At 42.2% G+C, this 130,440-nt stretch overlaps 3 protein-coding genes across 5 annotated transcripts; 1 reads left to right on the forward strand and 2 right to left on the reverse strand.

Annotated features, from left to right (window-relative positions):
• Window positions 1–18,655: 18,655 nt before the first annotated feature.
• On the forward strand, window positions 18,656–20,159 carry SOD3 (superoxide dismutase 3). The gene is made up of 2 exons (XM_072861771.1): window positions 18,656–18,786; window positions 19,240–20,159. The coding sequence occupies exon 2, from the start codon at window positions 19,256–19,258 to the stop codon at window positions 19,967–19,969; it is 714 nt and encodes a 237-aa protein (XP_072717872.1). The 5' UTR covers window positions 18,656–18,786; window positions 19,240–19,255; the 3' UTR covers window positions 19,970–20,159.
• An 879-nt stretch (window positions 20,160–21,038) lies between these two features.
• Window positions 21,039–75,619, reverse strand: CCDC149 (coiled-coil domain containing 149). Of its 3 annotated transcripts, none has more exons than XM_072862419.1 (13): window positions 75,351–75,619; window positions 65,735–65,896; window positions 65,158–65,196; window positions 54,189–54,296; window positions 48,531–48,647; window positions 46,881–47,053; window positions 45,323–45,395; window positions 43,900–43,984; window positions 42,451–42,595; window positions 34,868–34,944; window positions 29,679–29,786; window positions 24,564–25,154; window positions 21,039–23,980 (listed from the first exon to the last, which is right to left on the reverse strand). In XM_072862419.1, the coding sequence occupies exons 1-12, from the start codon at window positions 75,420–75,422 to the stop codon at window positions 24,565–24,567; spliced, it is 1,749 nt and encodes a 582-aa protein (XP_072718520.1). In that variant the 5' UTR covers window positions 75,423–75,619; the 3' UTR covers window positions 21,039–23,980; window position 24,564. The 3 variants fall into 3 exon arrangements, with proteins under 3 accessions (XP_072718520.1, XP_072718521.1, XP_072718519.1); XM_072862420.1 differs by having other exon boundaries at window positions 24,564–25,157; window positions 75,360–75,618; XM_072862418.1 differs by having other exon boundaries at window positions 24,564–25,157; window positions 75,351–75,616.
• A 28,478-nt stretch (window positions 75,620–104,097) lies between these two features.
• Window positions 104,098–124,573, reverse strand: LGI2 (leucine rich repeat LGI family member 2). The gene is made up of 8 exons (XM_072862999.1): window positions 124,358–124,573; window positions 124,186–124,257; window positions 121,168–121,239; window positions 118,046–118,117; window positions 117,405–117,476; window positions 116,134–116,303; window positions 110,749–110,913; window positions 104,098–108,130 (listed from the first exon to the last, which is right to left on the reverse strand). The coding sequence occupies exons 1-8, from the start codon at window positions 124,537–124,539 to the stop codon at window positions 107,313–107,315; spliced, it is 1,623 nt and encodes a 540-aa protein (XP_072719100.1). The 5' UTR covers window positions 124,540–124,573; the 3' UTR covers window positions 104,098–107,312.
• Between the last annotated feature and the right edge of the window lie 5,867 nt (window positions 124,574–130,440).

A 130,440-nucleotide genomic window follows, 5' to 3' on the forward strand; every position in this document is an offset into this window, starting at 1 on the left:
ATCCTCTGCTGATGATGACAAGTACCATACGAGTAAGGACAAATTGCAAGAACAGGACAAATACAGCATCAGACATTCCTGAGAATACTCTCAAGGCCCTCTGCAATCAATAGTCTTTTTCTTGAGACAACCATAGAGCTTGTATTTTCCACGTTTTATTTCATCACGCACCATTGGAAGCATATTTACAACATAATCTGATATGATCTCACAAAGCTGGCAGTGCAGTCGTCTTTGTGCAGCATACGCTCGCCAGGCTATGCGGAGTTTGTTTTTCTGCTGTTTCATTCCCCTTACCAGTAAGCTTTTGTGAAATGGCTTTTTTCTTACAGGTATGGCTATGGGTGGAAGAGTGCTGCTTAGCACTCTAATGTGTGCCCTGTCCGCACATAGTCATTCGGCATCTTGCGTATTCAGAGTTTATGTTTCACAGACTTTTCTTTGTAGCGCTTATTTTTGCCCAGATGTTGCATGTTTCTATGGGTTCAAGACTGTCTAATACCATCTACTGTGACAGTCAGATTTCTCTTCAAAACTTGCAGCTGGTCTGATCACACATTCTGCTAGCTTTTCCTAAAGACTATTTTTCTATGGTTTGGCTGTCTGATGGATGGAAGTAAAGGCCTTGGAAGCAAATTTGCAAGGCATGCTCCTATGCCAAGCTCTGCCTCTTTCTCATATAGACACAGCTGAAGACAAATAAACAATAACTCTGGGTCTTGATACTTCAGGGGAATTGCTGCACTCTGGATCACATCTCTTCAAGGGCCATGCATCCTCTCACTCATTGCTTTCTACCTGTTCTGCAGCTACTTCTACTCCTGCCTTTACATATTTTTTTTAAACTCACAGTAGATCAGGAAGAAAATAGTCATGTAACCTGTGTGTGCCTCAGTTTCCCATTCTGCAAAATGTGAATTGCAAAACTGAGCTCTACTTGAAAGGTAAATTAGAATAGAATAGAATAGAATAGAATAGAATAGAATAGAATAGAATAGAATAATAGAACAGAACAGAACAGAATAGTTCAGTTGGAAGGGACCTACAACAATCATCTAGTCCAACTGCCTGACCAATTCAGAACTGACCAAGTTAAAGCATGTTCTTAAGGGCATTGTCCAAATGCCTCTTAAACACTGACAGGCCTGGGGCATCGACCACCTCTCTAGGAAGCCTGTTCCAGTGCTTGACCACCCTCTCGGTAAAGGAATGCTTCCTAAAGTCTGGTCTAAACCTCCCCTGGCGCAGCTTTGAGCCATTCGCATGCGTCCTGTCACTGGGTACCAGGGAGAAGAGATCAGCACCTATAAGTTTAAGTAATTCATGCAGAGTAATTTATTGATATTAATATGAAAAAGGGAAACTGGGTGCCAGTGCTACATAATCTACATTGTTATTAAAATTAAATTTCTATTCTCTTGTTAATTGTTGTGCTTATTCAGATAGCACCTTTAGTAGAACACCACCTGTCACACGGATCAGTATATAAATGCATAACAAAAGAGAGTCCAAGCCTTTCCAGAGCTGTTGCTCACAGTTGGTTGGAGCAAGGAGTAAAGAATGGTGCTCCTTGGTCCTCTCTGTCACCAGCTTGTACTGGCCTGGATGACAGGCTTTCCCATGAAATTCCTTTCTTCCTTCCCCCTCCTCTGCCCTTATTACAGCTCTTGATATATGTTACTGTAGTTATTCAAAGGACCAATTCTTAAGCTTCCTTTGACCCAGTTATTATGGTAGGATATCCACTCATCTACTTACCAAGGCAACATGCAAGACCGCGGCTGAGAAGTCAATCTGAAGGATGCAAACATTTGTTTTGAATAAGACCCTGCACGGGTGCCATTAGAGGTAGCTAAGGCAAAAGTAAACTCCCTCTATTCTGTATTCCGATTTGGAAAAGTTTAGGGAAAGAGAGTGATACACAGGAGAGAGCTATGATAAATTATCCTTAAGTTCGCACTCTCGCTCTGCATGCTGCATAGCCCTCAGGAGCATAAGTTAATGTTCCAGTAAGATGAAAAAGAGATAGAGTTTTGGGAGCTGGTGCCACCTATATACACACTGAATATCAATGTCATTTATTTCACCTGACATGCTTACACAAATATGTTAAACTTCAAGAAAATTAGCTTTTCATCTTACTCTAGAAAGCTGAATTTAAGCTTTGCAAAGAAACCACAGAGCAATTCTTTATTTGTTAGAAAGCTAGCTGCTTTCTAAAATAAGGCGCTTCTGAGAATAGATGCATTGATCAAAGTTGTTTTGATCAGGGGACCAAAGGCTTTGGTTTTGGCATGGGTTTCTGTTTATGTTTGCTCTTTTGTTTTTTCTTAGCTTGTTTTCCATCCTCCTTTTTCTTCCCCTCCCTCCCACGTAGGTTTGGTTTTGTTTTTTTTCTTTAATGCTGATGGGAGATAGCAGACACTCCCCAGCTTTTCCTTTCAAACCTGAGCATCAGGACGAGCCCAGCGCTGCTGTGACGGCGCTGCGCAGCCTGGTTCAGCAGGCAACGCCAAGCGCTCGCTCTTCAGAGCCTGCTCGCCTGCGCTTTCGCTGCGCCTCTTGCCAGGACAGTTGCTAAAAGTAGCACTGCGGATTTGTGATGTGGTACTTAAGCCTCGATCTTGGACCACTATTTTAAGTGGAAATAGGATCAAGTCCTTAATTCTTTTGGAACTGGACTGTGGTTTCCAGTCTGATTTAACACAGTCCGCAAAAGCCAGTGAATGGTCGTTGCCTTGCATTCTTCACTAGCCTCAGTTGTGTGACTTACAAATGAAGCCCCAGCAGCCTCAGTCTCAGTCCCCTGAGCCATCCCATCCCCATCTAGCTGGCATTTTTAAATTTAAGCACTTTGTTCTCAGAAGCAGGTGAGATGCAAGATTAAATAGTCATTTTACAACCACCTTTCAAATAATTGGAGAAATCTCTGGCAGTTAAGTTAATCCTCCTCTCTCTCCCCCTCACACAAACACTTTGTACGAAAGTAAATTCTGCAACTAGTCGCCCAAATCCTCTAATCCCACCCGTCATGCTTTGAATCCTGGCAGATGGTTTGGTCAGCGCGGTCTGTGCCTACCCCTCCGTCCCGTGACGCCAGTGGCTCTCCCTGGCAGTGGCGGGAGGGCAGCCGTGGGCAGCAGGGTGAACCCCGCTCCTCGGGCTGCCAGGGCTGCCGTGCACAGCGCGGTTTGCAGCAAGGGGGGAATTCTGTACAGGTACAGCCTGTAAAGGTCCCGGAGAGCTGCCGCCTGGCCCCGCAGGCTGTGGCGAGGGAGAAGTTCTGCTTCTGAGAAACATACAGTTTGGTCCCAAGATGGAAATTTTGTCCCAAGCTCCCGTTGCCCAGGAACAGAAATAGCCCAGGAAAATCAAAAGCCACTGGTAGGGACAGTTGTTAGCTGGGTGTTGTTTGACACAGCTGGCATCAGGCATCGGGATGTGTAACGGTCCAGAAAATCAAAGCAAGTCTTCCCTGGACATGCTGGAGGACCGTTGATCAGACCTCTGCCTTCAGACACGAAGCAGTTAATACAAAGTGTTCATAATTAGACTTCATATTAGCTCTCAATTAAGGTGAATGAGGAGCGTTCACACCTCTCTCAGTGCTATTATTTCAGCCTTGCTGGCTGGCAGACTCCACAAGACAGCAATGCATCCTTGTCATAGGGACCAGCTGTCCCTGCTTAGGTGAAACAGTCCCTTTTTTGTCATTCTGTCCCATTAAAATAATTCATCAACTCGGATGCATTTTAGTAGGGGCTAATGGTGCGACCCTGTTTTCCCTTCAAATGTCCCTATTAATTACTTCTACGTATTGCTGTCTGTGTTATATGGTAAAATATTTTGCAACTTTTCCTTTTTCTTAATTCTTGAAAATTGAGAGTAAAACAGCTAAAAAAAAGCCACAATAAACAACCACCCTGTTTCTAACACAACCCCTTTCTGGAGGTGGTAAATCACCACTGGGTTATTTTGTCTCTCCAAATACATTGCAGTTAATTGCTTTTTGGGCAGATGTCTATCACCACCCTCCGCTGGATGGAGTCCAAACAATCCAGTCATATATCACAGACGCTATGTTGTGAGCACCCTGCCTCCATTTTTTTGGATAGCAGGTAAAGAGGCAAAAAGGAAGGTTAGGAATCAGTAACTTTTAAAAAAATTCTGTTGAGTTGAATACCTCATGCTGAAAATATTTTAAGATATAGAACAAAGCTACAGAGGTAATTTGTGGAAGGGTACACAATGATATCAAACCAGATCGTATGAAAAATTAGACAAAATTTTCAGATCGCTGAAATATTTTTTTTTCAAAGTCAGTGAGATAAAATTCAAGGGACAAATTCTTTTCTGTGTCCATCTAGGGGACATCCACAACAGAAATCTCCACTTGTTGCTTTGAAGACCACTTACGCTAGTTTCAAGGCTTGTGGTTACCTGGTGCAAAGTGGCTGTCACAAAGCACGGGCTGAATCTGGCCCCTTAGATTAGAATAGCATCTTTAATTATTGCCATGAAAGAAAAGGCATGGTTTAAAAAGCCATTTGATATTTAAATATCTTCTTTGTAGTCCTTCCCGTTTAGACAAGTAACAGGGATAGCACACATAATGTTTGTTGATAGGAAGATCTGGAACAATTTTTTTTAACCTTTCGAGGCTTTCATATCACAGGGTGAGATGGAGTCACATGACGGTCATGAGGGACAGGGCTGGCTGCACAACTTTGTGGCCATTCCTTCTGCCATGACCCAGGTTATGTGCATCACACCAGCCTGTACTGGCATAGGGTACACATATCCCCAGAGCGTCAGACCAGTATGGAAGCAGCAGCCTCATCAGGTGTTCGGAGCTGAGCCAGCCATCCTTGTTCCACGCGTAGAGCCTTTAGCAGTTGCCATCCACAGCACCAACCTTGGGCACCCCTAGGATGCAGCTCACGTCTTACTCTGAAACTCACACCCAAGGAAAGCTTAGACATCTCTGCTCTGCAGCGTGGGGTGAGTCTGCTGGAGCCCGTTCAGACTGGTCCTGTGTCATAGCCTCTCTCTGCTGTTTCAGTAACCTTCATCCTCCCTGCATGCGGTGGTCTATACTGCTAAGGTTTAGCACTTTGAAAATAAAGCCCACAAAGAACCTACGTCATTAAGTGTCATTAAATGCATTTAAAATGTGGTCTTTAACTACTTCTGAAAAAAAATCAAAGCCAGCATGTGTTATCAGTCCTCATTGCTACAGCCTCCTATCCCTAATACAGAGATGAATGAAATGAAAGTCAATGAAATCAATATTAAGATGTGTCACAGAGAGACAGACATTTACAGCTAGGAGAGATTTACATCTCTCCTCTTACCACTCTCTCCTCTCCTCACTTGGAAAGTGCCTTTCTCATATATAAGGACCTGAAAGATATGGCCTGTGGGACATTTCCATTGGGTCAGGAGTTTCAAGCAGATACACGTTTTAAAAAAAGGAAGCAGAATGGATTCCTTAGCCCAGCCAGCATTACTCTCTGTTGGACAAGTACCACACCTTTCTGTGGCATTCCTGTTGATAAAAGGGGAACAGACATCAGGGGGCATGAGACTCCCGAAGACTGAGTTTGCTTTAACTGAATACCAAGGTTTGCCTCAAACCATCTTTTCTCATAAGGCACCACTTCCCCGCCTCTAGCAGAGAGGATGGCGAATGGGACAGACATGGCTGGGTTTCCAGCTGATTTCCTCACATCCCATATGTTTCTCGGCAAGAGGGAAGAACTGGCTCATTATTCAGAAAATTGAAAGATGCCGAGATTCATCAGTCATTTCTTCATGAAAGGCTTTATCATCTCTGCTGCTAAGGGGGTTCAGCTCTAGCATGATTCTTCTCTTCCTTTCAAGAGGTTCTCAGCCTCTCTTTAATTCCTTTAAATTCAAATAAGTGAGTTCAGTCGGCGTGATAATGATAAGATAATAGATTTACACCTATGAGAGGACCCTGAAATTTACCTTTCACACAACCTCTTGTGCCATGCCCTTATGAGAGTCCAATGCTAAGAAACTTTGGTGTGAAACTACGCAACTAAGATGCAGGCTTAGGGAGCAAGAGCCTGCTTTTCACTTGGTAGGTAAATGTTCACTGAGGCTCATATCAAACTAAAAGTCTAGCTAAAATATCTCAAGTGATACAAAATCATGAGGATTATACAAAAGCAGCTGAAAATTGAGATGGACTTGTGAAGTGAATCACACATGTACAGGCTAAGGTAAGAAATTTTTCATAGCATAATTATTTTCTGTTGGTCTCCAGACCGTTTCTTCTTGGAAATTACACATGTAAAGGTGCATGTCTAGTTATCTAAGCACAGACACATGCAAACATAATTATTTTGCTTTGTTCTTCTTTACCACAATATGTGTTAATGATGAGAACGAAGCATTTTTCTGTGCTTTACATCCTCAAGATCCCAGAGGACTTTCCAAGTCCTACGTTCATACCAGGGACACTGACTCTGCTCCTACTAAAGCACGAGAACTTTCCCCATTGTCCTCACGGATAGAAAAACTGGCCTTTTGCTTGATGATGCAACTCATACACAGCCTTGGCTATTCTCATTTTTTATTTTACTTTATTTATTTACAGGGAAAGTAATACCATTGGGGGCTGGAGATTTTCTACGGTTTTAGTGAAATGCCATGGAGTCTTTAACTTCCACCTGGACAGCCACCAGAGACAAACAGAAAGGACCTTGGGTTTAATGTCTCATCTAAAGGATATTATAATGTGTTGGCCTCATTATTCACAGCAGAAAAGGCCTTTGTCATGGTCAGATGGCTTTAATATGTTTCGTATGCTACATAAATTCAAACTTGATGGCTCATTTATTTGTTGGATTGCAGCGTTATTCAACCTAAATGAAGCCTTAGTATTTACTAATAATTTGGGCTCTGGCTGTTGTTTACTTAAGCAAGCAGTGTCCACTGTCTCCTCTGTTGTCTGTATTAAGTTCGGACTCTTCTAATTCAAGGGATATTATAGAGGGGGCCAAAAAATTGCAGAGAAAATAGCTTTTCATTTGTGGACAATTATTTATCCAAGCCTTGAAAGATTAGTATTCCAATATTGCAATTTCTGACATCAGTTTTCTCAGGGTCAAAACCAACTTCTCAGACTTGATCTAAGCCTCAGAGTACCCCCATGAGGAAGTGAGTCATTGTTATCAACATTGTGAAGAAGGGCAAATTGGAGGTGAGAGGAGGTTAGACACCTTATTCCATGTCAGGAGAAAGACACTGACTAAAATGCATCTGGAATCCAAATCTGCCTTTAATCTTAGGACCATATTGCCTGTTGTGATGTGACAGTATTCTTTGATGAAGCTACATACAGCAATTATCAAACTATGTAGTCACACCACACCAGAAGTGTTCGGGACACAGAGGTTCTCTTTTATTGTCTGAAAAATAAGACCAAATGGCTATAATGAGGAATGTGTAACTATGCAATTACATATAGTGTGCATCCTCTATTCTCCCTTACAGAGAGACTTACTGTCTGATGTGATGTTTTTTAAAATCTGAATTTCATAGTGGAATTCTAGCTGAACTCCCCAAAGCTGATTTTAAAATCCCCACCCCACTGGATATTGTGAGAGCAATCTTAAAATTCAAAATCATCTATTAAATCAAAAACAAAACTAAGAATCCTACTGTGCCATCTTAGATCTAGTCAGAAACATGAGTAAATGTCCATAACCAAGGCAAAAGATACTCATCCTTCCTGCAGAAACATACAACTGGATTTTAATAAACGGAGTAACTACAAGAACTCAAATTGATTAATAGATTCAGAGTGGAGCAGGATCTGTATGACTAATTCACAGCTAGGAAATACATAAATATAGTATAAATACCAAACATTAATTTATGCCACTAATTACACTTTAAAATTATATACATTGACCCCAATTTTTCCCTTTCCCTGTGGATACAAGTGGGGAATAACTTTAAAACTTAGGAAGAAAATCATGGTTCTGGCACTGATCATGGGCATTCTTGAGCCACTTCTCCCAGTCAAGTTTCTAGTATGAAACAGCTGCTGCTTGCCGGATCTCCAGCCAGTTAATAATTTGCCACTCTACCAAATAACTTTAAAGTGATTTATTAAGCGATTAGGAGTCTGCTCAGACAAATCAAGGAGACTTTATTATCACAGCAGCAGTAATTCAGCCCTGTAGCAGAAGGAAAGGTGTACCTGGAAGTACAAAACTAAGTCCTTATTCAATACCTTTCACTTTCCTCTTGGAATTGCAAACCACATTAGCTGTGACTTACAAATCTGTTTTCTCTTCCCTTCCAGTACAGAGCTATGCCAGCATCCAGCCTTGCAGTCGTACTGGGTCTGGCTGGGATGAAGTTAATTTTCTTCATAGTAGCTAGTATGGTGCTGTGGTTTGGATTTGTGACCAAAACAGTGTTGATAATACAAGGCTGTTTCTGTTATTGCTGAGCAGTGCTTGCACAGAGTCAAGGCCTTTTCTGCTTCTCACCCCACCCCACCAGCGAGGAGGCTGGGGCTGCACAAGAAGCTGGGAGGGGACACGGCTGGGACAGCTGACCCCAGCTGACCAAAGGGCTATTCCACACCATATGACGTCATGCTCAGCAATCCATATGATGTCATGCTCAGCATTAAACCTAGGGGCCAAAGCTTTTCCAAAGCTGCCCTGGGCACTGGCCTGCTGGTGGGGAGCGATTGCTTTTGCACCATGTGTTCTCTTTGCCTCCCCCCACCCCCCCTTAGCTGTCTTTATCTCAACCCGTGAGTTTTCTTGCTTTTGTCCTTCTAATTCTCTCTCCCGTCCTGTTGAGGGGGGAGCGAGCGGCTGGGTGGATCTGAGCTGCCCAGCGGGGTTAACCCACCACAGCAGGGTACAAGTCATTATGCAAAATGCTAGAAGTGTCTGGAAATTTCTTGACTCACCCTCCTCTTAAATGAAGAGCCTGTAGAAATTACCTCCTCAGTAGCTCTTGCATGGCCTCAGTTAGACAAGTTCATCACTGTGAGAAAATGGTTGGTGTTTTTTTTTTTTAGTGCTGATGCTCCGCTCTGATTTTTTGCTTTAGGTTCACTAGCTGGAGTTAGCCCCTCACTCACAAACACACGAATGTATTGACATTGAGAGAGTTAGTTGTATGTCATCATAATCTCATGCCTTAGGAGCAACAAGTTTGCTTAAGGGCCTAGTGTCATGTACTGGGAATATGCAAGTTATAAAAAGCTACGAAAAGTGTTAGACATTTTCCCTATATTTAAAACTAACATTGAAGCACGTACCTCATACGCTGATTTTATTTTATTGCCTATAATGTGTGCCAGCAGTGGAAAAGGATTCTGAAGTGAACAAGACATTGGGATATTTGTCATTTTATGGTAGGTGAGATACTTTCTGCCATGACCACTACACTTTTTCCAGGGAAACCATTATACATAGTTTGCAATGATCCAGCTTTACACATCACGAACGTGACCTATCCTTGGTGTGGTTAGAGAACTGGACCTTGCTAAGGTGCAACTCCGTATCTGCTTCGGGATCAGATGTTTCATAACAAGCACAGCAGAGGTTCCAGTGGAATTACTCAGGCGCACTCCTGTTAACAAAATTTGGCAATCCTCTAATAAAAACATCCAATCTGTATCTGGCTTCTACCACGTACTATATAACCTTATAATCCTCAGTTTTAATAACATCTGCAGGTTTTGGGAATAAAGTCTTGCAAGTGACAAAACAGATGACAACTCATGAGAGGGAAATCTGGAGGCCGAAGATGGAAGGAAGGTTTATAACAAAAGAAAAGGACAAAGAAAATGGATTTTTCTCTTTGTTTTTTCCTGCATCTATTAGAACAATTTTTGATGCATTCGAAGGATTGCTTTCCCTTCAAGAAGGCCACAGTGAAATATTTCTGTGTTTTTATTCTTTTTTTGCAGGCATCCTAATGCCAAGAGTAGGAACAACAACCAATCGAAGGATTTCTCCATGTGCCCTGGAAAACAGCTGGTTATCCTATTTAACTGGAACGGAAAGACTTCACATTCATAAAACACCCCAGCAGGAGCCTTATTTTGTACAAATGTGTACTAACTTCATGGGGGAAATCTGCACCAGCATACCTCATTATATCTAATGGAATACTATTAAGAACTCCATGCCCTGCGAGTTGAAAACCTTTATGTGAGCAGGTGGCATTCTCAGTCTTGCTTATTAATGCATACATCGGAGTTGGTAAAAACATAGTCCCTTCATGTGTTTTGCCTCCTATCTGTCCTCTGGTTTTCTAGAGCCAAATGTCCGGCTTCAGAGATGCTTGAATCCTTTGTGCTGCTCCATTGGAACTAATGGGATTCATCTGGTCTGAAATCAGAATCCGCAGAACCACGCTGCATCTCCGCAGAGATCCTAAAACCTGACACCATTTGGGGAAGCTTTGTTCCACTGCACAGTTTTAAAAGGAAAAAAAAAAAAAAAAAAGGACAGCAAATGCAAATATAAACAATACTAAGAGCACCTTCAGATAGAAGTGGCCATTCCTACTTGCTCTCCCTCAGGATGGCCCCTGACTTTATTTACTTACTTGGGAATTAATCTTCGCAGGGGAGGAATTCAGGTGAAAATATTTGCCTCAGATAGACACTTAGGAGTGTGCAAAATACCTATGTTAAAATTCTTAAAGGTGAGTCATTTAGAAATTAAAATGTTTTTATTTAATTTTCCTAAAAATGTTTCACCCATACTGTGGCCCATTTGACAGTTCAGGAAAACAATCTTAATGACTTACACTAAAATGTCAAAATGATTTTAAACAAGGTAAAAAACTCTTGTGTTCCTAATCCCTGAACATCTGATCTCCAAAACCATTCTCCATGGGGGAACTCAAATACGTGCACAGGCTTACAAAAGCTGCATGAAACTAAGAGATGTTAAGGTCAGATGAGGGGCTGGAACCTCTGAAATTTCAGATCGTAAATAGGATTTAGGATCCCGTGTTTTCACTGAGACGACAAAAGTGGATATAATTAACACACATTGTTAAACTTCATTAGTCTTCCAGGGTTTGAGTTATGCTTACAAAAATCAACCCACTAGAATAAATATGGCTAAAAAGGTGGGGAGCCACTTTGCCACAAAACCAATTTTTACTCTACAAAAAAATGCATGGTGTGGTTTTATTTTATTTTTCTGCTGTTCTGAAAGATACAAGTACAATGGGTTTTACCACAAACTGCTTTGAAAAGCACTCAGAAGTTCAGGCCCTGAACTACTCCGCACAATTTTCAAAGGAGATGGGTATCCAACGGTAAGCCACACTTTTTTTTCCTGTTTTTAATAGTGCATACCACAACATCTGTGGTGAAGTCCCTGCTTTGAGAAAGCCTCCCGGAACTCAACCTGCTCTCCTGCACCCTGCAGTTCTCAAGGACGAGGCATCTCCTCAGGAGCCTCCCAGGTGCCGCTGGGCGTTGACTTCAGCAGAAGGCAGGGCTGTGGCCTTTCATAGCTGCTGGTCAGCGGTACCTGCCTCCACATCCAGCATCTGCAGCTGGGACTGCTGTCTGCTATCAAAGCCAGGTGGGCTTTTGTCTTCATACAACACGGTTGCCCTCGGCTTCTGCTGAGCCCTAGCTTCCTCTTGTGCAAAGCAGAGCCTTTGGTCCCCGCAGGTGTCAGGAAGAATTTCAGTGCTCACGGGAGGCTTCTTGTCTGTGGCATGGGAGTACCAAGATCCTCCTGAGTTTGTAAATAAAAACCTCATCATTTTTCACTTTATTTAGTAGCTTGACATGCACCTATGACTCTGCATTAAAACACAAGCTTAGGAATGGGCATAGCTTTCCTGGTTTTGGTGAGGTGTGCCTTACAGCCTTGGCAATTGTCATGAAGGTGGTGGGGAACATGGACAAACTTTTACAAACAGGTCTGCTTGCCAGAAGTAAGAGGGTCAGAAACGTGAACCTTTGGAAATGTATTTAGTCTAGTTAGCATGAATTAACCTCATCTTTGCTTCCACAGCTGATGTAACATTAAAATACAACGGGTCCCAGCGACTCTTTTGGCAGAAGGGAGATATAGCAATGTGGGGATGTGCACGTAAAAGGTGGCTTTTCGTTAGTTTTTGGACGCTGAAGGTTTCAGACACCACTCAGTGTCAGGCAGCACTTCAAAGACACTTTGCCTCTCCCAGGGGAATAATGGCAATGCAGATAGATTGAGATAGGGCCAGTAAATTATTTTGGTTCCTGTGAAGTCTGAGGATTCAGGGAGGATAGGTGAGGCTCAATCCAGGAGTCACAGCCACAGAAAAACCACTAAAAGAGGCAAACTTTTTGCATTCACCTGAAAGCCAGAAAGGGAAATAAATAAAAGACATCAGGAACTTTTTATTTTCTTTCTGTGAGAGAATAACAAGTCTTGCATATAGAGAAGAAGTAGATGTTTATCTTAACTTTACTTACTTTACTTAATATCTTAACTACCATCTCACATGACATTCTTACATGCAAGCTGGGGAAAAAAAATGGTCTTGATCACAATCCTATAAAGCAGGTACAGAGTCGGTGGGAAATCTGCACCCAGTCTGGAAACCAGTCAGTTCCCAATGGGGAGGACAGCCTGCCTCGGGTGCAGAAGTTTGTCTGTGATTTGGTTTTATTCAGCCCTTCTGTTAATGACTTGGATGATGGAACAAAAAGTAAACTGATTAAATTCACAGCTGACACCAAGCTGGAAGGGCTGTAAATAGACTGTGGGGAAGGATTAGAATTCAAAATGTTCGTGACAAGCTGGAGAAACAATAAGGGGTGGGGGAAGTAAAAAAAAGGAGGTAACTCCATTAAGAGAAAGGTAAAATCCCATACTTGGCAGGAATAGCCAACTAAAAAAATATAAAATGGAAATAATTGCATAGGCAGCAGGTCTGCAGGAAAGGATCAGGCAAAGATCACATTATGCTATAGAGAGTAGCATAGTCTGCAAGACAAGTGCAGTAGTAGTCCATGCTGGTCGGCTGATGCGCTGAGATGTTTGTGCACTTCTCTTCCAGAAAGAGGCGCACAGTCCATAGGAAAAGGCGAGCTACTCAACATAGGAGCCTACAAAATTTAGGAGGAAAGCTCAACAGAATTGGGACTGTTTAGCTGAAAGAAGGAAGGGTCATTGGTACAGAGTTAAACTCTCAAGTTTGCACGAGGCTGTTGCAAAGAAGAGAATAATCTGTCCCCCGTGTCTGTAGTGGATACAGCCAAAACAATGGGCCTAATCTGCAGCGAGAACCAGGCTAGAGAGCACAAAAACCTGTAAGAGAAAGGCTGGTCAAGCCACGGGTGATGGTAGAGTCTTCATCACGGATGAGTTTTAAGAACAGCATAGACAAGCTTAAGTCATGCTTTACATTGGTATGGTTGGGTACAGTGTCTCTAAATCCCTTTCAGACCTTAGCACAGATACAAAGCAAGGGCTCATGAGTGGACACACCACCACTTTCCCAGCATTCTTTAAAACAACGTGTATTTCTTTGCACAGTTGGTTTTCCTCTTACTCTTTAACTGCACTGGGTCCATAGACTTCCAAATGGCAGTCCATAGACTTGGCAGTCCATAGACTTCCAAATAAATTTCAGAGATTATTTAAAGAGAACACTGGGTTATGTTTTGTTCAAATACAGTGAAGTGTATCTGTATTGCAATATGTAAATCAAAAGAGTTTAAACTCTCTTCTTTGAAATACTGTCTGCTGCTGAAGTGAAACTGGACCAATCCTTTACGTATAAACAGAACTTGAACTGAAATGTGTGAAGAAGGATCAGGCCAGTTTTGGGACTCTTAAAATTTTTGCTGGTAAAAGTATCTGCAATTCCTCCGTTCCTGCCTGCTTCCATCCCTGCTTCTTGCAGTGGCTCTTACCTACCCTCTCTCACCTTGCTGACATGCTCCTGAGGACAGGGACGAGCCTGGGCCAGGACGGGGCTTGTTCTGTAGGAAGGGACCAAGTTTCCCCTTTTTGGTCCTGGAAGGTCCTGCTGCCTCCCACGCGAGCAGGAGGCCTCAAGTCTACCGCTCCCATGAAGCACCGGGCAACTCTCAGCACCCACAAGTTCCCATCTCCTGTCCCAGCGGTGACAGCAGAAGCATCGCAGCATACGCAAGCAGAAGGCAGGGATTAGCCTGTTACCAACGGTTGTGACTCTTTAGTACACTAGAAGGACAGAAATATCTGAAAATCATGTTCAGTTCATCTGTGATGATCATTAGACTTCTGAGACACCTGCTATTGAGTGTCATAAAAAGAGAGATCATTTTTTATTTAGTTATTTGTACGTAACCACTGCTCATATATCTGACGTACTGGCCCAGCCTCCCTGCGGCTCCTAAGCTTTGACTTGAAGCTACGCGCAGTGCTGAAGTTGTGCAAATAAGCACGATGTGTGCAATGCGCACTTTGAAATAAAAAACCCCAAGATATTGCCATTTATGGCCATTGGACACTGAACTTGAGGAAAGCCTTATGTTTATTTCTTGTCTCCTCTCAAACAGCAAACCCCTCTTCAGATTAATGCTATGCAGCAGAAAGGATAAACATTCAATAAAGGGTCAGGGAATTAATGCAAACACAAATAATAACCTAAATTATCTAATAGCTGGGTTCCATCCCTACTTTTTACATTACATATTTATATTTTATATCCACACGTGAAGATGAAATTCTGTTAAATTAGGTTGACAGACCTAAAATGAGTTTCTGAATGCAGCTTTTTCAAAAAGCTTACTTATAGTTCATCTCTCCCTCACTCTCATAAAATGATTTCTTCTCAAGCTATTAAAGAGGAAGAATTTCAAGAATTTTTCAAATTGGCTGATGTAGAGTGGTTTGACAGTTGCACGATCTTCTATTTTCAAGATAAATTATTCCCCAGAGAGAACAGTGTTGTTTCCCTTTTGTGTATTTATTTAACTTGATTTTTTATGGGTAATGCCCTGAAAAGTTGGAAATGCGTATAGCTCTTTTGCAAGAGTATTATAAATGGATGCTTATCTCAGGCACTAAATATCTTTAAATAGAAACACCAAGTCAAGGAACAGGAATAAACAGGAAGAGTAAGCCTAGATCAGTGACTGATTTTCCATTTGCTACAGTAAGATTTTTTCATTTTCTTTTCTTTTTTTCTCCTTAAGGCAATCGCAAAGAAGTTCCTCCACTGATTTCTGTGGGACGAGGTGCTGCTTGCAGCCCAGTGCCAGCCCCGTGCTTACCGCTCAGTCCAGGACAAAGCCCCTCTCTCTCGAGCACCGGAGCTCCGCTAGACATTAACAGGCTGCTTTGGACAACACGACAGGCAGTAAATAGCCGAAGTCATCGCACCTTTGTGGACAACCTGACAGCATTTCTGCTTTCTAAATCCTGCCTGCCTCGGCAGCACTGCTCATAGCTCTACAGATGAAAATCAACACTGCAGGCTTTACCCTCAGACCCACAGGCACGTAGCGGGACACGCCAGACGTCACGCGAGGCTGGTGCTGTGCTCGCAGGCAATTGTGCGGAGCACGTACGATACCATGCCAAACTCAACATGTGGAAGTTTTGGTGCCCTGCAGTTCTATGCAGCAAGCAAGTAACTCCCACACACCAACAAATGCCAGATGCCCCTGCTGCTGCCTGATGACCCACCAGCGTAACTGGCTCCCAGGCTGGGACCATGCCTCAGAAATGGCAGGAAGCACCCCGAACTGAAGGAGCAGGTTAGGTTCCCAAAGATCTTGACTCTGCTTCCCTCAGGCTACAAACATCCCCCTTCTTTTAGCGGCTCCAGCCTCAGCCATACGTGGAGAAAAGCAGTCAGCTCCATCACCCACTGCAGAAGATGTAAAACCTGCCTTCTCTGGGTGTCATTTTTATGGAGAATCATTCTACCATAAAATCACTGAGAGCAGATGCAACTGCTGGAGACACAAAACAAGGCTACTGCTTGCTACAAAAGGATGCTGTCCTTTTCATCACGTTTCTTCATCACGTTTAACTCTACGCTGGACAAATCACCTGATGTTAAGTTGAACAGCAGGCTGATGCAATGGGACAATGTCACCACAAAACAAACCCACCAACCAACCAACCCTGAAGGTCACAGCACGGGTTGAGAACTTGTGAGCAGAGCCACATATAAAGTCCATTGTAAAGCCCATGAGTAAAGCTAAGTCTGGTTTTTCTATGTGGTCTAGAGAGCCTTGCAGAAGTTGTTTTGACGACTCTGTCTTGTATGGCCTGAGAGACTCTAGGACATTGCGTGAAATTCAGGATACAATAGATCCTGTACAACTGGGACAAAAGCAGAGATCTATTTTTCAAACAGGGATTGTCACACAAGTACAAGTGCATGGTCAGGTCACTGTGGGCTTTCCTCCCATTAACTGCTGCCTGCTTTAAAGGCTGTTAGCCTATTATTCAGCACCTCTTTTTAACCAGAAAACTAAAACATAGGCAGTGGGTAACAACAGACTTTAATGATACACCTGGTTAGTACTTAGCGACTTCCATCTTTCAGACCCAGACTGAATGCCAAATCACCCTGGCAATTGCATTTCTTGTAGTTATCAGCCCTTCTCCTTTTTAAAATACATCTTCCTGACAGCAGCTCACAGATAGTATTTCCTTTTCACTCTCTGAAGTGCAGAGCACTACAAATACATCATTTAGCTTTGCTGCAGTCCTTTCTGTCCCTTTGATCATCTCCTTTACACCCTTCTGCATTTCTGCTTCGTTCCCGCATGTGCAGTGCATCAAAAAAGAGCTTTGCAGCAAGTATCCTGGGCTTTTCAGGGTGGTTTTTTTCAGGGACAGAATCCCAGGTGGTGTAAAACAGCACTGAAGTCAGCAGCATTATTGTATTTAAATGAGCTAAAATTCTGACCTTAGTTCCTATTTCCAAATGCCTTATAATTCAACTAAAGCTTTAAAATTCTTTTCTTGGAGTGCTGACTGCTGGCTTGGAAATGTCTTTGCAGAAGTATTAAAGTCAATTGCAGTCCACTACTTTGTGACTCAAGGAGTAAACCATGGACAATGCTCTTTTCTTTCTTCCATTCATCATGTCCCCTTAAAAAATGGTTTATGGTGCTAAGAAATAGTTTTTCTAATAGTACCTAGACTGAACAGTTGCTTCTTGCATTTTACAAACTTAAACCACCCCCTTTGCATTTGGCTAGTTGTTAGCTGAACATTTTTTGCATATATTTATAAAACCTGATTATAAAACATTTTACTTCTTTCAAATGCTTTAAAAATGAGCAATTTCATAGTATTACCATGTCGCAAGTATGGATTTCCCCAGCTCAGAGACTGCCAGTGAATGAACTTGGGAAAAGGCTGCAAAGGAGGTAGCGTTAGGCTTGGGGTGACGGGCAATCCTGGCTCTCGGTCTTGGAGTTCAGCTTCCACTGAACACAGCATGGTTCCCACGAGCACGATAATCTGAACAACTCATAAATACCCTGAAGAAAAGAAATACTAGTTGTCCTAATTCATAGATTAGGCAAGTGATCCAAGTAGTGGACACCCCTTTAGCTCTACTCTCCCTCATACAGAAAGAAAAAAAATCAGCTCTCAGATAACCGACTATCTCAGACCTGATGTAGAATATGATAGCAGTAAGATTAACACACACAACTTTACGCTTCCAGAAGCTGACAGTCACATTCCTTACCCAGCTGGCAGTAGACATGAACTGGGAAAAAGGATTTTCTTTGCAATTTTCTTGCGTTGAGAATTGTTCCCGAGTAATAAGAGCTACTCTTTTCTCTCTACAGAAATCTCAGCCTGTTAAATTGCTCTTGTGATGGCTGAATCCACATTTCAGCTACAACAGTGGGAAGCGCTGCCGGCAGGGCAATGCCCCCAAGAGAAGAGCATTTCTCAGTTCACGGCATGATGAAACGCATGTGAACTCTCCGTGCTGCAGCCAGCTTCTGGGAAACAGTTTCGCAGTACCTCAGCCTGATGTTGCACTGCCTCAGTACTGCTTACTTCTCTCTTTAGAAAGAAATCACTGCTGTCTCCAAAAAAGAATTAAAAATGGCTTCAGTGGAGCAGATAACTTGGCGAGTAAAGCAGCAGGCACTAACTAGCCCTAAAACTTCACAGAGAAGCATCGCTGAAATGTACCTCAACATCTGCAGTTTGAATTCAGGTTTTAAAAACACAGAAACTTTGATATATGACCATGTGGAACAGTTTATGTTGCTCAAGCACCACTTTCAATTTTGACTAACGAAGAAATAAAAATTCAAACCAGCTCCACGACAACCAGCACGTGAGCGAACTGCCCAACTGTGCCTTAATAAAGCTCCTTCCTCTCCCCTCACCGCATGCTGAAGTTCACTTGCTTTAGATAAGCACATGAAGTCATCAAAAGGAAGACTAATTTAAAAGCTTGATAACTTTTTTCCTTTTTTTTGGAACGTCGGCGAGGACTGAGAGCCAGACTAACAAACTAACCACGAAAGGACAAAGTGTTCATCCTGCCCAAAACAAAAATGCCTGAAACTTTTTCCCCCTCCCTCCCTGCCTCCCTCCCTCCCCTCCCACGGTTCTCCTGGTGACGCCTCCCCTGAGCCAGCATTACCTAACTTTTACACAAACACGCAGTTCCCATAAGCATCAGCTTCAAATAGCTCTGGCTTTCTCTCTGATCACATCTCATTTCAGGGGAGCAGAGGCAAAGAGCAACTACTGAGGGGTTCTGCAGCAGCTCTGCCAGGTAATCAACTTGTTGGATTTCTACTTTTCGTTTGTAACGCCTGACTAGTGGTTAAGTGGATGCAACAAAAAAAGCCTCCTGGCAAACTGTCTTGCTGGAACTTGTGGTAGGAGAAAAGTCTCAATACAAACTTAAAAATAGATTTAATAACACTTTGGCTTACTTGCTTCCTGGAGGGAAACAGAGGCAGTTTTTAAGATCAAGATCTAGGGTAAAATATAAAATCACTAGTGGTTCTTTTAGTCATGGGTGTCAGTTGTATGCGTTTAAACATGCGTATGCATTCTGATTTAGTTTCAATCCATCACATTACACAGATTTAGAAAGCAGCAGTCCACCGGGACCATGCTCCAGCTGTTTTGCTCAGCCCCGCCACGGGCTGCGTGCCTTTCTCTCCAGCCATACTGCTGCAAAACACCCCTAATTCTTTGTAGTTTCTCGTACTTTTTGCAGGCTCTGAATTGCCAAGATGCTTCTGCTTCTTTCTCTGGTCACTGGGCTTGCCCTGTCTGCCTCTGGTGTCATGACAGACAAAGGAACTGATCCAAGCCACAAGTTATTTCATGACATACAGAAAAAAGTGAATGACCTCTGGCAGAATTTGTTCTATCCAGTGATGCCTGGTAATGAGACTGATGGGATGATTTACGCCACTTGTGAAATGAAGCCCAGCTCCAAAATAGATGCTGACAAGCCACAAGTGACTGGACAAGTCTTATTCAGACAGTGTTACTCATATGGAAGATTAGAAGCCATCTTTTACTTGGATGGGTTTCCGTTGAACAATAACCAGTCTGGAAGAGCTATACACATCCACGAGCTTGGGGATCTCAGCAATGGCTGTGATTCTACAGGAGGACACTATAACCCTTTCAGCGTGAATCACCCCCGTCACCCAGGGGATTTCGGCAACTTTTTCCCTAAAGAAGGCAAAATCAGAAAATACAAAACAAATCTCTCTGCCACTATGTTTGGTCCCTATTCCATCATGGGCAGATCCGTTGTGATCCATGAGCAGGAAGATGACATGGGCAAGGGCAACAATAAGGCCAGTTTGGAAAATGGAAATGCTGGGAAACGCCTGGCTTGCTGCGTGATTGGGATATGCAACAAGAACTTGTGGGAAGAGAAACTGTCTGAGGTTACAGACAAGAAGAAGAGAGGGCTCAACAAACGAACATAGAACCAGGCTTAACTGAAGACGAACAAGCTGGCTATGGCCTGGGCAGCACAAAGTACCTTAGGCTGTGCCACTGGCCACTAAGATATACGGCTAAGGGACTCCTACTTCCATTTGCTTGCTCCTCTAAGAAACGCCTGTCACTTTGTAAAGCCTCCTTTCTGTAAGCGCATCAATAAAAACAGCATCAACTCAACACTGTGATGTATTTTCTTGAAGAGAAAATATTCCCTTTTATGCAATTTGGAGTTGAATGCGTGTAAGTAAGAGTGCTAATGGGTATGGCTGATAGTCTAAAGAGTCTGTGTGCTGTAAGGGGCTCTTAAGGGGTCATAAGTTAGATACCAAAGGAAAAAAAGAGTTAATATGAATAAGTAAGAAACTGCCTCTCATTAGATGCTATCCTGTATTCAGCTGCAAATCTAAAAGGCAAAAAGAACTCTATGCTTTCAACAGTGTTGGGTGTTGTGTTACAAGACCTGGATAATGGACTTCCCCTAAAAATAAGGGAAAGTACACACATTTCTGTTTTAAACTTTAGATCCATTACGTTATTCTACTTGTATTTTCAGGTTTTATTCTCTAACATGTATAAGCTTCTTAACTATTTTAAATGGTCCGCATGGCAATAGCTAAGTCATACTGTTTACATGTGAAAGCAGACTTAGAAATATTCCAGTTTACCATCACTCCCCAGCAAAAATTCCCTAAAGCCTCTAGTTTGTGCCTGTTAGTAACTAAGTTGTATACAAAAGTTTTAATGCTGCTTAAACAATGATGATAAAGTTAGCAGATCAGAGATAAATATTATTTTCAAAGCCAAAAAATACCGAGTGTGTTTCTTCATACAAAAATGTAGGAAGTAAATCAGTCAATTTAGGCTGGGAGAAGTGACAGCGAAAAGATTTAAGTCAGATTAATTTTCAGACTTCAAACTCTCACTCAATAAAGCTTTACTTTTTTAATTTAACACAACTCACTGAAAATACTAAAACACTACCTCGTGACTATCATTCATCTGATACAGAGAAGAGAAAAGGAAACAAGCAGGTAGAACAAGTGTATCAGGAAATGTTTTTATTAAAGATGACAAAATGCATTAATATAGTTGAACCATATTGTGCAGCTAATCCAGGCAGCAACAAAAGAGAGGTTTGCAAATAAATTAAACTGCATAATTTAGAAAGTAAAAACTACAAGACAGAAGCTGGTAAACAAAGTCCTATCTTTTAGAAATGTAGCAGACTTTCAACTTAATCGCAGTTAAGATTTTGAAATACATTCCTGAGCTCATATGGATTAAAGAAATTCCACTGTCTTTATTATACAAATTCCCATCTGCTTAAAAATAGTCTCACTTAGAAAGGAAGCAGCATTCTAAAAGATGCTTCTTAATCTGTCATTTTCACACACTTAATTTACAAATTCATTGAACATTGTTTTTCAAATAACCACAACATCGTACTTTCAAATGAAATCCTTCTCACAGATAATGCATGAATTCACTTTCAGGTGAGACAACCTTCTTAAAATCAGTTTGCAAAATGCATCTTCTCCATACCCCTGCCACAACATTCCCTTCCCAGTTTGCTTCCCCAGAGCCCAGCACCAAAAAGGCTTATATCTCTGGATGCAATTTCTGCATTTCTAAAGTCCTAGAAAAAGGGAACACAAGTCTAAAAAAACCCAAAAAAACAAAAACAAAAAAACCCCCACCAAAACCCAAGCAAAACAAACCCTGCCCCGAAAAACCTAAAGTGTTGATTCCACAACAAAACACCAATTAATTTACTGGGAAAAAAATCATCATTCTAATAGCACAACAATATCAATTAAAGCAATATCCAAGGAAGATACTGACAAGAATATTCAATTAGTTATCACATAGTGCAGCAAAGATGCCTTACTTTTACAAGTCTCCTGGCTTTGAAGTCTTGTGTTCCTGGGAGAAGGCTAAAAACATAGCTAGAATACACATTCACTAGGGCAGAAAGGAGAGGGAGAGTATTGCAGCAGTGATATAGCACTAAAAATGAGGTTTCCAGAGATCTAGATATCTCACTGGAATTTAATGATTGCAAAGATATAAAAATGGCATCTAAGAGGGAGAATGGTGTGAGGATAATTACCAAGATGTCCTAATCGTTGGGCTGTACATCACTATGTTCTCACAGAAAAAACATACTAAAAAGAATCAACAAATGAGGCACTAAAAAGCTGCTGGTCCAGCACTGCTTCTGCCTGCTTGAATTTTTGCACGAAGCTCTTAATTAATTAATAGCACTGACTGGCTGTTAAGGGACCAGGAGCAAAATGCTAACTCACACAGCTGTGGGTCAGGAAGGACACAGGACAGGGAAACAATAACACCCTCAACATTTCTGAGCTCAGCTATGTGAAATCTTGACCTTCTTATTCGCTTGCCTCAGTTCTGACTGCATTGATATTTAGCTCTGAGCAGGATTAGTCTGTGAAAGATGGAAAAGAATACATCTTGAATAAAGTGCTACTTCATGTGACATTCAAGCATTAAAGGAAAAAATCCTGCCACATTCTCCCAGAGATTTCAGTTTCTGCAGCTATTTCTCTTCTGACTTGTCAGTGCTGTCATATAAATGAGTCAATAATGCAGTCAGTTACAATTAATGGGAACAGCGTAACAATCTTTCAAATACTTAAACTCTTCTTGGTCTTTCAGGTGATGAGGAACTTCAATGGTCATCAGAATAATGAAAGAAAAACTTCTTACTGCTTCATGTCCCTAATACGCTTAAATATACAGATGGGTTTTGTTCCTAAGGGCTGCTGCTTAATATCAGTGAAATGCTGCAATGTCAAATTACCTTTAAAGAGAAAGGAAACATATTTGAGGAGCACAGTGAATATGGCTTTATTGCCTACACACAGACACTGAAAGGGTTACATGAATGCACCTGCTAGGGAAAACACATGAGAACAGAGACAAGCCACATTTTTCACCTTCCCACTATCATTCCTTATATTTATATGTAATAATTTACATACAGCCTTTCTTCTGCTGAATACAAACTGTTCATGGGCTCTGACACCTTGATTATGGCAGCACCTGCTAGCTCATCTTCCATATACAGAAGAGTTTGTCAGTATTGCTAATATAAACTCTGTTTAGTCAGTAGCTGACAAGTGGGCTGTAAAAATTTGCAGCTGGCAGTTATTTGTCAAAGGACTCAATCTGGGAGGGATTTTCCTTTTTATTAGTAGTATTTTATTAAATTTGGTTTAATTCTCTCTGATTGGTTTCAAGTTCTAGGAGTGAGAAATGAACATTTACAGACAATTAGGTCCCAAGCCAGCAGAAAAATTGCCTTGACGGCTGCTGGCCCATAGAAGCTCCACAGCTGCAGAGACTATTCCTTATGCTACAAACAGGAGAGGAAGGACGTGCCTCCCCTTCTCCAACAGCTGCTAACTTCAACGTTAAGTATTCCCTTGTTGCTGCCTTCCTAGGAGCAGAGTGGCACAGCTCCAGCATCAGGAGCGAGGTAGGGAATGACACAGCAGCCTTCCTTTTCCCCAGTTATCATAGGAATGTTTTCCTGTGACTAAACATCAACAAGGGAAGAAGTTTAAGAAAGCAGCAGCAATGTAAATAAACCTTCTACCACACCATAGACTGGTGAAATGAGGAGGAAAGGAAGAGTTATCCTCAATTCCAAAACAGAAGAAAATAAAAAAGACAGATTCCTTTAAAAAGGAGGGCACAGATGGAGTAGGCTGAAATCTACCACCTGTTACTCAGCCCGAGGACTGTTCCAGCTCCTGTAGGCTGAGGAATGCAATGCCAGTAACTGAGAGAGCCACGTAGGTGGACAGGGCATCACTGCTTCTCCTCTTGCTGTTCTCCTTGCTTTGGAACAGCATTGCCGTTTCTCACAGAAAGACTTCTGGCTTCTCTGATGATGTTTCCTTCAGAGCTTCATTAAATTGGGTTCTCAGTATCTGGTGAAATAACTCCCTGCATTTTCATGGGATAAGCTGGGAGAGGGAAGGAAAAATTTTGAACAGTTGAGAAGATATAAAGGTTTGTAATGAGAGAACTATATACATGCAGAAACTTCCTATAAGGGAATAGTGATTTTATTCGAAGGATGTACTTACAGTCACTATCTGTAAAGAGAAATAGAACACAGTCTGAGAAACAAGCAAAAGCTTGCAGCCTTAAGATGCGTCTCAATTTATCACTCCAAATTTTTCATCCTTGGAAGACACTTCTAACCATTAAAATACAGTCCAGCACTAGGACCATACACGTTACAGAAGCCTAGTGATAACATGATAAATCATTATCATTGGTCTCTTTGCTACACTAATGTAAATTACATCAATCTACGTAGTAACTTCAAATCATTACAAAAACCAACATGATTAAACCTCATCACTAATTCTTTCCCTTAGGTACACTGTAGCCAAAACTAACAGAAAAACACCTTTAGTAGACAAATATTAACAGTTCAATGTAAAAATCAACCCTGCGGCACAGTTTCACTGATCATATTCACAGCAGCACAGACACTGCAAAAGGATTACAGTGAGATGCTCGAGGGCTTGGATTTCATACCTCAAGCCAAACTGTCATCCAAATATTCACAGTTTTCAGCAGGATCAGATGGTTTCTTGTTTTCAGATTCAGGGAGCTCCTCAAAGCTGTTATTTGTGTGTGCCGTTGTAACACTGAGCCCTCCATGCCTTCCAGGGTCCTCAGTATGCACCACATCCACGGTGCTGCTATTTTGATCCCCTCTTTCATCTGGAATTTCACAATCGCTCTCTGAGGTTTTGTCATTGTCTTTCAAGGCCTCAGTTTCAGCTGTTTGTTCGTTCTCTGAGTTTGAGGGATCTGTGGGGTCGGATGGGTCAGGGCTGGAAAGTGGGAACTCTCCCTCAGATGAACCATTAAGCTCTGCTCCAACCACCGTGTTCTGCTCCCCTGCGGAAGCGCCTGCTCTATTCCCTTCCAGTTCTGCAACTGCCTGCTCCGTCAGTTTAATTATCTGACTTCCGAGCTTGTTTATTTCTTCTTCCTCAGAAGGTAGCTGGGGTAATGAAGGATAAAAATGTTTATTTTGGTTTCTGTTATTTAAGTTTGTTCCCTCTGGAGCCAGGGACTCACTTGCAACAGCACAAGTTTCATCACGTTCTGTCTTCTGTTCTGCTGAAAGAGAAATGGAACAGTGAGATTCTCTAGTCCGTCGCAGGTATTTATAATATACCTGACCTGAAGACCATCAGTGCCAGGCCACAAAGATGTTTACCTCAGTAAGGAATTTCTAAGAGTGATTCCCTATCCCATCCCAGGCCCATTTCTTAGATGATAAGCAATCAACACTGTTTCTTGCTGGATCTGGCCCTGTTTTGGAGCCTGTCTTTCCCTAACACTGACAACTCTAAAAGAGTCATAGTTGATACCATACTGTAGAACAGCAGGGTCAGGCAAACTTTTTCAAAGTAATATCAACTCTAAGCAAGGCACTCTGCTACAAAAATTTTTGGCACAGCTTAACATTAATCCCCACATCACTATCACTTTCAGGGGCTAACACAAGCTCCATTTATTTGGAGCTTTTCATAGGCTTTCATCCAATAATGAAGTTTCGTTATTGGTCCTGCAACATTTCTCCTAACATAAAAGATTATTCTAATTTGGGTAACAGCATAAAACAAAGCTGCAGTGGAAGAATTTTAAATATACCATTATACCAAAAGGCAAACACTGAACAAAGTGTCAGAATAGAGAAAACAGCAATGTGTAAACAAACAGCTTTGTGAAAGAGAGAGAATTTGTCCTCATCTCAGTTAAGGACAAAAAGCCTCATTGAAAATAAGCTTGTGAAGTCAAGTAAGAAAAATTAGGAAATGCCAGAAGTACGGCTGCATTGACAGCTTAAAATTACTCTTGTCGTGCATATGCATTACCTTTTAGTATATGAGCGTTTACTCTATTTCTCCCACAAGAATCCTGCCTCACGCGCTGCACAGGACAGCCTGCCTGCAGGGAGGGATCAGAGCTACACAATACAGGAGCCGACCGTCTCTATCAGACCCACCTCATTTATAATTTGGGAGCTGCTGAGTGAGTGAGACAAGGGTTGGCATGAAGGGAACAGGCACTCTTACTACCATTAAGAAAGCTAGGAATGCTACTCTGAAGAGCTGGAATTTAAATCTGTGGAAAAGGCAGAGATAAATTAACTTTCAAAAGGTGATCACCCACTGGATCTAATCCTCATTATCTGAGCACTCAGCTGGAAACCTAGGAGCTTGATTTGCAGTACTGCTCTGCTCACGTTGTATATCTGAACACACATACTCCAAGTGCTCCAAAAAGAGCCAAAACTTATGTACCTCAAATTGGCACTCGAAATTAGCAGGGACTCTACCTTATTCTTTGCGTACCTCAGTTTCCTCCCTCTACCGTGGCATAACACCATCCCATCACCTTGCTGCGATTTTCTGAAGATAAATTGTTTCAAAGCACTAGAACACCAGAAAAAAGTTCATAGAAAAACAGTACTTTTGTCTTCAGGGAATGCTTGAAATAGCGCACAGGCAATACAGCAGGAACAATGCACTCAACGAAGAGGAAAAAAACCTGAATAGCTATTCATTAGCTGCTGTGATGCTCAAGTACAATCTATCCTGTGACACTATCCATCCTGTGCATTGGATAAAGCGAGATTTGGTGGCACACGACAGTCTTTAATTCATATGATTGTACTATGTCATTATGCATTTTCACACAGGAACTGCACAGTATATCCTACAGACTTCTACCATCCAGCTTAACTGAAACAATGATAACCAAGTACAGACTAAAACAGGCCTTGATGAGATCAGGGTAAGCAGATAGATTAGATTAAAAAAGTCTGAAAAAGCCCTCTGATTATCTGTAGATCTAGCTAGAGCAACACTGGATGTATTATAGAAGGTTCTGATAAAGAACGTATGTTAGTGCAAAAGCTAAAAATGTTTCCTGGGCTAAACAGGCAGCAAATATCAATGGTACTATTTAAAGGACCGTAGCTGACCGACGTGACATCAGGCCTAGTATTTAAAGATATGAAAGAATTTCATTGCTATTCTGCTTACCAACTGTTTTCGCTCAACCGATCATTTAACTAATAGGAAAATAAAAGTGGTTTTGGTTTTATTTCTGGAATACTTTTAAACCAAGGGCATACTTGCTTGGTAAACAAAGGCAGATGAACACATTCCTATGTTTTTCCCAGCTGCTGAGCTCCCCCAGATTTTGGAGGTATAGATGAAAAATTGCAACGTCCACCAAGCTCCTAAAACTCAACAACAGACAGTCATTCTCTGTGCAGAGTGGCACAAAAGGTGACTCAGTGTATCACTGGCATATAGCTGCTGACTGCAGAGGAGCTGTATGACTCCAAGCACAGGGACATGCCCTACAGCTGAAAACACACTGCTTCCTTTCCAGGCTTTGAATGGAAGATGGTAGCCCCAAACATCCTCCAGAAAAAGGATCTGGAGCAATGGAAGAAGTTATTGTTGCTCCACCTACTGCTAGAAGCCATGGCATCCCCCAGACAGCTGGTAGTATATATGTGCTCATCTGTGTCACTGAAAAGTTGGCCCAGTTTATTTAAACTACCACAGAGGTGAGTTTTGCCTGACTTCTCGCTGCAGGTTATCAGGTATACTGAGCCACATGCAAAGGAAAAAACCAAGCTGTTTGTGCAGTCACACAGTAATTTCTTAACCTACTCCAGTTTAATGACAGGATTTCTGTGATTGATCTTGGCTCTCTTACGGTTATAAGATGGGGAGAGGGAAAGAGGGTGACAACCTACTGGGAGCAGATTCTTCCCATGACTGCCACAGGCCTAATCTTTGTCTGCCTTCTCCTCTCCAAGGCTGTTTTATTCTACTCTTCTCTTCCCCTGCCTAGCTCTTTGCTCCTGCCCTATATCCCATTGTTTATCCAGTCCCTACACTCACTCTGCCCATTTCTCATCCACCTTCCCATCTTTTTTATCACACCTTGCTTTCACTGTCAGCATTTTGATTCCTCGCTCCTGTGCTCTGACCTCTGCTCAGCCAGATACAAGTTCCCCCTCATTCAGATTCCATTTGACTCTGGCAATCCCCATCTGCTCTAGTCTTCCCATCACTTGAGAGTCCTGATCTCAGCCTTCCTTTCCTCTCTGCTCCAGGTTTTCTCCCTCTAGGTTTACATTACCTTGAAGGAATGGTGCATGCAGAGTTTTACCAGCGTTGGTGGCACAAAGCAAGCTCAACAGAATCATTGGTTTGTTTTTTGTTGTTTCTAGCAGATGAGATTTGAAAGTGAATGGTTTAGAATGGGGTGGAAACTCCAGCGTGTTTTCTCAGGGTGGAAACCTTTTCCCCAGATTTCAAATTCCTTTTGATTATAGATATACTAAATGCTTTCATGTTTTAAAAAAAAAACAGACAAAGGAAAAAAACCAAAAACCACATGGTCATCAGAATTTAACACAAAAAACGTGATTTGGCTGACATTAAAAAAATCAGCTGAAGTAGAAAACACAGCATGGAAAGCTTCAGCCCAGAGCTAAAGTTTGGCAGTGTTACAAAGCAACAGAAACAGGGTCTGATGAGATTTGACAGGCAGCTTTAATCAAAACTAATACCAACCTCACCTAGGACAAATACGTAAAGGAAGGAGCATAATGCCACCAAATAAATACTTTCAGTAACTGCAGATTTAATTAAAAATCAATGATTAAGCAGGCAAAAAATGAATATTTATGAGTTATTATTACTCACCAGAGAACTATTCACTATAGTTTCACTTCTTATTTTTAGCAAAAATATCAGCTGATCAAGATTTTAAAAAACTATCAGTCTGGCTGTCAAGTTTTATCAGATGATGACATGGATAATAAAGTCAAAATTAAGCCACAATCTATTTAGTTTCAGGACTAACAAATAAATTGTTTATGATGCTTCATGGTTAGCTGAGTAAGATCTGGGCATACCAAAATATTATGCCCATTAAAGAGCTTATCCAAATGCCGATAGGCAAGCTTAATAATCCATCTCTCATCCATTATGAAAACTAAGGAAAGAAAATCAAGGTTATCAGCAAAACACTATCTTCTGCTACTGTCAAATAAAGTTAAGTTTGACTTCGGAGAGATGTTAAAGCTTGCTATTGGGGAAGGATTTTTAACAAAACACATGCAAGACTATAAAAAAAGCAGTCAATTTCTCTGGGAAAACGAGTCGGGTATTTCAATTTACCGGGCGCAATCAGGAAGCCTTTCATCTAGATATCAGCTATAATGCAGGAAAGTGCTAAGCCAGTTCCACAGACTGCTTTCCTACTGTGCATTTTAACCGAGGGAAAAAGAGCAAGAGGCAGTTAACTGTAACATAGATGGCATGAATAACTTCTCACAGTATCAAGTTATCTGGCAGGAAAATTCTTTGAGGTGTAAGACCTGATCCCTAGCCCTGTGCAATCTATTCAACAGTCATTTTTCAGTCGTTTCTTTGCTATTTGTACTGGGACCATCTATCCATTTTACTTGTGGATGATTTACTCAATTTCTGTGACCACTGAAACTTTGCCTTCTGCTATCCCAGCATGAAAATTTATTACTTTTTATTTGGAAAGAAATGAGCGCTCAGCTGTCATCGTGTTCCTTACGTTCCAGGTGCTCACCTTGTACTTCAGTTTTCTGTGGCTTATCAGTAAATGCTAACAACGGTGACCTGGACCGCTGTATAACAGGCAAGGTTGCGTCACTGAATGTTATGGTATCCTTTCCACCTGAAACAATCAAAGTGTTAGAACTATTAATTCACCAATTACATCATTGTGCACTAATGATATTCAAACATATCCTACAGGTTTTTTTGCAATGTTATTGAAAAGTACAGAACAGGAAAAGCATCTCAAATGATCCTTCTACAGCGTGGAAAAAAATACTCTGTACTGGAGCTGGAATATGCAAGTCAAATACCGAAAAGGTGTATGCTTTTGCCCACAGTACTGAGTAAAGAAAAGATTTTGAAAGAAGACCAGGTGCTGTATGCAGCAAATTGTATTAGCAGTTAGCATTCAATTTAGAATATTAATAATCAGATCATACCAAAAGTTTTACAAAGAGTAATGGACCATTTGCATGCTATTACCAGCAAGTGTTCAGCACTGACTCTTTACTCTCTATTACTCTGCCTCAATGATGAACCTGCTCATATCACATATGTGGTTTTACACTACAGACTCACACAAATATTATCCTACAATGCTGCCTTAAAAAAAATATTAAAAGCTTAGCATAACTAACAACTGAGGGAGCAAACAAGCATACATTGCTAGGGAACAGGAGGGATTTTAATCTGAAAATTCCAAAAACGTTTCTGAGCATTTTCGTTTTAAGCCAAATGGAAAAGGGCAATTTTCCAGCTCTTTTGCAGACAAAATAGTGCAAGAAACTCTTCAGCTGAGGACTCTGCTGTAGATGCCTAGTCTTTACATATTTTAGCAATACAGAAAGCAACACCTGCAGATCCTTTAGGAAGTCCTCCACTATTCAGGATGCTCATGTTTTTAGTGACTGACACTACCTTAAACCTAGAGGGAAAATGGCAGGAAATGTGCAAGATCAGCTAAGCGTGGTGTTTGTGTGGCCTCCAGAACAACTGCCAACCGAAAAGTAATGGCTGGGGAGGCAGCAAGCTACTGCTCTATTTATCTCCATAAGAATGGACATTTATGTAACAACCACTTCTCCCCTCTAAATCTGTTTGTACGTTTCACCTTAAGGCAACATCCTAAATCCAATCACCCATCCAAGACAAAGACTTTCAAAAGAGCACCAGGTCAGGAGATACCCGGAATAAATCCAGCTCTGAGAAAGTTCTGGTACCTACTAAGAAATAATGAAAGTCAAGCTGTTCCCATGGAGTCTAACTGGACTACCCCAATCCCTAACTACTTTTGAAAGCACTGGCTGTAAATACCTTGATCCTGAAGGTATTAATGACGTTTTTATATCCTTAACATGTCAGGGTATATACTGCAGCAATATTAATGCAATTAATGCTTTTGAAACATGGATCTTGTCAAGCTTTGATCCCCCTGTCAAGTCTGCATCAGAATTCTGCCTTCACCATAGTAAGTAATAAAAAATAATATTTACTAACAGCAAAGTGGAGAACACCCCCAGTGTAAGGCCAAATTAATTAAAATTAAAAAAGAAAGGCAAACCAAATCTGATGGCTATTCCAAAATGCAAAATCCCCCAGACGAATGCAGTTTCCTGTAACAGTGAAGGAATTTTGTGTTGGACGAACTAAATCATACAGGGAACTAGTGGTATGAAAACATCCAATAGATATTCATACACAGTCAAAAGCAGCCACATATCCAAAAAGATACAAAAGAATCCAACAGAAGAAGTAAAATTCAAAAAGATAATGAATAAAAAAATTGGGGGGGGGGGGGCTTTAACAGGACAGCAGAAAGCAGAGTCTTTTTCTTTTAGTTTTGAATTAAAAAAAGTAAAGCCTGAGCTAAAGTCCCTGACGAAGTTTGCAAGACAAGCTTCAGAAAATAAACTTTTTGACTTCCAGCCAGCATTTACACAGTAAACACATTTACTTTCACAGTTTTCTCTGAAAACCAACTTGGTTACAGAAAATAAAGCTAAGCTCACTATCCACACATCTAAGCAACACATGGGGCCCAAAGAGTCTGATGCATATTTATTTATTAACAGTGACTCACATCCATTCACGAAGGAGGGACATGGGGGTATTGCTGCACTAGCTTCTGTGAATCATGATCTGAAGTTGGATCACACACAGGGAATTTCAATTAGTTGCGGTGTAAGCTCATATTCATAACTTATATAGCTTTGTGTTCCTCTATTTAATGAATTTGTCAAGGACTTTGGTGAAAAGTATACAGATCTCAAAATAAGCAGGCAAATGAGTTTTCAGTAGTAGTAAATTCTTCATTTTCTTCTCCAGAGTTGGGTATCCTCTTATAACCTCTGCTGCACCCTACACCACTGTAACTGGCTATACCCACAGCAGCTGCTGAGCCCATTAATTCTATCTCGCCTCTGCTCCACGCTGATTACTGCAGAGCAAGAGGCAGTGCCGAAACTTTCTTATCATCCCAGACAGAAAAAGGCTGAGTCATGGTCAGCTCTTTTCTTAGGCTTTTTTTCAGTGGAAATCAGGAATTTTCAGGAAATGATAGATTTTAAAAAATACAGAATTACTGATCTGAATGTCTACTGACATCAAATTGTGAGAGGAATAAGGTGGTGCTCACTAGGTACTATTACCGGATACACTTAACATATTATGCATGCATATTTGAACCACAATGTACCTAAGACAAAGCAAAGAATTAAATGCTTCTGCAAACATCACATTCTCTGCTTCCTTCTCAAGGCAAGCAGGCTCATAAAAAGAAAATCAGAGCCAAATCTATGCCCAAGCTTGCTTTCTTTTCAGCAATGAACCTTGCAAGAGAGTTGTTTAATTAAAGTCCATTTTCCAAACAGGGGAAGCTAAAGTTTGTGGTAGGCAGAACTTCTACAGAAAATGAACTATGCTACCAGTTTCACCATTTCAAAAATTAAATACACACTTCCTCTTGATTTAGCTTCATTCATGCATTGCTCAAAAACCAGATGACAAATATGTCACCTAACAAAAAATTAGAAGCGGTCAAGCTCTTTCTTCAATAGGATAAAGTTTATTAACATCATTTATTAACACCATTTGGAAGATATTAATATCATGGTGACAGCGGATATTATAAATGTTATATGGACAATGATGCCTAAGTAGGAACATTAACTTCAGATTAAAAACCTGCAATTTATAATGTGTGTTTCTTTCAGTGCTAGACTGAATATCAGCCTTCATCTGCGTATTTTTTCCAATGACAAAAAGTTCAACTCACAACCAAATAATAATTTTTTCTCTCTGGATTTAAGACTGACTAGATGAGGTACTCTCCATGTTCTGCCCCTCACCCAAGCCAACATTCAGCTGCAGAGTCCACTGTGGTTGTTCCCACACTATTTGTTACACGCTGCTGTTTTATGGAGCGGAAGCTTTCCATGCTCTGAAAAGAAAATTGGTGACCCACCAGGTGTTGCAAGGCTCTTTCTGACCACCTTCAGACCAGAGTGCACTTGGAAACAAAAGCGCACTCTTAAAAGTCAAGCAGCAAATCAGCAAACCTTGGGGCCCAACAGAACTTGCAATCCAGTGTAAAATTCCTTTATAACTGTGTCAGATCATCTTTTCTTACTATTTTCCTCAATTTAAAAGAATTGTCTCTGTTTCTCTTGTGGTCATCTAACTCACCTGACTGAGCACCTTAATCTGTCGGATATGAAAATGTTCAAGTAACATTTCTGATTATTTACATGCAGTGACAATACGTAACGTACTGCTAAAATCAGTTACTAAAAATATACGTCAAGCAGAACCTACTCCCAAATCCCACTGAGACATTGTAGCTCAGGCCTTCAGGCAGCAAAAGAAAGGAAGGAAAGAGACAGTTGTTATTGTATAAACATTAATTTGATGTCTTACCTACATAGACCAACAATGGTGCAAGAAGTTCCCACTGTTCCATTTTTTTCAATACATTTTGCAAAGATTAGAAATGCTGCATTTATTAATGTATGAATTTAATGGAACACTGTTTTTGAAAAAAAACCTACAATACCTTAGACCGGTGAGTTTACGATACACATTTGTACTAATGTGCAAAACCGCATTAGGAGGGTCTTAGACAAATATTTCACCTGCATCTTTTGGAGAATGTGGGAAGGGACAAACACACTAAGTATACTATGTATGTTAGGTGACTAACTGAAGAGTAATCCATGGAAACAAATTTGGGACCTTCAGTTCTGGAAAGCATCAATAAGAAAGCCAGTTCCAGAAAGGTGATTGAGAATGTCTACAATGGGCAAGCTGAAGTGGAAATAGACCACATCACACCAAACAGCTAAACAGCATAGGTTTGTCAGAAGGTCTCTTCAGCTTTGTCAGATGTTTTCTTCTAGAGGGAAAGGTTAGGCGGAAAAAACACAGAGCCAAAAACCTAGAAGCTTAAACCACACTATCTCCCACCCCCAGTAGCACTGATAGGAAGCTGTAAACAACAAAGCCTAATGATGCAAACACCAACAATGGAGTAGCATAATTTACAGTGGTTAAAGAAGACACAATTAGGTGTAATGGGAAGAAAAGAAGCAAAGAGTAAATGTAAATTAAATATTGCACATTTTCCTAACAGCGAGGTATATTAGGAAGCAGATTAATCTCCCATTACTTGAGTAATTCAAAACCAAATACAATACTTAAGATGCTACAGGGAATAAGCCTGTTCTGGAGAGATGGACTAGAAAATTTAAGATCATTTACATTTCCAATTTCTCAGAGTTTATGATTCTACAGAAAAACATGAAAAATACAGCGATAAAATCCATGGAAGTTACAAGAAGTACAAAATCGATAAATAAAATTTGTTGAAAAACATAATGGCCAATATCCTGTGTATCATTTTATACAACTGTTTAAATAAAACAGTTCCATTTTTTTTGCCTGAAGACTGTGGAGACAATTTGATTATTTCCAGTATCTAAAACTTTTTTTTTTCAGTATACATATTTGACTTAGACTTTAAAGAGTCTACTGATTTTTGGTTTCAACTTAACATTTATTAGAGGTTTCTAATTTTGCAAATGTGCTCTTCAGTACATTTGCAAAATAACTGTCATTAAAAAAATTACAGCCAAGCTTTTCTTAAATGCAAATATACCCTTGAAAACTAAATAATGCTAGCTGTTCTCTTGAATTTTTACTAACCTGGAAGACTCCACAAGCCAGCAATTTCCAAAGTTCTTAATTTCTTTTCTAGTTCTGCCACTCGATTACCTAGAATTCTTCGGAAAAAGAAAACAAAAACAAAAGCCAGGGATAGTCAGCTGAGATGAGATTCCTTGTTATGATAAGGTAACCAAAGCCCAATGGCTTACATGACTACAGTTGAATTTTTAACCTGTTACTTAACTAGTGCAGTAAACCTGTATACAGTCATCTCTTTTCACTAATGGCAATGGACAACCTCCCCAGAGTTAAAAGAAAATGAAATATAGTTGTCTAATCTATCCCATGGTTTAAAAAAAAGTCTGGGATGTACTGGACATTCAATCTTTGCCCTTTGGTAAAGACAAAGAATAGCAACTGACAATATTTTCTATTTCCTTGCCTGCAAATATCTCTTCCCAGTTACTTTTACTTTCTCTACAGTTAAAACCAGAAGGTAAAAGCTATGCAAACAAAACATGGAAAATTCAAGACAACATCTAGATTGATTTTTAAGTTCTAAGACGCAATCTTGGCCTAGTCCTTTATTCACAGAGGTTTCTCTATCACTAAGATTGCTTAAAATGGCAGGGAATATCTTTTCCACTACATCTTTTCTTTTAGTGCTGAACTGTTTTCTACTTTACGAAAAAGCTTCAAGCTCTTTAGTGCCTTTATCACCCACTCTTAGTTTTCACTGCATTTCTTGGGTCATCTCTTCTTTTGTACCTGATTCCTACACAAATACTATTTGCAGTTAGCTCTCCTGCAGGATTTAACTTTTAGTCTTAATTCTCTCCCAAGATCAAATGAGAGATTTCTATCTTGCAAAGAGAGCTCTTTTTTCCAATGAATTTTTGGAAGTGTTTGTCTCACAGGCACGGCAAGTCTCCTAGAGTTAGAAGTCTTTAAATAAATCCCAAACAATACTCAGTAGAGTGAGAAACCTAGACAAGGCAGCAATTCTAAACATGCAGCAGAGATAATGGACAGCAAGTTTTACTCATCAAATTACAGCAACAGGATAAGTCAGTTAAATTTGAACTGAGTGCTGAGAAGCAGCATATCACAACACAGCAAGGCAATAGGATCTTCCCATGCTCACCAGAGCTGTGTAATACTGCGCTGCGTGCTCTCCACCAAGGGTTTTATGCTGCAGACATTTGAGCATACTGGGAATGTCATTACTGACAAGATGGCAGAATCTGGGAAGGACGTGAAGAATAGCAAACCCAGCAAATGTCAAAGGGGCTAGAAAAATGGATTAACAACGACTAAGTATTTTGGAAACCTCTACTGTGAGGGCTCTGCGATGACACAATAAAAGCCCGTAAGTATTTTAAAGATTACAAAAATATCAAGATGAGAGAGAGAATATACAAGAGAAAGAGAAAGCTTATAATAAATATCAAAGAAAGCACTCAGCGGTACAGGGGTGTATATCAACTAAAAAGCAAACAGTCCATCACGTTTACAAGCAGAGGAGAGAAGACATTTGGGAGCAGTTATGTTTATTTCCCCATTGAAACTCAGTAATCAAATAGGTTACCAAGGCTGTGATGGATCTATTACTGTCTTCTCCAATTACAATCAAAATTGTTCAAGTCTAGATTTCACTTTCAGAATGCTTCTGTCTGGTATGAGAGACTCAGCCTTAATAACTCTATTTCCATATGCCAGTGTATGGCCCGACACCCAGCAACTGCGCTCTGCAGTACCAAGCAACAGGTGACGGAGAAAGGCATGGAGCAACTTACAAGAAGCTTTACCTTGCGCACAGGGAGCCCGCTCCCACCTCCCTGTCTAAGGGCCCCCAAAGGGCAGCCGAAGGACGTGGAGTTCCCCTGCCTTAGAGGGGCAGGGAGCTGACAGAGATGATGCAAGACTCCTTCCACATCATGTTAGCTCAGCCAGGGAGCTGGCAAAACAAAGTTGACGTGGCTAATGACTGTCACCACAAACGGGTCACAAGTTTACCACTTCTGCCAGGAAAAGAAAGAATCCTTATTGTTTTCATAAGTAGTTCACCAGGGCAGAAAAGGGGGGAAAGAAATTGCCCTCCCTGTCAGCTAGCTGTATCACAGAATGAAACTGAACCCTCTGCATCAAGTTCAGTTATTGCTACTGCTCTTGTTATTCAGACAATAGCAAAGTCACTTTTCTCTTGCTTCTCTTAAATTTTATAATTCATTTATCAGCTGTACCACTCTATTTCTAAAGGTTTTGGAGCAAATATATCGTGGTAATTCCTACTGGATCCTCAGAAGAGGCGCTGAGCTATTTTTTAACCTTTGTTGCAGGTTCTCACGTAGAAGGATCATTCTGCAGCTCTGAACAATGGTTGGCAAAAAGAGTGGACAATACTTAACCCTGCTCCTTTCTTTCAGGAAGAGAGCAAAATACATTCAGTGATGAGTAGTATTCTTGTTTGCTCCAAACCACGTTATCTGAAGACAGGTATGGGAGAATTGAACCCTACATAAAGCTGCAAGTTCATATAGAAACATTTTTCGAAAAATAAATGCGAAGCAATCCTGAACACAGCGTGGTTGATCCCATTCCTTCCTTTCCCCTGTGACCTCCAGATAATTTGTCACCTCCATATGTGCTGTGCAAAGACTGAGCTGCGGTGGCCTGGAACAGTAGGTATTTTTAAAGAGGCTGAAGGGTTGGTAGCATCAAATTCCCTAATCTATTTTTTTATCTCTAGCCATAGTGGACCAGATCCTTCGACTAGAACAGAAGGATCATGTCATGGACAAAGGTGCCAACAGCTATTTCTGTTGCCCTCAGGTCATGATTCTAACGCAACAAGGGAGTTAGTCTAAACCCCCCTCCAGGACAAGGTTTTACAGAAATCTGTTGTTCACATAACAGCAGCAATGCTCCCACCTGAATTTAGAAGCTCTCTTCTAGCTCTCCCATGCTTCCCAACATACATGGCCATAATCTGAAGGGAGAGCTGTGCTGATCTACAGCACCTGAGCTCCATTCACCTCACTTTCAATTTAGATGTTGCTATAGAAGGCCTATGCCCTCATGCAGATACAATCACCCAAATGTCTGTAAATAGGGTCTGTCACAGTCATATATAGTTCTATATACATCACACGGAAACATTTACTCAGTCACAGACTGACACAATCCTTTTTGTAATTTTGGTCATGACTGAGCTTGCCCAAGTTAGAAATGTTAAAACTAGTGCAACATGTCTAAGCAGCAGAGCAGCTTCTACACTGATCTGGCTTGCATGGGTGCTGGCAATTTCAGGAACATATTGCACTAAAAAGAACATCTAATAAACAGTTTATTGCTGGTAGAAGAAAAAAAGATTTTTATCCACTTGCTAGGCAGGGTTAGGACTGTTTATTTTTGCATTTATGTAACTATTTAATCTTGCAACACATTACTGCATACAGAATTCATTTACAACTGCCTTTTCAAATTAAGCTAATGTGCTTGTGAGGAAAAACATAGGACGTTACTTAAACTTAGCAGCAGTAGATACCAATCACCTGGGGAAAATGACCTGTTTTCTTCCTAGTCAACTTCTTATTTTCTTAAAAGTGGGGCTAAAAAAATTAAAGGCTGGATTTAGCCCACTCGTCCCTAGGCACATACTCCCACAGCTCCTTTTATCATGCCACATATTTAGAAAAGTGGCAATAATGATAGTGTGTCTGTTCCAAGAGCAAGTGGCAACGGATGTTTTTAACAACAGTATAACAGCAGAAAGTCAACTTCAATAGCACATCCAAATTCTAATCTACATTTAAAAAATCCACTGTCTTGTTCCTGCTTCAGTTAATCAGAAATCAAATCTACCATTCTGCTATTGTAAACTTACATAGCCCTATCTCCATCTGCAAGCAACAAAAGAGGTTTTGACTTTACAGTAGGTTAACTGTTTGGAGGAAAGTAAGTTCATACGGTCTGAAAAGTCTAATTTATGGATAACAGAATCACTAATAGGTCAATCAGCTATCAAATATCAAAAGCAGAACTTCTTTCCTGAATCACAGAATCGTATAGGTTGGAAAAGACCTTTAAGATCATCGAGTCCAACCGTAAACCTAACGCTACCAAGACCACCACTACACCATGTCCCTAGGCACCTCATCCAAACGTCTTTTAAATACTTCCAGGGATGGCAACTCAACCACTTCCCTGGGCAGCCTGTTCCAATGCTTGATAACCCTTTCAGTGAAGTAAAATTTCCTAATATCCAGTCTAAACCTCCCCTGGCGCAACTTGAGGCCATTTCCTCTTGTCCTATCACTTGTTACCTGGGAGAAGAGACTGACCCCCACCTCTCTACAACCTCCTTTCAGGGAGTTGTAGAGAGCAATAAGGTCTCCCCTCAGCCTCCTTTTCTCCAGGCTAAACAACCCCAGTTCCCTCAGACGCTCCTCATCAGACTTGTGCTCTAGACCCTTCACCAGCTTTGTTGCCCTCCTCTGGACATGCTCCAGCACCTCAATGTCTCTCTTGTAGTGAGGGGCCCAAAACTGAACACAGTATTCGAGGTGTGGCCTCACCAGTGCCAAGTACAGGGGCACAATCACTTCCCTACTCCTGCTGGCCACACTATTTCTGATACAAGCCAGGATGCCATTGGTTTTCTTGGCCACCTGGGCACACTGCTGGCTCATATTCAGGCGGCTGTCGACCAACACCCCCAGGTCCTTTTCTGCCTGGCAGCTTTCCAGCCACTCTTCCCCAAGCCTGTAGCCTTGCGTGGGGTTGCTGTGGCCCAAGTGCAGGACCTTGCACTTAGCCTTGTTGAACCCCATACAATTGGCCCCAGCCCATCAATCCAGCCTGTCCAGGTCCCTCTGGAGAGCCTTCCTACCCTTGAGCAGATCAACACTCCCGCACAACTTGGGGTCATCTGCAAACTTACTGAGGGTGCACTCAATCCCTTCATCCAGATCATTGATAAAGATATTAAACAGAACTGGCCCCAACACAGAGCCCTGGCGAACACCGCTTGTGACTGGCCACCAACTGGAGTAAACTCCGTTCACCACCACTTTTTGGGCCCAACCATCCAGCCAGTTCTTTACCCGGCGAAGAGTACACCCGTCCAAGCCATGAGCAGCCAGTTTCTCCAGGAGAATGCTGTGGGAAACGGCGTCAAAGGCTTTACTGAAGTCTAGATAGACAACATCCACAGCCTTTCGCTCATCAGAATGAGGTATCAGAATGAAACCACCCCAAAATCTCACGTTCTTTACGCAGTAGAATCTCACCTTCTTCACACAACAATCTGAAAGAGTAACTGTGTCCTCCAAACATGCTCTTCGTGCAGGGAAAGCCAGGGAAACAGGACAGAGGGGTGAAGGAGAAGACTTCTACCTTCTCATTTAGGTAAAACCTTTTGTCATTACAATTCTCTCTAGCCCCACATCCTTCTCAACTTCCTGCTTTGAATGGAGAAATGTCTTCAACAAAAGAATACATCTTCTACTAGTACCAGTTTATGGACCTGTCCATTTTACTTGTGCACTGACCTCAGTCTCACCTCTAACCTTCTCCAACAGGTGGGCAGTTTCTTCCCCATTTTCAGAAGTCAGCAGTCTTTACTTGTGACTTTTTACATGGCAAACAAGTGCCTCCAACAAGCAGCTAATGCACCTCAAATAAAGAATGTTTTTCCCTGATGTCCTACCTGCATTTCCCTTTTACACTTTAACCCTTTTATGTCTTAGGTGTTTCTACTTGAAGTAGTTCCCATTCCTCCTAGCTCCGTAAACGCTTCTTTAATCCAACCAAAGCCAAAGGTGACAAAAAGAATGAGCATACCACATAGGAGCATTCTGAGGCTCCTCACTCAACTTGCCCAGGATTTGTCTTTTTTTTCCCCTGAAGCATCCTGAACTGAACACAACACTACAGCTCCGAGCACACCCCTGACCCGGGAGAGATGTGGACTGTCACCTCCCTCTAAGATCTGATCTTCTATTTGGCATAGAATATTAGTTTCTGCACACATTAAATCTCTACTCCCATGGCTATATATGACCAGTTTGGCACATAGATAAAAGAATCGTATCTCATTGTGATGGCTTATCTCAAGAAAACACATACTCAATAGTTGAAAGCAGAGACAGTGGTATCAGGAAGTAAAGCCATCATCGCAATGATACATTTGAGAGATGAAAGAGACTGCATGTGATCAAAGAGAGATACAAAATTAAGAAAGAAGTTTGCTATGGTTATAGGCAAGAGTATGCAAACTAGAACATCAGGTAATGATACAGTATCAGGATGTAAAAGGAAAAGATTGGTTATACTTGGAATAACAAAAGGTGTTATCTGGAATTTTTCCTTCTGATGTTACATTAGCAGTAAGAAGGGAGTAAGCAGGTGTTAGCCCTCCATCAGCACTGCTCAGTGCAGGAACTCCTCTTGCATTACACGACACACTTACAGACATGAATTGACTGAGCTGCCAGCAGTTAGATCTGGGCTACATTTCCACTGCTTTAGTCTCCCTTCAGCTGATTAGGCATTTGCTTTCTCAAGAGTATTAAGAGTGGCTATAAACTGCTCTTCCACTTCTGTTGCCGCATCACTAAGAATTATGCAATGGAGTCTGCCTAGTATCAGAGTTATCAATTTTCAAAATGAATCATCTATTCTAGTGCAATACAGTTTACTTCAGTACTACTCCTTCCTTTCATGAAAGATGTCTGCCTGTTTCTGGCATCTGGTCCTGATGTGCTTTTGAGAAGCCTGAATAACCTCTGATTACCAGTAGTGACTCAGTGTTAAAAAAAAAAAAAAAAAAAAAGGGAAAAAAGCTGAGCACAGAATCAAGGAGCACTTCCTAGCTCTGATTTTCATACACTGTATAAGGACAATAATATCAGAATGTCAGAAAATGTGTCAGAAATGATTATATTCTGCCATGATAGGAGCTGTGCGAGACACAAAGAATTCTACTGATGAGTAGAACAGCTAAGAGTAAACAAATTCTCCTTGAAAGTTCAGTTCAGATTTAAAAAAAAATCATATAGTAGCAATCCAACTGCGTTTATCTCCTACAACTTTTGGCAAAGTAACTACAGGAGCAACAGCTATCATTTGTATGACGCACAGGCTGCTAGCCTGTGACAAATGTCACACTAAATCTTTTCAGACCCTTTCCTAGGTGCAACATTTACTATTTCCACCAGTGTTCACTAGCAAATTCCTACACTAACAACCAATTACCACATATCTTCTCCTCCAGTTCAAGGGTGTCCTTCCTCCCAGCAGCTTTTCTTTAGCCCTCCCTACAGACTATCTGCTAGAAGTCCCCCCTGTGTTACTATGGTCTGTCTTAAACCTGAGCAGCACACCAATCCTTGCCTAGCAGAGGCAGACAGGTCTCTGTCAACCCTAGACTTTACTTTGAAAATTTAATTTTTCTCTAAACACATACCTGATCTTAAAAACTAAAGAACCCACCAGTTAACAATGACAATGAATTTTCTGTGAAAATGGACCTTCCTTCCCATTTCCCTGAAACCCCCCCAAAAATATGACTTTTCCATAGCTTGGTAAGTTCTATTTTACTTAGAAGTCATGCTACCTACTTGTTGGTTTGCCTTTGGTGTTGTATGACCATGTTTTTTTCATGGATAGTTTCCAGCAATGCAGTGGCCAGTGATTTCAGATCTGAAATGGACTGTGGCGTGGCTGGTAGGCTACATCCATGATCCTCCGACAACAACTCTTGGACTATAATGTTAAAAACACAAATGAGTTTTGGTTTCTCATGCATAGAGATGTGACACAAACATTTACTTAGCATTAAAGAACTACTCTCATTACTTACATGAATACATATTTTTTTCCTTCAAGTAACAAACAAAGCCAAAAGACCAGAAATATAATCTCTAGCTGGCATAAAGATGGTGGCTTTCTAAGGTGATCGTTATTCCACAGCAACTGCCAGAACAAGCATAGGCAGACACATCTTATGTTAACTTAATTCTGCTTTTGGAAAATTATTTTTATTGAGAAGGAAACAAACTCATTCTTCTACAGGCCTACAGACTGGTAAAAATCAGTCATTTCTCTCCCACTTACATTAAAACATAAACCCACAAGGAAGCTTTTATATTACTCTTTAGAATTATTATATCCTTCAGGTTATTTAAGACTGATGGGAAAATACAGTCACCCATGAACTCTTCCTCTGCAGCTTAGAGCCTGGACCTCTCAACCACATCAGGAAGTTCACTAGTATCATTAACTTCCATACCTAGAATCTGGCTCTGCCTCTTTTTATATATATCTCTCTACAGATATATCTGTATATATCTGTAGAGATATATATATATGTACGCAAGTACATGGAGAAGAGGACAGAAGAGAAGTCAAAAACAGAAAAGTGAGTTTCAGCCTACCATGACAAATACTACTGATCTTGTGTGTGCACATGAATACACCAACACCTAAACAGTAGTATGCCAGGTATACTGTTTGGCTCAAAGAATTTTCTCTTCTCCTTTCTTTCCTAATTTTGGTATTTGCTTTGAAGGGGGAAAAAGAGATTACTCCATTTTGCAATCCCATGAAGAAACATAGGATAAAATGATTTCTTGCAAAACATCTGAATGTAAAAGCTTCCAAGAACATGAACAGAAAACCTGACTTAGGGCCCCTCCTCTACCACCCAGTCTATTTTTCATTGGAATATGAATTGTGGTTGCCATTGTTAGCAGAAGAAAGGGATGAAAGAAGTGACTTGTCAGGGTCAAAGTTGCAGAGGGGTTTAGAGATTTAAAAAAAAAAGTTGATAAAACTGATGGGGGAGAGAATGAATGGCAAAAGAGTAACAAAAGGAGAAGCAGTATTCAAGAGGCAAATTTTATATTGTCAAGTCAACTGAGAAAAGGACAAAAATTAGCACATGATAATAAACAGGAAAGAGAAGAAAGATTTTGGTTTGGTTGGTGAGGAAAGGGTTACTGAAATTAAGAGGTAAGATAGAAGGAATTCAATGAGATATGCAACACCATGCTGCATTTATGTAATACCTTGCTTTGCAGACAGGACTCCAGTCAGAGCACTGCTACTGGATCTACTATGAGTCTTTGAATTTTTTCGTCTCTCTAGTGCATTCTAAGGAAACAACAAATATCTTATTTAGAAAAACAGCAGCCAACAAATCCTTTCATTAGGAGTAAAGAATCTGGAACTTTAGATTTTGGCCTCAGAACAACTCTGCAGGGCCTAGAGCTTACACCCATAGTAATCTATGGGAGTGTGACTCTCCTGGAGTATTATTCTCCAGCCAAAACAGTCTTTGCAATGTTACGAAGACTCATTCTGCGTCACTGCAATCACTTTATTGTAGCCTCTCTCACCCACTCCCCCCCAATGCATTTTTAAGACTTGCCTATTTTTTAATAATCTGCTGAGTGCCAGTGAAGATACTGCAGTATCCTGTAGAGAATATCAGTTGGGGACAAAATCAGGCTTTCCCCAGCATTTCGTCGGAGAGACTTCAAAGGGAAAGCTCAAACTCCTCTATCAGCGTTTCTAGAAGCCGTTTTAGTAGCAACTACTGACTTTCAGGAATTAGCAACAGAATGTTCCTGCTACATAAGTCCAGCTCTTCCAAAAAACAGTAACAGTTCTGTGAAACCCACCAGACCACCAAGATGCTCATGTCTCACCAATAAACTAACACACTCCGAGAGACCCAAGTCTTAAGTGTGAACAGACACTGAAATGAACTCGATACTTTGAGGAGCTTTGCTCATGCACAAAAAGCAATTAGTGCTGTGACTGCTTCATAGTGACCTAAATGGTTAAGAAGTCCTACTGACAGTCCTAAGACAACCCTTCTCATGCTCTGACAAGCAGCCCTCCCCTCCCACACCCCAAAATCACTTGCAGAAGAAAACAGAGTGCTGGACTTCAGGGAAGAGCAAGAATATTTTGCCCTCAGGATTCAGTCCTGAAGGTTTCATGCAAAACAGCATGTATCTTAACCCAGGAATAGAAGAACAATGAAGACTTAGCAATCATTAAGACACATGAAGAAATAGTGTGGCCATTAGGGAACAGGGAGACAAGACCTGCTTGTGACAGCAACACAGTTGCAGTCATTCACCACACACTGTGTGACCTGCTACTTTTCACCTACCAGCAGGCTGGAAGGCTGATTGCCCCCCCCCACAGGAGGAGGGGTCCCCCACAGAACTTAAAAAAAGGTATTTAATTCATTTTTCAAAATACTCTTAATGGGTATCCCTTTGTACTACATCAGCTAAGAAGCCTACAAGGAAGACTGAGCATGTAATATGTATACGTACTAATATTGTCAGAATGTTAATGGTGGATTTTTCTTTGAAGACACAATTTTGTTCTTTAAATGCATAAGAACATGAGAATGAACAATAACCTCCATGAACAATGAAGCACAGTTTAGATGATACACTGAGAGGATTTTACCTTATATTTAGTAATATTAGACTTAAGAAGGTTGATTTCCTCTTGAAGTTGCTTTAATCTCTCTTGAAGATACCTGAAAAAGAAATGTAATAATTTACTTCATGTTACCTTCAAGTACTGCCTCAAGCGCTCCTCTTTACTCTTTGGCATGTCCTCTCTTTGAACTACTGAAAGTTCTTTTCCCTCTGCAGTTTTGTGAGGCATAAAATAACAAAATCTTACTGCTCTTGACCCCATAAAACTTTAAGTAGGGAAACAAACTGCATCAGAAAACGAGGCTGCCCTTCTGTTAGATTTGTCAAGCATGCTGCACAACCATTTTATATTGGTCCTCAGGTTTTTGGGGAGGGAAGCTAAAAGGATATATTTATGTCTAGAGGAAACAGTCAGGAAACATTTACTTGTGTCCTCTGTACTTGAAGGTTTGTGAGATGGACACATGAAGATTTGTATATCTGTCAACACAAGACTCAACTATGCAGAACTTTTGCATTGCAATATCCATCACTTACATGGCACTTCTCATTAGCAATCACAAAGTAGAAAATTTAACAGTATAGCTGAAAAATGGTATACAATTAACTGAAACAGTACAGTTTTTCCTAAAAGAGTTTATGCACTTGGATTAGACAGCTATTTCCACATAGGAAATATCTTTTTCATGTATAAAGGGTTTACAAAATATCCTCTTTCATGTAGTGCAACTGCAGCTGTATTAGGGTTTGTGACAATTTAAGTATTTTAGAGAAAAAAAAAAATCATATCACTGTCAGGGGAGCAGGGGGCTTAAATCGATACAGAACTCTGTAGGCCACACAAAACAGAAAAAAAACCCTGGAGTTGCTGGGAGGAAGTAGTGCCTTTGGTATTACACTTTCCTACCTGAAGTGTAAGTCTCTGTAAATGGAAAGTGTCTTAAAAGATCTATTTCACTTTAAGGCAATTGTTGACATTAAGGGAGGTACCTGCTAGGGCTCTGTCAGTGACTCCTCTCTGTCACCCTTAGCAGAGAGCATAAAACACATTCTTTTCCCAAGGAAGCGGCAAGAATATCTACATGGGTGATTTCACCAGCAAATTTTGTTGGCAAATCAGTCCATGTTGACAACCTCTCGCTGCGGTGAGATTTATGTCCGAAACTGTTAACTCAGGATACTCAAAGTCCCTGCTTCCAATCCCACATTAGCCTATTACAGCTCACTATGAGTTTCTGAAGACACCCATTTTTAATATTCTTGCTTTTGGTGCCATACAGTGATGGGAATAAAAAGGTCTGCACTTCTCTTCCTTTTCCTTGTTTAGCTCTATTTGGGAATATCACCGACACCTCTGTAGCCAAATAAAACATTGGTAATTTCCTGCAGCCTAACTTTCTCAATATTATTTGATGGTTAGCTACACTACAAACAAAACAGACAAAACAAATTACCACAATCTCTTAACTTTTATTCTTTGATATATTTTCTTTAAAGTTTTGTTGTGACTGACTTCCTGATGCTCCTGTTAAAGCAATACACTGCTTGTTCTAGGGAAACAGTAAGGTTTGCAATGCACTCACCTGTTCTCCATACATAGAGCATCTACGTCGATGATACGGTTTTCATGCCCTCCTAAGACATGATTAAGTTCTTGGTTTAGTCTGTCAGACTTATCTTGGTAAAAAGAGCGTTCCTCTTTCACATCCTGTAACTCATCCAGTGCAGCCTGAAGATCATATCTCAGAGTCTCGATCTGAGAAGAAAGGAGAGCTGTATGACTATTTTGAAGTTTAAACAAAAGATTACATAGCACACAAACTGAAAACAGAAACAAGCACTGCATGTCTGAACAGGATTGATTTTGGATAGTCAAAAGTCTTTCCAAAGCTCATAACCCTTGGTACTTTCACTCTATTTTGGTATTATTTCATTAATTTGAAGTTAAGTAACTTTAGCAGTTAGACTTGTTTTACAAAATTTCTAGAAAACAACTCAAATCTAACAGCAAAAGAAACCTTAATCCATACTATCATTCTGCTACAAACATATTAAGCTGGTTTTAGCATACAATTTCTAGGACTCCAGGAATGAACTCAACTGAATAAGAATTTGGCAAATTTGGAGGATGAAGAAAAAGTCTGTAAGGGGGAATTTATACTAATTACGGAACTTTCAGGAATGAAGTTCCACAGAATAGGAAGAAGAACTGAGAAAAGTACAAAATAAGCCAGCATATAGTTGACAGGGTGAGCTTTGCTATTAAGCAGAAGGGTGAAGGAGTCCAGTATGAAAGGGACTCAAGGACAAAGAGCTTCAAACTTCCAAGGAGAGGAAACAGAGAGTGTGAGAAAAGTCTGCAATGAGTGGAGAAGTCTCCACTGGCACCTCAGAAAACACTGATAAGCCAGGAAGGACAACAGAAGACCATGTGAAAAGAGGCCAGGTGATCAACAGAGAAAGCATGAGCTTGGAAACAGAGATACCAGAGAGAATCACATTAGAAGAAGACTAAATGCAGTCAACAGTCCTTCTGGTAAGCTAAAGTAGCACTGCACTTTAGTGAAGACTGAAAAACAAGAAATAGGCACAGAATGGCTCATTCAGGGTGGAACTGACATTGGTAGGAATGAGTGTGGGAACAACAGAGAACACAAACCCCCAAAATTGTCCAGAAAGCTATGTATCGGTATTAGGGAAAGAGTCTGATGAGTTGGATGCTGCATGGTACATAGTACTAATACAGACTTGAGGTAGGGAAGAGAAGTCTGATGCAAGAGTTTTTGAAAAGAGGGGAAGAAATAGCTAAGAGGCAGGAGGAAGAGGAGACTAACAACGCTTCTACAGAAAATTTGATTCAGAGAATACCTTTAGGAGATGCATCAGCCAACACATACTGTGTTGAACACTTGTAACAGCTTTCACTAAGGAGTCTCTTTAATTGACATTCATTGACAATATTCAATTGTCACAAGTTGTTGCTGCACATTATAAAAAGAGGAGAATCAATAGTCTAGAGAAGGAATTCCTGAGATTAGGAAACTCACTCTAACCATGTATGCATGTTTAAGTTAGTGCTCAATTAGAACTATTTCAGTAAAAATCCCAACACCTTCACCACTATTTGCAATGGTAATCAGCTACTAGCCCTCCAAACACAACAGAAGCAGTCATTTACTTGCTATTGCACTAGCTCTGTAAAACATGACAGTATATGCCCATTTAGTTATTACTTGTTCTCGAGCCTTCTCCAATTGTTGAACAAGGTCCTCCCTTTCATGTGCTGCAAAGTGGCGAGCCCCAACTTCATCATCTCCAAGTCTTTGCTTTGCTATTGTCATTCGAAGGAGCTGTGATTACAGAAACAGATTCGGTAAGCAAGAGAACACAGGCTGTAGCATCAGAGTACATCTGCATTAGAAAGAGTAAAGCTGTCATAGATTTCATCTCTTCCAGGCCAAACAGCTGGTATTACTTAAACCAGAGGGAATTTTCTGACCTGAGGGCTCAATCCTGTTCTCAGTGAAAAATTCCAGTCAAACACTCAAAGCATCAACAGGAGCTGAATTAGACCCTGCAACAATAGTCATTAGAGCATACAAATGATGAAAGACCAAGTAAATACAGACAAGTGGTCAATGTTTTTTAGGTATGACAGGAACTAATTGCGGTCAGACTAAAACTAGAGAATTCTCAGAAAGCCATTTTCATATGTAAATCTTAAAATTATCTGCAGCAGAGAACTCTTCCTAGTTAAGAATAAAAAGGCATGAAGCGGCATGCCCAGCTTCATTTTACTGATGCCACTTAAAATCCCACTGCGCTACATCAGTGCAGAATTTGCATTAACAGCTGCTAATACATTTGCTTGTGCATTATTTTTTTCATCTACTCACAAAAGTCAATTCATGTTAAAAACAAAAAAATGGGCCAACAACAAAAAGGCTTGGCCAAAATGCTCAAACAGCTAATGAACTTATGAGCTTTGTAACTGCCGAAAGCAGTCTGACTTGAATTAATACACAGTTATATTCAATATCCAAAGCAAAAAGCAACTACCTTTCAAGAATCACGGAGTATTAAAATAACAGTCTATAAGGCATTCAGCATTTACAGTTGTTTATACTGAGTACAACTAGGCAAAAGTGTTGCCTCCCCATGGCCTTATTTGCAGGAGCTCCACAGAGACTACAGAATCCCACCACAATAACCAACTTGCCTTTCCCCATATCTTTGACTGCACCAAAGAATTAATGTACATCATTTTATTACAGAGTTAGAAAAAAAATCAATCTTCTGAAGTAGAAGATTGTGCATTAAAATCTATCTTTGGTATTTATGGGATGCCAGTCACCATAGCTGCAATATGCCAATTAAAATCCTGCTGATGCAAGACAGACTACCAAAATCAACCTCCCCACTTATTTCAGCTCCAGTTCAGTGCAAGTCACTGAAGCTAGTAAAACTTGTTCTGATAAGCAGTTCACTTGTTCAGGGGAAGCTGTGCCCCCAAAAGTAACTGGTTTTGGCAAACTACATTTCCCTATCCCCACAGGGAAAGTACAAACCACTGCAGAGTTAGTGAGGCTGAATGGATCCTAGGAGATACAATTCCTATTAATTTCTTTATCAAAACAAATAAGTCAAAAAGGCAACTAGCAAACCCTGGAATGGCTTCATAGCTATGGGACTGTTTTTTTCAAATGCTAAAAGGCTGATGAACAAAAGGTATGGTAACATTATTTAATTCAGTTGGATTAATTTAAGTTCTAGTATCTCTTGCTAGTGAGAAAGGCAGTAAGAAACAAATGTAATAACATTTTGAGGACTTAATCTTGTTCAGAAAAACTGGAAATGGGAAGGGGAATCACACTTTACCAATGCCTCCAATGCCTGCAGCAGAGCAAAACTTCTGCGTAATAATCGGCACCAGGCTGGGAACTGGATCAGAGCTGTGACTCATGCACTATGACCAACCCTCCGCCAGCCCGGGAGGGGGTGAGGCATAAAATGCAATTATAGCTGCAAGCAATTATTACTTACAAGGTCAAACAGTCTGCCACTAAAAGGAGAACTCTTTATTTACTACTAATTTTGAGGCGGAAAAAAATATGTATGAAGTCTTACAAAAAGAATGCCTCAGAAATCCAAATTCAGCCAGTGAAAGCAGCATTATAAACATACATAAAATAAAGTAAAACACCAATCCATAAAATGACAGAGTGCTTCTTCCAGACAGTTGGCCAATCAGAGAGTTGACAGGGCAGAACAGGCCAAGTCCTTTAATTCTGCATTGCGAATGTCTCATGAGGCAGCACCACCTGCTATAAAATTCTTCCCTGAAAACGCTGTGACCCAAAGAGACACTAAGTGTTATGCCAGAGGGTTAAGGGTTTATTTCATATATTAGTGTTTTGTTATAAACTTTATACACCCACCCTCTGGCTGCTGTATTTTTATTTCTGTCATTCAGAAACCACCGAGGAAAGGACCGCTCAACCTCATTTTGCAGTTAGAGAATAGGTTAATGCTACCCCTCAGGATTCTGTGAACAGCATCCACAGCAAAGTGGATTTAAATTAATAGCACCTTACCAGAGATAGCTTCTGCTTGTCAAGAACCCATAGACTGTTAACCGAAACAATCCAGTGCTGCAAGCCACTAGTCTTTATTATTTTAGTATCACAACTTTTTCTTATCAGCGTCAGCTAAAATAATTATTTATAAAGTAGCAACTCTGTAGCAGCCCCACAATGCCCCAAACAGGCTTCACTGCTATAGTTGCTGTGCAGGTTAGGAGTCCACGGACAATGCCTGCGCCAAAGTTGTACATTCCTGATTATTGATAAAACATGCAGAAGGAAAAGGGGAACAAGCACAACCAGTAAATTCTTCATGGAAGGCAGAAACCATCATGTTTAGCCACAGTCACTCACAGCAATTTTCTTCACCACGTTGCTTAAAAAAATTCTCAAAAAGTGAACCAGAACTATGGAAATTTGCTACCTTAAGTCCCAGTTCTGCCAAAACACATGCACCACATTTAACATTCCGCATGTTGCTGCACGAATGATTGTCTGCCTTATAATAGCAAACTGTCAGTAATACTGCAGCCATTGTTTTCTATGCATCTTCCTCTCACTTAGCACTGCCCTCAACAGCTTACAAAACCATTTCTTTGTGTGGGTAGGAATTCAAGTGAAGGCAACTGAGTCATCTAGTCTTCCAGAAGCCTCCAGTTTCTCTCATGCTTTCCATTTTCACCCTTTTACAAGCGAGAATTGTATTTCCTAACTATCCTCCTCTAAGTTTAAGTAATTGTTCTCCAAGCATTGCTGCCACAACGTTAGGAAGGAAAAAGATTTACAAATAACTATCATAAACATAGAATAGTTTTCATGTGTCAGAGCTGATAAGAGATTGTGATCAATCATAAAAATAAATAGTCTCAGATATCTGTTGCTGGAGCGCTGCAGTCTAACTATTGCTGTATTTCTGAAACTGCAGCAACAAATCCTTCCAGAGGCTGCCTGAAGAAGTTTTATTATTCATGCCAACAGAATTCTAGCTGAAATTAAAGGAAAAAATTAGTCCAGTTAAACCAAATGCAAGTAATTTGTTATTGCCTAACTGATGACGTACTTAACATGATTCCAACAACAAGTAAAATGTCACCAGTTTAAGGTCTTGCTAATCCAAGTGACTGTATCCTGCTACTAGCAAACATTAAAGCGGTGAAAAACAAGTCAAGCTATCAAAACAATTCTTTATCAATAGAGCTAATGTGTGATATTTAAAGAGTTTTTTTCTTTTTTAGTCCTACAAAGCTCTTGCCACTCAGTGACAAAGACCGCATGAGTCACCCCTACTCAGACACAGGCAGAATTGTTCATCCATAAGCAGCTTCACTTGCTGCAAAAGCAGCTGTTTGTTCATCTCTTGCCAGAAGTAAGGTTGACGTAGACCAGCTGGGCAGGATGCCCTCCCTCACTTTGGAAAAGCAGAAAGAAGAATGCAGGGGAAAAAATGTAAGAACAAGCAAATTATTATAGTTCTTTGTTTTTGTATATACCATGCATTATCTGGACTCCAGTGCCTGAAGTAACCCAGCTGCCAGTACAGGAGAACTGATGAGCAGAACAGAATGGCTTCAGGAGCAAGCCTAGAATTTTATCACCAAAGCTAGAAGGGAGCAAAATCTGACCCAGGAGGAGAGTGTTAAATCCCTCAGAGAGATGGCAATGCTTTTTTAGGCACTTCAAAAAACATCAACCTGACTCTAAAATAAGCTCTATTTCTCATTTACTAGGAAAGTGAAGAATGTGTTCCAAAAATGAAAATCCTAGCCTAAATTAATCCCTGTCTGATGCAGTTCTTTCCTCCCCCTCTTTATTTAGTGATGCACTATTTTGCACCTTTTGAAGAGGGGTACAGTGGGCAGAATAACTCTTTTTGTATTTTTCCATTCCTTATGAGGGTCATGAATTCAAATTCATGCCAAGAATACAGATGTCACAAAGATGACCAGCTAATATCAAGTTAACCCGCAAAGGCAAATGTAAACAAAGCCAGTTCAAGCACAAAGTAGGCAGCTCTGTCTTACCAAGATCATGTTGTTATAAGGAATTAGAATAGGTACATAACCTTGATATTTAAATACGTTGCAGTGGTACTCCCTTTGTATTCTGTTTGTATTAACAAACCCTTGTTATTTGTTCAGGACTGGCTTGGGAAAGGCTGTATGGCATAATATTGGTCCTGAAGAACTGCAAGGCACTGCCTTCCACACTGTAATATAGTTCAAACCATAACATGCAAATGAAAAGAAACACTGGGGAAGATGGTCTTTGAAGACTTGAGGAAGTTACACTGACTGCTATGCATACTACAAATTCAGGTCTCACTTGAGCCTTTCCCAGCTCCCTGCACACCTTCAGGGAAGTCCTTTGTGATAAACAATGAATAAAACTGCATTATCACAATATACTTATGTTTAAAATAAAATAAATAAAATAAAATGAACTTAAACGGAAAGAAAAAAGCCACCTGAATAAGTAAAAGCCGCATCATTTTTATTCACATTCTTAAATCCTGTAACTTTAAAACTGTAGTTGACGGAGGGAAGTTATCATTCATTATTTGTTTCATTTTTTACTTCGTTAACCACCTCAACTATCAAATTCAACCTCTCACTAGTTTGATCTCTGAACGTACTTTTGCATACAGTTCCAGCTGTGAATGTTACACACATTTGGCTTGAGTTTAAATATTTCAATTAACAGAGACAACAGGAGTTTGATTAATACCAAATGGCAGATTTTGAGCAATGTTCCATATAACTTGCTAAATTTAGCAATAAAATAAATTAGTTATGTAAGGGTAATAGGATGAGGGCTTAATACAAAGCTCACTATATATATTTGTGATCACCTGCTCCATATTTTTGAAGGGAAAAATTATGTCTCCCCTGGTTTTATCATCTACTAAAATTTTGCATTTTCATTGCAAAAAAATTGAAAATTATCACATGATGAAGAAGAAATGCTTATCCATACTTATTTGTAAGAGGAAATACCATTAATGAAATATATAGCAAGAAGGAAAGAGGGAAAGAGGGAAAGTAAGTCTGAGACCATTAGAGCAAGGCTTGGTGCAAAATGCATAGTTAAGGACAACAGAGCAAAAGCAGCATAAAAAATATATAATAAGCTGCACTTACTGGCATCCTATACAAGCTTCTTTCATTCTACAGTTTTGAGCATTTATTGTAATCCAAGTATTCTAGAATTCTGCAACCCATTGTTTTATTTGTTTTCCTAAGAAGTAAATGCAAAACTCCAGCCCAGTTTACACATTCCATGCCATTTACTGATAATAAAAGTTTATAATACCTTATTGTCCCCTTGTACTTCTCCCAGTCTCTGTTGAAGCTCTCTAATCTCTTCTCCAAGATGTTTATTTCGATCTTGAGCCTCACTCAGTAGTTGAGCAAGATTTGCCTAGAAAAGGAGCAAACAGCAGTCAAAAGTTAGTGCCTATGGAGAGAAGTGTAAGTGTTGACTGAAAAGAAACCCTAGACTTACTCCTTATCTGCCAACAATATTTACTTTTATTGTTGTTGGTACCCAAACTTCATGCTTCATTACAGAGATAACAACAAAAGTCACCAGGGTTCCTTTATCTTTAATAGTAGGAAATACATACAGCATGTGTGCATACACACTCCCAGAACAGCACACAAACCCCAAACAAAATGAAGTGAAAACATCTACGCTAGTTCTGATATCTTGGCTGCTGGGAAGAGCAAAACTCAGAGTACTTTCACAATATTTATACAAAGTTGCCAAAATAATAGTTTTAAACTTGCATATAATTAGACAAAAGGCACAGCTGAGAAATAATGATGATAGAATTATATTCCCTAATAGTAGTTAGAGCAGATTCCTAGCCAGTAAAGAGGAGGCCAGCCAGAGTCCCTGCCCCTATACGGAGCTGTACCATGGATATCTAGCAGCACAAAACTTCAAACATGACCTGACTAGCGTTGTTAGCTAGTACATAGACTTCTAGAAAAATAGAGGTGAAAGCAAGAGATTAAAAACAAACACACACTCCACACCACCCTCCCCCAGATAATCCAGGTCAAAAGTTATCATTTACATTAACCTACTAAGGTAGCAGGGTGAGCAGTCTGGTCTATAATTTTATAATTACATTCCATCAGCTTGATCACTAATCAAAAAATAATGCAATCTCCTCCTTTCCCATCTATGATATCTGAAAATGAGCAAATACTACAGATAAATTTCTCCCCCCCCAACAATCTCTCACGAATACATGTATGTTGTAGCACAGGAAAAGCCTACCAATGACATCTCTTCTAAAAGAGTTACAGTGGCCAATGCGCAGCCTTTCAAGACACTGCCTATGGACAGCTAGGCGTGTCATCCATTGCCACAAATCTGAAGGGTATAAAAAGAAATGGAAAAAGAAATTTCAGATCTTCTAAGCGTGACTTGGTAAAGCCCCATGAGTCAACATTTCTAAGCTACCCTTACAGGTACTCCCTGGGTTTGAGGCCAATGCATCAACTGACCGTTCCTAGTTCTCTCTTGGTATTTTAGGCTTAGTTTTACTTTCCCTACTTGCTGTGCTTCTCTTTCAATTCCCCCATGTCTCTATTTTGAGCCCTCTCTTCTTTTTCAGTTCTGCTCTTTTACCCAGTTATTCTCACTACCACTTGATGTCTCATAGGATGTTTTTCTGAGTTTTATCTCTAAAACTCATACACTATCAACTGCTATTTCCACACATCCTGTTTTATATTTAAGAGAACTATTAACATGAATATAGCTATGCATGCATCTGACCATTTGCAGGTTTAGCCTATTAAACTACAATCAATTGGAACTTTTTTATGCTACTATACGAAGAAGCCGGCTCCAAAATCCAATTGGTCTAAAACAGCAATAACTTCAAACTTTTAAACTGGAAAAGTAACTCGAGAAACTGATACATCCTACTTGATGAACAACAAGCCTGATTCACTGCTACAGCTTCTGCACTTCTGGTGCTCCGAGATCAAAGGTTCAGAAGAAAGTAATGTAAGTTTCCCACAGTTTTGGAATAAAATAAAGCATTTTTTAAACTACTGATATACCTGAAGACTGCAAATATATAATTTTGAAAAAGAGTATAATAGCCAAAAAAACGTAAATAGGAAATTGTAGCGCCACAATTAAGCTGCCTTTAATTTTATTTTGAAGACTGCAACCATTCAAGCAATGCAAAAGGTTCCTCAAGTATGCTTTGGTAGAATGATTTTTTTTTTCCTACATGTTAAACAAATGTGTAATAGTCATTTATGTATTGAATGAATCAAGGAGCTTCAGAACACACTCAGTCAATGGTTCTGAGAGGTACTCCTTAATGGCTGTTTAAAAGAAAGAGAACAACCCATGTTTGCAGGAAATTGTATTTAAACTGAAGTATCTATGGCTACTGCTCAGATGCAATTTTTTTTTTCTAAGAAAGCTAACTTTCAATAAAGGCCATCTAACCACCAGACTGAGTTAGTCAAAAGGAACATGATTCGCATAAACCTCTGCGAAACACTTCTATTTATAAAGTCCCTTTTTATGATGGATTTGAACAACTCCTAACACTGCAATAGCACATGTAATTTCAACACCTGGGAAAAACTCAATCTCACTAATCAGTGTTTACAGCTACAACACCAGGACTCTAGCAGTCTGTAGTCAAAACCTGGCTCCCAGTAACTGCAGGAAAGGCATTACTATGCCTATACTAAATCTTCCTGCTCAGATTTATTTCCTTTAAAACCATTTCTCTGGGATTGCAATTCTATGCTGAATTTTATTTGTCAGTCATATAAATGACTTAACGTGACAAAAACCTTTATACTCGAGACAGGGATTTTGGAAGAAACCTTAAACAAAGAATTTTAGACACCAAAATAAAACAGCCTCATTTAAGCATGCTAAGAGCATTACAATGAGCTAAGTATAGACTTGCTTCTTAATGCAAAGCTTCTATTATACTTCTGTTAAACTAAACCAACCAAGCTAAGTCACAGATGTAGTCTCCAGCAATTATTAATTTCCCTGGCTTAGAGGTTCCATACAACCATAATTTAAATTGTTCCCAGTTCTAAGAGTTTTGGCAAGACCTCATTAAAGCTCTGGGTTAAATGTGGATAGAAGGAGAAATATTTTATATTCAAAAGTGCTCTACTGGGCTTAAAGAGAGCCAGCCAAGAGGATATGTTGAACGACACCTGGACTTGGTACCATTTCTTTGGCATATATAAAAATCCCATATGGGATATAAAAATACCATATGGTTGAAAGATGATAAAACTAACAATGGAGGACTGGCTTTGTGAACCTGTAAGCCATGTATTTTTTGAAGAAAGGGGAGAAATCTATGCAAGGAGAAAGGCAATTCATTTTTCCACCTGGCAACTTCTTTTCAATATTCACAGAACAAACATAGAATTCACTTAGAAATTTAAGACAAGCTACTTCAGCAGACAGTAAAGCTCATATCATTTACCTGTGCAACACAGAACAACTCTCTGAAAATTAGCCAAATTCAGCTTCTCTAGACTCAATTTCTTTGACAGTTTCTTTTGATTCTACATGAAGACTTAAAAAGTCTCCTGTAACTGCCAGAGACTTTACTTCCTTCACTCACACTATTCAAAACGACTCCAAAGTACTGATGAAGAGAGATTTCTGAGCTGTGGGTAACAGGATGGAAAGATGCAGGAGTCTGGACCTTTCTGCTGCCTCATCCTGTCCTGCCTCTGCAACAACCCACAACAGTGGAAACTGTTTCTCCTAACCCTCTCTCAATGCAACTATTTGTAACACTAAATAATAGACAGTGCTTCATTCAAGTCTCTAATTGACTGCCCAATATCAGACAATCTTTCTGGACCTCTGTCCACCTGTGGCGATGTTCAGTTTCCGGTAGGTATTCCTGAGCCTCTGCAGCATGACAAGCTATTTGTTTTATGTCCATCTGTCACGGGGAAGCACACACGTACGATCTGAGCGCAGTCCAAACCCCCATAGACATAAGAAACTGTCCCCATGTTCCTTTTTCCTCTGACCAAAAGCAAGCGCGACTATTGACAATGATCCCACCAGAAGGTAAGATGAAAGGTGAAAAAGATTGACGTGCGAGTGCTGAGTGGGAAGTGCCTACCTTTATTACACAGGGTAAAAAAGCACCATAAATCAGAACAGACCAGAGAGTGAAAGATTCAATGGGATGGGATCACAGACCTCACCCTTTTCCACTTAGACTTCGTTAGAATTTGCAAGAACTTCTTGGGATAGAAGGTGGAAGAGCGCCTTACTTTTAGCTACAGATGAGCATCGGAAACTACTGACAAAAATACCTATAAATATTTATTAACATAAGCCAGTGAATACCTGTCAGACAGCAACAGATCTTTGCTCACTACTGACCAATGACCCAAGAAGAAGCAAGGGGGAAGTAACTCCAAACAGTCATCCCTGGCATTATGCACTACATTTGAATTTGGCTCCTCTAACAATTTTGCAAATCTAGCCACACATACACACAGTGTTATTTTTCTTCACACCACTTTAAAAATGATGGATAGTAACACAGTCTTTAATATAGCTCTCAATTCTCTTGCACATAAATCTTATCCGACAGTTAAAAAAAAAGAATTTTTAAAAAAAGGACTTTCTGCCTTTAGATACTGCCTGAAAAAGTAATTTGGCAAGGGGGAAGAGGGAGAAACTTTCAACATACCTTTACTTTACAGTTTAAAAATATTTTTAAATACAAACAAGCATTTCTATACTGCAGTTTACAGTCTTTTATGTTTCTTTCAGCCACACCTTCAAACAAAGAAGAACACTGAATTACAGGGCTGACAGAAAAAAAAGTTTGATGAAACATTAAGCACACTTGATGGGTGTGACTGATAGCAAATTTAATTGCAGTTTCTCCTCCAATGCATTCATATGATTGAAATGGCTGAATTAATACAGAAAAACCTGCTTTGCTTACCAACTACCACTGTTCACTCCAAGGTAGAACTGACAACCTCCCCTAGCACTAGCTTCCTTACGATAAAAAGCAAAAATTATTGTATTTTTCTCTTTAAGTTGAAAAAACATGTAGAGAAGACTTCTGAAATTATAGGTCCTGGGCATACTAAACAAAATACACTTAATATGGGTCATATTTCCCCACAGAAATACAACAGCAAAAATCAAAGCCTTCCCAAGCAGTCACTTGACATAAAACAAGAGAAGAAAACCCTCTCCTCCTCTGAGTATATGCCGCTCTGAGAACCAGGCAGGAATCCCACCACAGAAGCACACCAGTCAAAACTTGACTAGGCTCTGCAAAACAAGAAAGACTCGCTCGCGCTCACATACCTTCAAGACACTCAGCAATCAGAATTTTTATAGAGCTGATTAATAGAACCAAAAAGCCACTTTAGTAGTAGACATATAAAATTAATACTTTTTCCCTCCTTTTCAACCAGTCTTCTGTGTATTAGCTTAGCACAGTGTTGTACAGGACCAAACACCACCCAGCTGGACCTAGAGCATTTGCCAAAGGCTGACAAACAAAATAAGGTTAGCATCAACCACAGACTCCTTTAAGAGGCCAATTTTTGCAAAGCAACTTGTTAACGTACACCATAAGCAACAACCGAGGGTGTCAGTATGAACTATCGGTATCATGAGAAGTTACTTGGCAGAAATTACTTCACTGTGAAGGTTCAATAAGGGACTGCAGTCCCCCCATACTTCATATAGGCATCAAGTTTTTGTTGACAGCAGATGAATGTAGTCAGAAAGAAATTATTAATTATTACTTATACAAAGACTACTACACTACGATAGAAGAAAAGATTGTTTCATTGGCTTGTTTTATCAGAAATATTTTAGCTGCTTTGAGATCTTAAGGACAACTTAAACTTTGAGATAATGCACAAAAAGAATCAAAATCCCTTAAACATTTTGAGTGTTGTGACTAATTAACAGAATATTTATCGAGAGTATTCAGATGCAGGGGTGTGGAAAAGTGTCTCCCTATTCCATCAAGGTAAGGCACAACAACCAGAGGAGAGTTGTACACAGGGGGTCTGAACAGAGCTCCAAATTTTAAAGAGGGACTATCACATCTATTAGAATCCGCATTTCATCTCTCCTACCCTCATGTTTACTGCAGAACCTACGTGTTGAAGAAACAACAGTGTCACTTCACAAAGTATGACTCCCACTGTGGCTAAGAAATTCTAGCTTTTGCATACTGTCACCTGCTCCTATCAATGGAACAGCAAATTTCAGTGTGCAGAAACCAAAACCTCTCCACTGGCTATGCTCTCACACAGGCACATTTTGAAATCCAGGGGAATATTGCTCTCTGACGCATTGCCAGGGCAAACAATCGCACTGTTTTCCATCTGCTACCTTACACTATGGGAGTCAAACACATGCACCTTCAACCCAGAGCAAAGCGCATAGGTCTCAGTTTGGCACATGCATAATGTTTTTCATCTTCAAACCCTCTGAAGAGAGGAGGAAATCACATTAATCTTCACAGCACCCTTGTGAGATAAATACAGAATGATTGCTTACCCTGTAGTGTACTTTGTCTGAAGATTTTATCTCACAAGACTCTGAATGCAGCTTTTGCGCCTCAGCACAAGACTAGCAAAACTTCCCAAATTCATTGATTAACAAGAAATAGTCACACTAGTCATTTTTTCTGATGTCAAAAATGGTCATAAGGTAATCCCTGAAGTTTGTTTCGAAAGCGAATTGTGACAGCTGAGTACATCCAGCTAGAAGTTGGAAGTGGAAGTGAAAGAGATCAAAATGGGTCCATTTGTGGTATGTCACAACATACTCCTGTCTGGAACCTCCGGTCCTTCTGATGCTCTGCTTGCCCCAAAATGCCACGCTCATGAACTTACTCATCAGCAGAAGTCAAGCTGACTGACTAATGTCTTGGTGAGTGGGAAGCATGCTGCTGTGATGTCAGGGATCACTGAAGCAGCCAGAGTCTTGACTTGAATGAATCACCTTGGGACACCTACAGATAACTGTAACAGAGTTAAGGACCATGACCTTCAGGAAAGACTCACACAGAGTCTCTGATGAGACCTTTTGCCTGGCAAAAAGAGTAACTATCAAGCTGGGCTCTATACTAGGAGTATGTCACCATTATGTTATGAGGCTCATTATTAGGAGCCTCGAAGAGGATTCTATGACCATGGGATCCTCTCTAAGGCTCAACAGCTGCTTGGAAGACACAGGATGCACTTGACTACATGAGGCAAAAGTATCTTCGCCAGTAGGCTGGCCAACTTCATAAGGAGAGCTTTGAACTACAAATGATGGAGGAGGGAACAAAGAGGTCTGGGATAGGTAGGCAAGGCAAGAGCCTGGGATGATGGGAAGAGAAAGAACATAGCAATTCACAAAACAACTGAGCTGAAGTGTAATCCCTTTGAGCGCAGGCATGTAAAGATGGAAGTGCCTGCAGAACAGCCTTATGGGGAAAGCTCTCAAGCCTGTACTGCGGAACTGGCACACTTGGATGCCCCTCAGAGGCCTCTACTCTAACGCAGGCAGCATGGGGTAGAGTTCAAAGTCTGTGAGCAGTTACAGGGCTACAATCTCACTGGGATCGCGCAGAAACGGTGGGATAGCTCACATGACTGGAGTGCTGCGATGGAGGGATGCAGGCTCTTTAGGAAGGACAGCTGGGAAGGTGAGGAAGGGATGTTGCCCTTTATGTGAATGCATGGAGCCCTGCCTTGGGACAGGTCAGGAGTCAGTTGAGAGCTTTTGGGTCAAGATTAGTGGGCAGATGCTCTTGTATTGGGTATCTGCTACAGATCTCCTGATCAGGAAGAAGTAGTAGTGAGGCCTTCTTCACACAACTGGAAGAAGCTTCATGTTCACAGGCCATGATCTTCATGAGAGCCTTTAGTCGCCCCAATACCTGCAGGTATCTGAACACAAAAAAAAAACCCCAACACTTTTTTACTGTGAGAGTGGTCAAACACTGGAACAGGTTGCCCAGAAAGGCTGTGGAGTCTCCATCCTTGCAGATGTTTAAAATCTAACTGGACACGGTCCTGGGCAACATGCTCTAGGTGTCCCTGCTTGAGCAGGTGGACTGGACTAGTTGATCTCAAGAGCTGCCTTCCCACCTCAACCATTCTGTGATCCTGTGATGTTTAGCTCCATTCAATTTGATTCCTCATACATTTAAAATACAAATATAAGCCCTCATCAGTGAACACATGCATTGCAGCTTTATTCTTGACAGACAGCCCCACTGCAAACCCATTATCTCCAACTGAGTGGTCTCACTGAGATCAAATTAAGCAAAGCATATTTAGGACTGTGGCCCAGCACAGTCATTTTCCTAACCATGCATTTTACTTCACCTTTGTTTATTCAAAGGATCTCATCTGTATTAAAAGAACTTCCATTTCATATAGAAGGTCAAAGGATTCACTGATCTGTTATTTCAACAACAAAGCTTCTCCCAAACTGAAGTTATATTGAAAATTTAAGCAATGTAGACAAAAACAATAGTCAGTATAAATCAAGCTAGAAATTCCATCGATGTTTTTTTCTTTAAGTTCCCCAGCATGGCAACACTGCCCAACTGATATCCAGTATTTGTTCTCCAATATCATAAAAATGTTCTGTATCACAGCAAATGGATATAAACGTATGCCACTGCAGAATGGTAGAATTTCTGTTTATATAGGATGCACAACAGAGGCTCTGTAGACAGGGCAACATTTTAACATGCCTTTCAAAATGGGGAGTGTCTATTGTTTACCATCTCTGGTGAATTTCAACATCAAAATCAACTCATCATTGTTCCTATCCTCCTGAAACATTTCACCCCTCCGTTATTTACCCTACACCTGACACCACATGACATTATAAAACTACCTTCAACCACAGCATTTAATTGTAAATATTTAATAAGAGGGGCCAGAAAAACACTGACAACTCACAGGCTGTGATAACAACACTAATGTTAAAACACCTACTGCAGGAAAAGAGATTTCGGTAGCACGGTTTCTCATTTCCTGCTTTTGCTGGTTGTCAGAAGGTGACACACATGGAACAATCTTTGGATTATGTCAGAGATGTGTACCACTGCACACGGCTTTGAGAGGGAAAACACTGCAGAACACTGCACATTAAGATACCTTTAGGTAACACCAATTTTACAAAAATACATTCTGAGTTAACTGCTTGCTGATAGAAATTGCCTGGTTACATGATATTTCTATACAAAACATGAAAATTCTGTGTTGCAAAACAGGGAGAGAAGGCACGGCGTGGAAAACAAGACATTTTAAGAAGTCACAAAGCATAATTGATAATAAAGGGGAAAATGAAGAGATGAAGGAGAAGAAAGTAGCAATTCCAACCCACCTATTACATTTAAGATTCTACATTGCAATTTCAATGATAATTTCTCAGTTGCACTAAAGAAATGTTAACAGATAGCAAGTTGTTCAGCATATCTTGTTTTCATCTCATTTCTGACCATGAGAACAGAATCCACTTTTGTGTCGCACAAAGTTCATTATAGGATCAGGGGTCTCTATTTTTATAAAGTGACTGGTGTCACAAACTTCTCCCAGCAGGCAACTAGGCTTCTGGGCAAAAAGGGGATGGAAAAAGTCCAAAAGAGCACAGAGAACTTCACTCTGTCTTAGATAAGAAAATGCTAAGAAATGAACGTACAGTAATAATAGAAAAATATTCATAACTTTATTTTATTATTCTTTAATGCACTTCTCAAAGCAAAACTGTACTCTTCTTCAGAAAGGTTGCCCTAACTACTCCAGATTATCCACCCTGTATGCTACAGACATACTTCTCAGGAGAATGAAAATTCAAGAAGTGCACTAACAGCCTATTACTGTACAACCTAAGGTATATATTGTCCTTGGGGGAGACCTATAAATGACCCCATCTGAGAACAAGATTTTCGTTCTTTCACTGTTACCTAGCATGAATATATAACTTCCTCAGAAAAAAAAGACCCCTAGCTAGATTAATAAATGGCTTTCCAGGCACTTACCATGGTAAGATTTCAGCTTCTGAATTTAGACTAAATTTTGCTAGTATTTTAGAAAAAAGTGTCAGATTTATTTGTTTTGAAAGATGGAAGACGAATTAGAACAACATCCATGGGATGGCAAATCTCCCTTCCTACTTATGTCTATAACGACCCATATACTGCATTGTTTTTTTCCTTTTAATTGTATAATCTTCAGCTCCAATTTTAGTAGTCAGAATGCATAAACCTATATCTAGTTATAAACTTTTATTAGAACTCTGTTGAAATAAAAGAATTTCAAATAAATTATGCTAAATAATGAGGAAGTTAAATGATTCTATACTGAGCCACTGACTTCTTGGCAGCTATTTGTTTAAGCGCCTGAAGGAGTAATTATATTGCCTCTGAAAGTTTAGTTTAAAACAACCAAAACCCTAAGCCCCTGCAATTTTAAGAAAGTAGCAAGAACTACATGCAAAATCCCAGGGAAAGGATGATGAGTAGAACTTCTGACCCATTAAGAGAATGAAATAACCATGTTTTAAACATGGTTAAAAGACTTTTAGGACTAGCAATTACAGTAACAATTTTTATTTTGGGTTCCCCTCTCCCTGCTCACATACTGTGTTTTGGGTGCCATTTTTCTCTAAAAATTAAGACAATTTTAAGGTGTGACAACCAACACTCCATAACAGGGACACACTATGTGGATCTCCGGGGCGGGGAAAAAAGCAAGCAGGCAAAAAGTTTTTCAGAGGAACTATAAAATGTAATTACCATTGTTCTTACCACTTATAACTCATAGAGCCCAAGTGACCTGGGAGAGTACCTAATGGAAAACAGTACTCACAACAATAAATTAACAACTATGGGATGCAGACAATGAATTCCCAAATGGCTTTTAAGTACGAGAAGTTCTGTCACAAACCCATTTTAGGACTCAATACAAGAAGGATAAACAACAAGGAGAACAATCTCAAGTCTCCGTACATTGACCAGTTTCAGTCTCAGGTGAACATAAAAGCAATAGCCATATATTCTAATTAATGATAGTTCAGATATTTCAGAGTGAAACATGTTTAGACAAAAGCACAAGAAGCCACAGTTTAAAGACTGAGCTTTTCAGTAGACAGAAATGTTTGCTTTTTACCACATTTCTTAGTTTATATTTTCACACTTTTGCAAAGTAGTTTTGTAGCAGAGAAATAACATCAACTGAAAAATAAATCCTACCTGTTTCCTCTTTTCAGGCGGAAGGGATGGATCCCCATCCTACAAAAAAAGGGACATATTTTATTGGCAACTTATTTCTGAAGCCAGCAACTATATTAACTTTGTGGATCAAATTTTAAAACACGTATTTTAACTAAAATGTTATCAAAATGGTTTCTAAAATACTGCATCTTGATTAATATCAGTAACATTAATTTAATCTCAAAAAATTGTCAAAGGCTGAAGATTTGTTTACATTTCTAGAACAGCAGGTCATTACAAATTTATGTTGCATTATTTTTCATAACGGTACATTAAGTTGCTGTGGAATAATAATACTGCAGTCAGTTTTTAAATGGAATTATGACTGAAACTAATTTCCTCAGAGCACACACTGTCTTTCTGTGTCTTATATAACAGGCACTACCTCATCAATGCGGAACAAATGAGTAATAATATGATCAGGGCTGTACAACTGCAGGACTACTGTAAACAAGTACCTAAACATTTTTACAGAACCCATCATGGACTCCTTTTGATTTTTTTTGAGGTTTATTCTTGTTCCCCAGTTATACAGTATTCATAAAGAACAACCTACAATCAGCTCCCGATACTTCTTTTTCAGAGACTGGTGTCGTTCCCGCAACTGGTTGGCCATAAGCTTGTACTGGTCTCTTTCTTGTTGACAGGTGTCCAGCTCTTTGGAAAGGATTAGCAATGCCTCCTTTTTACTTTCAAGCTTCCTTTTACACACCAGATACTGCAGAAGAGAAAAAAAGAAGTAATTCTAACAAGCCATTTCTACCCCAGCCCGTACTGGATTCAAGAGGCTCGAGTTTTTCTCTGAAAAGATGGAGGAAGACTCTCTGCACAAGATCAAAGTCTGCCACAAGTCGTCTTAGCTTATTAATAACAATCACGGGAAAGAAATCTGTTGTATCAGAAGCCTGAAATGTAAGGCCACATGCTCACCTGACCACTGTGAATTTGAAAATTCAAAAATTCAAGTTTCTCCTCTTTTTCCTCATATGCAATAGTATGAGGAACCTCGCAATTTGACCCACAGCCCTGGGAAGGCTGCTGGAAGGAAGAAGCCTGTGCAAACTCCCTATTCTACTTGTGTCCACAATACCCAGCTCTCAGTTAGCAACCAGCATTTCCCAGCTCATTCCTTCTTCCTTCCTCCCTGCTACCAGCTCAGCCTCCTCTGGGCTCAGCCTCCTCTGGGCTCAGCCTCCTCTGGGCTCAGCCTCCTCTGGGCTCAGCCTCCCACCTGGACAGGGAAAGAGGGCCATGTTACAGCAGAAAGGGTAGCATGAGTGGCAACCAAAATTTACCTTGAGTCTGAAACAATTACAGTGCGACACCCTATCGGCACAGGTAAAAGAAACTAATTTAGATGTGATACTATATGCACTTGCTTGTTGAGTCAAAAGAACAGGAAATAACGCAGGAATATTGCAAGCACCTGAATGGGGAGGGAAGGCAGAGGTGAGCCTTCCCCTCCAGCCACCACCTCATGCATAGGGCTCATGCACAAAGCAAAGCAGAACTTGCAAATCTTAGCTATTCTGTATTAGCCTGATTTGCTTCATTGCCTTTCCCCACTGAGAGGAAGAGAGAGTAACGTGTATGTCATCCTTTCCTGCAGTGGCTAAATGTTACCTATCAGAAGTTTCAGGCAACTTTTTTCACTTAACGTGATGTTCAATCAGCAGATTCTTCTTACCCATCACTTGACACTGCTCATGTTAAAGCATATATTTCTCTTTCTGATGTTACTCACATAAGATGTGGCACTAAATACTTTCTGAATGTGCTCTGCAAGAGGCCAAATACCACAGCAGTCATGAAAACAATTTATAGTTTCATTATATACTCTGACAAGAATACTTTGTCATTATGGGCTCTTGTACAAAGCAAGAGCATCAGCACTTCCATACTGTTCTAGTCACTGCTGTTCTTTGGGACAAAAATCATTACTCATATGTACTACTTGCTTGGAATTGACTTTGTTAACCTCAACTTCAAGTCAATGAGAAAGGGAAAAGCAAGTTTGGTATATTAGTACAGGCAACATTTTCCAAAAATGGTAAATGTTTAGTTGCAAAAAAGTGGGAAGGGAATGAGAAAAGCAATTCCAAGAAGGATTTGAACTAACAAAAAGGACACTTCCACCTTGGATTAATTCTATTTCTGGCAACACTGAAGTTGAAATCCTGCCATAAATTTTCTGGATTATGATGCCTTGGCATCAACTTTACAAAGGCAACTGTACCTACGTACTTATGTCCTTACTGATACCTTACACAAATGTCAAGTCCCCTGATAAAGCACTGAAAGCTATTAGAAGCTAAACTTTACTATTATCAGCAAGTGATTATAGTGATACGGTAAACCTGCTTCAAACTTGATAAAATAATTCCTTCTCTTACAGTGAAATATTTGCCTCTGACAATCTCTCTTCTTTTTTCCAGTTTCATCTCATGTCTCAGTCAATTCTAAAATACACTAACAATCTGAAACAGTAATTGCAAATAAAACCGAATAAAATCACGTTAAAAACCCAACAGCTCAAACCCCTGAACCAAGTAGCCTGTCCTGTTCCTTTAACCACCAGGAAGAACGAAGCTGGCCCATCCAGCCAACGCCTATGTGGAGCAGAACAGCCTATACAATGTACACAGTGGGAGGGAAGCAAAGCTAAACATCTCGCCTTAGGACACGCACGCCAAGAGCAGGTGCCTCTGAGCCTTGCCACAAGTGCTGGTACATGAAACAGTGTACAAGAGAGTGGGAAGCTAACTGGAGCATGTGGATAAGACTATAAAAAATAATACTTTATCAGTCAGGAAATGTAGACCTAGTGCTAAACCAGTCTTGCTTCTGCCATGAGCAACACCTCTCCACAAAGGACACACTCAAAGAATAAAAAAAGGCTTCACCTTTCACAGCAGCACTGGCAGGGGGAAGGGAATTCTCCATTATCTATTAGGTTGAGGATAATGAACCATAAACAGATTGTGGGGACAGTTGTGTTCAGGGTCTAAATGAAAAGGAATAATGATCTCCTCCTTGTTTAAAGTATATTTTAACTTGATGAATTATATACTGATGATGTGCCATACGGAAGGAAGGGGCTTGGCATCTCTGATCAATGTACTGTTTGGGTTTTACTATAAAAATGACCACCTAGAAGACTTTATGAAGCCATTTTTGCCTTTTACATATATTGACTTTCCCAAATAAATGGGATAAAAATAGTAATAATGTATAGTAATTTGTTTCCATGGGCTTATGGTACAAGAAACAATAAAGCCACAGCATTTCTGTGGAATTTGATTATTTGACAGAGCTATGCTTCCAATTCCCATTACCATTTCTGAAGGAAAAATAAATTATACAAAGACAGACCTCAGAGAGGCTATTCAATATATATGCTTCTGAATGTTTAAAAAAAAAAGAGTACTAATAATGGCCATAAACTGACCTAACAACTGTACACCAGAAATGGATTATACTCAGGGAAACAACTGAGTCCCACCAACAATTTCCCATATATGGACAAATAAGTGCAGCAAAATTGGTATGCTGTCAAAAGGCACAGAGGAGTTTAACAGTCTTTTTGGAGCAATGCGAGCAATAAGGAAAGTTTTCCGATATCGTCTGAGAAAAAGCATTCAATAGATGCTTCTGGCATTCATACAGAGATTTCTTCCTCTGCAATTGAAGGAAAGCCTACATCTCACGTACTGTCTATCAGTGAGACAAACAAGTGAATTCTGTTATGCACTATAGTTACTACAAAATACTCTTATTGTCCTTTGTTTCTTTTTAATTGATGTTCCAAAATAATCTTTGAGTTTAAAAAACAAAGTTAACCAAGAACCAGCTGCTATACTTTCAATCTAAAAGCTACAACGTACAACTTTTCATATCTGTCTAGTGACTTTTATCTACCAATTCGCTGTTATCTGCAATAAAGCAAATTATAATTGCTACAAGGAAGATCATAATAATTAAAGAATATATATGACATCCTACGTTACTGCCTGAACTGCTTTACAGCCAGATAACTACTTTAGTGAAATTGAGTAAAAAGAGACTGACATTACAGGAGAGTGTAACTGCTCCAAGGTGACCCTCTACATCGAACACTTCCTATTTGTCCATTGCTATTTTTAGTGACAAATCTGGATAGATCTCATTAACGACGCTGTAGACATGGTCTAATAATCTGATGAAGCTGGGACACTGTCAAGGTTTTAGACTTTCTTTTTTTAAACCAACAAACACACTGAATTCCTATCACAAAATAATTTATTTTAAATTTGTACAAATTACTGGCCTATACTTGGCTATTTAATGGCAATTAGTGCCAAGAAGGAAAATATCTAATTTTCTGAGGTTAAAAGTAGAGATACTATCTCCAAACTGTGCTTTGGAATCACTGTGGATCATATTCTGTGTTCTCTCAACAGTCCAGGACCTAGCGTCCTCCCAGGTGCCAATGGGCCACCACATTGTAGCTGGGTCCGGAAACCTATCGTCCACCCTGCCCTCAGAGAAGCCATGAACTCTACTCACCATGTTTTGGACAAGAGATCCAACTGCTACTGAACTGCCTGAGGTTTTATCAAATTTCTCCTCACTGTACTCTTGGAGGCAACTTTGTTGTGACAAGCTGAAGGGTCCCAAAATGCATTGCAACATCACTATTTGGGGTGTTTGTTGACTACGTTTCAGTAATGTTGCTCCCCTTGACTTCAGACTAAACTGTTCAACTTATCTGAAAGAGTCAAGCACTCAAACCCAGAGAAATACACAATTACTGGCTGTTTGCCTGCCATCTCATCTCATGTCCTCATCTCTGATAAAACCTGAGACAATGCAGTGTCCTTGGTTTTATCCCACAATATCAGCTCTGCTTTTCCTGCTGCCCAGCGCTTGCTTCAGTAGCTACCTCCTGACCGCTGAAACATAAAGCAGGCTGGGATCATTCACTGATGATACAAGTGACACAAGCAGCTCCCCAGAACACCATGTCTTGTGTTGATAACAATATTACACCACATCATCTTCACCGGTCATTTAGGAATTACCATAATTTGGTTTGATTAGTCAAAATAACATTGTTTGCGATGTGGCCCAGCCCTTAAAAGATTTGTATGCTGTGCATCTGATTACATTATTAATTTCTCCATGTTTGTTCCTCAACATCCCTGTGGGTATCTTAGTCCAACCTGGAACATGGAAACATGAGAAGCAAACACTTGTTTTGTTGCTTAAAAGCCCAGCATGCAGGTCTCTGTAGCACCTCTCCCATAGCTCCCGAGAACTTTGGAGAGCAGTAAGTCACAGTGCTGGCTCTTTTAGCGTTTCCACTTCCTTTTCCAAATTACAAAGCCATTACGATGCCAACCCAATCACCTAGGGACCACAGAGCATCCGCTCCACTTTGTTCTTCCCTACAGCAACTGGCATTTGCCCGCGTTTAAATAAGCTCTGAAATTGGTGTCTCCAAAGCCTGTCAGGTCCCCTCACATGGGTTTAGTGAGTTATATTTCATGCTCTGTTTGAAAAGGCAACGTGACAGAAAGTTAGAGATTATAAACAGGAAAATCTCACTAATTTTCCTTTCTCTTCTCTCTTGTCCACATAAAAAAAAATTGTGCAACCAATGGGAAAGGTATGTTCTGCCAATTACAAGCAGGTTAGGTTTCTCACTCTCATTCAGAATTCATGTCTGGAGCATTTAGCTACTTCAACTAGAACTACTGCTCAATAGTTGTGCATTTTATAGATCCCAAAACTCTTTCTCCAAGTTTTAAGTTGGCAATTACTAGGCAAGGGAGTTCAAGAGCACAAGCATATCACTTCCCTCTGTGGTGCTGAAGACCATACAGAGTTAATAATCAAGAAATAGCCTCTTGAGAATGACAAATTAAATGGGAAACTAAATTTCTTCAAACTAATTTTAGGAGGCACAGTCATATATGAGTAGCTGTAAATAGCATACAGTAAATGCTCTAATGCGTGGGAGGTGACAAGGAAAAGAGAAGCATTTTGACATTGGATTTAATTCTAGAAGTTGGCAAATCCGAGGGAGAAGCTAGCAGAAAGGATGGAGGACAACCACTCCAGCCCTATGGGTTTCCTAGGAAACCTTTCTTGCTTCCAGCAGAAAACTCCGCCAAAAATACATGTTCTCCAAGCAGTATTAAATTAGGACTAGTGCCAACTCTCAAGGAATTGAATGGAAGCACACTCACTGACTTCAGCAGAAAGGAGACCGAACTCGTAGAAGTCAGCTTTCTAAAGCAAGGACAGAGGTGGTCTTGCAGATTACGTAAAAGTGCTTTTTTCCTACAACACGTGATCTCCCAGTACAGTTCAACTCATCCCACCTCCCCAGTATCATGGTACCACCTACTCCATCCTGTCATCATCCTTACATCAAACGGTCGCAAGACAGATGACATGGAATTCAGGCAAAAACTGAAATCACACCCTTCTCCACAGCAGAACATACAGAGTTGGAAGCTCCTACAACCTTTCAAAAAGAAGCCCCCAACTACCCTCAAACAAAGTTCATATATCGTTTTTTTCATTCATAGTCATGGGATTTAATTATGTTTCATCTCCCTTATAGAGACAGGACAACCGAGCCACTAAGGAGTTGACTCACATGAGTTTGCATAAGTCAACAGCTTAGCATACCCATAAACATGGCTGTCTGGCTGAGAAGTAAGTATGGACGTTTAAAAACACTTAAAAGCAAACAAACAAAACTCTGCAACCAAGATTTTGGTGACCAAAACTATTTTCAAGAATTCTGTTCTTTTCAGTGAAGAGTACAGTACAACCACCTTTCTGTGATTGCTTTCTAGCAGTGCACTCAGCAAAGCAACTAATAACTGTCACACTTTCCTCTTACATCCTCTTCCAGGTGGGAGAAATATTTTGTTTGCACCAAGGATTTTTCTTTTCTTAAAATAAGAGACATTCAAAGGCATGTTGAAAGGAATGGGCTGTACTCTTGGGATAGTATTTTGAGATTTATGAAGGTCACTTGTTTCTGGAGGACTTAGGCCACAATCTCAGTCCAGCCAGCAAGAAAGTTCTTGCTATGGCTCCGTTTCCTTTGTGTCAAACAAGCAGTTATTGACCAGGTCTTCATGCTACAGCTTTACATAGGCTTTTATATACCCTAAACACGGGTCATTCAGCGAGGTAAATGTTAGACAAAAACCCAGACTCCAAGCAAAAACTATGTGGTAACTCAACAGAGTACTTTACCTTTTATATATATTCATCCTCCATCAATACTTGAACTCAGCTAAAGAACAGGCAAAATTATGTGGATTCTCACTCCTGAAGCTTGTTCTTTGGCATTCAGTTTGCGAGATTATCAGTGGAAATAATGACTCTTTCTGCTCCTTCAGTATTTGCTAAGTTGGCTTTTCCCAGTATTCCTTCCTACATCATCCTATTCAGAGTTAGTTTAAAGAATGTTCAAGGTACATGTGGTGCAAAGATTGTTCAGAGTACCAGGTGCACAATAGGCCTGAAATGCATGTGGCTGTAGAAAAAGTGGAAAAATACATAAACATGGAGGCAAAAGAACAAGCAAGAAGTTAGTGGTGAGCATAATAAAAGCAGAGAAAGATATGTGAAAGGGTACAGACCAAAAGGCACTGAAATGGAACAAAAGTCAAAACAAAGAGTAAATAAAGACTAGAACACACCAAAAAAACCAAGCATTCTTTTTATACCATGAAGAATGAAAAGCCAAACTACAAAAATATACAGCTGTGTGTACAAGTGTTTGTGTATGTGTATATAAGGACCAAAAACACATCCTACCACTTTTCTTAACACCTGGATACCAGACTTTTAAAAATATTACAGTTACTTTGACAAGTATTTCAATTACTCCTAGCTTTCAAATTCGAAGGACTGAGCTTGTGGAAATGAAAAAGAATGTGACCATGGATCTGAACCCATCAGCTTCTGGTCTTCTATACCAAGATTTTGAACCCCATTCTATGTTTTAACTGTCCAGCATCAGCAATGAGAGAGTGTTCATTTAGAGCCACCATGTCTTTTCCTGCCTGTGTTATCTTGTATCTTGAAAGCACTTCAAAATGTTTACAAAATGCATAGGTAACAAAACTTAAAATTACCTAGCATTGAAGCTAAGAGGCCTGGAGAAGCTCTGTACCACTGAGGGATACAGCAAACCAGAAAAACTTATTACAAGTTACTTCACAAGTTAGACCCACTTTCTCATAGACCCATTAGGATGTTGGAGTTAATGGGTAAATCGCACAAAGTTAATCACAACAGCCAAAGGAAGAGGAAGGCAAAAGAGGGAAGCCTATATCCTGACAGCATGTGCTACAGACTTCACACAGAAAAACAGGCTGTAAGCCTGCTGTGGGAACAGAGAGGAAGGAAGGGAAAACAGAATATAAATCACTAGGCCTCTAACTGTTCCTGAAAAAAAGAAATTATACGTATGCTTAAGTATTTGCAAGAATGTAGCTTAGCACAGTCATTAAACTTCACTACAATCAAGATGCCCCTAAACCAGAAATACGTGTTCAATTTCAGCATTGAGTTTTTAGGTTAAATCATATCAAAAGTAAAAAAGTTCCAAAGTAATTCTAAATGACTTTTTAGAGCCAAGAATAGGGGCATTTCCTTTGAACACACCTCGTGAATTGTCTCTATCTCTTACCCTTCCCTGCCATGTGACACCACCCCCGCCCCCAAAATAAAACTCCATTTGGGAAATGAGATATCCGATGCAACACTGCATGATCAGGATACTACTAAAAGTACACTTTTCACTTTCTTCTGGATGATTTTGCGTGTTTGCAAGCACTGTGTGCATAGGTAGACTCCAATTCTGGATGTAATGTACTAGCACAGATCTGGGCCCACATGAACTCCCACTGAAATCACGGGGAGAAGTGACAGGTTCAGGACTCTGAACTTGTACATCTTTTTGACAGGTCAGGGCCTTAAGCCATGCTCACATAACATCACAGAGGCAAAGCCCTCCTGAAATCAGAGGAATTCACCTGTGTGCATCGTACTCTAGGACAGCAGACTCAGTCAGGTTGATCTAGGCCCATGCCATTTGCACAGAAGTTTTGTTTGCTAGCTGTAAGCATAAAAATACTACTTTTATAGTTATGCAAAATTAATGCAATGCCAAATGCAATGCAAAAATCAGCATGCCAACCTATTTCAAACTTCATGGTTCTGCCTGTTAAACAGACTTGACTTTGATGATATTACTTTAAATTATACTGGCCTCAAGTTGTTTTGAGTTTGGTAACTTATCCTACATGAAAATGTGTACCTGTAAACACTGTGGATCCTTTAATGTGGACATAGCAGATAATAAAATTTTCTACCCTTGTATTCTGAAAATCCTCCACCTGTTGAAGCTCACGGCCACTGTAGTATTACAGATTTTTCTCCCATTTTATAAATGACACCATGGGTCTCAAAACCCTTTCATTTGTGACTCAAGTGAAGTAAGAAAACAGAGCATATGCCGGAGGAGCGAACCCGCAGGAGCCGAGCCGTGACCCACGCTGGCTGCCGCAGCAGGGCTGCGCTGCTGCCGGACCTCCCTCCCAGCCGGCAGCAGAGCGAGGCCCGAGGCCTCGGCCCCACGGGCCATCGCCACAGGTGAATCCCCGGCGACTGCAAACGGGCAGCAGGCTCGGCGCCTAACCCCCCGTTTTCCGGCAGCCACACGGTCGTTAATACACGCGAGAGGTTCGCAGGCACTCGTCCCCAGCATTCAGCAGCCGTGCAGGGGGTCGGGGCCGGCAGCCTGAGGGGCGGTTCGTGGCGCGGCCGTGTCACACGGCAGACGTGGCCGTACAGCTCAGCCTCACCAGGCTACAGTTCAACGCCCTCCGCCCCCGTCGGCTCCACCTGCTGCCGCCCCAGCCGCGGGGGTCGGGGTCCCTCTCGGCCCCGGGCCGGGCCGGGGTCCCCTCCCGCCGGCTGTGCCCCTCGCCCCGGCAGAATTTCCCCGAGGAGCGGGGCAGCAGCCGGGCGCGGCGGCGGGGCCGGCCCGCCCGCCCGTCTCCCCCGGCGGGCCCAGAAGGGCCGGTGGCCGGCGTCCAGGCCGCGCCGCGGGAGGCAGGGCGCCCCGGCCCGCGGCTGCCCCCGCCCCGCCGCCTCACCTCGCTCACCAGCCCCTGCCAGTCGCTTTCGCTACGGTGGGAGCTCATGGCTCCGGCCGGCCGCGGCGGCATGCGGCGGCGAGCGGCTCCGCCCGCCCCAGCCTTCCGCCGAGGAGCCTGCGGGGAGAGGCGGGGCCTGCGGCCGCTTCTTGCCGGCCGGCCGGGGCCGCCCCGAGGCGCCGCGGGCACGGGCCTGCCGGAGCCGGGCCTGCGGCGGTGCCTCACCGCCCGAGGCCTAGCGCGGCCTCGCCCGCGGAGCGCAGCCGGCACCCAGGCCGCCTCCACCCGGCGCAGTACCCTGACAGAGTCGGTCAGGGCCGCGGTGACCGGGCGGGAGGGCCGGTCCGCAGGGGAGAGCGTGGGTCACACCACAGACACCCGCCTAGGGCTGTGCAGACGTGTCTGAGGTTCGTTGCCCTGAGAAGGGTCCTCCTCTCCCTATGTCCTCCTCCTAAATAACAGCAGGGCTCTGCTGCCATCCCAGGCACTGAATATATACCCGTATATGAGCCAGACATACCCGTAGGGCAGTCAATGAGGGGACGAGCATCAGGATACTGTACTGCAGCAGAGACTTTAATATAGAATCCCAGAACGGTTTGTGTTGGAAGGGACCTTAAAGATCATCTAGTCCAACCCTCCTGCTGTGGACAGGGACACCTTCCACTAGATTAGGTCGCTCAAAGCCCCATCCGACCTGGCCTCGAACAGTTGCAATGATGGGGTATCCACAACTTCTGTGGGCAAGCTGTTCCAGTGTGTCACCACCCTCATCATAAAAAACGTCTTCCTTAAGTCCAATCTAAATCTATCCTCTTCCAGTTTAAAACTGTTGCCCCTTGTCCTGTCACTAGAGGCTTTGGTAAAAAGTCTCTCTCCATCTTCCTTGTAAGCCCCCTTTATATATTGAAAGGCTGCAATAAGGTCTCCCCGGAGCCTTCTCTTCTGAACGACCCCACCTCTCTCAGCCTTTCTTCATAGGAGAGGTGTTCCAGCCCCCTGATCATTTTCATGGCCCTCCTCTGGACCCGCTCCAATAGCTCCATGTCCTTCTTGTGCTGAGGGCTCCAGAGCTGGATGCAGTACTCCAGGTGAGGTCTCACCAGAGCAGAGCAGAGGGGCAGAGTCACCTCCCTCGACCTGCTGGCCACGCTTCTTTTGATGCAGCCCAGGACACAGTTGGCTTTCTGGGCTGCAAGTGCACATTGCCAGCTCATGTCCAATTTTTCAGCCACCATAGATATTATTTGTATGTAACAAAACCCCCATGAATTAGGTACACACTCGCATTGTATGTGTAAAGTAAGACACAGCAGGAGGACAAAGATGTAGAAAACTATCTTGCAAAATGTGATACTGGAACACTGCCCACTTTGGGCACAGGTCTCTATTGTCACGCAGTTCACGGAGGTGTAAATAATGTAACGACCCAGGACTTGATCTGACTGCTTTTCTCCCTGCTAGTGCAGAGTCTTCTCCATCAGCACTGAAACCCAAGAACACTACCCACACAACGCTCCACACCTTTCCAGATGCCTCTGCTCCAGCCATACTGTCCATAGCCCTGCAGCCAGAGCCGCTGCATGGTACATCCCCGTGGACCAGGTCTACCTTGAGGCACATCACGTGCAATCTTCGTTATTATACCCCCAACACAGTGAGTGTTCCCAGGACTTATGTTTTCCAGGCAGAGTCCCAGTGTAATTGCATGGAGTATCCGAGCAGTTTAACCCACAATTACTCTTTGTTTTAAATAACACAACAAACAGTGCAAGACAACACAATAAAATATGCGTGCCTCATTCCTTACCACAATTTCCCCACTGTTAAGATTTGTTTGTGGTTTGGCATCTAGGCACAGTGTCCTTCTGTTCTCTAAAATGGCTGAGAGATCCTCCTTTGACAACTTCATATCCCTTCGAGCAGATGATGCCTCAGCCTTGCCGCTGTTCCAGGTGCTTAATTAACGGCTTGTATGGGAAGAAACATCTAAGGCCACATCTAAACCCAGCAGGAGCTTTCTTTGAATGTAAGATTATGAAGTTTAATAAATGCCTGTGGTTATCTCCATATAAAAAGTAGTCCAGGAGAGCGGCTAGCTTTAGCATGGAAATTTAGTTTGATAAATACGGAGTTCATACATTTTACCTGCAAATTATAAATCAAACTTAGACATTTTCTCCAAATTATAGCCCATTTTCTCCTAAATTAGCTGTTCCTCATCTCTAGACATTTGTAACCTTAGTGCTCTAGAGGGTACATTTGTCTTTTCTCTTTGTTCATATTTTTCTGTGGTTTGTGTTGTCATGTGTGTGATATATCACAATCCTGCGTGTCCTCACAGGCTTCTCGGCAAACCATTGCTGAAAACAGCATCTTGTTTGCACAGACAAATAGCAAATAATGAAAATTAAATTAACAAGAACTATAATCTAAACCCACTGATTAAAAGAATTGTTAATAATATTCGAAACTCCATAATTTTCATAGTATTGTTAATAGTTAAAGCTATACAACTGCTAGTGTAGATGAACCAAACAGAATCTTTTTCCAAGTTCTGCTTCTCATCTGCAGAATTTCTCTCCTCTGTTTTCTTGGTCTTGTAGTACTCCAGACTCAGAATGCTCTTGCAGAAAGAGCTCCGCTTGTAAGAAAGATAACCCTCTAATAGCCCTCATTTTTGAGGGTTGTCACTCATTTTAATCCCAAAGCTGCTTGCAGTCCCCACAAACATAAGGTTTTAATTTTTATTGATGATAATTATTCAAATGAGAAGTAAATATTCATGAAAGAGAGGTTATTAAAACAAAAGGAACTCTCAATATTTCCAGCTCTTATGATTTTATCAAAAGTCTGATGAGAGCTGGTGTTTTTCAGAAAGCCCAGGCTCTTGGATGAGAATAACCACTTTCTTTTGAAGTAAAAGAAACATTCAAGGGAATAAATAAAAAATAAGCTGAAATGTGCCTTGAGTATGCTTGATCAGATCAGAAAGGAAATAAAAGAACCCAAATATGTATTTTTAATTAATCACTTCTAGTGCCCGATATCAAGCCTTTTGGCAGCTTCTTCAGCTTTCCTGATCCTGTCTGTCTTACCAGAGGTTACTGTGACACTCCGGTGTAATGGTCTTGGTTGGGACCAGGTTACTCTGCTCGCCTCTAGGCAGGGATGTATTGAGATATGGCTCCTGCCTTAACTCAGACAAACAAGTCAAGAATAGGAAACTGAAGAGAGAAGTAATTGCCTTGCCCAAGAAAACCAAAGTTTCAAACATAACCAGGAAGCGAAATTGCAGATTTCAAGAGTACCAATCTGCTGTTTTAATTGCAAAACTAACAAGGTGTCTTGATTCTTCTCCTACCTGCTGCAGTACCTGCTTTTGCACCGTCACCTTGCCAACATCAGAAGAATACAGTATTGCCACTGAACATCTGAGAAAAAAAATCATCTCTCAACCTTCCTGTTCAGCTACCATCCGTTGTCTTTGTCTCTAGATCCGTTATCTTCTTTGCTTTCTTCCTCTATACATTCACTAGATAAACTTGTCTGCTTCTAGCGTTTCATCTCCCTTCTCTGCAATTCTGCTTTGTGATCAATCTTTCCCTCAGTATCTTGAGTTCATCTGTCTTTTCACCAGATTACCCTCCACTTCTCTAAGCATTTTGTACATTTCATTAAGAATGCTCCAGACTTTCTAAAAAAACCTTTTTTTGCCTGGACAAATTACACATTCAGAATCAGATCAGAGCTACTCTGGCTCTTCGATGCAACTACTCAGGTAAACATATGTAGGAGATTTAAGTAACAGTTTTCACTTGTAGGAGATTTAATCAACAGCTCTAAAACACAGCTTTCAGAAATCAGTGTCTTTGTCAGACATTAAGAAAGAAAACAACCCATTTTTTTATCCATAGGTAAGCCAATGAATGGATCGCTTCAAATTTTGCTGCTTATTTTTGTCAACATTTGTCTACTGCACTAACATCATCATTACATCCGTGTCCAACTCTAAAGAAATATATGATTAAAAAACCAGTGTAAATCCTTAAGATCTGGACAGGCTACATAATTGAAATGTGATGAAGACATGTAATGCTTGTCCCCTGAAGTATGATTCAATCTGACTCTCCACAGATGTTGCAGACTTCCATTTAATCAGGGTTTAAATACCTCTGACTGAGGATATAACCTATCATAGATAAAACATCCATTTTAGTACTTTTGGTAATTTATATTGGCATTATTCTATTTCATGTTCTTGCTAATCTGATGATAGATAAATACACGTTCAAACCCTCATGCACACATTTTGGAGGAAGCATCCTGTGTTTGGGGGGGGGTACTATTACTTTTAGCATTTATCTGTTCCCCTATTTGTTTTCTTTCCTTTGCTTTTGCCTTTCCTTTTTAGAGGCTGCTTTTTGTCCATTTATATTCCAGCTGCGCCTTCTCAATTTTCTCAGGTTCATTGCTGGTTTCACTATCCTGTATCAGCTCTTCTACTTCACATGCATGATCTGTCAGCAGGACAATATGATCTGCAGATCAGAAGCAGTTTAGCAGTTGTTCATTTATGTTGAATCCTTTTGTGCCCAGTCAAGTCCGTGAAGGACACATCTTAGGCAAACAACAAAGATCTTTAAAGTGATGGAGTTTCTTTTTTCCTCTTCAACAGTTTTGGACCTTCAATGTATTGTATTCCTTTGTGTATTAGATGCTGCATGTAACATTACAATCGGAGACAGTCTTTATTGTCTTTTTTTTTTTAAGCTATTGTATGACTGTTAGCTGGTGTGACTGGATACTGGAGTTCAGAGTAGAGTAGCTCTCCCCTCTAGAGAGGGAGTGGAAAAAAGAGAATTTGGGGGAAGAGACAGGAATAGACTGTGATCTACACAAACCAGCTCTGGGAAGGAGCTAGGTGGTGAGGTCTGGCCAAAGGAGGGAGGAGAAAAACAATGCAAAGCAGCAGCCAAGAGAGAGGAGTGCAGGTAGTGGGTGGGATGTTCATGGAAAGAATTGAGGGGAAAGCTGTAAGGTGGCGGGGCGGAGGAGAGACTGCAAGTCTGAAAACAAACTGATTTAGAAAATGAACTAACACGTATAAGCAAGAGAATTATCCTAACTCAGGTTTTCTGAGTGATTGAAAATCCAAAGTCAAGAGTGTTCTGTTGTATAGATTTTCTAGGAGTAATATATTATGTATAACTTCATATGCCAGTGCTTTGAACAATGTTGTTTTAAAGGCAGGTTTCTCCAAGGCCCTGTGATGTTGCAGCATCTAACTCTTAGGCACACTTCTGTCTAGAGGAATCTTCAGCCTCAGGCAATACAGAAGGTTTCATTGGAAAACAGCTGGTTGGTTGCTTCCTAGCTTGCTATGGCTGAAATGCTCAAAAAATGGGTAGGATAGTGGGCACAGGTGTTTGAGCAGGTCACCAGCACTTAGGTATTGCTAGTAAACACCCATTATACAGAACTGTTCAGTTCAAACGCTCTCTTTTGTGGACATACTTAGCCTGACACCAAGCATGGACTTCAGTGAAGTCCCCCAGGAACACCAGGCTGTGGATGAGACTCTGGAAGATGCTGGGGGCAGTTCAAATCCAACTTGGACAAGAAGGCTCTAAGTTCTTTAAAAGCATCTGTAAAATTAATTGGTTTGATCTAGGCTGTATTGGGAAAGCTTGGCACTGTTGTCTCTGCTAGTGATAGTAGATAACTGTAGGGATTATTTTATGTTCACCAGCAGAATTCATGGCTCTTCTTCCCCTCACCCTAAGAATAAGGACAACTCAGTAGGAATTAGAAGATAGCAGTAAAGAAAAAAACTACAAAATCTCAGAGCCTGTTTTAAGGCCTTGTCATTACAATTTAATATTGAGCTAGTGTAAATGAATTCTGTTTTCCCAGAGGCATCAAACTCCTCCTGTCAAGACAGTCTCTCAAGAGAGACTGGAAAATCTCTCACTGCCCTCCTTCTGCATTATTATTATTTCTCTTAAAATTTCTTGCTATTGATGTAACTAAAAATGCAATATAAGATCAGAGAAAATATTTTGTCAAGTGACTCAGACAGGCACAACTGATGGGTACTAAGGATACGTGTACTGCATTTTATGTTCCTCTGAGTGTGCTTGAAATATATCAGAAATAGTTCATTTTACTAAGAAATCCAGGTGGGAAATTCAGACTACTTTCTGCTACTATGAAATTGAAGAGTGACCTAGTACTGTCATCAGATCTGACATATGAGTGGCTTTTCGGACTTGTAAGTTCATTTTTCAACTGGTGGGGTATATCAAATTCCTGAAAGCTGTCTGACCATTGTGGAGACATTTATTGCTGTGACCACAGCAGACTCTTCAGCACGAAGACCATCACTTTACATATGTGGTCAATACTCAGCAGACTCTAAGCAAAGAATGAGGTGGGGAACATAAAGGACAGCTAGCCTCATCCTGTGCTTCCTAGTCAATTTAGAGAGAATAAAGAAAGAAAGCCCACTGACGAATAGCACAAAAATTAAATTGAAACAGAACTTGTTGAGAAAATCACAGCAAAATATTCCATTTGAAAATGTCTGTCTGGAATAAAAAAAAAATATCATCTCTGGTGTGCAGTTTTTCTGGTTTCATGAGGAAATTTCTCATAAAACCCTGACTGCATGCCATACAGAGACACTGAGCTGAAGTTTGCCTGTTTTATGTTCAAATTATGCAGACTTTTGGGGCTTCAACCTCAGTCTTTTCTAAGTGAAGTTTGGTGAGCATTCTTTTATCTCCATAGAAGCTTCTCCAGTTGGTAAAAGCAGTTGGATCAAGGAGCTGAAGCTTGGGTTTCTACATCCCAGATAAGACCATAACTGGAAGGATATAACCTCCCTCTCTTCACATAAATACTTAGTTATAAAAGTGCAACAGGTTTAACAGAAGAAATTAAAAGAGCTGTTTCTATGCTCCAGGTTTGCATCAGATGGAAGGAAATGGAACCCTGTAATTATCACAGGAGCCATTGGAGCAGATGCTGTTCTAGAGTGACCGACTCTTTTCTTTGCCCCTGCCGCTTTCTTGTATTGGTGACAATGCCTGCTTAATTTCCTGCATGACTTCTAATTGCTCAGTGTTATATAACTTGGTCTTATAGCTAGTACTACCAGGGTGCTTAGGAGCTCTTTTCAAGTATATGCCTCCCCTTTAACTACTCTGGACAAGATGTAGATATTATGTGAAAGTTGTAAGGTTATTCCAGAATTTCACTTGGCTTACACATTTAACTGATGAGATTATTATCCTATTAAATTATTATTCCAGTGAAAGTAGATCTATACCTTTAATTTATTTATTGCTGCTTGTTTTACCTTTGAATTTCACACCTTTTTCTTTTTATTCTTGGTTCCTAACTGTTTATTTTTAAAATAAACTCTTCCCTGACACCAAGAAAGGTGTTTTTCCTTCATGCTTTTTGGTCACTGAATCAATTTAAAATATAATCTCCTGGTCCTAGTGAGAGGTCATATGTGGATGGTATGTTTATTTATTCACTCTGACAAATGGTGGAGGCACCAAACAGTCAGTACCAAGCAGAACCCCATAAAACTAGGTAAGATAAGGGCTGAGGGCTCTGACTTGTATTCAGCAGTGGGCAGAAATCACAGGCTGAAGTGGATACTCTCCCTGGCCCTTGCCTTGTCCTCCAGAGGCAGCTTGTAGGGACAAATAAAAATTCTGAAACAGCTTCTGAATCACAGTTTTAAGCCAAGCGTACTGAAATGAATGAAAATGGATTTTGATTAATTTGTCTATGCCATGTGTATCTATGGTACTTTTTTTAGCCATCTGTTTTACATCTGCCTTCTTTTGCAAGTGAGATTCCTGAAACCTGCCAACAGAGAACAAGTGGTAGTTTTGAGGGTGTGTACTAGCAATTTCGTGTGGTTAGCTGTATCCAGAGATAATGAGCCAAAGACACTCAGACCTCAGCTGAATAGGTCAGACTCCACATGTTTTTGCCAGAAGTATTTCCTCCATGACGAGTTTTCTGCATCATGGACTTAAAAGTTTTATATCAATATTCTTCTTAAGTAGAAGCATCTTTGTTTTACAGAAATACGTACATTTAAAGGCTGGAATAAATAAAATTAACTGGTGCTTTCACCACTGGAAGTGGGGTCCAAGACACTGTTTAAGCAACTTTAGGGCTAGAAGATGTGGAGAGACCCATGGCGGAACTTTAAATGGTACAAGGAGCCTAATTCCTATTCAAGCTTTAAGATGTCTGGCCTTTCTGCTTTAAAGGAAGCAATAACACTATCATCTAACAGAACGTACTGAGTAATGTGGCCCCCTGTTGTTTCTGTGTTTGAATAGGATGGCAGCCAATTCGTGTATGCAAAGAAAGACTTTGGTGGAACATTGCTAGTGATCCTCCTATGAGCTTGCTGTGCTCAGTCATAGTTGTGCTTAGTTCTAGACTGTTTCTCAGTCTATTCATGAAATAAAGAGGAAGAAATCCACACAGTAAGAACAAAGAAGTCAAAGCCTGGTTAAGGCACTTCCTTGGACATTTTGCTGATGGTGAGTGCACTCTGCGCTCTCCAGCCCTCCAATTCTGCACTGTTCATGGGTTTCACTAACAGCACAATGTCATTTTTCTCAACTTTAGTGGTTGGGCAGATTCTGACACACCAGAAAAATGTATCTGTTTCAATTTGGTATTTAACAAGGTGCACAGATGGTGTTAAAAAGCAGGTAGAAGTGGTTAATCACCTGTGAATTTTAGGCATTTTTCTGCTGTTCATAGAGGACTTCAGAAGTGCACTTACTACATGGGATTCTCCACAATGATTTGCATTTTCATGGTTGTTTTCAATCAATCACCCCAGAGAGGTTTGCAAATCTTTTCATTCCAAAGCAGTGAAGACCTGGCCATGTCCACATTCCTAGCGCAACAAATGATTTGGGACCTGAATCATGTGGTATTCAGTATTCGCATTCAGGCGTATCCGTACCTCATCGCACCCTGAATTGTTTCATTTTACTGACACCATCTGTTTCTTGTGCCTAAACCAATTTGTATTCCATTTCAAGAGTTGTCCCCTATGCTCAGCTTTCTGACCTTGTAAATCGATCTCCTGTACAGTCTGTAACAAATACTTTCCTGAAATCTGGATGAATTATGTCAACGATTTCATCTTTATCAATTCAGCAGTGCATTGAAATGACCCTAATACATTTGTCACACATGATCTTCTTTTAACAGAACCATGCAGCTTTCCCTTTACTAAATCACATCTCTAACTGAATTGTAATCTTCTCCCTTATAAATGTTTCCATTATCTTGCTCACTACTACAGTCAGTCTTACAAGTCTGTATTTCGTTGGGTCTTCCCAGTGTCTCTTTTTGACAGCTACTGAAGCCACTCAATGGTGAAGTGCATTTCAGGTAAATATCATTGATGTGCTCCTTAAAAGAAGAAGAAAAAATTAAAACCTAGTAAAATATACTCCTGATGTTCAACAGTTTTAGAAATTCACTGAAATGAATGGAGAATAAAGGAGGATTTCTTTATTGCTGGTAGTTAGTGGCATTGATGGATCATGGCATAGCCATTCTCAGTATGGCCAAACAATTTCACTGTATAGAATTTTATATAGCTACAGCTAAAATTCAATGAAGTGATTCAGAAGGTTCAGGATAAACTATAACAATAAGTTAAGCTCTTAAATTGATTTGGTATTTTAAAAGGATAGGGAGCAGCAAGATGTCATCTTCCTTCACAGAAATAACTTTAACTGGAACTGTAAATCCAAAGCAGTATTGGGGAATAAGGGTATATAATGTGTGATTTAAGACCCATCCTGGAAATCAGTGAGGATTTGAGTACACCAACTCTAAAACATAATCGGAGCGTTATAAGAGTCCATCCAGAAAGTTAGGAGGATTTTTTTTAGAAGAATAAAGATAAATTTCATATCTTAAAGAGGCTATTTTTGAAGAGTGCTGGGCAAGATGAGAAAAGAAAATGACTGTGAAAGAAGAAGCAGAGCAGCAGAGGCATAGATAACCACTCATCCTACTATCCTCTCAAGATACGAGCTGGGGACGATTTCTATCAACAACTTCCAAATATAACATTATTCAGCTTTCATTATGTTGTCAATCTAATTTGAATGTAAGTTATTCAGAGCACATGGCTGTTTTGCCTTTGTGTTTGCCTGTAAAGCGCTGTGCACCCCAAGCCAGGAAAAGAGAATTCTCGGATTAGAGGAGATAACGTCCTCATTGAAAGTCCTGTGTGCAAATGCTTGTTTTCTAATCAGCTTTGTGAAACCTGCCCCTGCCACACCACACAGAGCAATTCTTTTTCAAAGTAAGAAGAATTGCAGCTTATTTTATACTAACCCTGGGACAGCCTCTCCACTTATGAGGAATGGAAGAAACTCCTGCCAACTTACATTAGTTTCTAGGGAAAAACCACCTGAACTCCCAAGATTTGGCTTTGGTGATGACCTGAAGTTCACAGAGCTCTCAGTATTGAACAGATTCAATATTTGAGATGAAATCCTGAATTCACACTGAAGCGAAATAGAGTTTTTTCATTGACATTAGAAAGGCCAAGTTTTCAATCCTTCCTTTTGAGACAGGAGTTATAAAAGTTTTTGCATGCTTCAGCATGGTTACATCAGAATTGAGTGCTATAGAGATAGCCCACAAGTAATACAGAAAATATTATCCCTAGGGCTGCAAGATCTAAGATAGTCACTGTGACCTAAAATAGTAGCTCGTTATGTGCCGACAGGTCCATCTTCCTTCTCTTAACTCTAAATAAAAGCATAAAAGTTTAACTGAAGGGACAATTAGAACCTGAGAATGTGCATCTACCTGCCTTTTATTAGCCCACTGGGTAATTTTCTAGCTTTCAGCTTCCCTTTCCCTTTTTCCCCCTTTACAATAAATCTACTCTAAATTTCCCTATTTTTGTTGCATTGGCTCTTTTTCCTCCTCTTTGTATTTTATTTTTGATCTCTTTCTGCCCTTTGACTCTAGATGGGCCCTTTTTATCTCTGACTTTATTTTGTGCATCTGTCTTTGAGCAGCTTTCCATGCTTTGCACCCCAGAGCCTGACTGAAGGACTAGTTCACAATTACGAAAGTCCAGATCAGAGAGGCTTTCCTCTCCTGAATCCCCAGATCTGTCCCTGACCCATCCATGGCTCCCATCTCATTCTCAAATGACGCCAGAGTAAGGACTGCTCTCTCTGCTGTAACTCTGGCAGTTACTTTTGGGCACGAGGTGCATTTGCAGTTTGATCAGAAGCCATTGCAGAGCATCATGAAGAAAGCACTTGCGGGGCACTACAGCACATCCTACCCATGCCTCCAGTAACGTGAGCCAAGGATAAAGTCAGTCCATGAGAGTAACTACCAGCAGCAGACTGAGCAGCACACTCGAACCAGGGTGCGAGCAGAGGCTGTGTGTGACAAATAGGGGTCTGTCGGTGTGCTGTTGGACCATCGCCTTTCGCAGGAGGACTCTGAGCGATACACAAGAGCTGGGCCCAGCCGATCAGTCTGCAGCTCTCACAGAGAGGTCACTCCATCCCTGCGAGGATGGGCTGGGTATGTGAGGCAGGACTTTGAAAAATGCCAGCTAATGATGGAAAGCACAAGAATTGACCAAACAAGATGAATACCTACCATATAAAGCTAGGGATGTAAAAGGTATAGGCTTGAGCTAAGCCAAGTGCATTGAATATCCAGCTGAGAGTATAATGGGAACAGTTTAACATATGAAGACAATACTGTTTCCATCTCAACAGCCAAAAAAAGAAAATGAAAAAAAAAGGAGGCTATTACTTGGGAAGAAGCCAGAGGAGGTTCTTGCCTTCATACAACAGGATGTACATGTGGGTGGTGTGTTATATTCGGGTTCTGGGGGCTGGGCTACCCTCTGTTCACAGGGGCAAGAGGCGTGTCTGGGCACGTGATGCAAAGCATGGCACGTCCTAGCGCACGGAGCAGGTCGGTTAGTGGTGATGGTGTGCAGCTGCAGAGTGCAGAACGGCTCCGTGGGGAACGCCTCCTCGCCAAGCAGCACCAGGGCTGAAGGACAGGCACAGAACAGAGGAAGAGGGCTAGTGATGGTGGATTGTCACTGTAGTCCTTTCAAAGGCTAAAAGGCAGCCAAGCAGAGGCTGACAGGTAGAAGAACCAGCACTTGAACAACTTACAAAGGGCGCAGGAGCAACTTGGACAACACCAAGCTGGGCTGAAAGTGTGTTCCCACAGCAGAGTCAAAGCGCTAGGCCATTACCTGCCAGCAAGCAAGTCTGGGTGCAGGCACTAAGTGGTACAGGAAAGCTGAGGAGAGGCAGATTCTCGGGAGAGTGATGGAGACCAAGCTGCTCAGCTCCCAGCCCAAGCAAAGGGGTCCTGGCATGGAAAAGCAAGCTGCACACTGTGCAAACTACACAGAAAATCAGTGGTGTTATGTGATCCTACGTGCAAGTAAAAAAAGGCAGGATTTTATGACTTCTCAGGGGTCTGACTCACAATTTTTGGGCTTCAGGTGAGCAGTAGTAGTGTAGGCAGTTCTGTAAAACATTCTCTGCTCAAGGATCCATTCCACATATACCATACTTTCACTGAATTTTACAATAACTAAGCATATTAGCAAATGATACTGGAAAAAGTGATTTATGGTAAAAGGAGGGAAAAACTGCATGAATTTGAGCAGTCCACAGGATCGCGTTTACCCTGTGGCTTGCCTACATAAGAGGCAAAGAGCTGTCCCATGCAGGCTGCAGCAGAGCTGTTTCCCCCCAGCCGTCTTGTTGCCAGCAGGGCTGTGTAGCTGCTTCTGAGACCTGGACCACGTGTGCTGTGCCAGCAAGAGGCGACGTGGGAGGGACCCCCCCGTTGCATTGCCTGTTGGGTTCGCGCCTGCCACTGCAGCTACCATTTTTCTTTTTTGTTAAGGGAAGGATTTAAATCAGCTCCCAAGTTTTGCACTGGTATAATGTTAGGATGAAAGCAGTTAGCAACCAGTGGGGAAAAAACCACTGCCACAAAAAATAAATAGAAATGAGGTATTCTGTTACAGTATTGGGGCATTTCCACCCTCAGGGGTTATTCATGTAAATGAATCTTGTGCTTATTCTGTCAGGGAGCACAAATTAATAGCACATGAAGAAATAAGAACCAACAGTCGTAAAACCCCAGATGAAATCAAACCACACAAATCAGATCCCATTATAGATTTCAGGACCATGGTCTCGATCAGAGACAATTTTGCTTCCGTAAATAAAGTTGTTAAAGGTGACCCCATATTAGGGTGAGAGTTTCAAACTTAGCTCCCAAAATGTCTGAGGTGTTTGGAGCACAGTTTTTCTTTTGGATTGTGACCATCACTGCATAATACCAAAAGGTCTGCAAGTACAGTTTATTTGGAGAGCCTGTAGGGTTTGATTGATCCTAGAGCTCTGTTGGCATAGAGACTTACTGAAGTGTGCTTTCAGAAAACATAGTTGACTGTTCAATGCTTCCACCATGAGAACTAGCATCATTCCCCACAAAAACTAATAACACTTCTTCCGCTTAGCTATGACCCTAAACAACATGTAAAGTTGAACTGTGAGAGGGAATACTCCCCATAATTCCATTCCTGAATATGTGTGAATCTCCAAATACTGAAAAAATAACAAAATTTAGATTAGTACAGATGTAAAAAAAAAAAAAATCAAAAGTTTCAATGATATAAAAAGTGATCACAATAAAGAGAAATTACTCTTGATATCAAAACCATTGGCAATCCAAATATCTGGAATTTACCTACTGCCTTGTCATCTGCTCATCAGAGTCACAACATGGGGGTTTTTTTGCTCTCCTTGTCTCTGAATGCTGAGTTTCCACTAGCTCACACTTTCAAACTGTTTAGAGGTGATATGAAAGCAAGGTGATGAAAAGAAGGAAGATTTTTGTTTGGTCACTTGAACCTTGGATTTGGAGATCTAAATTACCTGAGACTAATCTAAGTTCCCTAAGTCAATTCTAATGAGAGTGAGTTACAATGTTTAGTGTGAATCAGAATGGCTTTCAGCCTATGAAAGGCATGCTTTGAATCTCACAGGGGATGCATAGTTCCATAGCAGAGGAATTCAAATTCAGCACGTATCTGCACTAGCCATATTGGTACCCAGGTACCTTAGCTTGCTTATCTGTCTTTAGAGGTCTTTGTTCAGCAAGAGAGCGTCACTTTAGTCTTTCTGCAGCTTGTTATGTTGTTTACAATCCTACTCAGGCTGCTGTTGAAATGCTTTTTTCCTCTGCCCAGTGTGAAGGTACAACATGCTGTTACTGTTTACAGCAAATAGGCTAGCATGACTATGCAACCTAAGGCAGAACATGCATGCACCGGTATATTTGCTGTAGTATTTTCACAGAAACTTGAATATATACAATTTTTAAATAGTTTTGGTGTCAAAATGGGTCATTTTGTAAAGGAAAACAAAGAAAGCTCAAAATGAATTTGTGGAAAATATCATGAAAGAAATAACTTGAAAATATGACCTGCTGTTAATAACTTCTTAAGAACTGGCCTCGTTTCAGTGATCTCTTAGAGGAACATTATGTTCCTCTTAGAGGAACATAATACTACCTAGTCTATTTGGAGGTAGTATATTCTTTCCAGAAAAAAAAAAAAGCTCCAGATTAATGCAAGTAGAGAGCCTGAAAATGGCATTCTGGACAAATTATTTTCAATTTCACTTGTACCTATACAACTCTGTGAGCCACTTTACAAAGATGTGGTCTGACATCTAAGGAACAGCCAGACTTTCAGACTTCAAATTCCATCACTGAGACTCGGAGCAGGAGGCTGCTCTCTGAAGTCATGAAATTACATATAGATATTTAAAGCCTATATGGTGTTTTTTGTCCTGCCTTTAGAATTCACCCTGCCTACTTCCAGCATATGTGTATATATGTGTGCGTGAATTAAAACATGTTGCCCCCTCTTGGTAATATAAAAAAACCTTGTAAATTAATGTGTCAAAAGGACTTTGATCAGTAGCTATCATAAAATCATAGAATAATTTAGGCTAAAGGGACCTCTGGAGGTCATTTGGTCCAACACCTTGCTCAAAGCAGGGCAAATGTCAAAGTTAGGCCAGGTTACTGAGCCTCTGTGCAGTCAAATTCTGAGTATCTCCAAGGATGGAGATCCCACAGCTTCCCTAGGCAACATGGTGCCGTGTTTGACCATACGCATAGAGAAGAATTTCTTTTTTTTTCTAACCAGAATGTCCCTTACAGCAACTTGTATCTGTTGCCTCTTGTCCTTTTGCTGTGCAATACTTAAAAGAAAAATTATTCTCTGTTCCACCTAACTCTACACAGACCTACCCATATTACAGGAGAATGAAGATATTTTCTGGCTATTACAGTTTCTTTTTGCAGGCTGTCCTAAATTAAATTATACAAACAATTCTCCATTATCAGAAGGTAATGGCTGAATTCAATGTTTTTTATTGATGCATCACATTTCTGTTCAGATACAGGATTTCCCATGCCTCAAGGCTGCCCTTACAAGGATTAACAAGTCTTAATTTCTATGGTAGAAGTAGATTTTTCATGTTTATGAGACATATGAGGAACTAGTGTTATTCACTCACTCTGCTACTTTGTCCTTAAAACATATGTGGCAGACCTGTAATCACTGAAGTTGCTAGTTACAAATGTATTTATATTAGTGAACATATAGATAGACTATGTGGAAGGGAGATTACTGTACATCCTTAGTCTAGACTGGTTTGCTTAATTTTTGTTTAACTGAGTTAAAAAGAGAGTCTGACTTATAATCTTTGATTTAAAAATTAAGAATTCCATTTTTTTAAGAATTCCATAATTATTTTTAAACCCATAGGTAAATAATAAATTAGGTGGCTACCTCTGTAATACATGTGGAAGATTAGGAAATACGATTATCAAAGGTTAAGGTTAGGAACTGAGGTAGAGTGAGACTAATGCCAGAATCCACACTTAGTGCTTGCATTGGACCTTGGGCTTGGGCACCTACGTTCTGCCTAAGGCTGCAATCCCCCATGCCCTAGCTGACACTGTAAGTTTTGCAGGTAGTTTGCTGGGCACCTGCATTTACACTTGTGCATGTGGTCAGAACCACCTTTCCATTTGGACTGAACAACTCCATATCTGTCTCATGATTAAGTCTGTTCAACTTAATCTTGGGGCTTTCCTCTACTTAAGCCCCTAGACTTGATCCACTGTCTCCGAGCACAATTGATACGCCTACAGTGATCAGAACTACTTTACTTTAAAAGCAGTACTGGAGGAGAAGCTACTAAAGATAAGGATGACCTCTGCTCCACCTAAAAGCCCCAAAACACTGATGAGCAATCACACACATTTCTTGTGGGCTGATGCAGGGTGAAGCTCTGCAGCAAGTCATTTTACCTTTGATAGGTCCCCAGATGCATACCGTTCCTCGCTTTCATGGAGGTGCAAGCTACCCTGCGTAATCCTGCACTCATTGCAGGGTATGAGCAAGCACCCACAAAGGTGCTCTGGAGCCATGATGGCACTCATCTAGCTCATCCCACAGAAACTTGCCCATAGGGTTCGTCACCAATCCAGCTCCAGGAGAGGCTCGGGCTGTGAAACCCTACCTCCTGCATATTGCAGGGAGGCCAGGGTTAAATGCTTAAATCCAGAGAGGGGGAAACCCCACGGAGTGGTTTGTGGATGGCCACAATTTCTAATCTCTTCTGAGGTGCCTGCCTCTGCCTACAGGCTGTGCAAGGGGTCGGGGGCAGCCCCCAGGCTGTTTGCTGGATGCCCAAGGGACACATTGGCATCCCCCTGACACTCCCGTCAGTCTAGGTGACTTGATCATGGACATATGGACTGGGGACAGAGCAGAAAATGCAACTTAGGTCTTCAGCATCCTGTCCTGAGGCCTAATCTTATAGATACCATGTCCTAACTACCTTATCACCCACAGTTTCACACGCCGAAGTTGATGAGCTCCAGGCAACCTTCACAGCTTCAGTGCAGAAGAATTTGTCCTGTACTCGCTAGAGGGAGCCCATGTGGTCCTAGCAGTGCTAAAGAAGAAAGAAACTGATTTAAAGGCAGAGACCAGCAGCATTGCTCTTTTCCCAACCTGGTGTAAATCACTAGTAATCTTAGTCCCTTCTTCTGTTTTCTAGATCTGGGATTTTTATACAAACTGCAGTTGGGGAAGGGAGACTTTCGGAGCACTGACTGAAGAGAACCTTGCATTTTATAAAGACAAGACTAAATATGAAATACGAATGTGGTCAGCTGAGCTCTGGTCCCAACATTGTTGACTGAGGTCAAAGAGCATAAAAATGGCAGCTGTCTAAATGTTCCCTTAAACATCACCCTGATCAGGAGCACACTGCAATGCTAACATATTCAGACACTCTTCTACACCTTGAGACTGAGGGCCCAAATCCTATTTACAGAGTGGTGCAATAAGGAGACGACCTCCTCCCCAGGCTCCTGTGTCACAGTGGCTAGAGGGAAAGAGTTCAGCCCACTGGTGGAGATATGGATTCACCATGCAAAGCAATTAGGATAGACTTCAACCAGTGGTACCACTGTGTACTGGTTTGGGCTGGGATAGAGTTAATTTTCTTCATAGTAGCTAGTATGGGGCTATGTTTTGGATTTGTGCTGCAAACAGTGTTGATAATACAGGGGTGTTTGAGTTACTGCTGAGCAGTGCTTACACAGAGCCAAGGCCTTTTCTGCTTCTCACCCCACCCCACCAGCGAGGAGGCTGGGGCTGCACAAGAAGCTGGGAGGGGACACGGCTGGGACAGCTGACCCCAGCTGACCAAAGGGCTATTCCATACCATATGATGTCATGCTCAGCATATAAAGCTGGGGGCAGAAGAAGGAAGGGGGGGATGTTTGGAGTGATGGCGTTTGTCTTCCCAAGTAACTGTTACGCATGACGGAGCCCTGCTTTCCTGGAGATGGCTGAACACCTGCCTGCCCATGGGAAGGAGTGAATGAATTCCTTGTTTTGCTTTGCTTGCGTGCATGGCTTTTGCTTTCCCTGTTAAACTGTCTTTGTCTCAACCCATGAGTCTTCTCCCTTTTGCTCTTCTGATTCTCTCCCCCATCCCACCGGGGGGGGAGTGAGCGAGCGGCTGCGTGGGGCTTAGTTGCCGGCTGCGGTTAAACAGCACCACACTGGTACAGTGCGCATTTTAAAGGATTACACAAGATGTGACGTGGCCTTGTTTTTCTTCTCTTCTTTGTTCCACTGTGCACTGCTGCTGTGACTTCTTCTGGCGCCTAAGGAAACAAACCCAGAGCTGCTGCAATGTAGGGAGATGGGCAAGAGTTGGGGACCCATGGAGTGAGGCATCCTGTTAACTAGGAGGAGGGGCAGGGTATAGGTACCCTAACATGGATCACAGCAGAGGTGGCTTGAGCATCATGGGATCCCAGAGGGCAGGGTGTACCCCTACCGCATGGGTCAAACATGCAAGAACATGACAAACTGGAGGTTCCTTGAGGGCTCGGGCTTCCAGCACCGCGTAAGCCTACCATTAGTGCCATTAGCCCTGCCTTTCATTCATTTGCTCAGGCTCTTGCTATGCTTCCCTTTCCTGTTTGAAGAGGCTTGTTTAATTTTGCTAACGACTCTGAATGAAGATAAGGCCCGTGTGTGTAATAACAGACTAAAATTAAACTTCAAACAAATTATCTGTTAGGATTTAGGAAAATCTTATCTGGGGAGGAATTAATCCTTGCTGCTTGTTTTGGGGCTTTAGGAGGCCACTGGGGATTTGAAAGAGAACACTTTTTCAGTCTGGCGCATACACAGCAACTGGAGCAATGTGCGTAATTCTGTGGATATGCTAAAAAAAACAAAAAAAACCCCAAAAACCAGAAAAACCAAAAAGACACCTAAACATCTGAAGTATAGCCTGAACTGATTGCAAACCAAATGCAGGTGCTGTACATCATCAGCTGTCACTGTCAAAGCCCTGGTCTCCTTGTGACTAATGTCCCTGCTTCCTTCGTCATTGCTTATCAGGAAAATTCTGTAAGCCGTCTCTTAAGCCCTAGCGCTCCACGCTGCGTGGTTTGGAAACTAGCCATTGCACCCTCCCGGTGACATGAGGTTGCTCTGAGGAGAAGGTGCTGGTCAATCCAGCCTATTAATCAAATTAACAGCGAGCGGGCAGAAGTGCCTGTGGGGGTTACTTTGCTGAAAAATGCTCATGTGGCTCAGAGTGGTGTTAGGAATGGGAGCAGAGGTGGGGCAGAGACTGGGCAAAGTCAGCCCCATTTGAAATGCTACGACCTCATGATGGTTTGAGGGATTTAGTCATTTCAGACTAACACTTCAGTTTTGCTTCACTCACCTGCAAGTAAGACTCATGACAGGCAATAAAGACAAAGACAGGAAGACCTCTGGAAACACCTTCTTACCCTCTTACCACAGAGATACCTCAAATTTCCATCAGCGAGAGATTCCTGATGAAGGTCTTTCATCTTTTCTCTTCCATCCACTTTTTCTTTCTTTCAGCTTAGCTGCCCACACCAGCTGTAGGGTGAAAGAGCAGTAGGAAGAGGAAACAAGAGAGAAAAGGAGCTTTAACAGCCAGCAGAAGATAAATGGGTGCTCTTTGGAAGCATAAACTAGACTGATAGTGAGGAAAATCATGTGGGAAAATCTCCAAAGTTTACTAAGTTTTGTGGTTTTCTTAAGCATATTTTGCTTGCAATTGTGGGGGCATAGATTATGCAGGGTTCAGAGTAAAAAGCCCTCTCAGGACTGCACAACAGTACGAGAAGAGAAACTGCCTGAAAACATTGTCTCAAATTTCCTTATTCTCAACCACACAGTGGGGTAAGATGGAAATATTAGGTGCCTGAACTCTGCAGAGGTTTCCACTGAATCCATTGTGTATTCCCCTACTGTCTTGGGAATATTTGACTACATTGCCATGCTATCAGATGGTTATGGTTCAGGGTACTTAGAGCAACCCAACGAGTAATAGAATGGGCTAAACCTGCATCCTGAAACCCCAGAAGACTGAATGCACCCACTGTGGGTGTCCAGAACATCTGACTGCATTCCCTAAAGCTGTGTACAAAGAGGGATGTCTTGCCTGAGGGAAGTGAACACAGTCAGAAGCTCAGAACCCAGCAGGAAACATCTACAAATAAAGAGCAAAACATCCTTTCCCTCTCTTTGATAGTTGGTTTAGGTTCCTTCCCACCCAAGCAGATAATAGCTCTTTGGCCATGCTGCCTCCCCATCCATTCTTCCCTCCTTGCAATTTGAAGCAGCAGTCCTTTGGCATTTGCAGGTCTGTTTCCCATTTCAAGGGCTCCAAGTCACTTCTTGGCCTACCATAATGATGCAATTTATTAGGAAGTTAAACAGACCGAGCACTCACTGATGTCCAGCTCTGCTCCCCTCCCCGGCCACCACCATCTCTTACTGCAGAGGTACAGGTCTGCATCATTGCTCCATCCTGTCCCTGACCATGGATTGCATCAAGGAGAGGAGCTGGGAGGGCTCAGTTCAATGTGTGGTCTTCCTGGTCAGAAACCACCTCTCTCCAGAACAGGCCTTGAGCTGCTCATGGCCCCATGTTGCTTATCATAAGTCTCAGGTGTCGACAGAGGAAGTGAGGATAGGTGGACTATGCAAGGAAAGATCTTTGAAATAGCCTATTCTGTTTCATCACAAAGGGGGTCAGAAGCAAAAAGCAGGACCCCTTCTTTACTTCTGAAGCTTCTGGCAAGGACACCAAATTTACAGCCACTGAAGCACAGTGGCACACCTCCAGCAGTGCAGAGTGCAATGATGCCCAGCCCAATAAACCCATGCGCAGTGTGGAGACCTGAGTATCTACCAGCCCAGAAGTGCTGTGTTGGTGCAGGACTTTGTCTCAGCCATCCAATCCTGTTGGCTGGGCAAACCTCCATGCCTGCTGATCCTCCTGGTCCCCAGCAGTGCTGCAATCACACAGATCAAACACAGTGCTCTTGGCGTTTCTCTTCTCTACCTAGCCGTCTGCTGAGAAGTAAACCAAACACAACTTGCACCAAGTGAAGTCGTTCTTTCATGCTATTCCTTGAAAGGCATCGAACGACCTGCTGGTAGTCACTACCTGCACAGTCTTTCTCAGTGTGCAGCCAAGCAGGACGAGGCAGAAATCCTTAGAGACACACGTTCTTTTTTCAGTCCAGCCTTTAACTGGGCAGAGGTCACTACTGAGCAATCTCTAGTCCATGCAAAAGGAGTATGTTATCTTGGCAACACTTCAAATGTCTGCTGACCTGAAGAGCAAAAGACTCGAGACTAGAGGTTAAGTAGTTTGGTGTGCTGAACACATGGTCTAATAGCATTTTTTTACCTTTCTTGAATTTCCATCTGTATCTCCTGTACGGCTCTTGACAATAAATGTCATACGTTTTATTGTAATAGATATTACTAGCAAAAGGCAAATACATTTCCAAAGGAATGAATTTGTTTCCACTGGAGACAATGCAAATAATTTGGGGTTAAATACAAAGAGACAAAAGAAAGCGTTTTTGTTAAAGTAAATACAATCTCATTACTTTGCATTCAGTTTTAGAAGGTTCATGGATATCCTTGTTTTCCATAACCTTGCATGTTATTGAAAAAGATCTTTCATTTGCTTCTACTCTTTGCCATTTCCTTAGATACTCTATTTCCTTGCATCTGCAGAAACTGAGCTGTTTTTGTGTGCTTGACAAACCATCGACATCTGCATGTGAAATATTTCAGAGAGAGAAGAAATAGTAAAAAAAAAAAAAAAGAAGATAGAAATCTTTCCTAATAATTTTTACTTTGATTTTCATACACTTGTGTAATAGGATCTATCCAACAGTGGATTTTTCTGAAAATTTATTTAAACTGAGCAAATTCAGATTTGATTTGTTGACATTAGAGAACAAACTCAGTGAAATATGTAGTCTGTCTTACTCAGAAGCTGCCTCAGACTGAACCTGTGTACTCCTCACAGGAGTTTATTTGTATCTTCACAGAGGAACCAGTTGGAAGACTGATCTTGACTTGAGAACATGAAACAGAAATACGGAATTATGCAGGTGTGATACCTACTGGAGGCAGCGCCCGTAACTGGAGGGTCACCAGCCGGCACATGGAGGTGGCACATTCGAGTACCTACTCAAAGTACAAAAAGTACCTACTCGTGCTGCAGGAAGAAGGGAGTGCTGAAAGCTGGTGTGAGCATCCAGGCGTCCTTTCTGCTCTCCCACACAAACTGGTTTGTAACTCTGTGCTGTGCCTTGGTTTCCTTGCGACAACAATTACCAGTTTTTACCAAATAAGGGAAGGGAAGGCCCAAACCCCATCCTTATGAATTGGAGCAAACTTCCTCCCAGTTTCTCTTGCTGAATTGTTCATGTAAATCAGGTGCTTCTGACTGAAACTTGCTTTGTACAAAATAAGCTGCAGGAGCAGTTGCCACACACTGTGCCCTCTCCAGGCGGGAGGAGCTCCCATCCCCATTTTCTGTTGCTCAGAGGAATTCAAAGCCGCTGCTTGTAACACTCTGTCTTGTGCCCAAAGACCCACGCACCCTTGGATGCTGCCTGTGCCCAACAACCACACATCATTTCCAAAGAACAAAGGGGGTTGCTTATCTGTTCTTATTTCCAAGTGTAGGCTGTGGGGAGCCCCAGGGCTGGGCTACCAGACCCTGTCTCCCCTCAGGATAGGGGAGGGTTGAGCTTTCCTACCACCCAAGCTGTTACAAATAAGAGAGGGCCCAATAAGCATTCTCCTTATCCCACCCATGGGGAGACCCTGGGAGCAACTCATGACCTCCTTCAGATCAGAGGGTTTGCAGTACACCGTTTTGGCATCATTGTTATGACTCTAGATAATTTTTACAGTCTTCACCTCAATGTCACAGTATTCATGGATAGTTGGTCTTCTTGGGTTGAAAGAGAAGATCCTGAGCTAGCTGTCAGTGTAGACAAGTGAAGGTGAAGTACAGCAGGGAAGAAACCCATGGATGAGCCTGAGGTGTTTTTAGTGAAGACAAACTTAATGCCTTGGGCAGCAGTTGGGAGCAGTAGGAGTGACTCACTCTCTTCCCTAAATTATACCACTGCGTGGGGCATGCATCAGACATTAGCAAGCTCCCAGTTATTCCAGAAGTTAGTATGCTCTGCCAACTCATTACTTCCTAAATAGCTTCAGTGTCAGTGCTAAGTGGTGACTTAACTGACTGCTGACATTCACTACAAGGTCACTAAGCTAAGTCTATACTTAGGAACACTTTGGTGCTGCAAATGACATCGCAGTGATTTCATCTATACACATTTTGACGAGGATAAGAGGAACAGCGAATTAAGTATTCTTAGAATGGCTGGATTTTCTATGCAAATGGTTATAAGCGGTATATTTCTTCTTTGCTCTCCTTCCATAGGGAGGACTTGAACGTAAGGAAAAAAATGAACAAAAGGAAGAACTTTTTCACTGTGAGGGTGACCGAGCACTGGCACTTGTGGAGCCTCCATCCTCAGAGATACTCAAAAGCCATCTGGACATGGTCCTGAGCAACTGGCTCTAGGTTGCCCTGCTTGAGCAAGGGGTTGGACCAGATGACCTCCAGAGGTCCCTTCCCACCTCAGCCATTCTGTGATTCTGTTTTGGCTCAGGTCATGATCTGACAGCCTTTCTGATACCTGAATGCCTTGTCTCTGCTGATCCTTCGTATCACAGGCCTGACCAACATGGACAGAATAGAAAAGAAGGTAGAAAATGCAATGAATATTCAGCTCACTAAATAAAACCTGGAGAAGGAGTCTCAGAAAGGCAAACACTAAAGACAACACCAATAGGGAACTGAATAACAGCTCAAAAAGTGAACATTCCTGCATTTTTTCCTAAGGAATCTAGCATGCCTCAACTGATGACTGTAGCAAACGTGCAGCATTTCTCACTGCAGAGCTCTTCTTGACTTGCACACCTCTCTTTACGGTCCACATATTGCAAGTGGATTCTTCCCTCCCACTGCTTGCTGAACAGGACCTTCCCAAAAGACCCAGTGCCTACTGTCAGATGACAAAGATGTGTACAGCTCCACCTGGCAGCCTGGAGCTTTCAGCATCTTCATGAGCTCCCAGATTCAAAGTGTAATTCTCGTCCCCTATCCCTGCAGCTGTTAGCACATCAGCTAGTAACCTATTCCCAGGTTCATTCTCCTCATATCCCCTGCTACTAAATCTCTGCCTATCCTAAAAGTCCAGAGATTTTAGAAATAATTTCCACATGCCCTGTACCAAACAACATCATAGAGGCTACCAGTACCATATTCAAAGTCCTGGTCACATTTGCCCAAATATTCTAGAGTAGAACAGGACACTGAAGTCAATGTCTTTTTAAAAGAGGTTTTTTAGTTCATTACTTTCATGAATAGGTAGTTTAGCATTTCCCTCCACATCTTCCATGGGGAAGAACAAAGGGGCCCAGAGCTGCCTGATGCCAAATTACAAGAACCTCTTTGTTCTCCTCTGCCCACCAGACCAAAGGGCAACAATTTGCACCAGTTGGTCCTCACTGATAGTCCATCAAAAATATCAAAAGGCAAATTATCCTCATCTGACCTGCAGATGTTGATACGAGTCCCCCTACAACAATAAAGATAAATATCTCAGCTGTCAGTTACGGGGAAATGGCATATGGTTCTTCACGTCTGATGATTCAGACATAATAATCTCCCAGCGATTAGGAAGACAGAAGCAAATAAATTGGGGGCAAAGGGGAAAGAAAGGAAATTGAAAGGAGATAAACTCTCTATTACCTTCCCTTTTACCCCCAAATCTGTCTTGATCCATATCTGAGAAAAGTAAAGGAACAAATCACTATTTGTTACTGGTGGGGCAGCGTGGGATTGGGAAGTGTGTCTGCAGACACCTATGTGCCATTTCAAGCCAAGGGTGGCAAGACGGCATTAAAGTGCCAGTTAGTTTCATATTTCACTTTATTCTCGTGGCTTAGGTCAGGTACATCCTTAATGCACATTGGGATAAACCACGTGGGAGCCGTGGAGCTCCCGCAGCGCTGGAACGGGCTGGCTCAGGCACATGGGCTGCCTGCACCTCCGCACCTGCGCTGCTGCATTGAGTGGGACTTGGGTTCAGCATGGATGTGAGCACAGGCCTCTCCACACAGTTGTCACCCAGGATTTCCTTATCATTTTCCATCCCAAAAAGCAGTGAATGTTTTTTTTTCCTCATACCTGCGCCCATTTTCAGCCAGCAGCACGCTCCTAGCTCATCCAGCCTGTGTTGTGACAGGGAAGGAGAGATGCCCAGGCTCTCAGGGTCCTGATCGTGTGCGATTTTATAGGACAAACTCCAAATATGACGCTTCACTTTTTAAAAACTGTAGAAATCGGGTGATAGCTATTCCTATGATGGAGGCAGGTGCAATAAGTTGGGGGGGAGTAACTGCAGGACTCTGTAGTTACTCACTTCATTAAGTCTTAATTGTAACGATTTCAAGGTGCAACCCCAGCACCGTAATCAGATCCCGAGGTGACAGAGGCCTTCCTCCGAAATGAAAGGCCTGCAGTTTTCTCCCCAGACACTAATGGCACACAGCAGAGTCAGAAAATGCTGTCAGCAGGAACCAGGAGAAGCTGGGGATCCAAGGAGACCCCCTGGGCTCCTACAAACAAATAGTAGGCAGATGCCATTAACCAGAGTTGCTGATTTAACTTCTATTTCCCCTTTCTATTTCTTGCTTGCGCTCAGAAGCATCCCAAGTAAATAATCTGCACCGTCCTGGCCTCATTGCTGTGTTGCTTTCTGTAAAACTCTGGGAAAACCATTTACCATACTGGCAAGACCAGAAGAGAAAGAAATGGAAGAGAGCAAGTAATCAACATGCAGAGAGCAGTGCTGCTCCGTGTGCCAGCCCAGGCTCCATCCACATTGACCCCACCAGCAGTGGGTGGTGAGTATTTTCTTGACCCACTGGCCTTCCATTCACGGGGCTAAAATGGAGAATTAATTGTCAGGGCACACCTGCAGCTGGAGGATGAGTCAGCCCCAAGGGGCTGCTGAGTCAGAAGAACTGAAACAGCCATTGAAGTTGGAAAATCAGCATTCTTGTACAATCCAGTGCTAATGTCCAAGCAGGAAATAGAAATGAACTTTGGAATAAAAGTCAACAATTGCAAATGAATAAAAATGGGAGCAACGCTACCAGAAGCCCTTCATTCTGGTGATGTCATGGTTCCCAAATGCCCTTCAGAAATGCAAATTGCCTACAATGTAATAAAAAGGGCATTTTCTAGAGTGTGCAGAGCTTGCATAGTTTAATTAAGCATAAACTAGGGTGACTCTGGAAAGGAAAATGATGTGGATTGCATTCTCTGAGTGACCTTGGAAAGGCACTTAGATACTTTCTCTACACAGCAATTAAGTAAACTCACACTTCATATGCTGTCACTCCTATTCCTTTCCTTTATTTAGAAACATATTTTTTGTTCTCCCTGATTCCCTGATCTCACATTGATTTATCTCTGTGCTTAGAAAATGTGATTTGTTTCCCTCAAGGTAACTAAACATTTGTCTACAGCCTCACAATCTCTAGTTTTCTAATCTCTACTTCAATATTACTTATATTAAACTTCTGCCGCCTGCTTTCCTTGGTTTCCACCAAACTCTGTCTAGGCTGCCTCACTGACATGGCAAACCTGGAATAAGGAGACGCCTATAGAAATTGCTCATCCAGTCTTCTGAAGACCCATATCATCTCTCTCAACCCATCCCAGAGACTGTAAAAAATAAATCTCCCTTGCCTGCTTGCCAAAGTGCATCACACTCTTCAGTGAATCATTCCAGGGTGGCACTGTGCAACTCCAGATGCTTCCCTTCAACATTTTCTTCACCCAGAGCCACGACGTTAAGTTCAGATTGCCTTTGGGTTTGCTGTGCGTGGCTTTGTAAGGAATCGCATCCAGCTTGCAATGTATGCAGCTACCCACCATGTATATAGATGGCTCCAAACCATCCACTCAGACCTAAAGGTAACAGAATTTGCCTAGAGCTTCATGACATGGACCTCATCTTCCAGTAACTTTCCTCCCATTCCAGATTTTGCAAAACACCTCTGCAAATCATCACGCAGCTCTGTGGCAAGAATGGCAATGGCTTGTGGGGAAAGTGGTACTGGGGGGTGGATTAAGTTTATGTAGCTACCATTTTAAATGCTTTAACAGTATCAGTCTTTTATTTTGTGGAGGCTCTAACACCATGTGGCCAGCTGGTTTTGTCAGATTTTGAAGGTCAGTTTGGAAGCCCATTAGATCATCATCTAGCCTGCAGTTTCTCAAAAAGGAGGCTGGACTGTATGGGGAATGCAAGAGAGGTTAAAGGGCTGGTTTCCAGATGCTAGGAGAAAAAAAAAACAGTGTTAGCAGCTCGGCTCCATTTCTTCTGGGTTACGGTGTGAAAAAAAAGTCTCAGTAATTCCTGGCTGTGAGCATTGCTGCCAAGAGGGAGCGGTGGTAGCAGCTCAGGTCTGTAGGATGGGAGGGAGTGAGACTTAGAGGGGGTGACTGGGACTCTTACAGCTGTTTCTTACACATTTGCATTCAGCTTGAACTTTCAAAAAAAGCCCACTCTGTCTTGAAATCTGCAGAGGAGTGACCATCCCCGCACTGCTCTTTGGGAATGCTTTTCTCTTGGTGTCTTGCTGTGACTTTCAAGGAGGAATAGAAGCTTTCCAAGGAAGATTTGAAGAAGGTGGTAAAGGGTGGAAAAAAAATGTTCACCTAGCAAGGGCAAAGAAACTGGGGGAGGGCAGGTGGGGAAATGGTGCTGATTTGAAGCTGATGTTTGCGCTATGATGGAGTTTCAGTGAACCACACCTCAAGGGCTGCTGACTCATAAAAAAGTAGAATACCCAAAAGGAAAGCAATGATCCCAGAGCAACTGCATCCATTATGGTATGTCAGACATGTCTTTGATTGCACAAGCCTATAATTAGTTACAGGGAATTGTGCTGTCTCTGAAGAAAGAAGAGGAAACAAAAAGAATTATTCCCTAGATTAGTGACTAGCTGGATCAGTGGATAATGCTTAAGGCTTGCTTTAAATCAAATGTATTCACTGTTGATAGATTTATATTTGTTTTTGCAATTTCAGAGTAAATGCCAATGATTCAGTAAAATTTAAGAAATCTTAAGAGACCCCATAGTGAAGATCTGAAAATCTAGGGATTAATTTTAGGGCTTGGTTTCTATCCACTCTGCATGTAAGAAACCTGCTTAAGTATCTTACATTTTGAAAATTATTTTGAAAATGAAGATCTCTTGGTTTTGCGGTGGGAAAGAAAGAAAGGAAACAACTGAGTTTAGTATGAACCGAAAATGGCAGTAATAGCTGCATTACATACTTGCTAACACTAGATGGGGTGTAAGGAAAGAGTGAAGGGGAAAGCCAGGGAACAGCAAAACCTTGGAGGTCGGAGCTACCTCAGGCAGAGAAACTGAGTTTAACTAAGCTGAGCACGGCTTCCTCCACGTTTTCAAAAGCCAAACCCGATCATAAATGGACAAGGACCCGTTTGCCCACCTGGTCCATCCCTCTGGCAGTGTGGATCTTCACAGCATGGATATTTTAACACGCATGACGCACCGCTATTACTCTCGTTAACTACGTTTTATTCATATATTGAAAGAGTACATACATGTGTCAGTAGCATAGATTGAATCAGCTCCTCTTTACTAAAAAAAGCTCAATGTATATACAGCCTTAAAATGCTCCCACTGTAGCTAGCACATTGTATTAAATCTATGCTTATATAAACTACTGTTCTTTACATAGTTGTATTTATTTTAAATACATTAAAAATTACCTTTCTCACTGTCCTGATGATCTAACAGTTGCAATAAATCATGAATATGCATAGTTTATTTACTATTCAAAACAATTTCTGTTACAGAATATAGGCCATGGAGACAAAACCACTGTTGCATTTGGAAAGGCAGAAAGTATTTGCGATGCTTAGTGATTGCTGTTGTTATGGCTGCCTCCTGCAGCTTTTCCTTGGGCGCAGGAAGAGCAGAACAGGGCTCTTCTTGAGACCCTGCCTTTGTTTAATCCTGCGACATGTAGCGTTAACCTCTTTTCTTCATCAGCTGGTGCTTTTTGCCCTCCCTCTTAGCTGCTTTGACCTCGGTGCACTAACTCAGCAGAACAGGCGAGCCGGCGTCTGACTCCAGGCTCCTGAAGCTGGGAGGGATGCTGAGCTGGGCTTTCTGACCATCAACACGGCTACTCAGCAGAAGCGGCAGCCTGCCTGCAGAACTCATTTCCCTCACTTTCTTCTTCTGGTCCCTTGTGAATGAGCTAGACTCCTGTGGATCACTTTATCCTCTTTATTAAGCCTGTCTCTGCAGAGACCATTTTAATTTAATTCAACTTGATAGCCAGGTCTCAAAGTCCCCTTGGCTCTTGAAACAGTACAATCTCCTGGTATTGGATACACAAGCCCTTTTCCTCCCCTTCAAGTAAAAAATGACAAGATCCAATTTCTCTAAACTAGCTTTTAGCTCTTTGACTGATGCCCCTTGCTGAGTGAATGGTGCTAGCAGTGAGCCCTAAAAGAAAGTGCTGGCGCACTGAGAAGTGCCCCCCCTTGGCAGAATATCTGACTCTATTTAAACATGCACACTGGGCAGAAAAGCAATAAAAACATGCCTTCCCACAACCAACACAGTTTAAAGAAACATCGCTTGCCAGCCGTACCCGCTTTAAAAAGTAAACTGGGAAAATGGTAAGAAATTGCATTCACTGGCAGACATACGAACCATCTCTTAGTTTTGTCAGCTTCGTTAGCTTAATCCTAGGAGAGGTATTGCTAAAACCTGCTGCAGAGGGTTGGTTTGCATCTACTGGTCTGCTTGAACCAATGGGACTGACACCGCATTGGGATTTGGAAAGCAGAGTGCAATACTTCAGATGGCTGGATGGGCTAAGTTGCCAATGTAATTAAAAGTAAAACCAGGATGAGCACCTCTATAAGAAAAAAAATTAACACATCATTTAAAAACAAAATAAAATTAGCTATGTCTCTGACAGTAATAATTTTATTTCATAGCAGTGAGGCAAACGTTGGGGAAGGCTGTGATATTCCAGGTCACTGGTAGGTTATGACTCCTCATGGGAGTCCTTGTGCATAATCCTCTTCTGCGGCACCGTTCACATCTTGGATGTCAGAAAGCCTGTGAGAACATCTCTGTTTGTGACAATAGACCATGTTTCATGTGTCCAGGGCAAAAACATGAAGCTCACTCAGCACAGAGATGGTGAGACAGCCCTGAGTATGACGGACTAAAGGACAGTTTCCTTTGCTCTGCCTACTTTACGCAAACCCTTCCTATTATCCAAGGCAGCAGTGCAGCAGCAAGACATGCTAAAACAACCTGGTACGCTACGTGGTGTGAAAACTTAAAGAAACTTATTTGTAAGTGAACAAACAAGGGCTCTGATACAGAACTTTGTTGAGTAAGGATGGTGGAGAGCCTTTCCATGAAAACAGTCCCTTGCTGTTATCCTGACAGGGACTCTGTGTGCCAGGACTGCGCTATTTAGGATGACTGAATGCCTTAGGCTGTAGCCACCCAAAACACCAATGCGGCACGGTCTGTTCACATCGTCCTGTTTAACCTTCGGCGACTTGGCAACCCAGTGAAGGCCTGGAGCCACCAAGAGGAAACCCTTCTTCTTGGAGCCAGGGTTAGCTCTAGCCTGAAACAGCTCCAGCTGCCTTGGTTTCAAAAGACTCGGTGATACTCAAGTCATATGTAGGCCTCAGCCAGAAGGAGGATTCCCCAAATACAGCTTGTGTTAACCAAAACCTGAATTTATTGCTTGTGAGCTGTGCTGGGGGAGAACGCTGGAGAATAAATCATCTCATTGCATACAGACGAGCTACAGCATGGAGTACATGAACGTAGATGTGTGTTTCAGGCTAAGCTTAAGCTGTGCCTTCTAGAATGACAGTTCACAACAGATTTACTTGTTAAAACATCCCAGAATCTATTGAAATCATCAGGAAGAGTATGAATTAGGGCAAAATGGGGTGAATTTCTGGAATACCTATTAAAACAGAAAGTGGACGGAATTTGTAGTCGATTCCTTCAGGGCACGAAGCAGACCTCTGTTATTTTCTGTCTGTGTTAACTTGTTAAGATCTCACAATCTACAAGTGACATACCCTTCTCTTCCTGGCTACCCAGTTACTGTGGGCTGGGCTATTTGTTATGCACAATTTGTGGCTGAAATAGTGAATAATGGAAGAAAAATGGCAATAGATTTTGACTTTCCCTTTAATCTACAATGAATTAAAACAATGCCTCGGACTTACTATAAACCACTAAGACAGATTTTGAAGACAGACCACAAGAAACCAAAATAAAGTGTATTCTGGGACGTTACTGTTTGCTTTTACAATTTGTTAGCAACCACGAAGAAATGGCTCTAATCTTAAAATCATTACTAACATGTTAGTTTAAGAGTCAAGATCATTTCATGCTTTGTATGGCTTACTCTTTACTTCCTTTATGAGATGTTTGATTCAAGGTAGTTTTCTGGGTAAAATTTAGATCATTCTCTTAGATGTCAACATTAATCTTAATGCACTGCACTCTCCTCTGAATGACTGCAGATTACAAAGCATCTTTGAAAAAGGAAAAAACAGACATGTCATGCAGTAACCAAGTAAATGCAATCCCTGATTAATATGCAAGTTTGAAAAGTTCAGAAAATGTCATCATACTCCATAGGTACACCCTGTTTTTGGAAAGGTCTCTCTTTGTTTTGCTTGTGTATAAATGTCATTCCACATGAATTTCACTTCAGCAGCTTTTCATAAACTCAAGTCAATGATTATGTGTTCAAATATTTGAGTGCTTCCTTTAAAACTAGAGGCAAAGAAAAAATCTCTTCGATCCGTTGACACAGCTGTGAAAGACCGTGGCGCTTGCACATAGATTTCTTTAAATAACACAAAGAGCTTCTTTTCATCATCCCACTGGTATATCTGGGAGAAGGTATAGTCACTTCCCAAGGCTAGGTAGTAATTGTTCTTGAAGGAGAAAGGCTGCAGTGTCATGGCTCCTCGGGATGGAAGAGCCTGTATCTCCACAAACTGTTTGCTATTCCATTTCATAACTCTGGAGTCACCAATGAATCTCGTGAGTGTGATGTACAGGTTATCTTGCATCCTGAAACTCTTCACAGCCAAGACATCTTCCATGTTGGGGATTTCACTGTGTGGGACAAACTTTTTGGAAACTTTGTTCCACTGGAGTATAATGGGAACCTGGGAGCGGCTAGAGAGGATTAAATGTGATTTCCCATCTATATCGAGAAACTCGGCATCAGTGTCCCTGAACCACTCATGAAGGGACTGGTATGAGTAAAATCCTTTGTTATTCCACTTGTACACTGTTGACAAACCTGCTTTAGAGCTATCTGCTATGACAAAAAACATTTCACTGTCTATCTCAAAAAGCTCTATATCATTTGGCTTGGAAATGCGAGATACTTCGATATCCTGGAATTTGACAAACTTTGTCCAGCTTTCATCATACTTGTAAATGTGTGAGCCACCAAAGAGCTGTGCCACCACCACAAAGACTTGGTCACCAACAAGAATGGCTTTACATCCCACTATGGACTGACCTGTTGCCCAAAGGAAAAAAAAAAAGCATGCATATTAGCACAGTACAAAGCAGCTTTTAAACCATAGAGATATTACTAAATCACCCCGCCCCTTTTTTTAAATCTTCACCATTTCATAATTTTGTCTTTTACTACATGCTGTCAGAGGTTCTTTTCATACTTTTTTCTCCCCAATAACTGGAAAGATGACTTCAAATGTTGGAAACGTCACACCCCTCAAGGTGTGCAAGTATGATCCGCCCTAAAATGCTCATTCCTTTTTAACCAGAATACTTTTTCTTTCTCTGTTTGTTCAAACACATGCCCCCTCATATCCAAAACAATTATTTAAGCCAAGTTTTATTTAAGCCAAAATAACAAGAGTTGTTATCTCATGACTCAGCAGGAATCTGAAATTCTCTTATTCTTGGAATGTCTATCTTTCCAGTTTAACTAGAAGAATGAAATATAGTCTATTTTTCTTGCTCCAAGAGGACTAGAGTCAGCTTTTTGGTACTGTAAATAGAAATATTGATGTGTCTTGTGGATATATCACCTGACAGCAGGATGAAAAAGATAAATTTAACTCTGTTGTTTCTGTTAAGTCTTCTGGAGATTACATTAAACTAGAAATATTTAGGAATACTGCAGTTGCCAGATTAGATCAGATTGAGCTATGGTCTGTTTTGAGAATGTCAAATAATTATACAAGATCCACATCAACAAAGTAACAACCAGACTCTATATGAAAGGTTTTGTTGGAAGAGGAGAGGAATTCCTCTCTGAAGTGCACAGTTTAAGTAGAACGGTATCTGCACACGCTCCTCTATGTGTGCACGGTCACAGCCACTACAGGAGACTCATCCTAGCATCTCTGCTGACCCCCTCCCCATAGGTGTTTCACAGCCAGCCTCAGATGATCTACCACCATTACAGTGTAGGAGGGCTGGGATTCATCTCAAGTACCGATATCTGCAGCATAGACACAAATTCTTGAGCTGATCATCCAGGCTCTTTCTGGTCTAACTTAGTCAAAAAGCACCCTAGAAAAGATTTCACCTGGCCTGTAGATGTCTCCTCCTGAAGAGGATAGCAACACCTATTCTTTGCATGTTGACTCTAAAGGCAATCATGACAACTAGTTCAGGTCAATAAGCCCATGTTGTAAAGGGCTAAATTCGGCCATGTGAATATCAAGCATATAGTTAGTTATGAAACTCCCCATGGAGCACATAGCTGGCTCCTGAGCTCTACAAAACACTCTTTAGGCTCCACAAAAGGCTCTTTACCTGCCTGTGTCCCTTGGCAAAAGTCTCTCGCTCACTTACATTTCAGAGTCCAGAGCTTAAGCTTGGGCCTTCCAGGACCACAGGACGGTCGTTCGAGAAATGAGTCTCATCATGCACGCTGGGTGTGAAGCTAGGACACAAGTCCCCAGCAGAAATGTCTCCTAATCATGTCATTCACAGGAAGATGAAATACATCCAGAAGACAGCTGTCTTTGCAAATGACCTAAACTCTCAACTTCATTTCCAGAGCTTTTCTAGAGCTCTGCTAGTTCTCTTCAGGCCATCAACTTCTCAGTTTACATCCACTGGTACATATGTCCCCCTAAGCTAGCAAAACACAATGAAACCTGAAAAAGCAAAATTTTTCATTTCCAGAATTTCCTGACAGAGGGGTAGCATCTTGTAAATTTTCGTTAGTGACACGCACAGTTGATCTGAGGAGGTAGGTGCTTGCTGCTTTTGTAGACTTCCCACAACGCTAGAGGAGGATGCAGCATACTCTTGGTTTCCCAAAATGCGAGGTAAAAAATAATCTATCGGACATAACAAGGAACAGGAGGGAAGGATGCTCCACGGATAGATTTAGCTCCTGAGACCTCAGAACCAGTAGCTTAAAGTAGTTGGGAAACTGGGCAGCGTATAACAGCTCTAAAGACTCTGTCCCTGCTGTCATGGTGTGACTGAACTCTGTATAGCACCATGAGTGTCAGTTAGTGACAGAATGGTTGTTAGCATTAGAAAATCACCTGCCATCCACATGGGCTTTTTGTTTGATGAGTAATCTGGTCAGGATGCTAATTTAGCACGTTTGTAAATGGAAAGTAAACATGAAAGCTTTACAGCACATCTCTTTACATAACAACCACGGTTTAAATATTTCTATGTCATCTTCAGTGGTGAAACACACTTTCCTGGCCAGCCTACCCTAGATGCATCCTTCAGACCTATTTCCTTCTACATGCAGTAGAGTATTTTTATATTCTATCTTGCAGGCACTGGGGCAAGAGTGAGGGCTCCTTTAGCCTATACTTTAACTTGCAGTGTGATTCAGGCAGTGAGTGTCTAAGCTGGGCCATGGTGTGACATTCACAGCAAGTGTTTGTGCCTTCAGAACAATTTACAAGATCAGACAAAAAAAGCCTAGTTTGTGTGCTACAGCGAGGTTAAATGTGCAAGTATTAACAAGATGCACTACTCCATGAAGTCACTCATGCCCAAACATTACACACTTTGATCTGCCAATTTCAACAGAGATTCAGGACAAAAACCATCAGCTGGTCCCATCTACGAATCTCGTCCTTGTGAAACACCAACAGTTCATCAATGCCTGGAATCCCAGTGTTCATATACCTGTGATATTGTCATAACTCCTGAAATTCATTTCAATGTGATCCCACTCCAGCACCATGCAGTTCTCCATGCTGGGCTGTGCAATGGCTACAAACACATCATTCTTTGAGTTGAACGTATCCACTGAAACTGACTGGTAGGGCAAAATCTGGTGAACAACAAAATCTAGAAACACACATTTACAACAATTAGGATACAGTCTTGCTGCAAACACAGAGTAAGTGGTTGCTGATTATAACAATTAACACTGAAAAAGGAGTTAAATACTCTGGATTTTGTGTAACACTAGCATGGAAGTGTCAGCGCTCACGTTAGGCATGCAGCAACAGGGGAAAGCTTCTCCTGCTTTAGGCTTCATAGACTGTCCTCTGGAAATATAGTTGCCAAGGAGATCAAATAGGTAAATAGTGGCAGAAATCAGATTTTCCAGCTAGGCTGGCTGGTGTCAATGAAGTCAGGATATCGAGAGAGAAGTCTCTTTCCCCACAGCTGGAAGTTGCTTTCCCATCAAGTGAAATGGCCTTGCTAGAATCACTTTCAAGCTGAGAGACAGCAACTTCCAGCTGAAGTCCAATAACTTAAGTCATGCAAATTTAATCACTAGCAATTTGTGTTATGCTAAACCAGGCAGAAAGTGAAATGATAATCTGAAGTTTGCCTGGGGATAACCCCATTTCGGCTAGACCATAGACAAAATGGTGTAATCAAAAACTCAGTTAACATAACGTTTTATGGGGCATCGTAAAGTAGTTTAGGCATAAAATACAACCAACCTGCAAATTACTATCCAGTGGAAAACTTACTCTAGATACTGAGACCGAGGAGTTGGCGCAACCTGTAAAGACTAAGAGTGTAACTCCAAAATTCAAGATTTCTTCTCAAAATCCAAGTGCCTTTGTAGATTTAACTCTAAAATTTACCCTGGGCTAAGTCAGCAGTCAGCATAGAGCCAATCTGGGGCAAAGCAGGGAGACTTGGGTCTGAATTTGCTCTTTGGCCTGACAGCTGGGCAAGGTCACTATTATCAGAAAAAGGAACTGGTATAGCAGAGCTGACAAAGAAAAGCCAGCACTTGGGTCTAGAACGTGGCAGAAGGCCTGCGCTGAAGTGATGTATGGATATAGATATATAGAAAAGGAAATGCATCTTCCACTACCATGGAGTTTCTCTGCAGAACCACGCACCACTCTGTTTCAAGCTCCATTTGCTAGATGCTTTCACCATGCACTCCTACGTTGGAAGGGCCTGAGCAGCCAGGGATTTTGGTGAAATGGTAATTAAGTCCTCACTCGAATCCCTCATTTTGGTGCATTATGAAATAATTGGTTTTGAATGAAGAACTCTCTGTCTCTGCATGCTTGAAAGCCTTGCCCTTGAGGAGTTACACTTCTGGAGAATAAAGATAGATGACTACCATTAAACAAACAGAGCAGATTCTACAGCTGCAAAAGAAATGACAGTCTCCATTCTTCGAGGGACTATTATAAATAGAGTTTGGGCTTGATTCATAAATGCTGGTAGGAAAACAAGAAAGTCATCTTCATTCTCACTGGGAAAATAAAAGGACTGGAGAAAACTGACACCAAAGTATGCAGAAAGTAAAAGTAAGTGATAAATCACGAAAGGTAGCTAAGGATGGAGCAATAGCGGATACGGTCACAGAAAATAAAAATATTTTTAAAATCTTGAGAAAAAAACCAAAAAAGCTAATGCTGAAAAAGACATCTCTTGACATCTGAACAGTTGTGAAACACTTTGAGGGAATCTGTGAATTAAAACAAACAGGTCTGTGTGTTAAAGCCCACTGCTCATTCAGAAATGATTCAGTGTTAACACAGCTATTTTTACTTGTACCTGTCACTGGGCTCTTTATGTCACTCGATAAGTAAAAATGGGTAACAAAATCAGTCACAATCAGTAAAAAGCAATAAACATTGGTTTTAGCACCAGTTGGAAATACCAGGCTCTAATGTGGAACAGGGTTACACAGTAAAGAGATGCTGCCACATCAGGTTTGCTAAAAATGCAGGTCTTAGGGGCTTGATTTAGTTTTACAGGCAGGTCCACATGCCTTGCTTTAATGCTAGGAAGAGATCATACAGTAAATACAGAGCTGGAGGGGGATGTTTCCCAACATTTTTCTCTTTTAAGCTGGATCAGCCTGCATGGGAGAGGGAAGAGGATGCAGCCCTCGCTTCCCCCTTGTGCTGCTGGCTGCATGGGCTGTAGCTGTCTCCCCCTCACCCCGATGCACCCCGATACTCTCTCTGGCTCCAGACACATGGTTTTGACACTGCTTTCCGCTGCTGAGGGCCGGGGTGGTCCCCCATCCTCCAGCCGCCCGCTCTGCCTCCGCTCCTTTGGCTGTTGAACGGCACGAGCCGTCATGGACAAGGGACCCAACGCTTTTGTTGTTGGGCTGATTTCCCTCCTGGTAGCCCCTGCTCTGGCTGATGCCTGCACAGAGGAGCGCTGATGCTGGCAGAGCAGAGAGGAAGCGCGTGGGGAATGCTGGAGGACACGGAAGAGAAAGGGGAGCGATGACCTCTTTGGGCAGCAGCTCCTAAACTGCATCCTGCGACTCGGCCGCCTCGGCTCCCCTCTCCCCACAGCCCTTCTTCTCCACGGTGGAGACTTCTGCTCTAGGTGAGGCTACTCAGGACCTGGGGTAACGCTCTCAGGGAGCATTAGCCACCCCTTCCTGTGCCCCACCACGGTGGCACAGGTGACCTCCAGCACAGGAGTGCGTACGGAGCAGGTGACTCTTAATTTGCAAACTACCTTCCTTCCAGACAGCGGGGCAAGAGAGGACCACCTCCAGAAGACAGTCCCAGCTAGGTAAAGAAAGGGAAACCAAACTTTCAAAGCTCGGCGAGATGATCCCTGCCGGCAGGTCTGGGCAAAGCAGGTCCCAGGCGTGCACACAGCCTGTTTCCAGTGACGGTGGAAGTGCAAGGCCCATCTTCCAGTCTCCTGAAAGTAAGTACACATTCCCCTGCCGTGCTTACAGCCACAGCACAGCCCCCTCACACACCGTTGCGGGAGAAAGACAAGAAACGAAGTGAAATGGCTTAACCTGCTTCCGTGATGCAAGCCGTGAGAAATGGAAAAGAGAGATGCTATCACAAAAAGAGTTAAAAGTGCAGATCACCGACACTGTGGATCACTTTGTGAATAAGCAATAGAAGCGTTTTGTTCTTTGACCTTTTGTTTAATATGGCAGCACCTCTTTACATCTCTCCTCCTGTTACCATTGTAGCAGTTCAGAGGACACAGTGAACTGATGGAGCTGCCAAGATGCATGCTTTACCAAGCAAACTGCTTTGTTACCACATCCTACGTCCAGTCATGCTCGACACAGAGTACCAGAAAGCAGAAATGATGGAGAGTCTGCTCATGCCTGGCAAAGGAGGGAAATACAGTACTAAAGACTAACATGAATGAAAGAGATTTGCAGAGCACTGCCCGTCACTGAGTGGGAAAGGAGAATACACCTACAGGGTATGTTGCTTTACTTCAAAATATAGTACAAGCCGGAGCCTGTGACTACTCAGTCCTCAAGGAATGAATATGGGCATATTTACGCTCCCTTTGGATCTGGGGGAGGCAATGGCAGAGAAGGAAAAAGCAGCTGTGGCCTGACACCGCAGACCACCAAGGCCACTGGAGGGTTACAGCTCAAGCAAGGTAACTTCCAGTTCAGTGCAGGGGACGTGATGCTGTCTCAGAGGTGACACGTTCCTGAAGATTTGCATTTCTACTCTACTTATCTCTGTTTGGTCTCTTAGGGGTCATTCCTGCATGCAGTCTGTCCCTCTCGGACACTCTGTAAGGACACCAGAGCTCCACATCTTCTGCACCCTCCACCTTCACCACGCACTGGAGCTCTGGGACGCCTGCTGCTGCCTACCCCCAGGCCAGAGGGGTGAGGCACGCAGCCTCCCCTCACAGCAGCCAGAGAATGACTGGTTTGAAAACGTCCCTTTACTATCTGCAGAGTGTATTACAGCTATATGCTGTGCTGTGAGACCACTTCTCTGATAGCATTTGAACAAATATTCAGCTGGGCAATCCTTGCACACGTAACGCCTTAGCTCCCCAGCAAACTCTACAGCATGTGAAATTAGATTTATGCTTGGTGTAATTTCGCTTACAGCAGACAAAGGGACTAACATTAAGGGTGGATTTTGCCTGTAGCAACTTTATAGTTAGGTTTCTAGGTACAAAGAGATGGCAGAGGGGAGGTAGGGCAGTGTAGGTCTGAGAAGGCTTGTTCTTGCACGCTGTTAGTGCTGCGCAATTGCTTAAACCAGATTGAAATGAAATAAAGCCTGCTTTTACTTTGTACTTTTGCATCTCGGTGATTTGGCAGACACAGGAACGTAACTTTGGTACCATTCTAAGCTACATTGCTCTCCTGGTTTTGACATCCTTTTATGTAGCAGATAATTGCTCTTTACCTCTGCTGCTCTTCTGCCATATTTTTGAATTCTGAGTTCATTCTCTTTCCCTTTACATACTGCCCTTGGATTACCTTTCATACCTTGTCCTGAAACTTTATTTTACTTTACTAGTAATCAACTTTTCTATTGTCTCTTAATGATGATGACTGCCTTGATGACAGATGAGAGCTCGAACGCCTCTGATATTAGTGTATAGAAAAAAGGCAGAGTGCTGACATCATATACATGAAAGATGAAGAACAATACTCACAGCTGATATTCTCAGTTATATGATGTGACTACATTTAAAGATAGGTAACTGCGGCTGTTCGGTCATAAAATATAAGCATAACCACATGCAAGTTTCTCTTCACTTCCTTCAGCATGCTTTACATTACCTAAAATAAAAATCAAGATCCTAACCAAGACAGTAGTCAGAATATTATTGGACATTTTTCTCCAACGTAATGGAGTTCCATGAAGAACTGCTGGCAATATTGCCGCCACATTTGATGCTATTAAATTGTGGCCTATTGAATAAAGATAACAGATATAGCCACATTATTTGAACTTCTTTTCATTGCTTTCTGTGAAATCCAGAGATTTTGGGAAGCTCATCTGCCATAACTATATGGCCTTATTCCAGATAATAGAAAGCATTCTGTGATGAAAATTAAGTCACAAAGTGAGTCATAATCAAGTCTTTTGGAATATGAATAGTCAGAGCTCTTCTCCCATTATCACTTAATCCAAATAAAAACTCGCTACTTACTTTGGCTTTGAAATGTAATTTTCCCATTTTATGCTTGCTCTATTACTCGGAGGTGCTTTGTATGTAACCCCTTCCTCCCCCCAGGTCATGCTCACAGAAGCAAAAGGGTATAGTCTAAACTTCTGATATTTAACCATTTGTAGTGTGCTTAGAAATATACATTCTGAATACCTGTAGTGGTGCATTCATAATCAAAACTTGTCACATCATTTAACTTCTTATCCTGATATTCTGCTGGACCAATACACAGGACATCAGAAACAGTGGAATTTGTCATCTTTAACCACAAAAACAACCACTTGGCTTTGCAGTCACACTCAAATTTATTTCCCCTTAAATCTCTAAAAAAACACACAGAAATAAACATATTTGAAAAGGTCGATAGCAATATGAATACTACAGAACTGTTACCACCTTGACATACTGAATTTAAAGGTATCTGAGTAGCCTTGAATTGGTTTTGAACTGAGAACAGGAAAGTTTCTTAAGTTTTATTCAGACTCTCTTACTATGGACTTTCCTTCACTGAGTGTTGTCCCTGAAAAACAGTTTCAATCTAGGAAATATGCCCACATATAATCTTACTAATAGAGCACTGTGATTCATGTGTGAAGTCACTCATGTTTATGAGTTTTCATAGGATTAGGATTATAATGTAATAAATCCTGAGAGTGTGGTTGTCTGCTGCAAGCCTCCATCCTGCCATCTGCCACCGACAGTGATAAATCCCATTCCTTCACTAAGCTACTCCAGTACCACTGGTTGACAAAGTGGTACCATTTGTCTGTTACATGCAAATACAGATGTCAAGCTTGTGTTTTTAGAGTCGCTGCTGATCTGGAGTCAATTTAACCTCTCCCTACTAATGTATGTGCAATTTCAACACTGTACCTGTTCTGCGATCCCTTGGCAATTTTTGTGGCTTACAGTTATACTTTGCTATTTGGGAGAGCCAGGCCAAAAATAGGGGAAGCTGACTAGCAGCTCAGTTATACAGGAAAACACTGACAGTAAGTCAGCAATGTGCTACAACTGCACAAAAACAAGAAAAAAAGCATTTTTTTTAAATGAATGCCTTTTACTAAAATAATCTCCGGGAATACATGCAACAATAACAGGAAAAAATGTTCAGAGAAATCGTAGTTTTAAAATTCATTGTCTCCCTTTCCCTAAAAAACAATTTATATGAAACATCAGAAAGAAGTACAATAATGCAAGCTATGTACAGCATCACGAGAAGCAACAATGATTTGAGAAATAGCAGTTATTTTAGAGGAGTCTACCAAGTAAACAATTTTAAAATGAGAAAAGCTAGAGCAACAAAACGCACATTTCTTTTCTGTGCAGATATCGGATACAGCACCACACAAACCCAGAATGTAAAACTCAGAGTAACAGAGTGACAGAAGCAGGCATTCAATAGAAAGATTCTCATTACTTACAGTTCAATTAAAGAATCTAAATCACTGAAGACATCCCTTGGCAGAGCTTTGAGATGGTTATTGGCCAAAGAACTAGAAAAGAAAGTTAGAGCTTAGTATCATTGCTATCTCTTGTCTGGCTGACTCTTACTAAGTCTGAGCGCCCTTACAGGTTGTTAATTATCTGGTACTGTCCAGACACTGGCATTGGTAATAGTTAGGAGGAACAGGCACACATTAATTATTCTCATTCGAGAATGGAGATTGCTTGAAGCTCACGTAAAAGTAAAATATATAAAGCTTTGTTATGGCCCAGGTGCAAATGTAACACGCAGAGAACTCACTGAGCATACTGGAAAGAAAGAGGAATGTTAATCACGAGGAGGTGGTATCGCGGTGGTACCGGTGCAGCATCCACGGGTCACAGCTGCACCCCAGCACGAGCTGCAAGCGTGCGCAGGCAGCCCAACATGCCGCAGTGCTGCCCGAGCAGGAACTTTTTAAAGGCCATTTTTTAATTTGTGCAAAGCACGTTATTGACAGCGGGAGGAAGCTGATGCATGGAGGGGAAGGGAGGTTTCCTATGTGGCAGGAAAACCAGCGGCCCCCCAGAAGAGTTCTGTTCAAGTACAAATTACTCTACCAAGTGTTAAATAACTTACAGGTGAGTCAGGTCTCGAAGGCCACGAAATGCATTTCTTGAAATGGTTTCAATTTTGTTTCCTTCAATGAATCTAGGCAAAAAAAAAGTATTTTAAAAGACTTTAATTAGCAGTATTATTAGCATCACTAGTGCTTTAACCTATGGTCTCCAAATTCAGCAGGTTCCTGGGTCGCCCCTTCAGACTTAAAGGCGGGGAAGTCTCGGTGGAGCTGCTCACATTCCCTTTTCCCCTTTCCTTGGGCGGACGACAAGGAACGATGCAGGTACTGGGTGGCACAAGGGACAGCACATGACACAAACATCCAGCAGAAGAGGAACAAAATGAACACAGCAAAGAACATTATTCCTCTGTTGGTTAATCCTCTCGGGGTGTGTTGTGTGAGGCAAGAGACCTGTGTAGGAGAGGCTTCTGAGATGGACTTTAGAAGCTAAAGTCCTACCCTCCTCTCACAAATCGCCTGCATTTTAAAACCATGGGGCAGCACAGCGGTGCCAGGGCTGCCCAGACTGCAGACAGACGCTCTGATGGGGAGCTCCCATGACTGCATGCACAATGCCACCTCCGCACCCACAGAGCCGTGACGTGAGCTGCAGACATCGAAGCCTGCGTAAATGACAAGACCGCTGCCTTGTTTTCCTTCTTGCTGCCACAGTTCAGGTCTCTCCAGACAGGACGCCACCTCTGCAGGGCGCCCGGCTGCACACAAGTCACGGCCCCATGCGCTGGGGGAATAACAACAGGCACATATCGATTCCAGGAGCATGCTGCTCCTCCTGACTGCACGTCAGCATTTAAAGAAAGAGGTGATATTTGAGCATCTTGACCCCTGAGCACTTGAGGACGCATCCCTAAATACACCATCAGCCCTGCAAAGCAATTGCAGCCAGGTGGCCATCAAGATATTGCATGGTACAGCTGTACTTGGATGAAGACAACTGCATGCTGATTTTATAAAAGGTTTTATGAGACAAAAGTGTCTCCCTTCCTCCTACACATCCTTGTATGCCTTCCAGGGAAATGGAGAAAAAATGCTATAAGCCAAGGTCTCTTCTCGAGAGAGTCAAGATGGGGATGCAGGAGATGGCAAGTGCGCTTGGTTCTGCAGTTTAGGCATAGCCAAAATCCTTCATGAAGTGACCGTGACCCTGACCACAGGCAAAGGGTGCGGATGAGAAAGTGTTGTGTCTACGTGGGGGATGTCAGAAGAGGGTCAGCCGTACTCTGTTACAAGGCTGCCTGGGGACACGAATTCAATCTGCAGAGAGCCAGACTGCCTCCTGACACCCTCACCGGCACCTGGCATCGCCGCGCAGCGCCGGCTCACCCGTCCGTGCAAATAAATACAGCTTCACTGAACACACTGCAGCGAGATGATGGATATTTGGGCTGGGACTCAGTAATTTGCTGGATTCCTGAGTCACCAAACCTGGCCTCGAAGGGGTGCTACCCTGGGAACACCACTCTGATCACCAGCGGGCAGTGATCTTGTTTGTCAGCAGGATTTTCTTATTCTCTGTAAGGTCTGATCACTGGTAACTGAGAGACATGAGTTATTGAAGCTGTAACGGTGTTACCGGCTGCATGGCCAAAACAACCCCAGAGAAAGGCCACTCACACCCAGTTCCCAAATGGCGGAGGTGTGATTTGCTGGGAAGAGGAAAAGCTCTGTGGACTTGTCAGGGAGGGCGACCATAACCATTAACTGAGACCACTTGTTCAGCTGCCACTAAAGGAAATGGAAACTGTAAGGCTTTACCAGTCTTTTCTCTGCTCCCTGGTTTGCAGCTGGCAACCAGGGACAGACATTTTCCCCTTGACCAGCTGAGGAGGGGCAGGATTTCTTCCCTTCAGACAGGGGTCTGGCTGCAGGTACCAATGCAACCACTACGACTGCGTGTGCTGCTGGGACACGTTCCATGTTAGACTCAGCAGCACTTGAAAGCAAGTCATTAACGAAACACCATACAAATGTTTTTCCTCCTTTTTGCAAACATTCTGCAAATTACTTTTTTTCCTGTAGACACATGGAAAAGAGAATGATTAGGTAACTCGCTATCGCTGAAAAATCCAGATGTAGCTGAATCGTGGATTTCAGCATATACCATTTACCATTATCCTCTGTTTCTTGATCCGCAAATTCCATTGTTGGCTGCTCCGCATGTATCAGACCATTAGTCCTGAATATGCCCTGCCTTAATACCTACTTGCCTGCAAGACTTTAGCAAGAGTCAGCTTTATGAGCATTGGTCTTCCTTCAGAAAAAGACAGAAAGGTCTTCCACAGCTACTTTTCAGCACAGGAAGGTGAGTGGAAGGATGAATTTTTTTGCCGGTCATATTCAGAGTTTCAAACATACCAGCTCATGTCCAGTAACAGAGAGAAATGGCAGTCCTTTGGAGTATGAAGTGAGGACAACCTGGTACCAGGGCTAATACTTTTTTTAAAAGAAAAAAGGGTGACCTAAAAAAAAAATAATCGGGAAATGAAGGTAATGTAAAAATCAACAAAGAAGTGAACTAAGTAAAGAAAAGGAAAGTTAATTAAATTTAAATAATAATATAAACAATTACAATAATTTATATTATATGAAATATATATTTATATATTCATATATTTATAATATAAAGATAAATGCCACAGGCATTAAATGGGATATCAGAAAAAGGGCAAAGTTGGAGAGGAAAGTTTGGGGGAAGAGAAGCAGTTGGGTAATCAGGGTTGTTCTGGGCAGTACACGGATACTCTGCACCTCCTCTTCAGGCTGCCAGCAGGCCAGGAGAGGCTTCCCCACCTCCTTCCCGAGGTTCAAAGCCCCCTGACAGTGATGGCACTGGCCTGGCAAGCCAGGACAAGCTCTTGCTCAGCAGGGCCGTTTCAGTGTACTGTAATTGCACAGAGCCACCTTGCACTCACGGCATATTTTAAAAATCCACTGCAACCTCTGAAAAATGGTAAGCCACTGTAAAGGACATTTGCTCAGGAGTGGAACATAAATCCTTCATCTCCCCTGCTCCTGGGAATCACAGTAAAGACTAAGACTCCACAGCAGGAGTCTTGGCAACTTGTCAAAACATCTTGATTTATAAAGGACAGGGGAAGACATAAAATACCAAACTTACAGGTATTCTAGATGGAAGAGACCAGCAAAGGCATCATCTCGTATAACAGTGAAGGAGTTGGAGTTCAGCAGGCTGAAAACGGAGAGCAGGCATTAGGAAAGCACATTAAAACTTGACACACTGGATTATGCCTGTTGTGTTTATTGCCCGTGACTAAACTAATCTTACTGACTCGAGCCCATATTGCCCCACCAATGCAGCACACATAAAATACTGTGGAATGGTCTATAAAAAAAAAAATCAAAGGCATAATGTGATGCTAGTTAATGTCCACTACTCCCCAGGAAAAATGTTCACTGTGCCATTCACCTTGGTTAAATGCAACCTGGCCCTTGACTCCCCGGTCCCCTGAGCAGGAAAAGCCGTCCTTAGAGGGTAGGTCTGCTGAGCGTGGACCCCAGTTGCCCACCACCCCTCCAGCCACACCGAAAATTTTCGAGAGACCTTCTCAGCGCCACTCCTGAGCTCCCAGAAGGGGGGGGAGCCCTTTTGTATGAGCACCAGCTCTCATTTATGCAGCCTCAGTGGATCAGCGCTTGCTCGTTCTGCGCTCCCAGGGGGATGCTTCAAGCCTGACCTGCAGACGGGCTACGGCCTGTGGCGTGGGAGGACAGCACACGGTTCACGCGGCCGGTTCATCAGCTGGAAACACAGACATGCCCAAACCACCAGAGACAGAGAGTCCTGCTATCCTTGCAAAGCAAAGCCCTGTGTCCGCAGGCAGCGAGGAAGAGCGGCGGTGCTGCCGGCTCCAGGCACTGCCTTGCCCTCCTGCCTGACCTTCAGGGACAAAACGTGTTCGAGCTGCACCACAGCGGCTGTCACCTGAGCCAGGACAAGGCGGTCAGGGAGAAGGATGCTACGGAGAGGCTTTGCCAGCAAAGTTCCTTCTTTGCTGTATCAAAGCACAAGCAGATGATCTCCAATGTTGATGTTCAAAGGCACAGAGAGCGATCTCCTTTTAAGAAAATAGCAAAACTTCTTATTTGGTCTAAAAATCAAATGCTACTCAAAAGAAATGATTTTTGGAAAATCTCAGAATTTTCCACTACAAGTGAATATCTCTGCACTAATCGCTTTAGTAGAGTAACTTATTAATCCTCTTTTTGTATGGTTTTAGGCATTTTACTAAAATTAATTTAGACGACTAATGAACATATGAAATGCAAACTTTCCCTGTGATCCTCAGTTATTATGCTAATACTAGACACATGCTCCTTAAATTATCCAAAGAAATCTGACAAAGATGCAGACCGCCATTAAAAACAAATCCTTGCGTTACTATTTTACCATGGCTGCTTCCACAGAAGACATAGTCCTGAGGTACCCAAGTGCTCAATTATGCATGTATCTCTTTTGTTATTTAATCATTATTTTTTCTCATGTTTGAAGGGAAGAGCCACAAATTACACTAACCAACAAAATTTGTCAGGGCCCAAGGTGGCGGCGGCGGTGGTGGTGGTGACAAACCCCTCTTGCTCCCAGGGCTGATCTACCGCATAAAGTGACATGGGCAACTTCCGACTTTCTCAACAACTGACCTCTGCCCCACCACCCCACACACCCCAGCATCTCCTCCTGGTAATCTACTACAGCTAAGGAGAAGGGATAACCTTCATCTGCTCTTCCTCACTCTTCTCAGTACTACTATCCAAAACAAGCCAGATTCCTCCCATCTCTAATTTTCTACCCACGGTTTCTCTCAGTCCACCCTTGGATTCATCCCTTTCCTTCCCAGCTGGCCCAGGGCTGCTGTTTGCCCTCATTCACCGGTGGGCAAAGTCCCCCTGCCCTCTGCCCAGGGCTCTGTGCTGGCCTGCGAGTCCCACAAAAACTGGGGTTTGGGACCGGTGCCACGCTAAAGGAGGTGAAAGCCTCCACCTCTTGATTTGCCCTCTTCTCCCCAGCGTTTTCCATGGGGTGCTGCTCCCCCCAAACAGCGAGGCAGGCCTTTGAGAATGAGGTGGGGGTGCCCGAGGAGAGGAGACTGGCCATCATGCTACCAAATGCTTTTAGGGACTAACTCTTGCTAAGACCAGCATCTAGCAACATCTAGCTCTGTGGCAAGTGCCTAGCCTGGGTTTCTGGCGTGCCTCGCATCTTTTTGCCGAGTTTTTCTTTGCAGCGTGTCTTTGCTTTAGGGGTAACCCAGTCCTTACAGGGGGAGGCGTGGAGGGTCCGCTTGGTATTGGGCATTGCAGACAGGCTGCAGTGGGCTAGCCAGGGCACAGGCAGCGGCACGGCTTCTCTGCAGACTACCAGAGAAACAAGTATCTGGGCTCTCCAGGGGGGCTCGTACTGCACCCCGTATCTCTGTGCCTTCCCTGCTATTGCCTCCCAGGACAGCTAAATTAAAGCAAGTTTGGGTAAGCTCCCGGAGCTGCAGGCACACACCTGGCTGCAACACGGGCACAACCGAGCGATTTGCACGAGGTCAGGGAGGAGGGAGGGCTGCAGAGTGCCGGGAGCTGGACCGCTGTCCCCTGGGACAGGGGACCATCCTGCCTGTAGGTCCATCAGGTCAGAAGCATCCGAGGGCCCACCCTCCAAGTCGGACGCTGAAGCACAGAGTCATGCTGCAGACAACACCAGTGCTTCAGGCACAGAGGCTTTCCTCTGAGGTGGGTTGGGGCAGCCTCTGCTCGGCCCCCGTCGCGTCCGCGGCATCCCAAAGCCAACGTGAGACTCCCGGGCGCAAAGTGAGGGCGAGCGAGAACCACCACATGGCTCCAGGGGGAAAACTCTCCCCTAAACTTATTAAAGCTGAAATCTTTAAAAAAGGAACTTAGGGCATCAGGAAACATTTTGTCCTCCTTCAGTAACTAAATACACGGTGTAGGAAGTGGTTTATGAGCGGAAAAGGCATCCCCCGGGTAGGAAAGAGCAGCTCTATCAGCGGGGCCGCACAAGGTGGGGATTTACCCGTTTCCTCCCCTTCTACGAGGGCACCCGTAACTCTGGCTAGGAGGAGCGGGCGAAGCGCGAACTGGCCGTTGCCTTTTTCAGCGCCGTACTTACAGCAGCTGCAGGGAGGGCAGGTGGGAAAACATCCTGTCCTTGACTTCGGCGAAGGTCCCGTTTACCAGGCTCCTGGACAAAAAAAAAAAAACAACCAAAAGAGAAGCCACCCGTCAAGCGGGACCGCCCCGCATCCCTCTCCCCGCTCCTCCCCCGCATCCCCCGCACTCACAAGGAGCCCAGGCCGGCGGGCAAACTGCGGGGCGGCCCCGCCGCCCCCACGCAAAGCGCCGACTCCCGCCAGCAGCTGCAGGGCGGCGAGCAGCGCCCGGGCCTCCGCGCGGCGGCGGGCGACGGCAGCAGCAGCAGCGCGGCGCCGGTGCAGAGGGACAACAGCCGCAGCGGGCCCGCCATGCCGCCGCTGCCCGCCGCCTCCCGCGCCCTGACATCAGCGCGGCACCGCCCCGGCGCTGCGGGGCCGGGCCGGGGCCGGGCCGGGGCCGGGCCGGGGGCGGGCGGGCCGGGGGGGGTCCCGGCGGCGGCGGTGCGAGGGGCGGCGCGGAGCGGCGGCGGCCCCCGCTGCTCAGTCCCGAGCGATGCTGGCCCGGGAGTTATATGCCCGTGAATGTTCTTGCAGAATCATCCCCCCGCCCCCGCCTCCCCAAACTGGGGTCAGAAGAATGGCTTGCTCAACCGACGCCTCAGCTTCAGGAGGGGTATTTTACGCAGGGATGGCAAAATTTACTTTAAAAAAACCAAAAAAACAGACAAAAAACACACAAAAAAAGAAATCGGCTGAAATGGTACGAGTTCTCAGGGCAGCCGGCGCTAGCGGTTGATCGCCAGGATTTGCCGGCTAGCTAGGCTGAATTTTGTTAGGAAAAAATCTCATTCCCTCTTCGTCTTTATGGAGTGAAATTGTATGAACTTTCTGAAGAGAGAGAGAGTTTACACTGTGCACTGCATAGTCGTGCTTACTAAAGGACCCCACTGCATTGCAAGGAAGAGGGTGACGGCCCCCACCCTGAAGAAAAAAGGATACCCCTTGGACTACAGAGATAACACCCGCATCCTCACCCCTCTAGCAGCTCCGTGAAACCCTCCCATCATCTGGCATCACAGCAACTGTAGCAAGACCAGCTCCAGGGACGTCTAGATCAAGAGAGAAGCAGATGGATGATGCTGCCATAGGATTACAGTTGCTTTGCAAAACAGTAGTGCGTGTGCATTAAGTAGCGATTAATCAAATCATGTTGTATCTGGATCCCTGAAAGGTATAAGAACTATGTGTAAAAGCGCATTCGGGGTGCCCCAGTTTGAATGGGACACCTCCTGAGCATGCATAAAAGCATGACTCTTGTAACTCCACCCTTTGCGTCCGAGCCTCTCTCCTCGGTCGGCACGGGCCAGTTGTGACACTTTTGTGACAATTTCCACTGCTGCAGCCTGTGTCTGCTGCCTCTCACCATTCACTGCGCAGCTCCAGCATAGCCTCCCATTAGGTAGTTGAAGACAGCAGTGGGACTCCTCTTCTTCAAGCTGAGCAGACCCAGGTCTCATCGTCTCCACCCATACATAATCCCTGCGAAAATTCAGAAAGCATGAGCAACACCTGAGTGAGCGGGTTAATTCCTTTATTGTCTGATTAGGTAGAAACAAGGCAGAGAAATGATTTGAGGTCAGTGGTATTCCCAGTTTTCTTTGCTTGGTTTTATCTTTTCAGTGATTTTAATGACTCATGTAATACACCTCTTCGCAGAAACTATTATGCACCACATCTGCATTTTAATTCAACAACCACAATAATCTCAGGACGTTTATTTCATTGGCAAGTGGACAGAAATTGTTGCGAACCGTGAGCCCTGTTGGATTTTCCTGTCATTCTCTTCCGTCTGGGTCATGGGTGCTTTATCCTGAGGTCACTGTAAACCCCCCAAAAATAAATACAAGAACACTACCAGAAATCAAAAGCTTTTGATACTGTCTCTCACAGTATCCCTTTGGACAAAATGCCCAGCACACAGCCAGACAAATACCCATAATATGTTGGGTGAGCAACTGACTGACGGGTCGGGCTCAGAGAGTTAGAGTAAATGCGGTTACATCAGGCTGGCGGCCAGTCACCAGTGGCGTTCTCCAGGGCTTGATTTTAGGGCCAGTGCTCTTTAATGTTTTTATAAATGAGCTGGAGGCAGGAATCGAACATACATTAAGTAAGCTTGCTGATGACACTAAACTAGGAGGAGCTGTGGACTCCTTTGAGTGCAGAGAGGCCTTACAGAGAGATCTGGATAGACTAGAGAGCTGGGCAATCACCAGCTGTATGAAATTTAACAAGAGCAAGTGCCGGATTCTCAACCTGGGATGGGGTTATCCTGGTTATACATACAAATTGGGGAACAAGAGGCTGGAGAACAGCCCCGCGGAAAGAGATGTGGGGTTTGGGTTGATGGCAAGTTGAATATGAGTGAACAGTGTGCCCTGGCAGCCAAAAGGGCCAACAGTGTCCTGCGGTGCATCAAGCACAGCACAGCTAGCTAGTTGAGGGAGGTGATTGTCCCACTCTACACTGCACTGGTGCGGCCCCACCTCGAGTACTGTGTGCAGTTTTGGGTGCCTCAATATAAGAAGGACATCAAACTATTAGAGTGTGTCCAGAGAGGGCGACCAAGATGGTGAAAGGTCTCGAGGGCAAGACTTACGAGGAGCGGCTGAGGTCACTTGGTTTGTTCAGCTTGGAGAAGAGAAGGCTGAGGGGCAACCTCATTGCAGTCTACAACTTCCTCACGGGGGGCAGAGGAAGGGGAGGTGCTGATCTCCTCTCTCTGGTGACCAGGGACAGGACATGAGGAAATGGAATGACGTGGCATCAGGGGAAGTTCAGATCGGCCATTAGGAAAAGGCTCTTCACTGAGAGGGTGGTCGGTCACTGGAACAGGCTCCCCAGGGAAGTGGTCACGGCACCAAGCCTGTCAGAGTTCAAGGAGCATCTGGACGATGCTTTAGTCATATGGTTTAGTTTTAGGTAGTCCTGCGAGGGGCAGGGAGTTGGACTCGATGTTCCTTATGGGTCCCTTCCAACATGAGATATTTTATGATTCTATGATTCTGCGAAATAAAAAAGGCACAATAATAATTTCCCAAAATGGCAGCAAAGTTGTCATGTTCCCATGAACCAGACAAGACATTTCTCCATGAAGCATGGCTGCTGTGGCCATCCAGGGATGTCACTTTGGGAAGCCTTTGATGTGTCCACCCTTTCCAAGTCGCACTGAACACACTGTCAGGAAACGCAGGCTGGGGTTTGGGATTGCCACAAGGTTTTAAATGTCTACAAATGCCATACTGGTATGTAAAGCAACTTCTCTAAAAGATACACACCTATTTCACCCCAAAGCCTTCAGGATCCCAGTTCCGTGACTCAATTCTGCAATTTTTACTCATGCTGAGCTGTTTCATGCAGATCCCTCAAAATCTCAGGGCACTTTTCAGAAGGGAAGCCTATCTGCCTGCTACCACTGCCCACAATTAATTTTGCAGACAGGGTGTTTTCTGATTTAACTGCAATTTATTTGGCGATCATCTCCCCCTCCCCGGGGAAGAGAAAGGAGGATTTTCTCTTGCTCTCTCTACCTGGGGCGTTTCACGCGGCTTCGCCTGCAGCAGCCCCGCTCCACTCAGTGAGGGGCTGGCAGGCACAGACCGCGCTCTCTGGGGGTCTCGGAGATGTCAAGGAGCCTTCCTCGTGAGCCAGAGGAGGATGAGGTGTAGGGGAAGCAGGTGCAGCAGGGCGGGGGTACTGCGCCGGAGGGAGCCAGCGTGGAGAGCGAAGGCTTCATTGGAGGCTGAGGAGAGAGCCTGGAGCGCCAGCAGGACGCAGCAGACGGCCCTGTCTTGCTGAAACTAAAAATGAATGATTGTTTCAGAACATTCAAATGACAGAAAACAGGTGTGTGTGGGGGGGTTAGAAATATAAATATGCATATACATACACACATATGAATTTCCTTAAAAGAACATTAAAAAATTGCTTGTTTGAAAAAACGACGTCTATTGTATCCGTACAGTAGCCCTGCATAAAAAGGAAATCCTCTCTCTCCTTTGAGAAGAAAAAAGGCGTTCAAATAGAGTGCCAAAGAATGAGAAATAACACTGAAATGTGCATTCTGTTGCTTTCCTTCCAATTGCAGTTCATAGGCTCAGGTGATTTTTTATGTAGACTTGCAGGTGCATCCGTTTAAGTCATGCCACAAATAAATGCAGTCAACTGCATATGAATGATTGTGCTATCAGATACCCATAGATAAAATGACATTTCAAATGGGTAACACAATCAAAGAAGCACTCAGACAGCATGTCAACAGGCATGATATAAAAATCTGAACAGATACGTGAGATGCAAGGATATGCCATGTCTTTAAACAGTCACCAAAACTGAGTGTGCAGGGGAAAACGCGGGTCCCCTGGGACGCTGCATGTACCCCGGTGCAGACGTGTGCAATGGTGCACCTGACCCTCCAAGTGGACGTTAAATGGAAAATATTCTGATTCCCAGGTGAGTACGACTCAGGCATCTTGTCACTTTGATGTGTTACGTTAACACCGTCATTCCTGCTAACATGACAACTCTTCCTCTTTTCCAAAATCTCGGATGTTTCTCTTGAATTGCAAAGAGAAATGGAATCAGACGAACATTTAGGAGCACATAAATATTAAAATAAATACCCTGATGTGAAACTTGTCAGCTCTGTTTCTTCAAGATCAGGAAGGTATTTCTCACATGGTCTCATTTTTGCTTCTCAAACCTTTTTTCATAAAACCCCAGCTTTATTGAGTATCATATTAAAGTAGATGCAATGCAATGTAATGTATTAATGTATTTTCCCAGTAGCTTGACAGAAGTGGACAGTAGTGGACAGAAAGCTGCTGACTGGCTCACCTCATACAAAATGAGGAGTATAGAAGGGAAGAACACTTCAACCTTTTGTCTGAGAAAATTTAATTTCTAGGTTAATTTGCAAATAAAAATTAGTTTTGTTGGATCATGACCGACCACCTGCCCAAAGTAAGAAATTTGAAAAAAATGATGGGTGAGAGGAAAGTATGTCAGTAGAAGTGTTCCTACTATGAGGACTCTTAATTGCTTGTGACCCTGCTGTGGAAGAAGGTATGGGAAAATTAATGCTCTGAGCAATATTCATCTTGCTGAGTGTTTTTCTTTCTTTCTTCACTCATGGTTGATGTGACCTTTTTGGACTCCAACTGCTAGAGGAGATGTACTGCAACATGCAGAGCACGTTATTATTATCTTGAATGTTCTCCAGCTTTCGTACCAAATGTTTAGTCTGCTTGGTCAGGGTTAAATGTCCTTTGCGTTTGACTTCTGAAGATTTCTATTCCAGATTGCACACCTGGTATTTTACTGCAGTTTTCCTTTAAAGAAGCGCAAAAGCAGTATTCTTTGCTGAAATGCAGCACTACAAGATAGGCTTTTATGAAAACTATGTTAAAAAAATATTCTCAGAAATCAAAAAAAGTACAGCTTGCCAAATCTTACTTTGGGAGAGCTGGCAAGTCCTCTGCAGTGACACCCTGCTCCCCAGCCGCAATCTCTTGCACCAGAGGCGTGCTGCGTGCCGTGTGCGGTGGAGGTGTTATTCACATTCCACCAGAAAAAGAGGACTTGGTCACACGTACTGTCCTTGCTTTCATGTTTTCCAAAAAGCCCCTAAACAGGGATTCACGGTGGCTCCAAACCCCCAGATCTGGACAGGACTTGCTAAGAGGAACAGGCAGAACAAGTTGGGATGCCCCAGAAGTTTTCACACGTAGCTTCACCTACAGTCCTACCCTGCAATAAGTCTTCTTGAGAAAAGGTATTAGTAGTATATTAGCTCCATGTATGGAATAAAACCTTAATCGACATAACAACCCACATGCCTTTCTCTTTCTTCACTTGTGAATGCCTAAGACACTAAAGGAGCTGCAAGTTGTTCCTTGAGCAAAATGAATGGAGCCTGACCTAAGGCTGTATATCCTCATCCCCCCGTGCCGCCCCTCCCTGCAGCATCCTCACCCACCCGTGATCTGCACTTGCCCGCTACCCCAGTTTCAGCGACCTCATGCAATGGTTGCCCTCCTTCCTAACAGCCCTGTGCCCCATCGCTGTCCCTGCCAGGTGGGCAAGAAATTGGAAGCACCTCCAGCTGGCGCGGTGCTCTGGCTGTGCCGAACCTGGCTGCCGCCAAGCGCTGGGTACTGCGAAGGGTGAGCAGGATGGGGAGCGGTCGAGCGCTCCTTGCCTGCCCCTCATCT

The sequence above is a fragment of the Ciconia boyciana genome, chromosome 5 (assembly GCF_034638445.1).
Source record: "Ciconia boyciana chromosome 5, ASM3463844v1, whole genome shotgun sequence".
NCBI classification, from domain to species: Eukaryota; Metazoa; Chordata; class Aves; order Ciconiiformes; family Ciconiidae; genus Ciconia; species Ciconia boyciana.

Coding starts and splice junctions, on each gene's coding strand:
- SOD3 (XM_072861771.1), top strand. CDS start 19,256: ATGCTTCTGCTTCTTTCTCTGGTCACTGGGCTTGCCCTGTCTGCCTCT.
- CCDC149 (XM_072862418.1), bottom strand. CDS start 75,422: ATGCCGCCGCGGCCGGCCGGAGCCATGAGCTCCCACCGTAGCGAAAGC. Junction 47,054..48,530: donor TGGAGAAGGCTCGAGAACAA/GTAATAACTAAA, acceptor CTTTCTTCTCAG/ATCGAGACTCTGAGATATGA. Junction 45,396..46,880: donor GCTCTATGTATGGAGAACAG/GTGAGTGCATTG, acceptor TTTCTTTTTCAG/GTATCTTCAAGAGAGATTAA.
- LGI2 (XM_072862999.1), bottom strand. CDS start 124,539: ATGGCGGGCCCGCTGCGGCTGTTGTCCCTCTGCACCGGCGCCGCGCTG. Junction 118,118..121,167: donor CTCTTCCATCTAGAATACCT/GTAAGTTTGGTA, acceptor TTTTTTGCCTAG/ATTCATTGAAGGAAACAAAA. Junction 116,304..117,404: donor TTAGATTCTTTAATTGAACT/GTAAGTAATGAG, acceptor GTGTTTTTTTAG/AGATTTAAGGGGAAATAAAT.